The sequence below is a fragment of the Pinus tabuliformis genome, chromosome 4_1 (genome assembly GCF_031772625.1).
Source record: "Pinus tabuliformis cultivar Carrire ecotype Pingquan chromosome 4_1, CPIR1, whole genome shotgun sequence".
Lineage (NCBI taxonomy): Eukaryota > Viridiplantae > Streptophyta > Pinopsida > Pinales > Pinaceae > Pinus > Pinus tabuliformis.
The window spans coordinates 150,590,904-150,735,082 of NC_142303.1; positions in this window are offsets into that span (position 1 = coordinate 150,590,904).

Here is a 144,179-nt window from a genome sequence, read left to right on the forward strand (position 1 = left end):
TGGTATTAGTAATTCACCATACCTACTTTGGGTAAACAACAAGTGAGACTATTCCAAATTGAAGATCATTTCTAGTGAGATGTATAGGTACAATAGAAATCAAGTCAAAAAAATTTGGCCATGGAAGGTATATGTCACTCAGTGAGTTGTACAACATACAAATGGTGCAGATGTTTCAAAATTGTGTTTCAAAACTTCAAAATAAATTGAATCAAGTTTCAAGATTTTAATAGTGACTCTGGAATTCTTGTAACATTTCACACTCCAACAAGCATATTTTTGGGTGCATGCAAGTTTGAGTGAAGGTAAAGGATAAATAGCAACTACAATAAATGTATGACATGTTCTATATCTAAAATTTTCACTAGAAAATTGGAACCAAGAAAAAAATGAAATTTAAGTCACTCTTCAACTATAGTACACCTTTATTCCTCTACATGCCTTACCCTACCATCATTTTATGTATAATTTCATATTGCGATTACATTCACCATGCTATATTTTGATTAAACACATTCCTATTTTATGCTTTGATTGGAATTGTTTATTTAGTGTAGTCATAAATTGTGCATATTATTTAGAATGATTTGAATCACAAAAGGATTTAAAACAAAAATCGATCATTGCCTCAACTGCTCATTTCCAATGGTAAAACCCAAGCCACTGCTAGAGTTTTACTACTTTGCCATTTATTCCATATGAAACATGATTTCACATGAATCATGACACCGTAAGACCACCCATTTCCATTCATCCATAACTTCTGCAAATTTTGCCTCTTGCATTATGAATCATGAATTTTTTTAGGTGAGATAAACTTCTAAATTAGAGCGTAATGAAAGGTGGCGTAGTGATTAGGAAGGAGTCGAATGGAGTTGAATACTTCAAGGAGTATCCTAAAAGTAGGAAACTATGTCAAGAAGCAGGAAAACTCTCATTTTGTGCGAAATTGTAGGGTTACAATGATACATATACAAAGGAATTTGTTGCTATTTTTTATGGGAACACAACCAGGATAAGAAATTTGATCCACTCAATCTCTAAGGAAGATATAACAACTATTACTAGCTACCTTAGGGGGGAAAATAATGGTTCAAAAGAGTGAGTATTAAATGTATAAGTAGAATGATACTTATTTCAATCTTCGAAAAACACTGATTGAAGCAAGGGCATTCTGTGGTCATGGTTAAAGGAAGAATGGAGGGATGTTTTGGCTATTGTATATAAATTCACCACTTGTGACGAAAGCTATGTAGTCACATTCTTATAGCATATACGTTTCCTTTTACATCTCTATGGAAAGAAAACCAATCTTCCATTTTTCTTGTGGAAGGGCTTAGCTCACAACTACAAGGTAAAGAAAGCTACAGATGGTAGTGTGGAGAAGCATAAGGCCAGATTTGTGGCCCGTGGCTTTTCATGGGTAGAGGGGATTGACTATGATGAGACCTTTGCTCTTGTTGCAAGATACTCGTCAATCAGATCTATTTTGGCACTATCAGCATAGATGGGTTGGAAGATCCATCAGATGGATGTGGACAATACCTTCCTCAATGGCATGATTGAGGAAGAAGTGTACATAGAGAAGTCTAAAGGTTTTGAAACCTTACACCGTGAGTCACATGTGTGTTGACTCAAGAGAGCATTGTATGGGCTAAAGCAAGCACCCCGTTCTTGGTACACTAGGATAGATAGCTACTTCACTCAGTTGGGCTTCAAGAAGAGTGAAGTGGATGCGAACCTGTATCACATAGTGGTTGAAGGTAAGTTGTTGATCACTATACTTTATGTAGATGATCTTATACTGGCAGGTGATGAGAAGCTCATCAAATAGTGCAAGGAGAACCTTGCAAGAGAGTTTGAGATGAATGACATGGGGCTCATGCATTACTTTCTTGGCACGGAGGTATGGTAGTGAGATGGAGAGTTGTTTGTATCTCAGGGAAAGTATGCCAACTAGATACTTAGGAGATTCTGCATGGAGAGAAATAAACTCATGGAGACTCCTACAGTTGGTAACTTGAGGAAGGAGGATGCTACTTCAGGGGAAGTAATGGAAGCTACTGTTGTAGTATGCTCCTCTCAAAGATGTACGAAAAGAAAACACTTAAGACTGTGGATGAAAAATAGTCTCAACAATATAAATGGTTGCTAAACATTGTAGATATGTAGCAACCGATATAAACAAAAACTGGCAAAGTCCTGGTCTATGCCACAATCATAGTTAAACAAGAAATAGTAATAGTAATAACTCCAATCATCCAATGGAAACCATATATACAAATAATATATTTTTATTATAACACCTGTGAAGGGAACAAATAAATGTTACCAGTCCCCCTCTATGGGATGGGTTCTTGGCTATCCTCAAACATTGTTAGCTTGTGTAGAGTCTCTCTCCTCTATAATGTGTAAACCCAACAAATAAAATGTTTGAGCTCAATGGGAACTCAAATGGAAGAAAAGTGGTGGTGGATAATGAAAATAATCAGAGTTACAACAATGAGTGCAGTAATGAAAATAATCAAAAGCGAAAAATGAATGGAAAACTCTTCTATTTATAACAAAATATTGAGTTATCCTTGAATAATGAGCAATAATAAAATATTATTAACCCCATTCTTGGAATAACCACTTGGAATATTTTATTATATTTGGTTATGAGGGAAAAAGTATTTTAACCTTTATTTAGAAATAATAAATAAATAAACTATTTATTTATCATGTGAAAAAGTAGATGACTTCTCAATAGCTCATTCAAATAAATATATGATTACTAGAAATTAAGCTAGAAAAATACTTCAAGAACTTGAGAAAATAAAAAATGATGAAGATGACTCTTGACTGCAATATTTATTTCCTCTTAAAGGAACACCTTCTAAGAAGCTTTGCCAGATAATAAATTGATGATTTAAAGTCATTTCCTAATGTTTTAGTGATTGTTTGGATTATAATTTATTTTTACCTCATAACTAGTGGAATGGATAGACTTTGTTGGCAATTTAAAATTCTAGTAGTGGTTGAGTTCCTACCAGAAAATCATCAGCTAGCTAAATTCATGTCGCTACCAATATTTTAGAATTTTGGTTTCACCTTAGTTGTTTGCACATTTTCCCCATCCATAGACAAAATCGAGCATATGGTTTATGTTTGGAATGGCCTAAATATGGTTTATTGCTATCTAGTTGGCATTAGATCTCATCATCAAGATTGAAAGTTTGCATTCAAATATTTGGTCAATCATTGGAAGTATATAGGATCCTGAGCACAAGAGGATGAATGTTCTCTATATCTGCATGGATACAAATTGGGAATTGAAGAGACTATTCTCATTGGGAAGAAAATGGACAAAATAAGGTACAATAATAGGCTTTAGGCTTGTGAGCGGTGAACAAAAACAATTGATTTGATATATGGTCTTAGACAATTATTAAGGTATTACAGACTCATGTGCATGGATATGCCTATGTTATTTTTTGCAATGGATCAATAAGATTGCAAAATACATAGACAATGAAGCCGTAAAAGAAACATAATAGACAACACACATAAACACAACAAGTTTAATAAGGAGTTCACCCAACACTCCTGGGCTATGTCTCCTGGTCCAGCCTTCAGTGGTGACCTCTCTATTATGTTTTCAAAACAGAGTTTTACAACAGTGAGCTCAATTTGAGCATCACACAACAGATACAAAACAATAAGGCTTTACTTGGATCCCCAAGTCTCTTCTGAGTACACAAACTCTCCCCACTGACTCTCTGTCTCTATTGCTCTGTCTCAGCACTGCTTGTCCCTGTTTTCTCTCTGCCTGTGGCTTTAAAGCCAATCGGCGTTGTCTGTTCATTTCACCTTCTCAAGATCTTTGGCTTCTCAACCTATGTCTGCTCAGATCCCCCTCTGAGCGTTAGTAATCATTGTTAAATGCTTTCAGGGATGGTGGCCACCTGTACTGTAACAGAATGGTCATCAGGCCTTTGAAATCCTTCAAAATCGTCATTCTGTGTTTACACAGAGAAATATGTTCAAACACAGGAAAAGTCTGCCAAACACTATTTAACGAACTTCAAATATTATGAATCTGCCTTAGAACTCCTATCGGGTTTGCCTTTATAATTGCATCACATCTCCACCATTGATTTGGGAGATCCAGATCCAACGACTATGGTTCATTTCGGGTAGCCCTTTCATACAGGGGTTAACCACCCGATGAGGGTGGTTTTCTCTCTTCTTAGCCTAGACATGTGGCAGTCATTGTATGGGAGCGGGCGGAGCGCAGCCCTAACCACTTACTGCCCACGACCTACCCGAAATCCTACCTGTTTCCTTTGTATTAAAAAATACATTAAACACTGAAATCTCGCTCATATCGGACTTGAAATAGTATTCAATAGCATTAATAAACCCTTTCGGGTCCATAATATCGCATCGACGCTTTATCCCTTGTATTTCATTTGTTTAATGAAAATGCGATTTACACTGAAAAAGCGTTGTTTCCGGACTTGAAATATTATCAAATATCGTCCATAGTATTATTGGGTCCAGCTATCACTGTCATCGCTATTATCAGCCCCACTCCATTGAAATGTGCTGACACGATATTGCAATGCGGTTGATCGTAATCACATATCGCACATACCCCGGGCTGTTGTAAGCGCTCCTTTTCAGTTGCCAATAGTGACACTACGATGCAACTTGGGCTGTCGATCCGCACGCTTGATCGACGGTCCTCGTTGACCTCGTCGATCGCTGTCGCGTATTCCTTATGGTCTCCGCCAATAGCCTCCCTTTGCCACCACCAATTGTGATTCGCCGATTGGAACTGGGTCGCTGATTGGCCAGATCCGACGGCTCCAATTCAAAGTTGCTTTAAACCGCTGATACTCTGTTTTTCAATGATTTCTCTATGTTTTTGCCTCCCGATAGTGTTATCCACCTCCTTTAAAGTTTTTTCTTAGGCGACAGTTTTGAATGTTTAGAAGATTTTGAAGACTTAGAGGGTTTTCTAGGATCCATTTGGATCACGTCTTCCCACTGGAAAAGGCTTTAGGACCATCAAAAGTTGGTTTTTAAGCATCAATAAAGTGAGGATACAACTTCCTCGCTTCTCCAATCTCTATCCATTTTGCACTGCTTGGTTTTGAACCTTTAAGTCCGATTCTGAGGTACTCAACATCTCCTCTGCGCGTAGTTCTCACCTTCCTATCCAGAACTATATCTTCTTGCAACTCATTGAGATATTCAGGAAACAGATCATCAATAGAAGGCAACTGACTTTTCTCTTTGGGATCTTCAATCAATGAAGGTTCAAACAATCTCAAGTTCTTTGCATTAACTACTGAATAGATGTGCATGTAAGCTGGAAAATCAAGGTGAAAAGAAATCTCACCAATTTTCTCAAGTATCTTGAAAGGCCCATACCTTATTGGCTTCAGCTTCTTAATTTCACCTTGCATTCTGTCTTTGCTGATGTACAACCAAACTTGATCACCAACTTGGAAGCTATGCTCAATTCGATGCTTATCAAGCCTTGCCTTGTACTTGGCTTGGCTCTTTTCCAGCTGTTCCTGCACTGCCTGGTGAATTTCTTGGATCTGTTCAATGAACTTGGTTGCTTTGTCCACATCATTATGTCCATCAACTGCTATGTCTTTACTAAAGACAAAATCCAAGGGATACCTTGGTGTAAAACCAAAACAAGTCTCAAAAAGAGATCTCTATGTAGAAGAATGTTTAGCATGGTTGTAAGAATGTTGCACATAACACAAATGTTCATCCCAAAGCTTGGGATGCTTGCTGCAATAGCCCCTGAGCAACTGGATCACTGTCCTGTTGACAATCTCTATTTTGCCATCTGTTTGTGGATGAAAGGCTATGCTCTTCTTCAGTCTGGTGTCCATTAACTCCCATAGACTTGACCAAAACTTCCCAACAAATCAGGAATCTCGATCAAAGACAATAGAAGTGGGTAACCCAAAATGAACCCATACATGTTGAAAGAACAACTTTGTTGTTTGTTCAGTTATAATCTACTTGTTAGAAGGTATTGAAATACACATTTTGCTAAGCCTGTCCACAATAACATATAAATAATCATGACCCTTTCTAGATTTTGGCAGTCCCCCAACAAAGTCCATGGAAACACTTTCCCAAGGATGAGAAGGAACTGGAAGTGGAGTGTACATGCCTAGTTTTCTATTGTTGGGCTTCCTTCTAGCACACATGGTACACCCTTTAATATATATATAGAAACTGTTCCATGTATTCTTGGACAATAACAAAATCTTTGTAGCTGTGCAACTGTTTTACTTACACCAAAATGACCTGATATTAGAGAAGTATGTGCTTCTCGGATTATGTTAACTCTTTCAGTTTGGGGAATGCATAACTTTCTCAAATGATACAAGATTTGGTCCTTAACATGATAATCCAATTCTTCTACTTGCTTTCCATGACTTAAAGTTGCATATACATCCTGTTGATGCCTCGAAAATCAGTGCAACAACATTAGGGGATAACCACCCGGTTCGGACCTTAAAGCAGCTCCTTTTCTGTTTGGTGTGGTGGCTCCGACTGGTTTAACTAGGTTCAGTTACCTTTCCCCTATCGCTATTGGTTTATGATGTATCTTTAACTACCAATAAACAGGGATATCAAATCACTTCTTCTTGCTGATCAGGCAAGAGAATGACCCTTAAGCTGATTTGGGTTCAGCCAAGCCACAACTAAAGTTTTGCCTCTTTGAGAAGAGGACTTAAAAATGTAGAATTTAATCTAAATGCAAGCTTATTCTATAATGCAAGCAAAAAGAAACTAATCTTAATCCTATCTTAATTAGGCAGATATAGATCTAACCCAACTAAGAGCAAGATAATTAAAGTATTGGGATTTAAATATGTCTTGTTTATAATGAATATCAAATTAATGAAGTAGTTCAATTAACTGACATTATGGATACCAAAACACATCCTATTGAGACCTATTAACTGAAATAATAAACCAACAACATTCCCAGAAGTAGTTCACAAAAATGATATTGATTATCATATCAGTAAATCCAATAATTAAACAATAATATGTGGAAATAGTTCACAACACATTACCATTCAATAAATCAGTTTTATAAGGCAGATTTATGAGTAAATAGTTACTCAGAAATCAAAATTTAATCCATAAGATTAGAGATACATAATAACAACATTGAGACAAATTATCCATATTGACAAGAGTGCACAAACATGAATAAAATGAGACATTTCTGTTACCATAAAAATGAAACTGATATTTGAAACAGTAGTATTAGAAGTACCAATTTATTGCATCCATTTCTCTGACCTTGGTCTCCAATAGTCCTTTACATTGCTTGAACTTTTGTCTTCAAAACTAGAGCCACAATAGTGCAAACTCTGCCCCTCATACATAATTCAAGATACAAAGGAAAAATCCTCAATAATCCTCAGATTTGAGATTTTCTCTCCTCCCTCCTACAGCTCTAAATTCCTATTATAGTAGTGCTTTTAGAAGTATAAAATTGTAGAGGAGAGCAGCCCTTTATTACATTCTGCAATCTGCTATTTATAATATTTGCAAAGGAATTCTTGAGAGGAAAGTTTGTTGAAGAGAAATCTGTCCAATCCAATTTTATTCGCTCAAAATTTCAATCTTTAATTGCTGGAGCATTCTCATTGATTGAGATCTTTTTCTCCAAATCTCTTCTACTGTTTTCCTGCAAGAAGAAATCAAAATAAATTAAAATGCAATCAATAAAAACAAAATATCATTTCTGGCATTTAAAACAAATCCAATCAAATTCTATTTAAATAAATAATTGAAAATAAAATATAAGCTCTCTATTGATGTCTGGGATGATTTAATTGGCCAAGGATATTATTGACGAATGCATTTGCAATTACAATAGGCTTGGACAAATGAAAATGCAAAAAATAACTCAGAAAATTGATTTTGTTTTTAGAAATTCGGAGCTTGATCTTCTGCGTGATTTTTAATCCAATTAATGACCAAATCTATTAGTGAAATCTCCTCAGAAATATTCTCCTTGATTTTATCTTTCCAATGAGCCATCCTGGGCTTCATTTGGCCAAGTAAAACTCATTCTATGAGCTTCCAAAGCAGATGAGTTAATTCTAGCATAAATATGGAATTTCTGTTGTTGGGCTAAAAATCAGAATTAAAAAATCTAATCCTAAATTAGACTCTAATTATCTAATAATTAATTCTAATTTAATTGTTAATTATAAACTAAACTAATCATTTCATAAACTGTTATTAACTAATATAATTAACAAATTAATCTAATTAATTAATATAATTAATTATTTATAACCTAATTAATAATAATCTAAATAATATTTTAATTTTATTTTAATTAAATTAATTAAATATTATATATTAATTAATTTAATTAATATAATATATTAAATATTAAATATTTTAAACCATTAAAAACAATAAACTAACCTACCACCCTACTTTTAACTCATTCCATTTGTTCCACTCATTTTACTCATACCTATGAGTATTAAATAAAACAAAACTTACATGAAACCTAGGTTAATGCTCTTTTGGTTAATGCTATGTTGGCTTATTGAGCTATCGCATATCAGCGATCGGGGAAGGAGGCCATGGGGGGTTTTTAATTTTGTCATATGCAATAGCTCAGATCCGATTGCGTAATTTTTTATTATTATTATTATTTTTAATATATTTTACCACTTCATACCTTTTAACTCATTCGAATGAGTTTGAAACTAAATGGTTTTTATCCCTTTGACTTTTTCTTTTTGTTTTTATAATCGGCGATCGAGGAAATGAGGGCTATTGGGGTTTTAAGAAATGCTTCTGTAGGAAAGTCCCGATGCGATCCTCCGATCGCGAAATAAGTTTTATTTTATTTTTATGAGGTTTTTGATTTAGTTATGTTATTATCTAAACTACAACCACTAAAATAAACTACAGCCACTGTGAAAATAGAAAATAAAATAAACTACAGCCACTTCGAAATTATGATTTTTCGAGATTAGTAATTTATTTGAAATATTGGAGTAAATTACCAAAATCCCGTTGCTTCATGATTTGGCTGTATAAGTAAAAAAAATGAAAAAAATGTTAGTAAGAACTAACTAGGTGTTAATATTTAAAATAAATGCATTATTGAACTAATTTATTTACAAAATGCAATATTGTACATTTTATGCATTTTTAACCCAGGCTAGATAAATGATGAGACTTCAAAGGAGTACCATTTTCAAACCAGTTGACCAAATGAGGCGAAACAAATGTCAATGGGAAGCTTATAAAAAATTGATTCTAACAAAGAAATCAAAACAAGAATTCAAAGAAAATGAAAAATTAACAAAAGCGTAGGGTAATCAACTAAATAAAAATCCTAAAAGGCGTTTAGCCAAAATTTTATAGAAAGGGTCCCCATTTTTTACTTGTTCACCTCAAATAATGGGGGGGTTGTGTTTTTACCACAACAATGGCGACACACGGGAGAAGAACTAGTTATCTCTGTTTGATATGAATGAGATTTTCCTAAAATTAAAGTAAAAATAATTAAAGAAGAGAAAATTATTTTTGGATTGCTTGACTAGGTTCATTAGTCTGAATAAAAGCAAGAATCATCTAACTGTAATTTTTCTTAAAATTCCTCATAAATTAAAATATTTCAATATTCTATATCAGTCCTTAATTATTTGTAGAGATAAAGCAGGGGTCACTCTACAGCTTAGCTTTTGAAATATACTCATTTGTCATAGGTAGAGCCACTGCTGCCAGCAAACATCTATAGGCTCGACAGGGCTACCTTTTAATCATCAATGATTCAGAATCCCATCCCTTTAAGAATTATTGTCCTAGAGATAAATTCATTTATATATGTTTCTTTTTTGTTTTTATTTTTATTATAAATCTTAAAAACAATTGTCCTAGTTTGGTAGCCAGATAGTTGACAACGCCATTCACTGGTTATAATTGGACTGAACTAGCTAGCTCGTGATGAGACCCCTTGTCTTATAATTGTTTGCAATCATAAGCCATTACCCTGGTTTGTTTAGCAGTGTTGATAATGTCAGCCTATTTTTCCTCTATGATCATGGTAAGCAGGCTCATTATGAGACCTCTTATCTTTTAAGTTTAAATATATTTCTGGATTGTACTCTAGAAAAATAAGACTCTTTGGGATATGGAGAACCATTGACTCCTTAAGAGTTAAGAATGACAATTTCAGAGTTAAAAGGTGCTTTGCTGTAAAGTGTTTTTACTTAGTTAAAAATAACTTTTCTTGACTGATAATGGAACTTTGAAAGATCTCAATAAAATATTGAAATCTCAAAATGATTACAATTTTGATGAAAAATAAATTTCTCCAGATTTTATGATACTTAGTCAACTTCTCTTGATTAGTAATCTCTTCCTTAAGCATGTCTACCTTTTTAATAAGAAAATCAAACTTATAGTAAGATATTTTAAGAAAAAACTAATAGATGACTATTAACAATTTCTCTCCATGTATGCTGACCATTGTTAGGTAACAAGTAGGCCTTCCATATAAATCATGGCAAAGTTACCAAAATCAAAACTGAAAACTAAAGGAAAAGAATTCTTAAGCCAAAGTGAGAAAAGAAATCAACAAAAAAAAAATGAAAAAATTGAAAAGTGAAAGGAAAATCCAAGTTTTTGAAATACAAACTCTAACAAGAATGGTTATACCAATGTCTCAACAATATGAAGAAAAAAAATAATCGTGTAATCATTCCTTCTTATGTTGAGATTTAGAAAAATCATACCTTGCAGGGTTGTAAGTGTTTTAGGCTTTTTGGATAGCAGTGACGATAAAATTCAGCCACAATGAAAACTTTCTGTCTGATATCAATCTTCTTGTTTCAAAGCATCATCTTGATCATTTTCTAATAAAATGAATGCTTAAAGAAACAAACTAAAGGTTCAGAAACTTCCTGGTGTAGCTGTTTCGATGAAAATTATCGCTGCTTATTGAAATAAAGCCAGGAGAAGAGTATAGGACTTCAAAAATATGATCCGGCAGAGGATTGAAAGTTTTTTATGAAGAGCTACAAAACAGATTTATATATCAGAAAAACAAAATTGAAACTAAAGTAACGAAATGGAAATTAATGAAAGTGGGTACATGAATCTTACCATTGGATAATTGCTTTTGATCTTACCTGAAATGTATCAATTTCTCCAAACTAGTTGACTTCTTATTTTATTTAACATTAAAAACATGAAGAAATCAAACTAACCAAAATCCTACAACCCAAAATCATTATTTATTTTATTTACACTAAAGTAAGCAGTAAAATGTAAAAATGGAATGCTTAATATTCAAGGGAATTGAAATTAAAAGAAATACATCAGAAATGAGAATGAGAATTTGCAATAATGAATGTTTTTCAAAATATTATAAGTTTCATAAACTCCATGATTTTATAGATTGTCCAGAATCAAGACCAAATCCAAGATAATAAAATTTAAATATGAATATAGAGAGGTCTTGAATTCCATTTTTAATTATGGAATTATATATTTAAAACTGAAATATATGAGAAATCAAAATGATATGAATATGCTGCAAATTTATCATCAACTGCTTTCTTACCATAGTGGTTACCCAAGCTTGTTTTTAAAATAACACGTCGTTGTATTAGATAATTCGCATCACATGTTTTTTCACCATGCTTTTAATTTGCAAGACTTCACCTTTGTTGCTATGCCATATATTGATTAAATGTTAATGGCTTAGAGGCATGCATTGTAAGCTATCGTATCGAAAATTGCAATGGTAAATTGACGATATGAAAACATGCAATGAGAAGATGTGCAATGAGATGGAGCGATCGCATCATCGAAGAAATATTATATCGGGGATCGGGGAATATTTAAATTGTGCTTCCCACATCGCACATTGCACATCGCAGAGTCAGAAATGTGATGTGAGCATAAATATAAATGTGATGAAGCGATTGCGATATCGGTGATGCGATGGATGACATGTCTAATCGGCGATCAACGATCTTAAGCACATGAAGTAACAATTCTCGATGCGCCGATATGCGATGAAGAGTGGACCCGATAATTTTATGATGAAAATTTAGTAACATATCGGATCCGAGACATCGGCCCTTTAAAATTATGCCCCTACTTTTATTGCGATTTTATGGACACGATATTTTATAAACTTGATTTGAATTTCATATCGGGTCCGGAATTATGTGTTCGTCGCAATATTGGTAAAGGAAATTTACGATAATGGAAGTATACTTCAACTGCAAACCTCCGATATGAAAAATAAGATATGACATATGAGCGAGGTAACACATCGGAGATCTTTTATTAAATAATTTGTTATTAAAAATGCTAGAAGCTACTTCCGATGAAATATTTCGCTACCAATGGTTGTGATGTGGATGATGTGATTGACGAAGATGAGCGAGCTGAGAATATTGCAAACATTTTCACTGAAGTATCAGCAATATGAAAATCAAGTTGAATCCTATGATATTGCTTGAAATTTCAATTTGGTTTTCTAATTGTTGAAAGTAAAGTTTAAAATGTTCAGATTCTAATGAATCACAAAATAAAATTTCCCTAAACTTGTTGCAAGTCTGAAATGGGTTTGCTGCTTACTTCAAGTTTTGAAAACAAATGAAAACCTGCAAATAAAGCAAAACAAAAATAAAAAATAAACTAAGGAAAAGAGAAACTAATAATAGATGAGAATGAACTTGTGAATGCGTACCTGGAAGGAAATTTTATGTAGTTTTTTACCTCATGAACCTTCAAATTGTTCCTTCGATTTATCAAAATTTTACCTTTGTTCAAAATCATCTCATCATTTATTCTAAATCATAGTGAGCAATCAGCCTAAATAAAATCTTCTTGTTCATGTTTAGGAAATATAATATTTACCAGAAATAAATATGAAAATAATCTTCCCTTTTGAATTGAAATAGCAATTTATTACCTCTGCTCATTCCGAACTAACTTGAGAAAAATCTGTATTGTTATAATGACTGTTCAATAATGCCTTTAGTAAATAAATATGATTGCGTATTACAACATCAGATAATAAACTAAAGGTCGGAATGGGATAAAGCCACTAATTTGTGGAAAAATGTCAAAATAGATTTATAGGTGTGCACACAGCAAAATGGGCATCCTTAAGGTCAGCTTAGCAAATTTCGAGGAAGATAATATGAACTTCATATGATTACCATGAAAGGTTAGACTGACTAATAATGATTGAGTCAGAATTAAGCTTATCATAGACAGTCATACATTTCATGGGATAATGAGATCGTGAAGCTTTTATATCCTCAAAACCTTTATCATATAAATTTCAAAAGAAAATCTTAGAAGGAAATCCTGAAATGAAGAAAAGTGGCTTTGAGGCGATTGATGCCAAGTGCAATCTTAATTGAATTTAATCAAGACATTATTCAAAATAGGCAGAGTAGAGATATTGTTGTAAGAAATTTAAAAAGGAAAGCAAGAATTAAAATTTTCTGATAGGAAAAAATGTTTTCACTGAATATGTATATGATATGAGAAGGACTGATTGCTTGCTTTATTTATATCTGCAGAACTGTTGAAAATAAATTAACTACATTAACTCTACTCCTATTCTAACCATATACATGAAAATGACTAGGTATAGTCATATTTCCAGTGTAACCATTTTCTCATTTTAATCCCTGCATGTATGTACAATTCAAATGTTAGTAATAAAAATACAAATCTAATTAAACTAAGAAAGATAATTCTGTAAATAGAATGCACATTTATTGTTAGCAAGTTAATTAAAATCTCTTTCTCTTGAAATTTCCTTTCCAATTGAATACCAATTGGATCATAGAAATCTGGATGGATTTATATTAATGATTGGGAAAGGTTCGAAAGAAGAGATAACAGGCCAGATTGTGGATTTGAGCTTTTACATTCAAAGGCCTGGAAAGAATTGTTAGTGTCATGTACAAATGTTAAGCTATTGACAATCTTCCATGAAAAAAAAGTTTCCAAATATTTTTCAAATGAATTAATGAAAAATGAATGGAAATCTGTTAAATACAATTGAAAATTATTAATTAAATTAGATTGCTGGCCAGATTGTAAAAATACATTCTCTTGTTGATATTGCCTTTGAAAAGATAGAAGCTTTTGATAAGAAATGAACATCAATTGACATTGACATGTTAACAGCTTTTGTTGTTCATGGTTATAACAAGAAACTTCAATTTCCCAATAAGGCAATTCATCAATTAAGTGTTTGATAATAAAGTGCTCAATATGCCAACGTAATGTATCAAAAATCTGAAAAATAAAATCTGAAAATAAATCTGACTTTATACAAAATAAGTGAGGAAACAAAAATAAAACGAAATCACTATTTGTACAACTCATGTTACAGCACAATTGGGATCGTTTTCAAATAATTTCTTTTTTCACAAGGATTGGCCATAATTATGGATTTTGAGTGATTTCGAATTTCAACTTGTGAATGAGAAAGAGAATCATGATTATGAACAGGAATGAAAGATTGATCATGATATGAATCATAAATTTGAATGTTTTCTTGAATGGTGAAATCATGAAGATAATTTGCTGCTTTAGAATGAGGATTAGTTGGAATAATTTCTAAATTGAAATGTCCTTCATTCTCAGATTTTATTTGAATTTTCTCATGAGGATATTAATCAACATCCTCAATGTCAGAGTAATTATCATAAATGACTTCACAAGATTCTCTAGAATTACCTTCGACCTCATCCAATATATCCAAACAATGAGGAACAAGAATTTCATGTTCATTAATGGCAAAAGAATGATCATTAATTATTTCTCTATCTTAATAAAAACTTATTGGTAATTCATTTAGATCAATCTCTGTGTTTTCTGAAACATCATTAATACTAAGAAAGGAAAATTACCATCATTAAAAATATCAAGATAAAGGGAAAAATGTGAATATGAAATAATGCAAATAAAAATGTCTCGATTTAAGAACTCTCATACGTTATGCTGATTGTAAATTACAGATTCTAAATCATTCCTTTGGGTACTCATGCTTTCTTGAAGAAGGCTGCTTTGTTGCTCTGATTTCGGCATTTGCTCATCACAGAAAAATTCAGAATTTTGCACAGCAGTTTGCATTTTATTATTTACTTTGATTGCTGCTTGTACTTGTTGATTTGCAATCTGATTTTCTGAATTTACCTCAAAGTAGCTTTCAGATTTCAAGGTGGCTCTTTCTCCAAAATTGTTGTTGTTGTCTTCTTGCATTTGAATAGAAATATTTTCCAAGCTTTGTGAAACCACTTCATCACAATTTATTTGTACATCCAAATTGGAATTCTCATTTATGTTGGAAGGGGATGAAACAAAGCTTGAACTAATTTCATATGGATTGGGAATGGGTGGAAGAGAACAAATATATTCAAACCAATCTAATGATTCTTCTTCCGTAGGTTTATCTTCGATTTTGAATCTTAAACAATTCAAATGAAATCGAATATTAAAATCTCTAACAGACTCATTTTCAAACCTTCGTAGATATTCAATTTCATCACATACCTGTTCATAATCATAGCCGTCAAATTTACAAATGAAAATTGTAACAAATTGATCCCAGTTGTGGATTGAGGCAACTGGAAGAGTTCTACACCAGTTTCTAGCTTTTGCCGCAAATGTGAGAGTAAAAATTCTGCATAAGATGCCTTCATCAATTCCTTAAAAATCATAATTTGAAACCTTTTGAATAAATTGAAAGACATGATTAAAAGCAGAAGAATTTCTCTTACCATTAAAATTTACCTGAGACAAGAGTCTTACCACTTCGGGTGGAGTATTGGAAGATGCACGTCCATGGATACAACTCCAAATTGGAAGTTTAAGAGGAGTCATCGTAATTAAATAAAGTGTTAAATTTAAAAGACTCCAATAGACAAAAAATCTCAGGCCCTCCTTCTAGCGCCAAAAATGTTGATGCCTCGAAAATTGCTGCAACAACATTAGGGGATAACCACCTGTCCGGACCTTAAAGCAGTTCATTTTCCGTTTGGTGTGGTGGCTCCGACTGGTTTAACTAGGTCCAGTTACTTTTTCCCTATCGCTATTAGTTTATGATGTATCTTTAACTACCAATAAACAGGGATATCAAATCACTTCTTCTTGCTGATCAGGCAAGAGAATGACCCTTAAGCTGATTTGGGTTCAGCCAAGCCACAACTAAAATTTTGCCTCTTTGAGAAGAGAACTTAAAAATGTAGAATTGAATCTAAATGCAAGTTTATTCTATAATGCAAAAAAAAAGAAAATAATCTTAATCATATCTTAATTAGGCAGATATAGATCTAACCCAACTAAGAGAAAGATAATTAAAGTATTGGGATTTAAATATGTCTTGTTTATAATGAATATCAAATTAATTAAGTAGTTCAATTAACTGACATTATGGATACCAAAACACATCCTATTAAGACCTATTAATTGAAATAATAAACCAACAACATTCCCGGAAGTAGTTCACAAAAATGATATTGATTATCATATCAGTAAATCCAATAATTAAACAATAATACGTGGAAATAGTTCACAACACATTACCATTCAATAAATCAGTTTTATAAGGCAGGTTTCTGAGTAAATAGTTACTCATAAATCAAAATTTAATCCATAAGATTAGAGATACATAATAACAACATTGAGACAAATTATCCATATTGACAAGAGTGCACAAACATGAATAAAATGAGACATTATTGTTACCATAAAAATGAAACTGATATTTGAGTCAGTAGTATTAGAAGTACCAATTTATTGCATCCATTTCTCTGACCTTGGTCTCCAACAGTTATTTACATTGCTTGAACTTCTGCCTTCAAAACTAGAGCCACAATAGTGCAAACTCTGTCCCTCATACATAATTCAAGATACAAAGGAAAAATACTCAATAATCCTTAGATCTGAGATTTTCTCTCCTCCCTCCTACAACTCTAAATTCCTATAACAGTAGTGCTTTTAGAAGTCTAAAATTGCAGAGAAAAGAAACCCTTTATTACATTTTGCAATCTGCTATTTATAATATTTGCAAAGGAATTCTTGGGAGGAAAGTTTGTTGAAGAGAAATCTGTCCAATCCAATTTTATTTGCTCAAAATTTCAATCTTTAATTGCTAGAGCATTCTCATTGATTGAGATCTTTTTCTCCAAATCACTTCTACTATTTTCCTGTAAGAAGAAATCAAAATAAATTAAAATGCAATCAATAAAAACAAAATATCATTTCTAGCATTTAAAACAAATCCAATCAAATTCTATTTAAATAAATAATTGAAAATAAAATATAAGCTCTCTATTGATGCCCGGGATGATTTAATTGGCCAAGGATATTATTGACGAATGGTTCTGCAAATACAAGAGGTTTGGACAATTGAAAATGCAAAAAATAATTCAGAAAATTGATTTTGTTTTTAGAAATTCGGAGCTTGATCTTCTGCATTATTTTTTATCCAATTAATGACCAAATCTATTAGTGAAACCTTCTCAGAAATATTCTCCTTGATTTTATCTGTCCAATGAGCCATCTTGGGCTTCATTTGGCCAAGTAAAACTCATTCTATGAGCTTCCAAAGCAGATGAGTTAATTCTAGCATAAATCTGGAATTTTTGTTGCTGGGCTAAAAATCAGAATTAAAAAATCTAATCCTAAATTATACTTTAATTATCTAATAATTAATTCTAATTTAATTGTTAATTATGAACTAAACTAATCATTTCATAAACTGTTATTAACTAATATAATTAACAAATTAATATAATTATTTATTTATAAAATAATTAATAATAATCTAAATAATATTTAAATTTTATTTTAATTAAATTAATTAAATATTATATATTAATTAATTTAATTAATATAATACATTAAATATTAAATATTTTAAACCATTAAAAACAATAAACTAACCTACCACCCTACTTTTAACTCATTCCATTTGTTCCACTCATTTTACTCATACGTATGAGTATTAAATAAAACAAAACTTACATGAAACCTAGGTTAATGCTCCTTTGGTTAATGCCATGTTGGCTTATTGAGCCATCGCATATCGACGATCGGGGAAGGAGGCCATCGGGGTTTTTAATCTTGTCATATGCGATAGCTCCGATCCGATTGCGTAAAATTTTATTATTATTATTATTATTTTTAATATATTTTACCACTTCATACCTTTTAACTCATTCGAATGAATTTGAAACTAAATGGTTTTTATCCCTTTGACTTTTTGTTTTTGTTTCTTATAATCGGTGATCGGGGAAATGAGGGCTATCGGGGTTTTAAGAAATGCTTATGTAGGAAAGTCTCGATGCAATCCTCCGATCGCGAAATAAGTTTTATTTTATTTTTATGAGGTTTTTGATTTAGTTATGTTATTATCTAAACTACAACCACTAAAATAAACTACAGCCACTTCGAAATTATGACTTTTCGAGATTAGTAATTTATTTGAAATATTGGAGTAAATTACCAAAATCCCTTTGCTTCATGATTTTGATGTATAAGTAAAAAAAATGAAAAAAAAATGATAGTAAGAACTAACTAGGTGTTAACATTTAAAATAAATGCATTATTGAGCTAATTTATTTACAAAATGCAATATTGTACATTTTATACATTTTTAACCTAGGCTAGATAAATGATGAGACTTAAAAGGAGTACCATTTTCAAACCAATTGACCAAATGAAGCGAAACAAATGTCAATGGGAAACTTATAAAAAATTGATTCTAACAAAGCAATCAAAACAAGAATTCAAAGAAAATGAAAAATTAACAAAGACGTAGGGTAATCAACTAAATAAAAATCCTAAAAGGCATTTAGCCAAAATTTTATAGAGAGGGTCCCCATTTTTTACTTGTTCACATCAAATAATGGGGGTGGGGTTGTGTTTTTACCACAACACATCCTTAAAATCTATATCTTGAGCATATTGTTCAATGTAGCTTTCATTCAATACTGAGTTATGCTTAAGTATAGTAGATGCATTTATGATTGGTCTGGATAACATATCTGCAACCTTATTGTGTATGCCTTTCTTATATCTGATGACAAGATGAAACTGTTGTAGAAAACCCATCCACCTATAGTGTCTTGATTGCTGCAATTTAGTTTGTGAGTGTAAATATTGAAGCGGTTGATGATCAGTATGTATAATTGTTTCTTTTCCCATTAGGTAATGCTTCCACTTTTTCACACTTTGTAATAAAGCATACAATTCTTTATCATATGTGGGATAATTTACTATTCTAGAATTAAATGTCTCAGAATGATAACATATGGGTTTACCATGTTGCATTAACACTGCTCCCATGGCATAGTCACTGGCATCTGTTTCAATCTCAAATGGTCTTTGAAGATTTGGCAATGCTAGTGCTGGTGCTGTACTAATATTTTCTTTCAAGGTGTCGAAGGCTTTATGCTGTTTGCCTCCCCACTGAAACACCTTGTTCAATCCTGTTAAAGCATGTAAGGGAGCTGTAATCAAGGAAAAGTTAGCAATAAACTTTCTCCAATATTGTGCTGCTCCTAGGAAGCTCCTAACTTCTGTAGCAGATTTGGGTTTAGGCCAGTTCACAAGGACTTCAACCTTAGAGGGATCTATCTTCAATTCACCACCCCCTAAAATATGACGCAAATAATTCAAATATGTTTTACCAAATTCACATTTTGATAACTTAACATTGAGATTTTCTCTTTTCAAAACATCTAGAGTCTGCTTTACATGGTTTAAAGGTTCTTCCCACGTTTTACTGAGAACAAGAATGTCATCTAGATATACAATTACAATATCATCAATAAAAAGCCTGAGTACATCATTCATAACTCTCATGAAAGTGGCAGGAGCATTAGTTAAGCCAAAAGGCATAATTAGCCATTCATACAACCCTTGCTTTGTGGTGGGCTCCAGTATTGTAGCAATAATGCTACAACTCCTGGAGCTTCCTATCTCTAATTTTATCAACCCGGTAGTTCGTACAAACTTGGAAGCGACGGTGTTGTATGCACAAGTACTAGCTCTTGTCGCAGCTGTCACTTGGTCAGCTGGCACAAGTCCGCTAGGGCTCAAGCCAACTTCTATATGTTCTCAGAAGAAGCTTTCTAAATGATGGACGAAGGCTATCTCAACGGAAAGTAATCTACTTTGCAAAAATGAACTGAAAGCCAACCAAAACATGGAAACCCTAGTAAACCCTAATCTGACTAGTTTAACCTCTATGATGCAATAGTGAGAGTGCAAATGTCTAAAAATGATGCCATTACTTCTAGTGATGTGAAATGCATGAACTCAAACTACTTCCATTAAAAAGAACATTGTTTTTGTATTTTTGCTTAAGTGGTTGGAGTGATTATGGTTTTGTTTCTTATTAGGGTTTGGCTGTGCAGAGGTGGTGCGAAGGGAGAGAAAGCTTGGGAAAGGTCAGGAGGGCTAGGAGAAGTCCCAGAGGATCCCTAGCATCAGTCCACAGAAGTCCACAATGTTCAGGTGCTCGGCAACCAAGTTTGCAGGCTTCTACAGGATGTCTGCAGGGGATCCTACAGGAAACCAAGGATAATTTTAGGGGCGAATGTTCGCCCTTTGGCGAAATTAAGGGGTTTTAAATTTTTAGTGGGCGAATATTTTGTATCATAGTACATTTTTACAAATCACCTCAAATAGCCCACCTTATTTTAAGGGAGAGGGTAAAAAAGGTAAATTTAGCCCTTGAAATTAGGACTTACAACCTTCCATTCGCCCATTTCCAAGAATAGGTTTTATTTAAGTGAATCCATTCGCCCATTTTCAAGAATTGGTTTTATTTAAGTGAATCCTATGGGCCAAATACCATATTTATAAAAGAGGTACGGTAAATTAATAAAAATATAAATAAATGAGAGATATGGTAAATAAATAAAACATTTTCTATATTTACTCCATAAGTCACCTTATATACATGTAAGGGTGTAAATAAATAAAAATATAAGTAAAGTGGAGGTATGGTAAATAAATAAAACGTCTTTTTATACTTACTCAAAAGGTATGGTAAATAAATAAAAATATAAATAAACTAGACGTATCGTAAATAAATAAAACCTCTTTTTATATTTAGTCCATAACCTCGTTCTATTTATGAAGGCACAAGAAAGAGGTTTTATTTAAGTGAATCCTATGGGCCAAATACCATATTTGTAAAAGAGGTATGGTAAATTAATAAAAATATAAATAAACGAGAGGTATGGTAAACAAATAAAACATTTTTTTACATTTACTCCATAAGTCACCTTATATTTACGAACACTCAAAAAATGGGTTATATTTAGGTGAAACCTATGGCCAAAATACTATGGGACAAATACCATGGACTAGATTGTTATTAATACCATGCAAAAAACCATTATTAACCCTAATATTAGAATTAATAAAAATAAAAATGGCACATGGTATTGACCCATGGTATTCACCAAAATAGCACATGGTATTGACCCATGGTATTCACGTGGAATGTAGCCTATTTAAATGGGGGAATTAAACCAACATGTAGTCTATGCTAAGATTCACTAGGACTTTACAAAGTTTTATTATTTAGTGAAAGACTCGCCAAGATCTTACAAGATTTTATAATTGAGTAAAATATTCGCCATGCCTGGTGAGAGATTCGCCAAAAAAATATATATACATATTATATTATTGATAAAATCGCCTTCCATTTTTCCTATATACCATGGAGATTCGCCCATTTATTATATTTATAAATTTAGGGGGGGTTCTTAAAATTATCCCTGCAGGAAACTCAGGGATTCTACAGGAAGTCTGCTAACTTCTACAGGATGTTCTACCGTGGGAGTTTTGGGTGATGGTGAAGTGATGGAGCGGTATGGGTGGGTAGGTAAGATGGAGATGGAGCTTGTGATGGCTCAGGGGTAGAGAAATAAGATGGAGAAAGAGTGCACGGAGTTGGTTGGTGGATATAAGGATGGAAGCAACGAAAGGTCAAGAAAATGGAGCTACGTGGGCAATGGAAGAGTTGGAAGGTAAACAAGTTGAACAGAGGTCGAGTAGGTGGCTTTAGGCGTGGTTAAGAAGAAGAAGAAGGAAGTGGAATGATACTGAGCAGTGTAAATAAAACAAATTGCTTATGTCTTGCACCAAAAATGAGAATCCATTAACCTGTGCTACCTGTGCTATTAAACCAATGAACAGCAATGTAAATCGTGAAGAGAAGTCGTGCATGGAGTTGTAATGAAGAAGTATGGCTCAAGATCAGAGTGCATGGATGGTTCTATGATTAAAATGACTGTGTTGCAGCTTGCATAAAAGTAGAAAAAGACTGCGTTTTTTTGTGTGGTTGGTACAGACTGCACCCCAATCTGTAAACAGAGATGGCAGTGAAGGCACTATCAACCTTTTCTTGGAGCTCCAATGAATTACAATCCTCCTATTCTAATCTAAGCAACTGAAAGCGATTTAACCATAAGCTAATCCTACTCAATCTCATTAAAGAAATCAAATCAACAGACTGTATTCTTTGAATGCATGTCAAAACAAAGAAACAAAGTGCTGAAAAGAAAGGAAAATAACACTACAAAGAAGAGGAGGTCTATTGCTCTCAGGTTGGGCCCTAACCTGAGAGCTATAGCTCCCTTAAAAGCTCAGAATTAGATCCAAATCTGCTTGCCTTTATTCATAATCAAGAGTCTAATGTCATGCCAAAACTGGCTTACAAAAACAAACACCGAGCTGTATCTCGTGCTCAGAAATTACAATATCAGTTCAAAAGTTCAAAAAGCCCCTATCAAAGGCTACGGCCTTCATATTTATACACAATGAAGATCAAGCTGGCTTCCTCCATTCGTGGAGCTTGGCTGTCCAACTGAAAGTCAAACTGCTGATCCTGTAGAATCTGTTGGCTGCCTTTAAGCTCAGTGGGGAGAGCTGTTGGAGCTCGGAGTTAAGGTGAAAATCACGAGGAAGGTCATCAAGATTGTGGACAACCTCCCTATGAACCCGCAATGTCACCTTTACTGTCTCCTTGTCTCCATTTGTGTGGTCTTTTGCTCTCTTTAATGCCAAAAACCTGAAATCATCATGTATTAGCCACATAGATATAATGCCTGCCCTTCTTCCTACAAATAACACGAATATACTAAGAAATGAATGCATAAGTGATAAAAGATGAATGGTTGAGCAAGGTAAGTAGGCCAAATGAGCCCAATTTGTACCAAAAATTGGGGCTCATCATCACCCCCCAGCTAAAATATTTGCTCATCCTTGAGCAACTTAGTCCAAATCTTCATCCTTCATTGCTCTTACTGCTTCCCTTACATCCCAAGCCTTTGTGGTAGTGTCCTCCTTGCTGATATGAAACCCAGCTTTCCTGTTCACCTCTTCCCATTGTTCACTGTCATCCTCCTCTGTATTGCCTTCAGTCAACCGTAGCAGTAGTGGTGGGCTGAGTTTAAGGCCAATCCAGCTGGCCTGGAGGCTTTGCATGGATTTCTTGTAAGGGTCTACCCTTACCAAAGCTTCCCTCATCCAAGTGGGGGTATGGTACTCTCGGATTTTCAAACTGTGTGCCAAGGTATTCCATCTGCGTGTGCATGCTTGGGCAGCACTTTCTCCTAACAGTCTTTCCATGTCTTCAAAATGAGCTATGGCTTGGGCCTGTTGGTCCATAAATCTCAAGGAAGCTGTGGGATCAGTAGACAACTGTTGGTGTGCTGAGATGAGTGCAACCGGATCCTCTGGTTCTGCTCGAATGAATAGTGGCTCGCTCAATTCTCAGTTCATGACCGATTTTGCTTCAGCTGCTCTTTGATCCTCATGGTTCAACCATGAAGCGAACGCCATCAATTGCATATCACCCAAGGCAATATTGGGATCCCAGGAGACTTCATTAGGCAGAGCCAAATTGTGGAGGTAGAACTCTGCTAATTTGGCTTTGTCTTCTGACGAACTAGTACTGCACAATTCAGAAAATTGTTGTGGGTTTTGGATCTGAGAAATACCTCTTTGTGCCACGGTATTTATTTGGAACTGCAGCCATTGATCTTTTAAGTACAAACCATAGGATTTTACAGGTTGTCTGCACTGTATTGCCTCCATGGCCCAGCTGGCCATGCAGGCCAATTGTGCTTCCTTTTGCTGCAGCTGTTCTTTTAGAGCTTGCACTTCAATTTGTGCTTGCTGTTCTGTTTCCTGTAGAAGTGTCATTGGCTCCTCAAGACTGGTGGTCAGCTCCTTTTTGCCTTGTTGTTCTTCTGTGGTGTCTTTGGAGGATGTACCTGCCCCTGCCCTTAGCTCCTGTAGCTGCAATCTCAGCTTCTGGTTTTCTTCCTGTAGAAGGACACGTTGGCAATTAGCCACATGTTTAGCCATGGTGAATTCACTCCTGACCTCCTTGAGTTGCTCTTGTAAGGGACCTATGTCCGCCACACCCTTTGACTTGGTGATCTGCATCCATGTGTGGGTACGGACTCTTTCTTCCTCCAATGCAAAAAATAGGGGTACCGTAAACTTCTGCGGTATGATTTTGTCTGCCTCTAAAAAGGTGTAGTATGAACTCAGACTAGGCTGAGGGTTGGGCTCTGGTATATGTACTCCTTCTGCCTCTTTAGGTGGCTCTACCTCACCCTCCCTTGGTGGTGATGAGGGTCCTTCTCCTTCCCTCTTTTCCGTTTCCTGTAGCCGGGCCAGAGTGTCCTGTAGAACATTTTCAGCTTCCTGTAGCCGAGTTTTTTCAGTCAACAGGTCTAACCTTTCTTGCCACGTATTTTTCTTTGGACTCCCCTTCTCATAGGTGACTGTTATCCTTGAGGGGGACTTTTCCTTGGGAGAAGCAGGGGTATCTTCGATGACAATCGGGCTGCTGGACGGAGGCTGTGGCTTGCCCGTCTTTATCCTAACACTTCTTCGAGCTTTAAAGTATAGAGGGGTCTCCCTCTTCCTCTTTTCTTTTGGCTTAGGTGGCGTGCTGAGGCCAGCTAGTACAGCTGCTGCCTCCCTTGCTAGAATGTCCGCCTTCTTCTCCTTGGGTTTCACCTTTTCAGGGCTTCCTGTAGAAGACCCTGTTTTAGCCAATTTCGGGCTTCCTGTAGAAGTCCCTTTTTCAATGATTTTCGGGCTTCCTGTAGAAGTCCCTTTTTCAATGATTTTCGGGCTTCCTGTAGAAGACCCTTTTACTGTTTTCGGGCTTCCTGTAGAAGCCTGTTTCTGCTTTCCTGTAGACACAGGTGTCGCCACCTTGGCTTGCTTTGCTACGTGGGTTTTGCTTTTTGGTTTGGTTGCGGGTGCTGATGAGGTACTTGGGCTGATGTGGACCATCTCAGCTTTGTCTGTTCTGCTCTGCAACCTCTTTTCTCTTGCTGACAAGATGGGTGTGTCACCTTTTTCTTTGTCATCCTTTTCCTCATGCTTCTTCTTTTGTTCTTTCTTCTGCACTGTGGTCGGGGTCTTCTGGCCTGTTTCTTTCTTTTCCTCGGCCACTGCTTCTTTTTCCTCACTGCTGGAGGAACCCGTTTCTTCAATCAACATCCTTATGTCTCCATCTCTTGTCAAATTTCTGAATGATTCCCATGAGAGGGGAACCTTATATGAATGAAGCGCATCCTCCACAACAAGTTTGATCAACCCATGGTGGGCTACCTGATCTGGTATGCCTTCTTTTAACTTTGTGGCACACTCAATCAGAGACTGTAGCAGGAAATAAGGAATGCTCAGTTTCTCTTCTACAGGAAGATCAATCCGGTGCCTCAATTCAGTGAGAAACTGAAAGTGATACGCGTACACGATGCTAAAACGGCCTTCACAGGTTATATACTTCATGATTTGCAGGCTAACTTCATTCCATGGTGGCAGCAAGCTGGTTCTTCGCACCCCATTTTTGTCCTCCGAGAATTCCTCCTCAAGTGGAAAGAATTCTTTCTTGGCCTGCTGGCTCAACTTCCTTTCTTCCTTATCCCATGGCAAACCCATTGGAAGTTCAGTAATTCGACTGATATATTGCGGGGTGAGCTTGAGGCTTAGGCCCCTGAAGTTCACTATGGCCAGTGTCTTGGATTTCGGCCTCAGAGCCTGCAAAAATTCTTCTGCCACTTCATCGTCGTAACCCTGAAATTTGTCACAAAAAGATATCCATTGAACCCGTGTGAAGAGCTCCACCACCTCCTGGTTTTCCCTTAACTTGGTTGAATCAGTGGGTTCTCGTCTAATAAACCCACCCGGCATGATAAAACAGTTTCCTTAACCAGAGGTGGTGATTGTGGAAGAAATTTGGTCTACTGAGACAGAGCGTAGAATGTCATGCACATAATCCACAAAACTTATCCCTGAGGAACTCAACACAGTTTAATTACCCTGACATCCTGTAGAATGACAGTATAGGCACAGCAGACAATAATTTCACCATTTTTCTATGACCAGACTGTGGACGACAATTCTGCCACCTTTAAAACCAGTTGCATGAAGAGTTCAGGGTTACCTTTTTAATTTGCCACCTTTTTACGTGAGGCACCCGCCTTCCTGTAGAAACTGCGTTCCTGTAGAAACAACGTTCCTGTAGAAGCAGCGTGCGATTTTCGGGAAAGACTGCAGTTGGTCTGCGCTCTGGGTGTGCTTCACAAGCGTTCTGATAGCCAAAGGCTCGGCGTATCGAACTGCAGAAAGATCAGGATAGCCACTCGAGTTCAAAACGGTGGTTGATAAATGCATGAGTGCAATCTAGCCGATTATATTTTGAATCGGCGGAATCCGTGGCGCGGGGGTGAGCTGTCCCCGCTGGACCGTTGGGCGACGTCATCCCATCATTCAACTGCGCGTTCACTTGCTGCCGCATCAATTCCCGCAGATCTGCCGCCACCTCTTCTGTTAAACTCGTTTTTTTTTTTTCCGACGGGATTGCTCTCACGTGCGTGCTGCCCATTCTTTTTGTCATGGCCGCCACCCAAACATCCAACTAGACCATTAACTGGCCGACGTGGCCGGCCAAATGGCCATACGGCCGCTCAACCCATTCACCTTTACACTTTGCAATCAATCAAAGTAACATTCATGCAATCTGATGGAAGGAAGGGTCGAGACACTTACCTGCGCGGCTGCACACGATGTTTCGGTTCTTTGGACGCTGATGAGTGGATTTACCTGCTGCTGGCGAACTTACACAGGCCCGGAGGTCCATGTTTACAGGCTGCCGACGATGGATTGGATGCTTTGGTTGCATGCGCCCACGTTTCATTGCATATGGCCTGCGCTGTGAATGGTATCCACTCTAGCAGGCTTAACTGTTACAGGACTCCCGCGGGATGTCTTGTAACAGTTCTTCCTCCTTGGGTGCATGCTGCACGACGAAGGATCTGGCCTCACGATCACGCTCCCGGAGCTTCTGGATGACTGGGATGAATATGGTGTGAGATCTCCAGCGTTTTTTCATTTAAAATTTTCTTTTTCTTGAGAACTCATCGATCTGCTTTGCTGGTGCAGGTAACTTCGTTGCATGTCGACAAGGATGGCAGGACGAGGTGACAACAATGTGCAAGGGAGATAACAATAGCTTGCATGCATCCAAACCGATCCTCAGTCGTTAGATCTTCTCATAACATGGATTCTGGACCGTCCTGGGCTTCTACAGGAAGTTTCCTGTAGAAATACAGAGCTTCCTGTAGAAAGGTTGCGTTTCCTATAGAGAGTCTGCACCTTCCTGTAGAAAATCTGCATCTTCCTGTAGAAACTCTGCGTCTTCCTGTAGAAGACTCAAGCTGTAATAAAATTGCACATACCTTGGAGAAAATGAGTATTCTTGGAGGAGGTGCTGGTGAGGTCTCCTGACAGCATGATAAGGATCCTGAGCTCTGAGTTGAGAGGCTTCCTCTCCTCCATAGAACACCTGCATGCAATTTTACATAATGAATCTGCTGACCTTGTTTTTTTCTTTTGTTTTTTCTTTTTTTTTCCTTTTTTTTCTTTTTTTTTTGAAAGATAACAGGGGCGCCTCATTGAGGTTTTCACCCTTGCCATCTGCCTTAAGCTCCTCAAAGAGGTTTTCACTCCGGATCTTTTTCCAATCTCTTTTTTTTTTTTTTTTTGAAAGACAATAGGGGCGCCTCAATGAGGTTTTCACCCCTACCACCTGCCTTGGGCGCCTCAGAAAGGTTTTCACCCAAGGATCTTTATTATTTATTTATTTTTTTTATTTTTTATTTTTTTATTTTTTTAGATTCTTCAGGGTATGCCCAAAGCAGAGGCAGAACCCTTCTCTATGACCAACACTGCCTTCTCCATAGTTTTGATGAACTCTTGTCTTGAGAGAGGCTTCCTGTAGATCTTCAATCGATGCCCATTGACAAGCATGGGGATGGCTTCCTCATCAATGGTCCGAATAAGAACAGATCCATTGTCATGACATTTTTCCACTGAATATGGCCCTAGCCATCTGGTTCTCAGCTTCCCCTTGAAATCTTTGTATCTGGAGTCATACAACAAAGCCCAATCTCTTGGCTGAAATTGCTTGTCATGGAGATGTTGGTCATGCCACACCTTTCTCTGAAGTTGAACCACTTCTGAGTGAAGGAGGGTCTGCATTCGGTGCTCATCCAGTCCATTCAGCTGCAATAACCTTTCTTGTTGTGCATGGCTGAGATCTAGGTCCAGCTGCGCTGCCATCCTCAACGTGTTGTATTCAAATTCAATGGACAGCAAAGCTTTCTTCCCATAGACCAGATCATAAGGTGTGAAGCCAGTGGTGGTCTTCCAAGTGGTGTTGTAAGCCCATGTGGCTTCAACCAGGCGATCTGCCCAGTCCTTTCTGCTGCTGCTCACCACCTTAGTCAAGATCCCTTCTAATGCTCTATTGGTGACTTCCACCTGCCCATTTGCTTGAGGGTGATAGGGGGTGGAAGTCCTATGCTTGATCTTGTGATGAGCTAGTAGATCTTCAACCAGGTTGGAGGTGATCTGGCTCCCTTGATCGGTGACCAGCTCTCTTGGATAGCCAAACTTATAGAAGATGTTTTCTCTTAGGAACTCGGCCACCTTTTCTTCTGTTGCTGCTTTGATTGCTTTGGTCTCTGCCCACTTTGTCAGGTAGTCAGTGCACACAATGATGTAAGACCTTTGCCTCGAAGGAGGGTTGAGTGGGCCCACAAAGTCCATACCCCACTTCTCAAATGGCTCAAGAGTCACCTGAGGTTGGAGAGACATCTCATCCCTTTGGGTCAGTTTCCCCATTCTTTGGCATTGGTCACACTGGCTGACATATCTTCTGACATCTTGATGAAGTGTGGGCCAATAGTAGCCTGCCTGCAGGATTTTGAAGGCAGTTCTCTTTGCTGCAAAATGTCCTCCACAAGGCCCATCATGACAGGTGAGGAGGATATCAAAGACTTCCTCCTCCCTTACACAACGCCTTAAGATCTGATCGGGGCCAAGCTTGAACAGATTGCCCCCGATACAAGTAAATGAGGCACTTTTTCTGATGATTCTGCTCTTCTCTCTTGAAGATAGGTGCGGAGGGAACTGTGCTGAAACAAGGTAGTTTGCTATATCAGCAAACCATGGAGAGAGTACTGAAATAGCAAACAGATGTTCATCGGGCATCTGGTCATCCACTGTTCCATCCTCCTCTGCAGACAAATCCAATCTAGATAAAAAGTCAGCAACAACATTTTCTCTACCTGGTTTGTCAACAATGGTCAAATCAAACTGCTGCAATAAAAGTAACCATCTAATAATACGAGCATTCACATCTGTTTTATTCATTAAATATCTAATTGCAACATGGTCTGTATGTACAAAGGTTTGATAGCCAGTAATATAATGTCGGAACTTATTCAGTGCATGGACCACAGCCAAGAATTCTTTCTCGGTTACAGTGTAATTCAGCTCAGCTTTGGACAAGTTTTTGCTAACAAAGTAAATGGCATATGGAATTTTTTGCTCAACTTGTCCTAAAGCTGCACCTATGGCTTTTTTCGAGGCATCAGTGTGGATGTGGAAAGGTAGGGCCCAGTTTGGACCTCTCAGGATTGGGGCTGACACCAACTTGTCCTTCAATTCATTCAAAGCCCTCTGACAATCGTCAGTCCATTTAAACTCCACATCTTTTGCCAACAGGCCAAACAATGGCGAGGCTAGCTTGCTGACGTCTTTAATGAATCTCCGGTAATATCCTGCTAATCCCAAGAAACTTCGAACATCCCTTACCTTTTGAGGAGGTGGAACCTTCTTGATGAGAGCAATTTTATTAGGATCCACCTGTAACCCTTGGCAAGAAATGGTATGGCCTAGCACGGTCCCTTCAGTCATTAGGAATTCACATATTTTAGGACTAAGGGACAAGTTCATCTCAATGCATTTGGTTAGGACTTTTCCCAGATTGGACAATGCTTCCTGGAAGTTGGCCCCATAAGGAGTAAAGTCATCCATATAGATTTCCACTGCATCATGGACCAGCTCCGAGAAGATGCTTAAGACAGCTCTCTGGAAGGTAGCAGGAGCATTGCATAGCCCAAAGGGAAGGACTCGGTAGGCAAAGGTGCCCCAAGGACAAGTGAAGGTGGTCTTATCTTGGTCTTCCGGGCTGATTTGGATTTGGTTGTACCCGCTAAACCCATCCAAGAAAGAGAAGAACTTCTTTCCTGCCAGTCCATCCAACACTTGATCTATGAAAGGTAGAGGGAAATGGTCTTTCTTGGTAGCTTTGTTTAGTTCTCAGTAGTCCACACAGATTCTCCATTTCTCATTTTTCTTGGGAACCAACACCAGAGGGGACACCCATTCACTATATGAGATGGGGTAGATGAATCCGGCATCCAACAGTTTTTGCAATTCTTCCTTGACAATGTCCTTAAGGGCTGGATTCATTCTCCTCTGGGGTTGCCTAACCGGCTTACAATCCTCTTTGATGTATATGTGATGGGTATAGACCGAAGGATGGACTCCTTTCATCTCCTTAGAGCTCCAAGCAAAAGCATCTAGGTGACTGGCCAACAGGCTACACAGCTCCTTTTCCTGGGAAGGAGATAGTGTTGTAGGGAAAAGTATCCGATTCGGATGACCCTATCCCACTCTAAGGGTGATAGTACCTCAGCAACAACTATAAAGAAAACTACTTAAGGTTTACTTCTTTATGAAAGCAAGAGAGAATGAAGAAATGCACTAACCGTTGTCTTGCGTTTAATGTCGAATCCAAACTCTTCTCTTTGCTTGCTTGCTCCCAGCTCCTTGCTCTTTTGCTGGCCCAGCTACAATGAGATCCTGCAAAATAACAAAGAAGGAAACTACAAGAAGCATGCAATCATAACTGATTCAAGGATTAGCATAAATCAAATATACAATTATCACAACACATCATTGAAACAAGTGCATATAGAAGAACCTCAATAGCTTTTATTAATAGAAGAAGTAAAGTTCTGAGAGTGTTACAACCATTGAAGGCCCCAATCCAGCAACACCTCCCAGCAGAAAGAATTTCTCCTCTTCACCTCCTTCAAGCAATCACCCAATAGTTCTATAGTGAAACCAACAGCATATCATTACTTTGCACAAAATTCCAGCCTCCTGAGCTCATAGGAGAGAGCTCAATATATAGATGAATTGAGAAAGGATGAGTCAGCTTGCAACTGATGTGTAGCTGCCTTGTGTCCTCTCTCTCTTCAGTTGATCTTCAGTTCTTGAGTCCACTTGGAGAACCTTGCTTCCACTTGGAGAAACAGAGCCTCTGACTCATCACAAGGCGAAATCCCTGATCCAAGTGTCATTTTTGGAAGATTCCAGAGCAATGACTCAGTGTGCCACTTGTCCCATCTCGCTCAGCGCAGGTGGCCTTTGTTCTACCTGCTTTGCAACGCAGGTACACCATGGAGGAGTTGAGTTTCAGCGCAGAAGCCTAGTGGAGCACCTGCTTTGATTTCAGGATTGCTTGTTTTGAGTGTTTTCAGGTGGAGAACTGATCTCAGAGCTGTTGGTTTGCTGACCTTGTTCCTCTAGGGGTAGGAACATCATGTTTAGGGACTTTGGATCCCTTGGATTATTGACAATTCATGCCTGATGCTGCAAGGCACAAAATTGTCTATAACAGATGCCCCCTAAAGTATGAGGTTGTTTATCGGGTGAAATGCTTTATTAGGAGGATCCGAAGTTCATTCAATCTGCTGAGAAATGTCCTGTAATAAGATACAATACAATACATTATTTTTCATTCTTTTTCATGATCTAGCTGAGGCGGGCATTCCCATGCTCAGCTTTATAAGTTCATTTTGGTACATAGCACAGACGATCGTCTGATGATAGACTGATAATTCTCTGCTGAAATTATCATCCTTTGAGAAGGATGATCATCTGCTGCAATGATGTACATATCAAATGTCTTTATATCCTGAATATATATCGCAGCCCGGATGGATGAAACTAGATCCGGGGTCTTCAATCTCTTCCGATCTTCACTCGATGTACAAGTCGATCCATGTGAGAATTTCTTGAAGTCGAACATGGAAAGACATCGCTTGATTACCGGTCAATGATGTAAACCGTTAACAAGTGCGAGAGGAATCACCGATAAGGATGATGACCCTCAAGGTACAGCAGTACAATTCACATGGTGGGAATAAAGGACTTGGCGTCGACCACCATGCAAAATCCTCTGGTTGAAGGTCATTGATGTATACCTGTCGCCGGAAGTGAGAAACTTGCCATTGAGGCATGCAAGCTTCAAAGTACTGAAGGGGTTGTTCCTAGATCAACTCCTTGGATAATGAGCTGATGTCGACAAGGAGCGATCCATCAAAGGAGGGCCTTAATGAATCCCACATCATTGACACGGAACGGAGCTAGTGATTGTGATGAGGTGAAAACAAACTGTGATGTATGATTCAGGGTGGCGGTCATGAAATGGATGAAGGACAATGTATGGCAGTGGATGGGACACGGTTGACTCTTTGCAGAACAACATCTCTTGAACATATAACGACACTGATGTGATGGATTGGTAGCATTACCCCAAATGTGGATGGTGTGGTGAGGACCATGGTGATGAGACCGGTGAATGAAACAACCCAACCCGATGTGATACGGAGGACAAAGTGTCATGTTCAAGAGCGACTTGCTACCATTAAAGCTGTGAGGTTCTCCCAATTTTTCCCCAGTCATTGCTGACCAGTACCTCTTTATTTTTATCAAGCTTGAGGAGGATAACATATGCTTGTTCTATAACCTGCCCTTCGGGCAAGCCCATCGCTATGTTTTAACGATCCTAGCGATAGGGAAACTCGTTCTCGTCTAAAGACAAGTTTGTCGCTATTTAATGAATTTAACGAGTCTAACGACAAGGATAACTCGGTCCTTTTCATTTTTAGAGAGTCTGAAAAGGTACATAAAGTCAACTCCTGAATTCCTTTTTCGTCATCTAATCCCTTAAGTCCGAAAAAGTATAAAACAATACAGAAGGGATGAATTTTCGATTGTTTTAACGAGCCGAACAAAACAAGCACTCGATCTTTTTGTGCAATAATCCCTCAGGTCCAAAAAGATTAAAATCTAGAGGAGGGATAGCTCTTCCGGTCGTTTAACGAGCTGGAAGGCCAAAACTCGGCAAACTTTTCATATTTTACGAGTCAGGAGAAAAGAGCTAAAAGAAGACTCGTCTTTTGAGGAACGAGTGATAAACAGGGATAGCAGCAGATTCCAGGTACAGGTTGGAATATTCCAATCACGGCAGTGTCACAAGGATGGCTAAGTGAAATCACTCTTCGCAGCTGTTCCTCAAAATGGGTAAACAAACATATGGAGATGAACGATTGGCCAAATGAACGGATGGAGGTGAGACTGCAAGAACAAGACCAAGGGCTTTTAATATGGCTGTCAAAGGTTACATTTACCAAGGTTATTTACCGGGCTGGGTTCGTTTTTTAACGAGCTTGAACACTGCTCAACCTTATGTTTATTTTTTAACGAGCATGAACTATGTGCTAAAACTGCTCGGATCTTGCGTTTATTTTTTAACGAGCATGAACTGTGTGCTAAAACTGCTCGATTATATGGTTTACTTTTGATTTTTTACCATAACTAGCTTCTCTTTTTCACTGATAGCACTGCATTTTCAAATTGCTGCAACAAACTAGTTAGAAATGAGTAATATTTACTTGAAAATGAGATTAACACATTAATATTTACCTTGAACTACGTAAAAAAGCAAATAAAAAGGGTTTTTACCTCTCACTTTACCATTTCATTTGCATTTTGCTTGTTGGAGCTTTGGAGGAGCCTCTTTCCCCTTGATTTTCATCAGCTGATTCCGGGAGATTCTGCGGACGATTTTCGGCACCGTTTGGACCAGGTAGGAGCTAAACCTTAGCTCTTCATTTTCATGGTTTCATTTTCCTGTTTTATGCTTGTTTTGCTGTTCTATTGAGCCTCTGGGGTTTTTCCAGGGCGCCCTCTGATCAGCGCAGGTTCCCCATTCGAAAACTGCGTTGGGATTCAAGCTGTTTGAAGGCAGCTTGTCCCCCAACGCAGGTAGTACACTGGGCACCTGCGTTGGGGCATAAAAACAACAATTTTTTACAGATTTTGATGAAATTTTCGCCAGTTTTTCATCAATTTCAGGAGCTGACTCATTCTCTTGTTTGTTTTGCAGGGATTCTTGATCAAGATGGCCCTAACATGGCGAGAACGAGAACATGAAGAAGAAGATATGATTGCCCTTCATGATCCTGTTACGGTGGGCGCATTACGAGACTGTGGTTTGCTGAAGTTTTTCCTTATCTCTAGCATGAGAGCACAGATTTCTCTACTGCAGTATATGCTTGACGCTTGGGATCCTGTTAACCAAGTATTCCAGATCAGGAACAAACCTATTCCATTGACCGTGACAGATATTTATTTCTTGACTGGCTTGTCAAGGCGGGGTGCCCCCATTTCTTTATCAGGTACAGTTCGGGGGAATGATTCCGTGAGAGATTATGTCCGCCAGTACTGCAGGGAGGGGTCCCAGCCGAGCAGAGACGGCAAGGTGGTTATCCGTGATGTTACTAGCAGGCCTCTCAGGTCCATTCTGTATACTCTTGGTAGGATGGCCGGTAGCGCATCTTTACATGTTGCCAACAGGTCTCATATGCAGCACGCCTTGGAATGTCTCCAACCGAAGATCTTCAACTAGAGTGATGCGGTGCTTACTTAGATGAAAAATCAATTGAACAAGGTGAAGGACGGGAAGCTGAAGAACTTTGGTTTTGGTTCGATTCTGACTGCCTTCGCCTTGGAGAAGATCCCTTTGATGCAACCTCAGTACATTGATCTCGGAGTGCCTTCTCCTACCGAGCCACGTATGCAGCGATGGGTCGATCACATGTCCAGACATGCAGGTCAATCCCAGATTTCTTTCAATGCCGCTTTCTTCAGGTGGTTCGATCGCCAGGAGATGGCTTTTTCCGAGTACCCATATGTTGGTATGGATTTCCGGGGTGATCCGGATATGGTATTGCCAGACGGTGCTCAGTGGGATGCTACTGGTAAGAACTTCAACCATATTACTGTTCATTGTTTTCATTTATAATGTTCTTGTGCTTTATTCTATCAAGACTTTAATTGAACCTATGTGTGCTTGCAGATGTCGGTCCTGTTCGTCCGGCAGTTCGTCTAAGACCACCTGTTGCTGCTCCGGCAGAGGAACCTGCTCGGAGAGTTATTATCCATGATCTTAGCGATACTGAGACCCTTACAGCTGTGCAGGGGCAGGTTGAGAACCTTACCCGTGGTCTTCCGGATGTACAGATTGACGAGTTACCTTTACCGATGCAGCAGCATACTATCGGTGTACCTAGACGATGGACCCGTCTTCTGCGTATGATAGCACAGACTGTGGCTTACTATCAGGAGCATCACTAGGCTAGGGTGCCCCCTAGCACTTTTGAGTTTTTAGGTCAATTTTGTCTTGGTTACAGAACGTTATGTATGAACTTTATGAACAGCTTATATATATTTTGATTTTCGATTTTCATTCTGGTTGATTTGGATGATTCATATGTACACTTTTTATGATGTGTCCCTTTTATAAATGTTGCAGATGTGTATCTAACACATAGTTTGCTAATGAGTCAGTTAATGTGTTTAAATTTCTTGAAATATGTTGATATTGAATTGAATCAAATCGTCTTTCCAAGATCTTTACTCTTAGGAACATGCGATAAATAGCTGGATTACGAACAGAATATATGCCATTGAGTTGTAGTACTACGAGCTGTGAGTCTAGCCTGACAATTAGTCGGCGTATGCCTCGTGTGACGGCATCAGAGAGTATTTCTATCAACGCGCTATACTCAGTGATGTTATTCGTTGATTTCCCAATACATACACCTCTGAAACTTACTAACTCGCCACTTGGATAAAAAATGGCCCATGCTGCGGAGGATAGGTTCCGCGAACTACGACTCGCTCTGTCTGCATATCCAACACATGTCTCCATAAGGTTTGACATCTGCAATGAATGAAAAAGGGGAATCACTCAACCAGAACAAGAACTTTGGCGAAAACAAAATACAACAAAAGCATGCAGGTTACTATTTAAGCATAGTAACGCTTGAGGTACAGCCCGTTTCGGGGCTGCGCCAGTGGGATTCCGTCGTAATCTATTAACTCGTAGGCTCCTTTTGCTAACACTCTTTTAACAATATAGGGGCCCATCCATAAGGAATTGAATTTACCTGCTCCTAATTTATCGGATTCTTGGTCATAAAGCAAGACCAAATCACCTTCTGAGAAGACACGGGGTTTGACATTTTTGTCGAACTGAGCCTTGACTCGTTTCTTATGGGCTTCGTTAGCCAAAGCGGCATCACGACGGGTTTCATCCAAGTGGATTAATTCCAAGAAATGAGCCTCTTCTTCCGAAGTTCCGGGGAGGAGATCAATTGCGAGTTTAAGCGACGAAATTTCACACTGGATCGGTAAGACTGCTTCTAGACCGTACACCAATTGGAAAGGTGTGAATCCGGTTGCGTTTCTTACCGAAGTTCGGTAGGCCCACAAGGCTGCATACAGGATTAGGTGCCATCTTCTTTTATGAACTACGATCATCCTTTGCAATATACGCTTCAGGACCTTGTTGATTGCTTCAACTTGTCCGTTGGCTTGTGGATAATACGGAGTAGAGCTGTCGTGAGATAGCCCTAGTTTGGCAGCTAATTCGACCATCATGTGATTGCGGAAATGCGATCCATGATCTGTAACTATAGCCTGGGGTACGCCGAACCTGGCGACTACGTGATTGAAAAAGAATAGGGCAGCTGTTTCGCCGGTATTGTCCAATGTAGGCATCGCCTCGGCCCACTTGGTAAAATAGTCTACTGCGACTATAATATACCCATGCCCCCCGGTCGAGGTGGGGTTACATTGCATGAAATCGATGCCCCATTTGGCGAAAGGCCCAACTGCAACTATTGGTTGCAGGGGTGCGGGCGGTCTTCTGGTTTTGCTACCCTATCCCACTCTAAGGGTGATAGTACCTCAGCAACAACTGTAAAGAAAACTACTTAAGGTTTACTTCTTTATGAAAGCAGGAGAGAATGAAGAAATGCACTAACCGTTGCCTTGCGCTTAATGTCGAATCCAAACTCTTCTCTTTGCTTACTTGCTCCCAGCTCCTTGCTCTTTTGCTGGCCCAGTTACAATAAGATCCTGCAAAATAACAAAGAAGGAAACTACAAGAAGCATGCAATCATAACTGATTCAAGGATTAGCATAAATCAAATATACAATTATCACAATACATCATTGAAACAAGTGCATATAGAAGAACCTCAATAGCTTTTATTAATGGAAGAAGTAAAGTTCTGAGAGTGTTACAACCATTGAAGGCCCCAATCCAGCAACACCTCCCAGCAGAAAGAATTTCTCCTCTTCACCTCCTTCAAGCAATCACCCAATAGCTCTATAGTGAAACCAACAGCATATCATTACTTTGCACAAAATTCCAGCCTCCTGAGCTCATAGGAGAGAGCTCAATATATAGATGAATTGAGAAAGGATGAGTCAGCTTGCAACTGATGTGTAGCTGCCTTGTGTCCTCTCTCTCTTCAGTTGATCTTCAGTTCTTGAGTCCACTTGGAGAACCTTGCTTCCACTTGGAGAAACAGAGCCTCTGACTCATCACAAGGTGAAATCCCTGATCCAAGTGTCATTTTTGGAAGATTCCAGAGCAATGACTCAGTGTGCCACTTGTCCCATCTCGCTCAGCGCATGTGGCCTTTGTTCTACCTGCTTTGCAACGCAGGTACACCATGGAGGAGTTGAGTTTCAGCGCAGAAGCCTAGTGGAGCACCTGCTTTGATTTCAGGATTGCTTGTTTTGAGTGTTTTCAGGTGGAGAACTGATCTGAGAGCTGTTGGTTTGCTGACCTTGTTCCTCTAGGGGTAGGAACATCATGTTTAGGGACTTTGGATCCCTTGGATTATTGACAATTCATGCCTGATGCTGCAAGGCACAAAATTTTCTATAACAGATAGGGAGGAGCTGATCTTTAACGTTCTCTCAGGGCCGAACTCCACAGTCTTGACTCTGGGAGTGATAGGGTTGGTTGTACAAAGATCCACTAAGGTGCTAGCTTGGGCATCCTCCACCAATTTCTCTAAGGATAGTGCACTGGAAGGTGGATTCTGGATCAAGGTCTCGATCAAGTCATCCTCGGTTGGGGGGTCTCTTCTAGTGGTATCTAAGGTGCACATAGGTGCTGAGTACACCTCGTCTTCCTCTCCTTCCTCTAACTAGAGTGGTAAGTCATGCTCTAAGGAGGGTTGGGCAGGAGGGTATAGGACTAGCTGCTTGGACATAGGACCATTTTTGATGGTCATATTTCCTGCACGGCAACTTATGTAAGCATCTGCAGTGGCTAACCAAGGCCTTCCCAAAATGAGAGGATATCCAGTAAGCTTTGCCTTGTGTTGCAGAACCAAGAAATCTGCAGGGTATTCCCAAGAGTCGATAGAGACCAAGACATCCTCCACAATCCCTTCGGGAGTCACAGTGGAGCGATCTGCTAATTGCAGTACTGTCGAGGTCTTCCTCAAGGAACCCTGAAGATTGAGTTTGAGCATGGTATCCCTTGTCATCACATTAATGGCAGCCCCCAGATCAATCAAGGTGTGTGGTATGATGGTGCCATTGATGTGGACATCTACTACAGGACTTCCAGGATCTAGGTACTTTGGGCAGATGACTTGTCCTAACATAAGGTCAGACAGTTGTCCTATGACATTGATGGTTGAAGCATCTTTCTTCCGCCTGCCTGGGTGTTTGAAACACTTTTCCTTAACCAGTTTGTTGTATATTGGCACATCCTTGATGGCTTGGAGAAGTGGTATTTTTACACACAAATGCTTGAGCTCACCCAGAAGCTCATCCTCCTCTGGGTTGGGTTGTGTGGTGGCTGTTAGTCTCTCAGGAAATGGTGGAATAGCTTTTGGTTCACTTTCCTGTTTATCTTCCTCAATCTCTGGGGGAGGAGGTTGGCAATCTGGTAGAGTCTTTCCAGATCAAAGATTGATCTCCTGGATCTCCACAGCATAGGTAGGGCATGAGGTTTCCCTAGTGTATACTTGCTGAGCCTGTCTATTGTTGGGGTTTGGGTTCGGTTGAGCAGGCATTTGAGGTTGCCTTGGAGGAGCAGGAGGTAATGGCTGAGGTTGAACTGGTGGTGGAGGTAAAATGGCAGGAGGAGTATTGTACTGGGGCCTCCACCCCGACTGAGGTGCATTGCACTGAGGCTGTGGCTGGGCATGTGAATGATATGAATGAGTAGTAGGTTGAGTAGGGTACTGAGGTGAATAAGACCATGGAGGAGGCATGGACCAGGAAGGATGAGCAGGGGGGCCCCAGGAAGGCAGAGGAGTCGATTGGTTGGGGCTGTAATAAGCTTGAGGTGCCCCTTGCATTCCCTGCTGATAAGGTCTAGATCCTTGTGGCCTCCTTTGGTTGAGGTAATAGAGAGGTTCAGTGGGAGCTTATGTCCCTTGGTACATGGCTTTAAACCCAGGTAAGGTTGGACATTGATTTGTGGGATGGTCCTCCTCACAAACGAAACATACTTCAACCGAATGCAATGGGCATTCATTCTTAGGGTGTCTCCTTGTGCACCTAGGGCAGAAGACAGCCAAGGCTCTCTCAGCTTCTTCTTTCTTCTGCTGGATCTTGAATGTGTCCAGCTGCATGGCAATGGTCTGTCTCACCTCACTCTTAAGATCTTCTAATTGATTTGCAAGCTCATGTTTGGAGAAAGGGACACTAGTTGAGAGGAGGTTTCCTCTACCTCGTTTCCGTGCTGCCCTAGAGTGGTTTCTAAACACAGTCTTGATGTCCTCATAAGGCAGTTGGTAAATGTCCCCCCTAGCTAACATGTGAAGGGTATCTAAGAGGTCTTCAGGGACTCCTCGGAGCAAGACCAACTTGAGGGATTCAGGGTCAAGTGTGCACCTGGCCCGCTTATAGCTAAGTTGGAACCTCTCCTCATAATCCTCTAAGGACTCATCATTTCCCATGGTCATCCGAAAGATTTCTCCCTTGGTTTCCTTGGACCTACAGTAATCCCTGTACTTGGTATTGAAAGCTTGCTGCATCTGAGCCCAAGTGGTGATACTATTCCCAGGTAAGCCCATGAACCAGCGTAATGCTGCATCCTTAAGAGTTGAAGAAAAGAGTTTCAGCTTTTGCTCGTCTTTAGTATAGTCATAGGTTCTACAAAGGACAACAAACTCAAACAGGAAGGTATCAGGATCTTCAGTAGTCATTCCATGGAAGTGAGGTAAGGCAGAGGGGCTAATGTTCTTCATTTTCATCTCTCCATTGGTCTCTCGGATGGGGAAGGCACCTTCTATTCTCTCATCTTCTCTTCTATTGTTAGCCATAGCTTCAGATGGAGTGGTCTCTAACTCTTCTTCTACTATAGGATCTTCGTATATCTCGGGATGTTCACCTATAGGTTCTTCTGGATCACTGTCACCAAAGAAGAGAGAAGGGTGACTCAGTGATGTGGTGGGGGTGTTGGGTAAGAATTTGCCTGTTTTATCTCGATTCCTACGAGGCATGAAATGGAAAGATTTTTTTTTTTTGATTGCTTTTGTTTTTCTGTGGTACCTGCAAAACTGAAACAGATTGATCTACAACTAACTATAAAGATGCAGAATTAAACTGAAAGCAGGAAAGAACTAATCTACTTTGCTCAAATGAAATTGCAGGAATGGAAATGCTAGTCTACGCTTGCAGAATTGAAACACTAATCTATGCTTGCAGAAATGAAATGCTAGTCTATGAAAGCAGGAAATGCTAATCTATGAAAGCAGGAAATGCTAATCTATGAAAGCAGGAAATGTCTATGCTACTTGTGCAGAATGGAAATGAAATAAACTACTTAGCAGAAGGCAAGAGTAAGAAAATAGAAGAAAAGCAACAATTACTAATACTCTGACGCTTCCCCGCAACGGCGCCAAAAAGATGGTGGGCTCCAGTATTGTAGCAATAATGCTACAACTCCTGGAGCTTCCTATCTCTAATTTTATCAACCCGGTAGTTCGTACAAACTTGGAAGCGACGGTGCTGTATGCACAAGTACTAGCTCTTGTCGCAGCTGTCACTTGGTCAGCTGGCACAAGTCCGCTAGGGCTCAAGCCAACTTCTATATGTTCTTAGAAGAAGCTTTCTAAATGATGGACGAAGGCTATCTCAACGGAAAGTAATCTACTTTGCAAAAATGAACTGAAAGCCAACCAAAACATGGAAACCCTAGTAAACCCTAATCTGACTAGTTTAACCTCTATGATGCAATAGTGAGAGTGCAAATGTACAAAAATGATGCCATTACTTCTAGTGATGTGAAATGCATGAAATCAAACTACTTCCATTAAAAATAACATTGTTTTTGTATTTTTGCTTAAGTGGTTGGAGTGATTATGGTTTTGTTTCTTATTAGGGTTTGGCTGTGCAAAGGTGGTGCGAAGGGAGAGAAAGCTTGGGAAAGGTCAGGAGGGCTAGGAGAAGTCCCAGAGGATCCCTAGCATCAGTCCACAGAAGTCCAAAACGTTCAGTTGCTCGGCAACCAAGTTTGCAGGCTTCTACAGGATGTCTGCAGGGGATCCTACAGGAAACTCAGGGATTCTACAGGAAGTCTGCTAACTTCTACAGGATGTTCTACCGTGGGAGTTTTGGGTGATGGTGAAGTGATGGAGCGGTATGGGTGGGTAGGTAAGATGGAGATGGAGCTTGTGATGGCTCAGGGGTAGAGAAATAAGATGGAGAAAGAGTGCACGGAGTTGGTTGGTGGATAGAAGGATGGAAGCAACGAAAGGTCAAGAAAATGGAGCTACGTGGGCAATGGAAGAGTTGGAAGGTAAACGAGTTGAACAGAGGTCGAGTAGGTGGGCTTTAGGTGTGGTTAAGAAGAAGAATAAGGAAGTGGAATGATACTGAGCAGTGTAAATAAAACAAATTGCTTATGTCTTGCACCAAAAACGAGAATCCATTAACCTGTGCTACCTGTGCTATTAAACCAATGAACAGCAATGTAAATCGTGAAGAGAATTCGTGCATGGAGTTGTAATGAAGAAGTATGGCTCAAGATCAGAGTGCATGGATGGTTCTATGATTAAAATGATTGTGTTGCAGCTTGCATAAAAGTAGAAAAAGACTGCGTTTTTTTTTGTGGTTGGTACAGACTGCACCCCAATCTCTAAACAGAGATGGCAGTGAAGGCACTATCAACCTTTTCTTGGAGCTCCAATGAATTACAATCCTCCTATTCTAATCTAAGAAACTGAAAGCGATTTAACCATAAGCTAATCCTACTCAATCTCATTAAAGAAATCAAATCAGCAGACTGTATTCTTGGAATGCATGTCAAAACAAAGAAACAAAGTGCTGAAAAGAAAGGCAAATAACACTACAAAGAAGAGGAGGTCTATTGCTCTCAGGTTGGGCCCTAACCTGAGAGCTATAGCTCCCTTAAAAGCTCAGAATTAGATCCAAATCTGCTTGCCTTTATTCATAATCAAGAGTCTAATGTCATGCCAAAACTGGCTTACAAAAACAAACACCGAGCTGTAGCTCATGCTCAGAAATTACAATATCAGTTCAAAAGTTCAAAAAGCCCCTATCAAAGGCTACGGCCTTCATATTTATACACAATGAAGATCAAGCTGGCTTCCTCCATTCGTGGAGCTTGACTGTCCAACTGAAAGTCAAACTGCTGATCCTGTAGAATCTGTTGGTTGCCTTGAAGCTCGGTGGGGAGAGCTATTGGAGCTCGGAGTTAAGGTGAAAATCACGAGGAAGGTCATCAAGACTGTGGACAACCTCCCTATGAACCCGCAATGTCACCTTTGCTGTCTCCTTGTCTCCATTTGCGTGGTCTTTTGCTCTCTTTAATGCCAAAAACCTGAAATCATCATGTATTAGCCACATAGATATAATGCCTGCCCTTCTTCCTACAAATAACACGAATATACTAAGAAATGAATGAATAAGTGATAAAATATGAATGGTTGAGCAAGGTAAGTAGGCCAAATGAGCCCAATTTGTACCAAAAATTGGGGCTCATCACTTTGTTTTGAAAGTAGTCTTCCATGCATCTTGTTCTACTACTCTAACTTGATGATAGCCACTACGCAAGTCCAACTTGAAAAAATAAACAGCTTCTTTCAGCTGATCTAATAGATCATCTATGCAAGGAAGAGGATAACGATTCTTGATCGTTGTTTTATTCAGTGCTCTGTAATCAATGCACATACTCCAAGAGCCATCTTTCTTTCTCACCAAGACAATTGGAGATCCACATGGTGATGTGCTTGGCCTTATGAACCCTTTGTCCAGCAGCTTTTGTACCTGCTTCTTGATCTTTGCATTCTCTAGAGCAGATAACCCGTACATTCTGATGTTAGGAAATGGAGCATCTTGCTGCAAATGAATATCATCCACTATTTCCCTTTTGGGTGGTAGACCATTAGGTTCTTGAAATAGGATATCATATTTTGAAACAACTTTTTTTAAATCGGCTTTTTGTTTAGCATCACAACCTTCAAATGCATTGGTTTTATCAGGGGTCTTTTCCTTTACAATCATCAGTAAAAATTGTTTGCATGAGTTTACAATTCTTTTCATCTACCCTCAGTTTATGAAAGTGTAGTTATTTTTGAGCTGATGAGCTCTTACAATATATTCTATTCCATCTTTTGTGAGTTGATACTTATTTTCAGTGCTATAGAAAATGGCTTTTCTATCATACAAGTAAGGACTTCCTAAAACAATACCACATATATCCTGTTATCACTCAGATTTTTTCCTTAGAAGTTATCAAAGAAGGAATAGTCCGAGATAACCACAAACCTAATATTTTAGACTCAGATTCTAGCCAACCTAAGTCTAGAGAGCACTCTCTCTTTATAATTTAACTTTGTTTGAATAATATTTCAGCCTAGTTCTTAGTGTTCATGATTGTTTTGTTTTGATTGGGTGCTGGAATTAAGAAGATAGAAGGGCAGAGAAAGTATTTATGCCATTGGGCTATGGAGTCAATCAAGAAAGGCTTAACTAGATCTGATCTATCACTAAGGTAAGAGTCCATAGGGTAGGCTAGCATAGCAAAAGCAAATATGCAGGTTCAAATGGATGAAATAGTCCTAACCAGGGCAAAGGGCAATGAAGAATCCTTTACTATGGACCAAGGGGGGTAAACTATGGAAGTAAGGGAGCAATTAAGAATTCCCAGACCAAGGCAATTTCGTAGAAAACATAGAGAAAGCCAACTGTTAAAACAGAGAGCACTTAAGCTAATTTTGATGATATCATTCCTTGTTTGCCTTTAAGATTTTACAAGAAGCACATATGAATATTCATAACATGAAGAGAATACAATATTTAAATATGAAGAGATAATACTTATTTGTTCCAACTGTGCACAAGAATCCAGTGAAATGTCCTTAGCTTTATTTCATTTCTAGCAAAACCAGTCCAGTCTTGAGTACAATAGCTCCTTGGCTCAAAAATAAAATGTCTACAAAAATGTATTTTAATCCACCCTAATTACTTCAATTTGTGAAGTATTTATACAAAAATTGATACAAAATATCTCATAACCATATGAGAATTATTCTAGGAAACAAAAAATATCTTCAACACGAAGATAGAGACAGATGGAGAACTGTCTTTTAGCTATCCCTTTTATTGTGACTGTGCTGGTTGTTGTAACTCGGATTTGTCTCTTTCAGTTGCTTTGTAGTTATGTTCTGGAATCAATTTCTATCTTCTACCTACTGATACTCTTTACTTGTTCTGCTTTGATCCTGTCTTACTTGTTTTACCTGGCAGCCATGTTTTACCATGTAGATTTACTGCAGTAACTTATAGTAAATCAGTCAAGTTTGTCCACCATTCATTGTCAGGTAATTTCATCCTTATCATTTTCTTGTAAATCTCATCAGCTTCTGTGTACTTGGAAAAATTTGGTTTGCTTGTAAACAAGTGCTTGACTTCATGTTCTATGTAAAATAGATTCTCAAAGCCATCATAAAGTACCTTTCCAATGGGAAAAGATTTCACTCCTGAAGTACTAGCTTGGATCCTAGCCAGCTTGTTTAACTTTCCAATGTAATCTTCCTGGATCATCAGCGTGTCATTTATTAACATAGGACTTGGAAGTCCTTTTTCTCTTAAGATGCCATATTTTAGCATAAAGCTGTCAATGTCTGCTTGGATGCTCTGACATCTTTTCTCCAGATTGAGCATTAGGTTCCTTATGGTGAGAACCTTTTTTATTTCTATAATTGTTGCTATTCTATCTTCTATCTCCAGTTCATCAAGTTGATATCTGTTTTTGCTGTTCAAAAATGTGATTAACTGATTGGCTTCTTCAGGTTTATTTCCCAATTCCTCCACTGTCTTGTGGATTGCTTCTGTCGCTGCTTTAACTAATTCAGTTTGTTAAAAAATAATCTAAATAGAAGGCCAAACCTCATTGATGGAATCAATGATGTTGTCCCAAAGGATTTCTTTCATGTCTCCCAATGGCTCTTGTAATGTTAAGTTTTTTTCAAGGACTTTTGTTCTTTCTACCATCCTCTGGTTCTTCTGAGCTTCTTCCTTCTGCTGTATTTGAGCAAGTTTACAATTGGTCTCTAAACTTGTCACTTGTTCTCTGAGTTTCTTAAGCTCAGTGGCCTGGATACTCATTTCTTCCATGGCCTTGATTAATTCTGCAGTATTTTCTGTTGGTGTCTCTGTGCTTGTTGATGTACCTGTTACTGGCAAAGCAGTTGCTGGTGGAATTTTTGGTGCTAATGCAGCAGCCAAGGTGGAGGGCACTGCTGTGGAAACTGTAGGTATTACAGTCTGAGGAGTGGTGGCCAACTCACTCTGCTTGGACTGTATCAAATTATCTAATTCTTTTTCAGTTTCCTTCAATTGGTCATTCAACTTAAGGACTAGGTCCATAAGCTCTTCCTCCTTCTGTGTTTCCAACACTTCAGTTGTTTGAGGATGATGCAGAGGAGGAATTTTAAGCTGCTTCTTTAGTGTAACTATGTCATCGTTTTTCTTCTTTATAAGCTTCTCTGCAGCTTTCACATCCTTGGGATCATGTCCCAGTTCTATGACCAAGTCCTCTAAGGACTTTATTTTGGTGTCTTTGGCTTGAGAAGAGGCCTTCTCCAACTGGAATTGTGCTGATATATTATTCAACGAATTCTGGAGTTGGTGGGCTGCAATTACTTTGTTGGTCAAAGTGGAGTAGACCATTTCACCAATTTTCTTATGTAATTCAATTTGGTCAATAGGATGGATATCCTTTGCCAATACCTCAAAATCTATTTTAAGATAATCTGCCATTGATTTGGGTTGCTGTATGGTTGGCTTCAAAAAACTCATCTACATTTTCCCTTCTTTTATATCAAAGGCTGACATTAGCCTTGTTTGGTTTGTTGGAGCCATTTTCAAGTAATGTGCATAGCTTTGCACCTTTAGCCTTTCATTCCTTGCCTTGATTTCCTTATACTTTTCTTTGATATCTTGGCTCTGTCCAGTAGGAGCCCTGAAGGAGGATACTTCCATGCTCTATTGCCTCTCCAACATTTGAGCCTGTGAGGTGGAAGGTTCTTGTGTCCCTCTTGAAGGAGTAGTGTGCCTGTTTTCTGTCCTCTCTGCTCCTAAAGTTCCTGCTATCTCCTCAGTGTATTCCTGCTCTGAATATGGATTCAACCTTTGCCTCTTAGCATAGGTTTGGGCAACAGGCCTGCTGGAAGGAGTGGCCTCCTCTCTATCTCTTTTGAGGTTCCTCTCCTCATTTAGAGGAGTTTGAAAAATAGGAGGATTGCTCATGATTTGTTCAGGTTGAACAAGTTCCTCTGAAATCTTAGGTTGCTCTGATTCTTCTGGCTGTTATGAAAGTTTTGGTTGTTTTGATGGCCCTGCTTGCTCTGTTGGCCTTGCTTCTTATATCTGTCCACTATGTCCCTGTGATTGTCTCTGAGATTGAGACTCTCCTGGAACCTATACAAACGAATACTAATCAAGTCTTCTGCCTAAATCTATCAATACATTATCAACAACAACCTATGTGTTGTCTCGATTTATCAAAGTTCCTTCCACCCATTCATATTGATTAGAATATTGTTCAATTTCAGGGATTCTATGGTGGATTTAAGGAGATAATTTATTCTTTTTCCTCCTATTACAAATGAAGTTTAAGGGGTCATAATTCCATATAAAACTCTGTTTTAGTTTCAACCTTTGGAGGATTTCATCAGCTTCCTTTCTTGCTTCCCTACTGTTACAAATAAATGGGCCCAGCTGATCTTTTATTCTAAGTTGGGCTTTCTTCTTGGCTTTCACAAAGTGCACCTCATCTGAATTGATCATTTGCCTGTAGTACTCTAGAGCAAACAATCTCATGGGGAGGTATCTAGGCAGTTTGTAGGGAGCCAACTCACATCCATAGATTCTGATTTCAGTGTGGTTTTGGTACAAGTACCAATCCCCCACTTTATATTGCTCAAACAATTGTAGGACCCTCCTGATGTCTACACTGATTCTTGGGGGGGAGCTTCTGTTATGAAACCAGCTCAAGAAAAGATAGAAAATATAGATCAACGCCTTAGAATTCAGCCTCTTCGAGGGGGCAACCTCCTTTAGATTACATAAATGAACAATTCTTGGATGATCAAATAACAAAACCTCCTTTCTATATATAGGAGTCTAAGGAGTCACAATATAATCCAGCCGACCTAACAATAATAATATAAAGCCACAAAAATAACAATAGATGGATTCTATGGGGCACAGAAATAACAATATGGGGGTAATAGGGGCACAACAATATAAATAAGGGGTATAACTAGAATATTAATGGGGTAATCACTAGTATTATAGGGACCCAACATGCCCCTCTCCTTCAAAAAAAGTGTTGTCCCCAACGCTTGAGTAGTTCTGGATACTCCTGCATAAAATTCTCATCCTCCCATGTGGAATCTTCAGCAGATAAGTTCTTCCACTTGATAAGATACTCTGAAATTGATCGATTTCGTAGCTGTCGAGTTCTTGTTTTTGTGACTGCTTCCGGTTCCAATATAATTTTTCCTTCCTCGTCAAGTTCTGGCAATATTGTTTGAATTGGGAGCTTGTCACCTATAACCTTCTTTAAACATGAAACATGGAAAACTGGGTGCAATTGAGAAGCTGCAGGAAGCTCCAATTTGTATGCCATAATACCAATCTTTTGCAACACCTAGTACGGACCATAATACTTTGGTGATAATTTATTATCCTTCTTAGCTTGCTTTAGGGACATTTGCTTATATGGTTGTAGCCGTAGGAATACCCAATCACCTACATCAAAACTTCTTTCACTGCGGTGTTGATATGCCTGTTGTTTCATTCTATTTTGTGCCAACACGAGGTTATCCTTTAAGAGTTGGAGGACTTGTTGTTGATGTTCGATGTGATGTTTTATTGCCTGAACCTTAGAATTGTCTCTTAAATATGATGTGATGGATGGTGGTTGATACCCATAAAGTGCCATAAATGGGGTCATTTTTGTTGCTATATGGAAGGAAGTGTTATACCACCATTCAGCCAGAGGCAACCATTTTACCCATTGTGTCTATTTATCAGATACAAAGCAACGAAGATATCCTTCCAAACATTTGTTTACTATCTCAGTTTGCCCATCAGATTGAGGATGATAAGATGAGCTATGAGCTAACTGAGTACCAAGACAAGAAAATAATTCTGTCCAAAAATTTCCAGTGAAAATGGGATCTCTGTCACTTACAATAATCTTTGGGTTTCCATGTAGCTTTTGAACTATTTCCATAAATGCAGTAGAAATTGTACTGGATTTAAATGGATGTGATAATGCACAAAAGTGTGCATACTTGGTAAGTCTGTCAACTACCACCATGATGACACTCTTTCCCTCAGACTTGGGTAAACCTGTGATAAAATCCATTGAAACCTCCTCCCAATGTTGGCTTGGAATGGATAAAGGTTGTAATAGACCCGGTGTCTTAATTGTTTCAACTTTATTTTGTTGGCAAACCAAACATTCCACCACAAACTTTTGAATATCTAATTTAAGGCCATCCCAAAAAATTCCTTCTTAACCCTGTGGTAAGTTTTTAAAAATCCCGAGTGCCCTCCTAAGGGAGAAGTGTGCAATTCCATAAGAATCTTTTGTTTTAGCTGGAAATTCTTACAGAGGTATAAGCGATCTTTGTACCATAACGAATCATTTTGCCAGCTAAATGTATCAGAAGTACTGGAATCTTGTTGTAGCTTTCGAATAAGTGCCCACACTTCTTCGTCATTCTTCCATTCCTCCCTTGCTTCGTTTATCCAATCTGGTTGGATAATAGAAATGGCACACAACAATGCTTCCACATCCTCATCCTTTCTTGAGAGTGCATCTGCCACCACATTTTGCTTCCCTTTTTTGTAGATGATTTCAAAGTCATAACCCAACATCTTTGTGACCCACTTTTGTTGCTCTTCAGAGGATAATCTTTGTTCTAAAAAGTATTTAAGGCTATCATGATCCGTTTTTACCTTGAAGTGTCTTCCCATTAGGTAGGGTCGCCATTTCTTAAGTGCATGGAGTATTGCCAACATTTCCTTCTCATAAATAGCTTTGGTTAAAAACTTTCCCTTGATTGGACGACTTTCAAAAGCAATGGGTCTTTCATCTTGCATTAGAACAACACCAATTCCATTTCCTGAAGCATCACATTCCACAATAAAGGTTTTTGTGAAGTCCGGTGTAGCTAAGACCGGTGCTTGGCACATTGCCTCTTTAAGATTTTCAAAGGCCTTTGTTGCTTCTGGAGTCCATGAAAATGAATCTTTCTTCAATAATGTTGTTAGAGGTGCTGCTATTCTCCCATAATTCTTAACAAACTTGCAATAATACCCTGTCAACCCAAGAAATCCTCGCAGATGCTTTATGGATGTGGGGATTTTCCATTCCTTAATGGCTTTAATTTTGCTAGGGTCTACCTTAACTCCTTCATGAGATACAATATGACCCAAATATTCCACCTCCTGGACTCCAAAGAAACATTTGGATCTTTTTGCATATAATTGTTTCTCCTCCAATAGTTGTAGCACCCTGTCAACATGTTCAACATGATCCTTCCAAGACTTGCTGTAGATTAGTATATCATCAAAAAATACTAACACAAATTTTCTAAGGAATGGTTTGAAAATTGAATTCATCAAACCTTGAAATGTTGAAGGTGCATTGGTAAGGCCAAAAGGCATGACCAAAAATTCATAATGACCCTCATGAGTTCTAAATGCCGTTTTTGAAATGTCTTCAATCTTCATTCTGATTTGATGATATCCCGAATGAAGATCCAACTTGGTGAAGTAAATTGATCCATGCAATTCATCCAGTAATTCATCAATAACAGGAATGGGAAACTTATCTTTAATAGTGAGCTTGTTGAGCTCCCTATAATTCGGACACATGCACCATGATCCATCCTTCTTGTGCACCAATACTACTGGAGCTGAGAAAGAACTTTGACTCGGTTGAATTATACCAGCCAGCATTTCTGCAACCATACGTTCAATTTCACTTTTTTGGACATAGGGATATCTGTACGGCCTGATGTTTGGAGGAACACTTCCTGGAATCAGATGAATAGCATGATCATGATCACGCATAGGTGGGAGACCTTTTGGAGTCTCAAATACCTTGGAATGATTGTCCAGGACTTTTTGGAGATCTGAAGAAATAGATGATTCCAATGTGGAAACATCTAGCGAACATAATTGTGCAATTACACCTCTTTGCTCCTTTTTTAGAAGCTTTGTCATGTCATTAGAGCTGATTATCTTTCCTGGTTTCCCTGCAATACCCCTTAATTCAACTTCCTTTCATTCCATAGAAAATTTGATGAAAAGTTCTTGAAAATTAAAAGCTATTGTACCCAAGGATTGTAGCCATTGGACTCCTAGTACAACATCAGCACCTCCCATTGGAATGGAAAGCATTGGGCTAGTCAATACATACTCTCCCATGGATAGCTTGATATTATGGCACTTTCCAGAGCAATTTATTGTTCCTCCATTCGCAATCATCACTTGACACTCTGGTGCTGGATATAGGAAGCAATTCAATTCTTTTGCTACCCTACAATGAATAAAATTGTGGGTGTGTTGGTACCATTCCTTGACCTCCTTTTTCCTCTTCAAACACATCGTTTGCCTACCTTTTTCCTTCATACATCTCTTAGACCCCTTGAAATTGATTAGTTAACAGTATTATAGTTGTTAAATACATTAGAATTGATTTATGAGTTTTATGTTAAAGAATTAGGGATTTTTGATAAAAAGACTACAGGAAGTTGCAACATCCTGTAATTGGTTTATTGTTTGACATATGGCATGACAGCTAGGCTAAAGCAAAGGGTAGGGATGAAAAGTAGAATGTACAAGCATGGACGAACACCTATCCTACAGCAGAACCAACGCTCCTGGAGGCACGGTCAATGACGGTCAAAGTATAGCATGTTGGCGACAAAAGCAGCAACAGCATAGGGTTCTAAACCGATGTAGTTTTATTCCTTTTTGAAATCGGTTCAGAATGGAAACAACTTAAAAACTATGCCATAGCAAAAGCGGCAACAGCCGCATCATGAATGTACATTCGTTTTGAAATGTAAAGGTTGTAAAAACATATGTAAACACAGTTCTGTGTGGTCAGTTAGTGATTATCATTGTATCGTTTTGAAAACAGAGTTTTGAACTTAATACCAAGAACACGGTTGCAGTCACGATTTCCTTGTTGCGTTGATTCTATAGTTGCTTGAGCACAGTCCAGTATACCTCTGAAACGTGGATGGGCCCTGTGTGGAACAGGTATACTGTTATTTTATTTCATTTGCAACTTCTGAATATTCACTAGCATGCACAGTGATTAGAGTTCAGTTTATGCTTTCGTTGATTCAATTAGAAATTCGTATGAGTAATCTTTATGATGGTAGCTTGAAGGATTAATCGCTGAGATCGTTGAATTGTATCCTGTAAGGGATCTGATCTTTCATTATTTTTAAGAGCATCTTCATGAACCCTGTTTCTCATATATTTGGATTTTAAGTGTGCTTATGATTTTAATATATTTCAAGCTTTCATGAATGATAAACATTGAATGCTGAGTGTTCACTGAACAGGGGTTTTATGCATGGCATCCTCGTAAGGGGATTGAAATCTTGGTTTAAGTAATACACAGTGTTTTTAGATAAGTAGATGAGTTGAATGACCTGAGTGTCCAGGTGATAGGGAACATACCTCAACCTTCCATAAAGAAGTTCTGTAACCTACCATCACGAACACTTAGTTAGGAATCCTTTATGTCTATAGATTGTAGACGCATGCCTCGAAGTTTACTGATCCTGGTCGATAATAAATATAGCCTAATCTAGCACCCTAGATAGGACACTACATTTTGGCGTCGTTGCCGGGGAGGCGTACTTAAAGGATTTAAAAAGAAAAAAATTTCAATAAACAAAAACGAGCAAAAACATAGATTTAGAAATCATGTTCATTTATGCCTAGATTTAGAGACAATCAAGGTAGATTCATAAAAACCCCCCACCATCCAAAAACTAACCCATCATCAGGAGCAGACTCTTTAGGGAATACAACACCAGCTGAGGAAGTCACCATACAAGCATTAGAGGATAAACAAAAGTCAGGACAAATACTTACTCTCATCGAAAGGCAAACTTTATTAGCACATAAATCGCAAAAGAAACACTTTCCTAGATCCTCCACACAAGGAGAAAGTAGCACAGTGACCGAACAATCTTTATTTAATCTCCTCTTTAAGACAAGTGACACTGACACAGAGAAACCTATTAGAATGGCTGAGGAAGGAGATGGATCAATACCAAATCAAGGACAGAGAGACGAAGAAGAGTCAACTTTTAAGTTTCCTATACATGAACCACAAGAAGATGATGAGATCAAAATGAAAAACATACCTCCATCCGTGCTACCAAACTTTTATGGCATGGCTTCGGAAGATACAGACTCATTCTTGTTCGAGTTTGACATTGTATGTCGAACATATGGTTACACAGATGATGCCCATAGGCTTAGACTCTTCCTAGCGACATTAAAGGCATCAGCCTTAAGATGGTTCATGAGGCTTGGTGAGCATGCGATAGTTGATTGGGATGGCATGAGAAGAATATTTCTAAGGAAATATCAACCTTATTGTAGATCCAAAGATTCCAAAGATGATATCTTTAGAATGAGCCAACAAGAGGATGAAACCTTGGAGGAATACTTAGAATGGTTTGTCTACAACCTACAAAAATCTAAACACCGAACTATGCTTCTTGATTTGATCTGCACAATATTCTTGAAAGGAATCCGAGAGGAATACATGGATGATCTTAATTTGATGGGCAAAGGTGACATTTCTACCTTACCTTTTGAAGAAATCGCTGAATTATGCGAAAAGTATTCAAGGAGCAAAGCTAAAATTGGAAAAATAACCCTGTCATCCAAAGTCACAAAATCTGCTTCAGCAAGTGTCACAAGGGCTGAAATAGGGAATCTGTTAGAAGAGTTTAAAACAGATCTGTTAAGCACCCTAGGGAACCAAATTGACACTCTAAAAGCTAAGAAGAAACAAGAAGATGAAGATCAGATAATGGCTATCTTCTGCCCAAAATGCCGGAAGAAACATGCCTTAAAAGACTGCCCATTAGAAAACATCCAAGTTTGTGCTTTCTGTACTGAACATCATGATATATTTAATTGTCCTAAAGTTAAGGTTTTGCAGAACTGTAATATGGCAGCTAATGCAGAGATGGAAAACGTGTATTACATGGGCACAAAGAGACCATGGCAGCCAAGGCTAGCACCCTAAGGTATGTTTCCAAATCAAAATTTGCAATTTCCTGTAAATGATCAAATGTATGCTCAGAATTCATGGAATGTACCCATGCCATGGCAGCACCAAAATCACCCACAGCAATAATGGAGACCATATCAACAATACTCTCAATCCTATCATACATATCCTCAATCATACCAACCATATTCACAACCATATCAACAATATCATCAGCCGTATTCATCACATTCTCAACCATATCAGCAGTATCCTCAGCAGCAAGTTGTTTACCAACCTCAACCTACTCAACAAGCATTGCCTGCTCCTCCACCAATAAATCCACCACAACTGCAATTTCCATCTAACTCACAACCTCCCAGACCTACTCAAATTCTTGCTCAAACTGTCCCAAATCCAAATAACAGAGCAGAGAGGCCAGCCTACAATGTAGAAGAGGGAACCTCATATCCCACACTACCCTTGCAAAATATCAACTTGAGGTTTGGTAGGGTACTCCACAAAGATTTTCCAATAACATATAAACAAGAAGAAAACACAGAAAATGAAAATGAAATGACAAATCAAAGAAAACCAAAAGATGATACCAAAGATAAGCAAATGAAACCATTGCATCCACCTTTTCTAGACCGATTGGTCCAAATGAAACTTCCAATGTCTATACCACAGTTTGATGTTTTAGATGAGCTCAAGAATGTCTATATAAAAATTCCACTACTGCAAGCCATAAAAGACATTCCCATATACACTAAAGCAATCAAAGAAATGTGTCTTAAGAAGCCCACTAGGAAAAGGATTGATCCACAAACCATTCATGTTATAGGACATTTAGCTGGCCTTATGACAAATACCATCTCAATGGAAAAGTATGTTGATCCTGGTATCCCCAGAGTTACTACAATCATTAACAACATACAGATTCCAAACACTTTAATAGATCTTAGGGCCGCAATAAATGTCATGACCCTTGAAACCATGAGAAAACTCCAGCTCATAAATTTGCAACACACAACAATTGTTCTAGAACTAGCTGATAGGTTTAAAGTGATTCCTGAAGGGATTTTGGAGGACATAATTGTTTCACTAGACTCTTGGGAGTATCCAGTGGACTTCTTAGTTCTTCAACCCAAATCCAATCTAGGAGGGCACCCTATCATCCTTGGTAGACCATGGTTAGCGACTGCTGATGCATTCATAGGATGTCGATCGGGCAACATGATTATTTCAAGAGGGACCGAGAGAAAACAACTCACTCTTTATCCATCGGCACAATCACCAGCAGTAACACACAATTTATGGCTTGATGATAAATATAATGATAAAGAAGAAGTACAATCTGTTTTTAGCATTGACCAAATCTATGATTTCCAAGAACAGAATAATAATGATTTGGTAGAATTGTTCCTTTCTCAACCTGATATTTCCGAAAATTTTAGAAACGACCAATATCATGTTGCAGATGTACTTTTAGCCCAAAATTTTCAAGAAACATGCACCATTCAATCTTTGCAAACCACATTTCACGATATTTTTCCAATTCAATCCATCACAAACACACAAAGTCAGATCATAGAGATTAGTCCAGGGAAAACTCTGAACATAGGCAATCACCTGGACTCATCTCAACAAGAGAAATTGATTCGACTATTGAGAAAATACCAGAAAGCATTTGCTTGGGACTACACCGATATGCATGGGATTAACCCCGACACATGAACTCACCATATTTATACAGATAGTACTATCAAACCAATGAGGCAACCGCAGAGAAGAATGAACCCCATGCTCCAGGATATTGTCAGAGAAGAATTGCAAAAACTGTTGAGAGTTAATTTTATATATCCTATTTCTGACAGTCAGTGGGTAGCCCCATTGGTTATAGTGCCCAAGAAAAATGGTAAGTGGCGCATTTGTGTTGATTACAGACAACTAAACAAAGCAACGCTCAAAGATTATTTCCCACTACCATTTATTGACCAAGTGTTAGACACCTTAGCTGGGAAATCATCATTTTCTTTTCTTGATGGTTTCAGTGGCTACAACCAGATCAGGATAGCCTCAGAAGATTAGGACAAAACCACATTCACCTGTCCTTGGGGCACTTATGCTTATAATGTTTTTCCATTTGGACTTTGCAATGCTCCAGCTACATTTCAGAGCGCTGTATTAGCTATTTTCGCTGATTTAGTTCATGATTGTGTTGAAGTTTACATGGATGATTTTTCAGTGTACGACAATTCATTTGAACATGCATTAGAAAACCTTGAAAGAGTTTTGAAAAGATGTATTGAAGCTAATCTGTCCCTGAGCAATGAAAAGTGCTTTATGATGTTAAACGAAGGGATAGTATTAGGCCACTATATTTCTTTTCAAGGCATCAAAGTTGACCCAGAAAAAATCCAGATCATTGTTGATTTACCAATTCCAAAGAATCAAAGAGAGGTAAGAAGTTTCCTTGGGTATGCAAGCTATTACAGAAGGTTTATTGAACATTTTAGTAAAATAACTTTACCTTTGTTTAAGCTTCTAACAAAAGATGTACTTTTCAACTGGAATGAGAACTGCCAACAAGCATTTGAAGCACTCAAAAAGAAGTTATCAACCGCACCAGTCTTAAGAGGGCCTAACTGGAGCCTACCATTTCATATCTTTACAGATGCATCTGACACTGTAGTGGGTGCCTAATTAGGCCAAAAAGAGGAATCTTGTAATTATGCCATTTATTTCATTAGCAAAAATCTGACACCTGCAGAGTCAAACTACACAGTCACAGAAAAGGAAACACTTGCCATCATATATGCTGTGAATAAATTTTGACATTATATAACTGGTTATGAAGTCTTTGTACATACTGATCATTCTGCCATTAGACATTTAATGAATAAACCAATAACTAGTGGTAGAGTTACCAGATGGTTATTATTGTTACAGGAATTTAACATCACAGTGTTAGATAGACCAGGTAAAGAGAATCAGGTGGCATATTTTCTTTCTAGACTGCAAAATCCAGGTGAGGTTGTTCCGGTTGAAGAGTCTTTCCCAGATGAAAATTTATTTGCAATTTCCATAGTGAATCCTTGGTATGCTGACTTGGCCAATTATTTGTCTACAGGAAGGACACCTCCATACTTCACTCCAAAGGAAAAGAAGAGACTAGTCAAATAAAGTGCTCGATACTCATGGATTAATGGCGATTTATTTTACACTAGTTATGATATGATTATTAGAAGATGTGTAAGAAATGATGAGATAATTGATATTTTAAAATCTTGCCATGATGAACCGTGTGGTGGGAATTTTGCAGCTAAGCGAACAGCATTCAAAGTTCTTACTCTTGGATACTACTAGCCATCCATTTTTAAGGATGCCAAGAAGTATGTGAAGAGTTGTGACAGCTGCCAAAGGATGGGCAGGCCAACAGCTACAGACGAGATGCCACTTCAGCCCCAAGTTCACCTAGAGCCATTTGAAAAATGGGCTCTAGACTTTATAGGACCCATTAACCCAACCTCCAATGGTAAGAAGTACATCTTAGTATGTACTGATTATGTCACAAAGTGGGCTGAAGAAAAAGCACTAGTTAGAGCCACCGAACAAACAGTGGTAAATTTCCTTTTTGAAGAGATTTTTGTAAGGTATGGAGTACCAAGGGAAATAGTGACTGATCAAGGTACTCAATTTACTCCAAAATTAGTGAAGGACATCATAGACAAATACCAAATCAAGCACAGAAGAAGTACACCTTACCATCCACAGGCCAATGGGCAAGTGGAATCCACAAACAAAACTTTGGAAGGGATCATCACTAAAACTGTGGCAATGAACAGAAAGAATTGGGAAGAGAAGCTCAAAGATGCACTCTGGGCTTACAGAATTATGTGGAAGAATACTACAGGATTTACACCATATCAGTTGGTGTATGGCAAAGAGGTAATGCTTCCTATTGAGTTTCAAATACATACTTTTAAACTGGCTGCAGATTTGCAAATTGACCTGGACCAAGCACAACAAGAAAGAATTCAGCAGTTGAACCAGCTGGATGAAATGAGGCAGAAAGCGGAGGAAACCACGATCCTCATGCAAAAACAAAGGAAGCAGTGGCATGATGCACATATCAAGAAGAAGCAGTTCAAGGAAGGTGACTGGGCTTTACTTTTTGACCCTAAATTCAGAGATCATAAAGCCAAGTTTACCACCCATTGGATGGGCCCATACCAAATTATTCAGGCTTACGACAATGGTTCAGTCAAGCTCAAAACTATTGATGGTGAAGGTCATTCCTTTACTTTCAACGGTCATCGCTTGAAACTTTACACTAAGCCCATCAGCAAGCAAAATTTTCTCCAAACAGTATCTCAACAAAGAGAGGTTGAGATACTGCAGCCTTCAGCTGCAGTATCCCTACCTTAGTTCATTTCATTTCAATTTAGAAATTCAAAAAAAATAATAAAAGAAAAAAAAACAAAACAAAATCTAAAAAAAAAAAAAAGAAAAAAAAAACAAACACAAACAAAAAAAATAATAACAATGGGTTAGATGTGAAAACCAGATTCTGGCACACTCTAACCCCGAATTCTTACTTGAAAACCAATTCGTTGGCGGGTCAGAATTCCTTTCCTTTTGTTCCCTATTTCATTTATCAACTGAATAATGACTTAAGGACAAGTCAAAACTTTAGTGGGGGAGAGAAGCATCAGCATTTTGTTCTCTTATCTCTCCATTGTAAATTCTTAAAGATTTCTTATCTCACCTCCTCACTGTAAATTTCCAAAGCAGTTTGTTTCAGCATTCCAGATTTCAATAAAGAAGTTGTTTTGTCATTGTTTTATCTCAGAGGGACCTGGTTATAAACATTATGCAGGGAGACCTGTTCTGTCCAGAAGACCATGTTACCAACACCAGCAGTAATGGGACCTGTTTAAGACACATAAAAGGGACCTGTTACGAGACTGTTACTTCAGGACTACTTCAACAAAGCTTCATCAAGTTTCTACAAGGATCCACAAGTTGCTGGGCACCAAGACTTCATCAAATACCAAAGATCAAGGAACCTGTATACATATAATTCTTTCTCCGGATTTCAAAGAAGCTGCATGAACATCTTCAAGATCTCAGAGGGACCTGTTGCATTCGAATCTATCTCAGGGGACCTGTTATGAACAACAAAGAATAGTCAAAAGAGACTAGTCCTACCCAGCATGCCAATGCAATGCTTGAACAACCAACAAAAGTGTAATGTATTCCTTATTCTTAACATTTAAATTCTTAGATTAATTTTTAATGTTAAATTTAATAATTGTGACTGCTACGATCAATTTCAGAGACACCTCCATACCTATCACTCGTTATCCTATTGTTAATCCCTTTCATCTTCCAATACTCCAACCCCTCTCATACTTATACGATTTTGTTAATCCCCTCTCATATTACCCCTTTTCAATCTCTGTTACCAATCAATTAGACCCTACATCCATCCCAACATTTCTATTTGGCCGGGTACCAACAGAAGCAGGACACGTGGTGAATTTTTTGGAAACCAAATGTCATGCGGGCTTGTTCATTATGTTTGAAACGGTCGAATTATGATTTAAACACCCGATGAAGCCAAATGATGCAAACGACTGCCCGGAATCATATCCCAGTACTTCATATATATGCTTCTAGCATTTCTATGATGGCATTCATACAACCAGTACAGCCATTCCTCTGTTTCAAAAGATGAATATGCTATGAATTGAGTTAAGCTGGTTATTTCACTATCGTTTTCAGTTGTTCTATGTCAGAATTCGACTCCTGTGACTTCAACAGTAAAGATTGAAGTAGCAAGCGCCACGAAAGGAAAATGTAGTTAATTGGATTCGACCTCTATTACAAGATAGTCAATCAAGCATCGTTGGGTTACTAAAGGAGCTAGTGTTAAAGAGCCGAGGATGCCACCAAGTCAGCAGCATTGGGGGCGGAAGATAAAAGGTAACAAATCAAAACTTCTTTGTTGAAGTGGTAAAACATAAACAAAGAAGAGTTTGAGCACAACTCTCGGCCACAATGACCAATAGGGTTGAACCAAGCATATTCCACAGTTCCCAGTATCACGAAGATTGCATTTCAATTCTTAAAGAAATACAGTGGCTGCCCTTTTTAGAGAAATTTCGTGGAAGTAATGAAGAGGTCACCAAACAGTTCGCTTTTACATTCAACGGAGAGAAAGCTCTAATAGGTAATTTTTCATTCAAAGTTTCGGAAGACACCATAGCTCAAGCCCTAGGGATCAGCCCAGAAGGGGAGAAGTACTTTAAGACAAAGCAATTTAAAGAGAAATCATGGACCCAATTTATGTCCAGATCCAGGGTTTCATCCGTTAATTGGAAGAAAGGCATTCCAAGAAGTTGGCTGGTGCATCCCTGGGACGAGATGGTTTATATCATCCAAAAGTTTGTAACTTGTGAAGGTCGCTACAGTATTGTTTACTTGTACCATATCAAGTTACTGTTACATTTGAAAGGGCAGTGTGTTATCAGTCTGCCATACTTCCTCTTGCAAAGCCTAACCAAAATGTCGAAGACCATCCAAAATCAGAAAGGTAACGAAAACAAGAGCTTATATCTGTTATAGACATTTTTGTGCCTTACAGCATGAAGCATGAAATGTCAATAATCTAAGGGATCCAAAGTCCCTAAACATGTTGTTCCTACCCCTAGAGGAACAAGGTCAGCAAACCACAGCACTGAATATCAGTTCTCCACCTGAAAACACTCAAAAACAAGCTAATTCTGGATCATGTCAGCTGCTCCACTGAGCATCTGCGCTGAATGTCAACTACTCCACTGTGTACCTGCGCTGAATGTCAACTGCAAAGAAGGCTACCTGCGCTGGGCGAGTTTGGCCAAGTGGCACAGTCATTCCTCAAGGTGTCAATGCCCAGGAAGCTTCCAAAATGACACTTGGATCAGAGAATTCGACTGGTGATGAGTAAGAGGGTCTAGATCTCCAAGTGGAAGCAAGAACCTCCAAGTGGACTCAAGAACTGAAGAATAATTGAAGTGGGAGAGGACACTAGTCAACTTCATGCCAAGCTCAAGCTGACTCATCCTTTCTCCAAAACTCCTATATATAGAACTCTCTCATGAGGTCTATGGAGGCTGGAATCTTGTGAATGTAAGGAAGTGCTGTTGGTTTGAGTATAGAACTATTGGGTGATTTTCTTTGAAGGAGGTGAAGAGGAGATTTCTTTCTGCTGGGAGGTGATGCTGGATTGGGCCTTTTATGGTTGTATCACTTCCTGAACTTTACTTCTTCCATTAATAAAGCATTTGAGGTTCTTCTATATGCATGTGTCTCAATGGTGTATTGTTATACTTGTGTATTTGATTTATTTTAATCCTTGAATCAATAATGAATGTATGCTTCTTGTAGTTTCCCTCTCTTGCCATTTTGCAGGATCTTGGTGTAGCTGGGCCAGTGAAAGAGCAAGGAGCTGGGAGCAAGCAGCAAGGAGAGAAGATTGGATCAATCATTAGCGGAAGACATTGGTTAGTGGATCTCTTTCTCCCCTGTTTTACTTTCATAAAGAAGAAATCTTAGATAGCTTTACTTCGATTGTTGCTGAGGTACTATCACCCTTAGAGTGGGATAGGGTCATTCCGTATTGGATACTTTTCCCAACAACAATATCACTTTGGGTTAATTAAAATTCTTATTGAGTATGAATTGCAGAGAAGAGGGAAAACGTGGAAGGAGTTCTTGGCTGCTAACCAAATTAAAGACGAAGAGGACAAGGAAGAACCACAGGAAAACTCAGGATTCATGAATGATATGGATGAAGAGATTCCCATACACAAAGCAAGCAAGGTACCTCCACCTTCTAGCAATATAAGGACGAGGAAAATGAGAAAAGAGGATGCTTGGAAAGCAGAGCAAGATAAATTTTTTACCACTTATTCAAGAAGAACCAGGAGAACATCAAAGGCCCAACTACAAGAAGACCAACTTGAATCAAATGCACCTATGCCAATGGATATTGAAAGTAGTGCCCACTCACAACCTGGACCAGGAGTTGAGACGGAGGTTGAAAGCAATAACGAGAAAGAAAAAGATTCACCGCCTGCCATAAAGAAGCAGAAGAAACTGGAGAAGCAAATTGAGAAGTTAAAGGAAGAACTAATGGAGGCTAATATGCTGGAAAAAGTTATCAAGAAAGAAAATGAAATGCTCAGAGCACAGAGTAAAGAGACTCAACAGAAGAATGAAAAGTTAAGAGAACAAATTAAGGAACTTGAAGCTGAACAAACAGATATTTGTAAGTGGGCCACTAAATGGTACAACCAAAAGAAGGTCCTCAAGGAAAAGTACAAAAGTTTAAAGCATGAGCTCCATGGTCAGAAAGATGCCCAGGTGAAGAAGAATGTGGATACATTGTTGAAGGCAGTAGAGGTACAGGCAGGGACAGAGTTCAGAGGAAGCACATCAGGGTTAGCATGAGGTCATGCTAATTCATTAAGTCGGGGAGAGATGTTGGTACCATTCCTTGACCTCATTTTTCCTCTTCAAACACATCATTTTCCTACCTTTTTCCTTCATACATCTCTTAGACCCCTTGAAATTGATTAGTTAACAGTATTATAGTTGTTAAATACATTAGAATTGATTTATGAGTTTTATGTTAAAGAATTAGGGATTTTTGATAAAAAGACTACAGGAAGTTGCAACATCCTGTAATTGGTTTATTGTTTGGCATATGGCATGACAGCTAGGCTAAAGCAAAGGGTAGGGATGAAAAGTAGAATGTAAAAGCATGGACGAACACCTATCCTACAGCAGAACCAATGCATCTGGAGGCACAGTCAATGACGGTCAAAGTATAGCATGTTGGCGACAAAAGCAGCAACAGCATAGGGTTCTAAACCGATGTAGTTTTATTCCTTTTTGAAATCGGTTCATAATGGAAACAACTTAAAAACTATGCCGTAGCAAAAGCGGCAACAACCGCATCATGAATGTACATTCGTTTTGAAATGTAAAGGTTGTAAAAAAAACATATGTAAACACAGTTCTGTGTGGTCAGTTAGTGATTATCATTGTATCGTTTTGAAAACAGAGTTTTGAACTTAATACCAATAACACGGTTGCAGTCATGATTTCCTTGTTGCGTTGATTCTATAGTTGCTTGAGCACAGTCCAGTATACCTCTGAAATGTGGATGGGCCCTGCGTGGAACAGGTATACTGTTATTTTATTTCATTTGCAACTTCTGAATATTCACTAGCATGCACAGTGATTAGAGTTCAGTTTATGCTTTCGTTGATTCAATTATAAATTCATATGAGTAATGTTTATGATGGTAGCTTGAAGGATTAATCGCTGAGATCGTTGAATTGTATCCTGTAAGGGATCTGATATTTCATTATTTTTAAGAGCATCTTCATGAACCCTGTTTCTCATATATTTGGATTTTAAGTGTGCTTATGATTTTAATATATTTCAATCTTTCATGAATGATAAACATTGAATGCTGAGTGTTCACTGAACAGGGGTTTTATGCACAACATCCTCGTAAGGGGATTGAAATCTTGGTTTAAGTAATACACAGTGTTTTTAGATAAGTAGATGAGTTGAATGACCTGAGTGTCCAGGTGATAGGGAACATACCTCAACCTTCCCTAAAGAAGTTTTGTAACCTACCATCACGAACACTTAGTTAGGAATCCTTTATGTCTATAGATTGTAGACGCATGCCTCGAAGTTTACTGATCCTGGTCGATAATAAATATAGCCTAATCTAGCACCCTAGATAGGACACTACAGGGTGCTTCCTGAATCAATCAACACTATTACCTTTTTCTTCTTGATTTGTCCTTCTATCTTGATGGTTTGAGGAGTGGTAATTCCCGCCAATGCATTACAAGATATGGTCGGATTTATTTGTTGTTCATCTAGGCTTTGTTCTTGGAGTATATCTTCTTCTTTTGACCTTTCTTGCTCCTTTTCTTCTTCCTCTTCACAATCTATGTAGAATAATTCTTCTCAGCACACTTATGACCTTTAGTGTATTTGCTATCACAACTGTAACAAAGCCCTTTTGCTCTCTTTTCTTCCAATTTTTGTGGTGTCAACCTTATAGGTTGTGGAAAACTAGGGGCAACAAGACTTCCGTCTTTATAGTTGTGAGTGGTATGCTTCCTGGTTGCCATAATTTTGCTTTCCATTTTTCTTGCTAACCTGAATGCCTTCTCTAATGAATCAGGTTCCCAAAGGCGAACATCATGTTGGATATTATCCTTTAAATACCCTATGAACACATCAATCCTATGCTCCTCTGGAATATCTTTTACCCTTATGTTCAATTTTTGGAACTCCTCAATGTGCTCCATTACTGAACCCTTTTGTTTGAGACTTATCAATTGGCTAAAAAAAGTGTTTCTTTTTGTATCTTCATAATGTGCTATCAATTCTTCCGTAAAAATTGCCCAAGTGATAAATTGTTTACGAGAGCAAAGCCATTGATACCATACAAACTGATTTGGTTCCAAATATACAGTTGCCATACGTACCTTTTGTGCGTTTTGCACATTATTGAGATCGAAGAATTGCTCCATCTGTAATATCCACGTGGCAGGATCCTTGCCATCAAACTTCCTCATATCGATTTTTGGAATATGGTGATTCTTCGATCCAACATTAGCGTCTATGGAATCATGATTAACATTTCTTTTTTTCTCATCATGAGTTTCCTTTACTATCTTTTCACCATTAGTGACCCTTTCTTGTAGCAACTTCTTCAATTCTTCCATGTCTGTTTTCAAATCTATCTTCAAATCTGTCATGTCTCTCTTCAAATCTGTCTTCAAATCATCCATCTTATCTTCCATGCCCTTTATCTTAGATTCTTAGCCATTTACCTTAGATTCCACGCCACTTCTCTTAGCTTCTGTTAGCTTTTGTGAGCGTGACATTTGTTGCACTTGTTCTTGTAATTTTGATATATCATGTAGCATTTCTTCCTCTTCTTCATGAGTCATGCTAGAGCTTTCAGGTTCCTTACTAGGTGTTTGCATTTTCTTTCCTCGGGGCATCAGTTACCGATAATAATTCTTTACTATGCCCTTTGAATTCCGTTAAACCAAGCTTACACAAAAATTAAAAAAAAAACTACACACCTTTTTTCACTTTATAGAAGCCTAATATTGAATCTGATGTATCTCTGTAATTTCGGATCATCCAGTTCTAAAATTGCTACTTGTAGTAGCCTTCTGTGTCCTCTTTCCAATGCCACAAGTTTGAGCCAAATTGGATTCTCCAAGGAAGAGTTATGTGAAATCTCCCACAGTGACTTGCTTTTAGACTAGTTCAGTAGAGCGAACTTGTACGACATGCCACGAGTCACTGTTTCAACCTTTGAATCTAAAACACACACACAAGAAACTACAGTCCGTCCTCTTTTCGTAACTTCTTATGAAATTTCAATCCGATCCCCAGAGAGAAAGTTATGATGATTTTCCCCAGGTCACCTGTTTTGAATGTAATTCAGGAGTCTGCAAAAAGACCAACTTCCTCAGATCATATCTCCGCAAATATCGCGCGAAAAGCTATGAAATTCGGACCCAAGGTTCAGCGCGATTTCATCTCAAATGGGTTTGTTTTTCGACTTCTGAAACATCACAGAAAAAAATTTATAGCGAAAATGCCACGATGACCTGTTTGGAGCAGCGAAACCCTAGAATCCAAAGCTCCGATACCAAATGTTATGAAACCAGCTCAAGAAAAGATAGAAAAGATAGATCAACGCCTTAGAATTCAGCCTCTTCGAGGGGGCAACCTCCTTTACCTTATATAAATGAACAATTCTTGGATGATCAAATGACAAAACCTCCTTTCTATATATAGGAGTCTAAGGAGTCACAATATAGTCCAGCCAACCTAACAATAATAATATAAAGCCACAAAAATAACAATAGAGGGATTCTATGGGGCACAGAAATAACAATATGGGGGTAATAGGGGCACAACAATATAAATAAAGGGTATAACTACAATATTAATGGAGTAATCACTAGTATTATAGGGACCCAACAGCTTCCTAGCAGCATAGTTGTCATAGGGTACACAAAGAGATCTATGAAGTCGATATAAGAATATTGAGAGTCAAACTGATGGATTAATGAAGTCCAGAAGATCATTGATTTGAGGTTGCCTTTGGTATCAAGCTTTTTGAGGGCAATTGGAAATCAATCAACTTGATAATACAAGAATAAATGATATAAAACTAAGGAATATTTAAACACTTTTCATTTTCTAATCTCATGAATTGATCATGCATTTTGTCAGCAATAAACTTAACATAGTCAAACATGATGGCTGGTGGTTGGCTAGGAGAGTAGATGGACATGAAGGATATTATGATTTCATCAACAAATTCACTTGTGGTGTAGCCTAGCATATTGGATATCATGTCTGTGATTTCTCGGCCAAGGTTGGAGAATATAGTCCACAGATAAGGGGGAGAGTCCTTTGGGGTGTATTGTTCTTCTCTGATGAAGGTCTGGTACAACTGAGAAAGTCTGATTGAAGTGAGTGTAGGGTATCTGTTTAGCATATCTCCAATGGAAAGAGGAGTAAGACTTTGAACTGGTTGTAATTTTAGCATTTGGTTAATGGATTCAGCAGTGATAGTAAACATAACAAACTGGTCAGGGGTTCTCACTGCCCTTTGGATAGGATCATAGTTCATGTGGCAGTAATGTACAATCTCTGGGAAGATATGAACTTTGGGGAACTGGTACTTGGGTAAACCTAATTCCCAAAGTCCAATGTAGTCTTCATGGTTTAGGTACTGGTCTCTATATTTGTAGAATAGTTTCAAAGGGGATTTTGAGACAGAGGTATCTTTAATCTGGAAATCTTTGTCTGCAAGTGGTAGATGGTCTAAATCTTTGTGAGGAGTCATAATGGGCATGATATTCAATGCAATTGGGGCATCCATCATTGGTTCTTGTGGATTCAAGGATGGGGGCAAAGGGTTTCAATGGAATTGGGAAGAATTGGTCTATTTCAGGGTGTTTGAGAGTCACCAGGCAACTTATCTTACCAAATTACTTAGTATTTAAAGCAATTTAGTTCAGGCTTGGCAAGAAAACAAGGTTTCTCGGTGAAATTGGGGTAAATACCTGGTTTTGGCTTTTGAATAGAGTAATGGAGACTGTGCACTGTATGCAGGAAGCTCACGGGTCTGCAAGGTGGTATGGAGTTCAACAGCTTTGGTAAGTTGGTGGTTGATAGCAGGTTGACAGTTGAACGTACTCTGTGCTTTGCATGGAAGTCAGAATGTTCTTTTCACAATAAAATGAAAAAATTATAAGTTTTTTGGTTTTATGCGTAAAGTCAATGACTTTGGTGGGTACAATGGGAAAAGGACAGTTGGCGCCAACAAGGGATGTGACGTTTTGGCGTGTAGCGGAGGCGGTAAGCGGAATCCATCGCACTGCTTTTTGGGATTGATCTAGGTCCGGGTGTGAAGAAGGACCCTTCCAAGACCTTTTACTTTCGTGATGTGTTAAATTTTATTTTAAAAGAACATTAATGAATACATCTGCATGTGGAAAATAAGAGGAACATAAGAATCATCAACACATGAAAACATATGTTGTTGATAAAGGAGTTCGTCCAGGAGGGACTACGTCTCCAGGCCCTGGTGTCAAGATGGTGTAGGCCGCCGCATTATGTGTTGTCAATAAAGATGATGTACACAGAGATGATGTCTCGATCATACAAGGAAGAATGCCCTCACGTAGGAGTGACTCTAAGAGATGTTCCACAACTAGAACTCTCAATCAAAAGACTCCTATCAGTATGACACAAAAACAAGCATGGGGCGCATCCTGCCAACATGGCACAAAAGGGATGTCAAAGCAAAACACATGCATGACAACAACAAGAGTATCCCAACAACATACACCAAGGGATCTCAAAACATAACATGATGAGTTATGAGAACAAGTACATCACATAAAAGATTCCGCATCAAATCAAGCAAGGAATCATGACAACATGTAATAAACAAGATCCTCCGTCAACATCAATCAAGGATCTGTGCAACATAATGCAGAAAGAAGAAGTACATGAACATGATGAATCATAAACCTCACAACCAAGGGCCATCTGAAGCAAAGGCTATCAAAGTGCTGAAGCTTGTTGAAACATCGATCTCACAGCATTGATCGCAAGAAGAAGACTGTTCACACATGAAGATGGACATCTGCACTGGCACTTAGAAAAGTGACTGAAAGAAGAAATGAGAGAAAGACAAATCTGAATACACCATTAGATTTGTGGCATCGAGTAGTGCTGAAACGACTGTCCAAAATCCGAATTCTGAGAAGTTGAAAATTCGGAGCTCAAGGAATCTTTTAGATTCCCTCGGGATTCCTCAAAGATTCTATTTTAGGGATGAGTTGAAAATCCATTGCTTAGATGTAAAATCTGATTTCACCATTAGGGTCCCTGCAAAAAACCATGAAAAACAAGTATAAACTCGACCATATTCTGACAAAGTGAAATTTTACCTCCTTGGGAAAATTTCATGGCTCATGGTTCTACTCCTTGATTTTGTTGAAATCATGGTTCCGCGTGCATTCTAGGATGAATGGAAAATGCAGACCTATGATGAAGAAACGAATAGCACCATTGTGTTCGTGGTGATGATAGGTGTAAAAACCATATAAAACTTATCAATTTCTGACAAAGTGAAAATTTTGCCCTCCTGCAAAATTCATGGTTTCTGCATTAAAATATTAATTAATTTGCCTCAAAAAGCATGCCTGCTCCGAAATTTGTGCCATCCTTCTTCCCCTAGCTCTGGCAAAAAATGAGTTTATATTAAAATTTCGGGTGGAAATCCCAAGAATTTAATTGAGGTGCATTAGTAAAATATAGGATTTGTTGAGGAGGGGTCGGGTGGTCAAACCCCGCCCCTCCTGTTTTACCACCGTTCAGTTTTTTTTTTTTTTATGAGCAAATTGATTTAAAAAAACAAACTTTGGGTGGTTGGGCCTGTCTTGGGCGGTCCACCCCCGCACCCTCCTCCGCATATCATATTTTGGTTGGTATAAGGTTTAAATTTGGGGTGGTACATAATAGATTTATGGTGCGTATTTTATATTTTGTTAAGTTTGTTATGGGGCTGCCTGGTGGGCCGGCCCACGTGGCCGGGCGGGTTCAACTCCGGCTGGCCTCACTATTGTTCATATGTATAGTGTTGTGGGTGGTGGGGTTGGTGGCCCCCACCTCGCCGGCCTCACCATTGTTCATATGTATAGTGTTGGGGGTCGTGAGGTTGGTGGCCCCCACCCCCTTTTAATATATTTTTTTTGTTTCTTAAAAACAACAATGACCATTTTTAAAATTCAGAATTTTAAGCCATGGGAGTCAAATTAATGACCCCATAATTTTGCCTGGAATCCAGCCGGAGCTGGCCGGAATTCGTTGGCCAAGTTCGGTCGAATTTGTGGACTCCTTAAGTTGCCAAGTCATCAAAAAGTCAACCCAACTTTGACTGCTTCTAACTTTCGCATACGGACTCGAATTTTCGAACCGTTTGCATCACCACGATCAAGAAGACGAGATCTACACTCTAGTCCTAGTTCGAGCATAATCCAAACACTTTGGTTTTTGAGCTTCCCTGAGTCCTCTTTGCCCTGTGTGTCCCTCTAGAGCCACCTGGATCAATCCTCTCTACTGAGGAGCTTTTGGTCGTCCAAAAGCATGAAAAATAATCTGCAACTTCTCTGTACACTGTCTACATCACAAGTGTCCTGAAAAGGTCTCACTTCCATCTCCTTCACCTTTGTTCTTCAGAGCCTTAAGCGACGATCCGATGCCTGCCACCTCTGCAACCTGTAGTACTTTGTTTGCAAATGACATGCTTTGAATGACATGACCAAACTAAAGACCCAAACTTCCCCACACTTGCCACGAGTTTATAACACATACTCGGTGGTCAAGTTTACAACAAGATGGATGTAATACCCCAGCTATGACAACAAGGCCAACTCATCATGGTTGCTTCAACAAGTGATGGAAAACACCTCATCACTGCAACACATGATTTACATACATAAGGCCAAACATTATTGTTTTGAGAAGTGATGGAAACATAACATCACTTTCAGAGTTTTAACATGCAGCTCAAAATACGACTCAAAACATGACCAGACATCATTGTTACTGACCAAGTGATGAAAAAAGCATCATCACTATTACACTTTAAAATGCAACAAATGATTTACAAAAGAATGACCATGAAATGACAACATGTCTAGAAACCATTTTTCACTTATCATGGTGAATGGGTCACCTCCTTGTGGTGATTTTGCTTGTTGAACAACTGCTCTTCTTGGTTCACGCACTGACGCTTTGTCTTTAAGGCACTGCTCTAGATGGAGCCTCCAACAAGTGGCTCTTTGATGGCTATTTCTGCCGCAATGACTGCAGTAGGCTTTCTTCCTCCATACCTACTTAACCTGTTTCTTTCCATGCTGCCTATTAGTGCCTAGATTTACCTCAGGCTAAAAAGGTAGGATCCAGGGCCAACATCAAACCACGCTCAACCTGGTAGCTAGCCCTACCAGGTTAGGAGAGGGCTCTCTCCGGGTGTTGTTGGGAAAAGTATCTATTCAGAACGCCCCTATCCCACTCTAAGGTGTGATAGTGCCTTAGCAACAAACAAGGAAAACTACTTGAGTATTCTTCTTTATGAAATGTAAATGAAGAGGAAGGATGTAACTAACCTGTGTCTTTCGTTAGTTTGTTGATCCAATCGCTCCTCTCTTCAATAGCTCCCAGCTCCCTGCTCCCTTACCGGCCCAGCTTAACCGAATTCCTGCAAGATCACAAGAGAGAGAAACTACACAAAGATATAGATATACATTCATAAAAAGCTCAGGATCAGATTAAGCTAAACATGCAAATATAACAAAACATCATTGATACACAGCATGTAGGAGAAACTCAAATAATTTTATTGATATGATAAGAAAGTCCAAGAGGAGATACAACCAAGTGAGTCCCGATCCATCATCTACCTCCCAGCAAAGGAATCCCTTCCTCTCCTCCAACAAAGCATAAATCACCCAATGTACTAATCTCAATCTCAAACCAACAGCAATTCTCTACAAAGTACAAAATTCCAGCCTCTGGATCTCTGGGATGAGGGATCCATATATAGATATAAGCAGAGAGGATGAGTCAGCTTATGTTTTGACTTGTGGCTTCTCTCTGTCAGTTCTTGCTTCCACTTGGAGACTGAGAGCCTCTTACTCATCACTTGGTCGAATTCAGTGAGGCAAGTGTCATTGGAGAAGATTCTGGAAGCTTCCATTGTCTCTCCACCTCGTTGAATGACTCTGCCACTTGTCATTTCCCGCTCAACGCACCTGGGTAGTGCATTCAAGTGCGTTGCAACGCACCTAGCCAGTGTATTTGGGTGCTTTGCAGCGCAGGCAGCTAGTGGAGCTTTTGAATTGATCCTGATTTGACTAGTTTTGAGTAGTTTCTGGTGGAGAACTTCTAGGAGAAGCTGTCATTGGTTGAACTTGTTCCTTTAGGGGCAGGTGTTGGTAAGGTAAATCCCCTCTGTGGACAGAGGTGATCCCACTAGCCTATCACAGAACTAGCCACAAACAAACCACGCTGCTACGCAAGTTCCTAGTTATGCATCAAAGGTGAATCAAGAAGACTAACCTGGAGTCCAACGCTATGATTGAAGCAGAGTTGATATCCTCGATCCCTTGCTCCAACAGATCATAACGAATACCTGCACATGCAAAGGAAGAGACGGATACCAACATAAAAACTACCAAGGCACAACTATATTTCAGTCAGAAATGAAATAAATCAACATATCACCATGACAGATAATGAGATTGGAACTATAATAGCAGTCGCTCATCAATTAATAAACAGGAAAAGTTACAACCATTGTTCTGACGTCGACCCTTCTCCTGGCTGGGTGAGTAACTATATGTGTCTTGACATGAATCTCCTCTCCGGCAGCATAACCTCTCTAGCACTCATTAGCATTCTCTCCATAACCAATAATCATCACTACTATAACTCAATTACCAAATCACTAGCATAACACTAACACCAACACTCTCGCACTAGCCTGTCCAATTCATAATGACAAGCTTATATAGATGGAGAAGGGAGGAGGATGCGATGAACCGGGACACCTTTCGCGGATTTAGCAAAAGCCATAAAGATGGATAAAGCTCGACAAAAGACTGATTTTCTCTCCTCAGAAAAGCTCCATGTAATGAAGGAAACAACAGTCGGACGTGCATTAAGGCAAAAAGCATGACTAAATTTGGTTGGCACGATCGTTGCTCTGAGACAGAGCGCCAATGGTCGCGCCCCCTTTTGAGGATCTCCATCATTGGCGCGGGTAAGATATTGTGGACTTGCGCCAATGGAAAAAGAGCACTTTTTAGGGATGATCTGCAGAAGGTGTCTTCAGGGAACATGGAGTACATACTCAGGGGAACATAATGCAAGTGTTTTTAGACTTTGTCACTTCTTATAACTCCCGGGATGGGTCCTCCAAGGTACGACAAGAGGAGTAACAGGGATGGTGACAAATTACTGTGTAACAGATGCCCCCTAAAGCATGAAGTCCGAGAGGTGGAGAGGGGTGAAATGCTTTACAAAAACACACACATAAGAGCACACAAGAGCACATATAGTTACTGCCGCCGAGGAGCCGTATTAAGAGACATGACTGATAGTTCAATTACAAGATGTATGTGGTATGGTCGCAGCCATCCATAAGAGAGTACATAAATAATCTGGATCCATAGTATGGATGCAGCCATCTGGTTAGGATCAATGAACTGACTCAGGTATGGTCGCAGCCATCCAGTGAATGAGTCAAGTACCAAGAATCACACCTGGATTACAACAGACACAATCCAGGGTCTTGCGCTCCATCTCGACCCGAACAAGAGTACAAGTCCAAGCATGTGAATATATGAGTTGAAGTCGAACATGCATGAACATCGCCTGATTACCAGTCAATGATGGAGACTGTTAACAGACGCGAGAGGTACCACCAATAATGACAATGGCCCTCAAGGTACTATAGGTACAATCTACGGCGTGTGAATCAATGAGCTGAAGTCGAACACCCGTAGAATCATTCGATCGGAGGCCAATGATGAAAACCTCACGTCGAATACGAAGAACCTGCCATTGAGGCATGCAGGCTCCAAGGCACCGGAAGGGAATCTCTAGGTCAACTTCCTGGATAATGAGCTGAAGTCGACAGGGAGTGACCTTGATCGAAGGTGGGCCATAATGTTTCCCACATCATCGACACGAGACAGAGAGATAATGTCGTGAATCAAGATCGTGCGAACTATCAGAGGGAGGTTGTTTATTTGCAGAGGTCAACTTCTCTTGAACATATCGGCGGCACATTAACGGAATTGGCAGTATTCGACATCAATGTATCAAAGGTCATTGTGACGAGGCAATGAGTGAATGAGAGGTCAAATAGGGTACCCAAATCCATGGAAGCAAGTGAAAGATATGAGATGAAATATCCCCACCCTGGACACGAAAGCAAAAAGCGCCATGTTCAAGAGCGACATACTGCCGTTACGGTAACAATTATGGTTCAAAAAATTTTATTTTCTCCCACCATTTCTGGCGAGTACCCCAGTTATTTTTAACAAGCTTGATGGGGATAGCATATGCTTGTGTTGTGACAAAATCCGATGTCATTAAGTTTTAACGAGTCTGACAAAGGAAGAACTCGGCGTCTTTTCTTGTTTAGAGAGTTTGAAAAGACAGCAGAAAAGGAAACTCCAGGGATGTCCTTTTTCGTAAAGTTGTGTCTCTCGGGCTCGAAAAAGTATAAAATAATACCCGAAAGAACTGCCCGATCATTACGATCGAGGAGTACTTTTCATGATTAGTGACTTTGACCTGAAAAAGTAAAAAGCGGTCAAAACCACGTCGTTTCGTAACCACTAACGAGTTTGAAACGACAAAAACCCGATAATCTTTTTATGTTTTCACGGTCGACAAAAAGAACTTAAAACGACCGCCCCTTATCACAATTTAACGAGTCAAGAGGAGCGACTCGACAATCTTTTCCTCTTTAAATGGTCAGAAAAGAGCTGAAAGCGGACCTCCATTTTTATTTTCTTTAACGAGTCAAAAAGGGAAAAATACTCGGCAATCTTTTCATATTTTACGAGTCAGAAAAGAGCGTAAAGGTGACTCATCCTGAAGGAACGAGTGGTATAAAGGGTAGCGACTGGTTTCGGTAATGGTGGAACTTGCTCGAAACATGTAAAGGTTAAGAGGCTGGCTAATAAAACCACTCGTCGATGCGGTTCCTCAGGAAAGGAGAAACAACCAAGTGAAAGCATATGATCGGCCAAAAAGATGGTGGCGATGGAATGAAACAACCAAGGCTCATCTAGCAGAATTTTAGCGGATAAAAGGCAATCACGGGATGTAAATCAGGTATGGGTTCATTTTTACACAAGCTTGAACCATGGAGAACTTTGCTTGGATTCAGTTTCATGTTTACACAAGCTTGAAATGAAAAACTATGCTTGCTATAAATTTGCATGCCCCCAGCATGATAATGCAAATCGAGGTACATGCCCCCCAAGCTTCATGGCATTCACGGAGTGGATGGAATGAAGCTTCACTCTCAAGATCTATGAAAGACTTGACTGGTATTTTACGAGATCTTAATCAAAAGACTCGATTTGGAAAGGGAGTTGTTTCATTTTTTAATGAGGTTGACACAGTAAAAGAACTATCCTCATAACCCTTGTTTCATTTTTTAAGGAGCTTGACATAGGACAGTGAACTATGCTCCAGACTCCTTGTTTCATTTTTTAACGAGCTTGACACAAGACAAGGAACTATGCTCCACCCGACCTTCATCATAATGAACAGGAAGTCGGGGTTTCCAAGAGTGCCTCTCCCGGTGGGTGGTCAACATCTCGGAAGTCAGGACCTAATGCCCCCATGACACTATGCACGACGGCGGCATCGCTGGATACAGGCATGGGATAGGTGGCCACATAGTTGACCTGCGGTGGGGCAGATGCAACTGGTGGATGACAACCAGGAGGGGATGACGACTGCGCAGGAGGGACCCGTGGACGAACGAACGATAATTGATCGATAGTCACAATTCTTCCATCGTGTGGAAAGCAAACCACACGGAAAAGTGAAGAGACAAGGGCCCCCATGGCATAAACATAGTCACGGCCAAGGAGAAGATAGAAGTCTAAAGCACCTTGGGTAACCCATACGTCTAGATAGATGGTCTTGCCTCCCAAAGTAATAGGGAACTTTGGAAGGAGCCCTAATGGTTGGCTAGTTCTTCCGTTAAAAGCAGTCAGATTCGATGCTACGGGCACAAGCTGTGGGGAACCCAAAGCTTGCCAAATAGTGGCAGACAGAAGACTAACAGATGCGCCCTCATCCAAGACAGTGCCAGGTATTGCCTTGTCATAGGCGTGTACCGTGACCCAAAAAGGCACATGAGATGGGAGGCGGAAGGTAGTCAAACATCTCCAGTCGAAGGAAGCGACTGAATTACTTGGTGGGGGAATCATATGATTGCCCCCCTGCTCGGGAGAGAGCGCAGTAGGACTCTCAGATGTAGGAGAATCTGAGGAGACGAGAAGAATAGGAGAATGATGCTCTTTCGAAATAGAGTGGTCGGCGGGTGATGAACTCGAGTCGACACTCTCTCCGACCAATGGTTGGTCTGGAACAGGCTTGGTAGAGCCAGATTCAGGAAGAGGAGGCTGGACAAGAGAGGAATCTTGGTTGATTTCTTTGTCAGCAGGGGAACGTTCTGCAATTGCAGAAAGACGTTGATAACCAACGGGAAGTTGGGGTGAGGGAGCTGTAAGACTTTCCAATACAATAGAGGCTCTATCCATGAATGGACAAAGGTGAAGGGGATGATTGCCTTCACAAAGTTTACAAGGGATTCGAATCTTCTCTTTTCCCTTACCATTTCCAGGTGATAAGGTAACATTGCCATGATCTATAGAGGACAATGCAGGGCGGTCCGGATCATGAGACCATACTTCTAAAACCCTGGGAATGCCAGGACAATCGCGGAGAAGGTGGTCTTCCTTTCACAACTTACAAGGAAATTTGACCTTCCGCGGAGGAGCACAAGGTGGCTCGACTTGGGTTATAGCTTTAACCTCTGGTTTAGGGGTCTTCTTCTTCTTTGTCTTCTTCTTCTTTTTCTTCTTAGCCACCTGGTTACTTGAATCCAGAGGTTCACCAGGCGAAGTAGAAGATGAGGACGGAGCAGTAGGCGAAGAAGGGGAAGGGTCCACCTTGCAATCAGCAAGACGTTGTTCGGGTGGAGGAGGTGGTGGTGGACCCGAACTGAACGAAGGAGCACTAGAGGGTATCTTAGGCTCCTTCCCGGTAGATGGCGGGTAATATTTTGTTCGAGTACTGATATTGATGGGTATCGTTCTGGCCATAAACACTTGAGAACCAAAGGAAGAGGGAGGCTGAGATGGGTCAGCCACCATTTGAGTTTTTTGATTGTGTTGGGTGGGAAAGGGCTCTTTGAGCACCGCAGGAGTCCCAGGGGTGCCTTTTAACAAACGACTAACTTCGGACCGCCTCGGGCAATCCTTGGTATAGTGATCCTCATCGCAGATAAAACAAGGATACTTGGGTTTGCGTTTGGCACCATCCTCGGGCGGAGGGTTAGGGGCTTCCTGCTTGGGTTGATCTGGCTTATTCTTCGGTTTCCCTTTCTTCTTTGCTTTCGAGGCTTTGTTTGTCGTATTGGATTGGACGGCATTGACCTCGGAAGTAACATTCGAAGTGGGTATTACCTGGGAGGTGGGTTCATTCGGAGCAGAAGTTATCACACTCGAGACCACCGAGTTTGAAAACAACCATACGGGCAAACCGATGGTTAACCCAGGCAAAGACAAAGTTGCGATATACTGAACACCGAGATTTCCAACAGAAGGAAATGGACTAGGGTTTCCATCAGGGGGAACAACTTGGCCGGTGGACTCGGGGAAGGTTGCCATTGAACGAGAAATAATCCTACTCAAGCTAACACAAACAAAATCTACTTGGGTAGATGTTATCGTGGTCAATAAATTTTAAGACACTGAACTTAACCTTTTCATTTTTTAAGAGTCGAGAAAAGGATAAAAGATGACTCTAGTCTCCTTCGAATATTTAATGAGCACGAAGTGACAAGACGCTCACAGGCACCTTTTCGTTTAGGGAGTCTGAAAAGGATCAAAAGTGACTGCTCTGGAATTCTAGGTAGAGGGTGTGCCAAACTTTTCGCAAAACCACAGAATACTTTTTAGGGTACGGGTGGTCGATCTTCGTGAATGCTGTGTTCACTGCATTGCGAATCGTAAGGCGGCTGACACGGCTTCCTATGGAGAAAGGCTTTATTCCTATAGGGGTCTCCCAATATATACTCGACGGTACGTGGGAGCACAGTCCGTATTGGCAGCTACCGTTTCACCGTGGAGGAATCACCCAACCACTCGACGATAAACTACCAGGTTTAACGACGCCGGAACACGTCTCTAACCTAGACCTCTAGAGTGTTTGCGTTATGTTCCAATGTGTTTTTATGTTCATTGAGTTCATTTTAAAGTTTATCTTTGATTATGTTTCAGTTTTTTGGTCCTACCGTATGTGATATCTCGAAAACTTCTTACATGCAAACTATATGCCGGAATTAAACCATTTGATTCGATGAATTCTATCTACAGGAGGGTTGAGATCTTTTTCACAAATGAAATGATCACTTCAACAAAGAACAAAGATCCTAATGCAGCTAATAACAAGAAACGAAATTTTGTCTTTTTCTTTTTAATAGCAGCAAATAACAATAAATGCTAACTACTATAATGCAAGAGATTTTTTGTTTTTCTTTCCTTTAAGATGGCATGATGCATGTAAACAAATTCTAAGAGATATGCACAATCCAAGTTCAGTCAATGAAATAGAACCAATTCTAAAACACAAAATGAACCATGCAAGCAAGGAAAAACATAAAAACTAGTGAACTTCAAAGAGGCTAGAAGTAAAGTATTCAGAGTATAGAAGATCAAGCTTTAACAAAGCACTAGATAGGTGTAGAACAATCAACAAGCTGACTGGATGATCAAGAGATCGAAACTTCCCACAGAAGGCTAGACATGCAAAGTCACTGGAAATAAGCAAACAGCTGAGGGATACAGGCTAAGACCAGTCAAGCAGAGGTTCAACACAGTTCCAGAGGCTGAAAGAGATATATAAAGAGACTGAATGAGCTTTCCACCCACACACAGGCAAAATTTACAGAGCTGGCGCGACTGTCAGCCTGCAACTTGCGCTACCACAGAATTGGCGCGAGTTGCTTTTGAGCAACGTGCGCCAACTGGCGCGACTGTCAGAGAAATAACCGCGCCAATTAAGCTTGCCAACTAAAAAGATAAATGATACGACCTCAGGTCGGGTTGACAGTGCTCAGATGGGTCAAACAGTAAAGAATCAACTCAAAACTAACTCAGGAAGCTCATGCACTCAAGCAAGCAGAAGAAAATTAACATGCAAGACAGAAATCAAAGAGTTACTCCCCAGTGGAGTCGCCAATTTGTTGGTAAGGTAAATCCCCTCTGCGGACCACGCTGCTACGCAAGTTCCTAGCCACAAACAAACCACGCTGCTACGCAAGTTCCTAGTTATGCATCAAAGGTGAATCAAGAAGACTAACCTGGAGTCCAACGCTATGATTGAAGCAGAGTTGATATCCTCGATCCCTTGCTCCAACAGATCATAACGAATACCTGCACATGCAAAGGAAGAGACGGATACCAACATAAAAACTACCAAGGCACAACTATATTTCAGTCAGAAAGGAAATAAATCAACATATCACCATGACAGATAATGAGATTGGAACTATAATAGCAGTCGCTCATCAATTAATAAACAGGAAAAGTTACAACCATTGTTCTGACGTCGACCCTTCTCCTGGCTGGGTGAGTAACTATATGTGTCTTGACATGCATCTCCTCTCCGGCAGCATAACCTCTCTAGCACTCATTAGCATTCTCTCCATGACCAATAATCATCACTACTATAACTCAATTACCAAATCACTAGCATAACACTAACACCAACACTCTCGCACTAGCCTGTCCAATGCATAATGACAAGCTTATATAGATGGAGAAGGGAGGAGGATGCGATGAACCGGGACACCTTTCGCGGATTTAGCAAAAGCCATAAAGATGGATAAAGCTCGACAAAAGACTGATTTTCTCTCCTCAGAAAAGCTCCATGTAATGAAGGAAACAACAGTCGGACGTGCATTAAGGCAAAAAGCATGACTAAATTTGGTTGGCGCGACCGTTGCTCTGAGACAGAGCGCCAATGGTCGCGCCCCCTTTTGAGGATCTCCATCATTGGCGCGGGTAAGATATTGTGGAGTTGCGCCAATGGAAAAAGAGAACTTTTTAGGGATGATCTGCAGAAGATGTCTTCAGGGAACATGGAGTACATACTCAGGGGAACATAATGCAAGTGTTTTTAGACTTTGTCACTTCTTATAACTCCCGGGATGGGTCCTCCAAGGTACAACAAGAGGAGTAACAGGGATGGTGACAAATTACTGTGTAATAGCAGGAACAACACTTTTAGGGACTTTGGATCCCTTGGATTATGGACATTTCATGCTTAGAGCTGTAAGGCACAAAAATGTCTATAACAGTTGCCCCCTAAAGTATGAGGCCGTTTATCAGGTGAAATGCTTTATTAGGAGGATCCGAAGTTCTTTCAATGCTGGGAGGAGACCTGTAATAAGATACAATACAATACATTATTTTTCATACATGATCTAGCTGAGGCGGGCATTCCCATGCTCAGCTTTATAAATTCATTTTCTTTGTACATAGGACAGACAATCGTCTAATAGTAGACTGATGATTCTGATGAAATCATCATCCTTTTGGTAGGATGATTATCTGTTCTGCAATGCTATACATGTCAATGTCTTTATTTTTTCTGAATATATATCACAGCCCGGATGGATGAAACTAGATCCGGGGTCTTCAATCTCGTCCGATCTTCACTCTAAGTACAAGTCGATCCATGTGAGAAATGTGTTGAAGTCGAACATGGAAAGACATCGCTTGATTACCAGTCAATGATGTAAACTGTTAACAAGCGCGAGAGGAATCACCGATAAGGATGATGACCCTCAAGGTACTGCAGTACAATTCACATGGTGTGAATAAAGGACTTGGCGTCGAACATCGCGCAAAATCTTTCAGTCGAAGGTCATTGATGTATACCTGTCGCCGGAAGTGAGAAACTTGCCATTGAGGCATGCAAGCTTCAAAGTACTGAGGGGGTTTTCCTAGATCAACTTCTTGGATAATGAGCTGATGTCGACAAGAAGCGATCCGTCAAAGGAGGGCCTTGATGTATCCCACATCAGTGACACGGAACGGAGAAAATGATTTTGATGGAGGTGAAAACGATCTGATGATATATGGTTCAGGGTGGCGGTCATGAAAGAATGAAGTATAATGTATGGCAGTGGATGGGACACGGTTGACTTCTCTGGATGACTTCTCTTGAACATATCGGCGACACTTATATGATGGATTGGTAGCATTTACCCCAAAGGTGGATGGTATGGCGAGACCATGGTGATGTGACCGGTGAATGAAACAACCCAACCCGACTCAGGCACGGAGTGGAAGTGTCATGTTCAAGAGCGACTTGCTACCAATAAAGGTTCTTTGAGTTTCTTCCCAATTTTTCCCCAGTCATTGCTGACCAGTACCTCTTTATTTTTGTCAAGCTTGAGGAGGATAACATATGCTTGTTCTATAATTTTCCTTTCGGGCAAACCCATCGCTATGTTTTAACGAGCCTAGCGATAGTGAAACTCGTTCTCCACTAAAGACAAGTTTGTCGCTATTAATCTTTTTAACGAGTCTAACGACAAAGATAACTCGGTCCTTTTCATTTTTAGAGAGTCTGAAAATGTACGTAAAGTTAACTCCAGAGTTCCTTTTTCGTCATCTAATCCCTTAAGTCCGAAAAAGTATAAAACAATACAGAAGGGATGAATTTTCGATAGTTTTAACAAGCCGAACAAAACAAGCGCTCGATCTTTTTGTGCAATAATCCCTCAGGTCCAAAAAGATTAAAATCTAGAGGAGGGATAGCACTTCCTGTCGCTTTAACGAGCTGGAAGGCCAAAACTCGGCAATCTTTTCATATTTTATGAGTCAAATGAAAAGAGCTTAAAGAAGACTCGTCTTTTGAGGAACGAGTGATAAAATGGGTAGCAGCTGATTCCAGGTAAGGGTTGGAATTTTCCAAGCACGACAGTGTCACAAGGATGGCTAGTGAAATCACTCTTCGCAGCTGTTCCTCAAAATGGGTAAACAATCATATGGAGGTGAATGATCGGCCAATGGAAAAGTGGAGGTGACGGTGCAAACACGACCAAGGCTTTAATGGCTGATAATGTTACATTCACGGTGGTTATTTACCGGAGGATAGTTCATTTTTTAACGAGCTTAAACGCGGGTTGAAACACTTGCTCGATCTTATGTTTATTTTTTAACGAGCATGAACTATGTGCTAAAACTGCTCGATGCGGGTTTGCATGCCCCTAGCATAATAACGCAAATCGAGGTGCATGCCCCCCAAGCTTCATTGCATTCAACTTGGTGGTTGGAATGAAGGTTTACCTTTGAGATTTGGAAAGGGGATTTGTTTCATTTTTAATGAGGTTGACACAGTTTAAGAACTATCCTCATGACTCCTTGTTTCATTTTTTAACGAGGTTGACACGAGATAAGAACCATCCTCGAAATCCACCGTATTTACAGTATTTGATAGAAAATAAAAAACTGATGGATGATTAAGGTTGCCGGAATAATCCTCGTGGTGATCCAGAAGATGGGAGCGATGGTGGTAATCTTCCCATGGTGCCTCTCCTATGATCCCTTTGCCTGTAGAATGTACATGCGACCAAGGATTTGTAGAGGTGCCATATTCCTTAGACCTATCTATCCAAACACTCGATGAGTGTTGATTTGGGTTTGGCCCACAAGCCAAGAAAATTGATTGCTACAATATTTCTATTAGGGCGATGATCCATGCGGAAAAAATGTTTAGGAATCTTCCGAATCCATTAGATATAGAAGATTTCATATTGTAGGTTTCCACTGTGGCCACTTCCGCCAGATTACTCGGAGGCGGTAGGGAAAAATTACCCATTAAGGCAGGGTCTTTTAGGAGGCCTACTCCAATATTTTGAAGTGAATGATTTCTTCCATGGATCATTGGAATGCTTCCCGTAACTTGTGAACTGTTGGGGAGAAATGTTTGTTGGTCGACGATTGTAATTCTTCCTTGAAAGGGAAATGCAATCCTCCTGAAGTAGGTCGACACAACTGCGGCCATGGCATATATCCAGGGCCTTCCCAGTAGGATGTTGTAATCAAGGTTTCCATCAATTACTTCAACATCAATTTCTACTGTTTTGCCCCCCAGTTCAACTTGCAAGTTACTTAAAATCCCGTATGGAGTGTATGATCGTCCATCAAATGCTTTTAATGTCGTTGACGATCTCGACAAGGGTGGTGACCCTAAATTTTTCCAGCAACTCATCGACATAATACATGTAGATGCCCCCTCATCAATAATTGTTCGATAAACAGTTTTGTTGAGGGCTTTCACTTGAATAAGGAAAGCTAGTTGAGCTGGTAACTGAGGGTCATATCCTTTATGATCAAAGGCCACAAGGTTAGAATCCATTGGGTCAATCCCACCTATTGCTAATAATAAAGCTTGCTCTTGGGAGAGGCAATTTTGCGGTACTTCAAGTGTCGAAATAGCGAATGGCGATTGGGCCAAGTCCTCTATTATATTATCATTCGGTGCTATTTTTGCACGAGGATTAAATGTCAATTTGTGTACTACTCCCTTTGGCGACTTTATCATTTGTTCAGGAATGATGGGTGGCACAACTTCGGTCAAAGTTGTTGTCGAACTACTAGGTTGTTCATTAGCCTTGTTATTCGACAGCTGCGGATTCCCGTAATCTTTATTCCTTGCCAAAGCATCATTTTGTTGCTTTGAGATAGACAACATAAGCACTTGGGATCGGGAAGCATTTTGATTAGCAACCAGTTTGGTTCCCGGGTTTGGAAACGGATCAGTCAATACTGCTGAGGTTTTTGAACTATTAAAGAGTTTTTTAACTTCAGCTTTATGTGGACAATCTCTCGTCCGATGATCCTCATCGCATATATGACACCCCGCAGGGGGTTTCCTTTGCCCAGAAGGGTTTGTAGAAGCTTTATCGTGCTTCTTTTTTCTCCCTTTCTTTTTCTTCTTGCCCCCTGGTTGCTTTAGTTTTTGGCCCTTGTCGATCGACATGGTATTTACTTCCGAGGCAAGAAGTTCCTCATTTGCATTTTGACTGGAAATTTTACAGGCCTTTTTAGATGTAGCCTTTGTCGATTTCATGTCTGTTGCGCCAATCACGCCATCGCCGGCATGAGAGTCATTGTTTGATTTAGGAGGAGGAGGAATTGAGAATTCCGGTCTAGGGGCGTCAGGTATTTTGTCGTAGAGCGTGCCGGACTGAGTATAGATCAAGTCCAGATATTGCGCACGAGCTATAACTTGCTCTTCCATTACGACACCCCCCTTTGCCACATCTTCCGTGATGGAAGGTAATAACGACTTGATAAACCATTCAGCTAATAGATGATCGGGAACGTACATTTTTACCATCCTGCGACGACGTCGCCACTCATGTATATGATCAGATATGTGAGTGGCCGTCATCTGTTTGAAGTTGGTAAGGATTTCTGTTCCCATTTCATACCTTATTGGTAATTGAAAATGGGTTAAAAAGGTTGTGGCTAAGGTACTGAAGTTGTCGAACGAAGCTCTAGGCAATTCAATATACCATTTTTCCGCTGGACCTGTTAACATCCTCTGGAAGAGGCGAAGCCTTATCGAATCATCGTTGAGGGTGTTTGATGAACACCATAGATGAAATGTCATCACGTGATTCGATGGATCTTCACCCGGATTTCCATTAAATTTAGGAATATCTGACGGAAGTTTATGCGGAATCGCTGGCCACCAAGGGGCATAAGAAATTGGATCATTCGTCAGCCGGTTTAGATCTGGTAATTCTAGAGTTGCTACAAAGGGCAACTGTTGATTCAGGTTAGGCGAAGCATACCCAGGATAAGATGGAATCGCCTGAACAGTGGGTCTTGGCATACCAGCATAATGTATTTGATGCTAGCAACTTTGACAAGGTTGATGGGCATAACCATTATAATATGGTTGTTGATAACCGCTTTGGAAAAGCGATTGCCCATTACTTACAAAGACTTGTTGCTCAGGTCCTTGATATGATTGCTGGAATGGGGGTTGTTGAGTTTGAACCAGCTCTGGTTGTTGGACCATTTGCTGTTGACCAATACTGGATGATTGACCAAGATGAGGAGTCACAGTACTTGTTTGAGCCTGAGTCGCTCCAGATAAGGAGGCACTAACCTGAGGTTGTGATTGAGTCGTTGAGACAAGAGGTTGTTGTATTGCAACCTGAGAAACTTGGGGTTGACATACAACAGGTAGTGCTTGTACTTGCGACGCAGTCATCACATCAGGTATAGTGGGAATATTCGACACAGGGTGGACTGGTTGCATTGAATATACAACCCTTGGTTGTTGAGGCAGTATTGGTACCCAACCGCTGGATGTAATTCCAGTTTGACCTGAACTTTGTTGTAAACTCCCACATGGTTGTTCTCTGGGAGGGAACAATGAAAAGGCATACTGCCCTCCATATGGTGGCAATCCAGTACTTAAAGGGTGGATTGGCCTTTGAAGACACATTGGATCAATTTGTTGAGTTTCAACATAAGAAATACCAGATGATAATCCAGATGAAGGAATAGGAACTAACCATGTCGTCGAAACAGTCCCTGATTGGACTCCAGCTTGTTGTTGACAACTTGCCGGGACAGATGGTACGCCGGCAAACATTGTCGGAGTGATGGCAGGGAGTTATGTTGTCGCTGTGTCAGTCAACACAGTCTTAGATGTTGACGGTTGTTCAGACATTTTCAGTCTATCCAAAATATTACCTAGCGATTCTACAGGAACTTCCGCTGGTGGTAGACTAACTTCTAATGTTGAAGGAAATAGAGTGACCCCGACTCCAAAATGTGTTGGAGTACTTGCTTGCGGATCTTCTACAATTTCCTCTATCGCAATCAAACCAGGTGGAAGGGGAAGACCATCAGGTCTGTAAAATATTTCTGGTGCCGAAGAAGGGGTTGAATCGACAGCGACAGATGTTTGAGGAGTAAGACTCTCCGGACCGGTTGCAGATGGAACTGGTTCAATAACACAAGTGTTTGCTCTCAGACTAGGATCAGTATCACTGTCCCTCTATGGCTGTTGAACTTCTTCTGTAGAGGCAGGGTTTCCAGAAATGTTTGGAGTAACCAGAATCTCGGATGTTGTTGGAACACTTGTTCTAACTTTAATAGGAGATTTCGAACCGGTTAAACGAGTTCGCTTTGTCCGTACTGTTTTCGATTCCAGAGACAAAGACGGTTGACCCGTAAGCCTCCGCGAATGATGGGGTTTCAATTGAATTTCTTCCACGATTGCGGATTACTCGATCAACTAAAATACAAAAGGGGAAATATGTTTCCGAATTAAATGAATTTTAGACGCTTTAGACACAACTTATTTTTTCAGTTTTTAAGAGTCGAGAAAAAACAAAAGATGACTCTAGTCTCCTTCGATTTTTAATGAGCCTGAAGTGACAAGTGCTCAGATGGACCTTTTCCGTTAAGGAGTCTAAAAAGGAATGAAAGGGACTGCTCTGGAGTTCTAGGTAGAGGGTGTGCCAAACCAATCACAAAACCGCAGAATACTTTTTAAGGTACGGGCGGTCAATCTTCCCGAATGCTGTGTTCAGTGCATTGCGATTAGTAGGGCGGCCGACACGGCTTCCTATGGATAAAGGTTTTATGCCTATAGGGGTCTCCCAATATATACTCGACGGTACGTGGGAGCACAATCCGTACTGGCACTTATCGTCTCTCAGGAGGAATCACCCAACCATCAGTGAGGCCGACAGTCACCAGGTTTTACGACGCCGGAACACGTCTCTAGCCTAGACCTCTATGTTGTGCGTTAAGTTACAAAGCGTTGTTAAGTTCATTCAATTTATTTTAGGTTGATATTTCTTATAAGTTTGCCTTTTTGGATCACCATGAGATGTAGATACAATTCCTAAATGCAGTCTAAAGATGATAAGCAAGCTTTTATCTCTTTTCAACAATGAAAATCCTAGCTACAAGGGGAAAAGAAAGACAATCTTTTCTCAAAGAGCATAGAGCACACTGTAAATGCACTTTTCCTAAATCAAACCATACAAACTATCATTATGCAAATGCACAAATGCATGTATTTGTTTTCACTTTCTTAATATTGATGCCTAAAAAGAAAGTTGTTGTACAAATTTGAATTCGATTTCAAGTGACAACACAAACAAGTTTCTTTTTGAAATCAAAAAGATGATTACGACACTTTATGATTTTGAAGTAAACACTTGTTTCGACACTAGAAATTCACAAATTCAAACCAAAAGACAAAAGTAAAAGCGCAATCAACTGTCAACAGCAAACAAATTTACTCCTAAGATCAAAACGACACTTATGACAGGTCTAGATCCAAAGGCGACAGTATGACTAGTTTACTTTTGTAATGGGAAACTGCAAATGATGTAACAAATACACAAAAACAAATACAGTTTCTTTTATACAACTAAGGTGGAATTAAGGCAAAGAAAAGGGGTTTTCAGATAGGTACACACACTGATAACAGGCTGCAAAAAACATAGATAAAACTGAACAAAATGAAGCAAAGAACCACAGCTGCACAAGGAAAAGGCTGATCAGCGCACCTGTTGCACAGAGAAACTGAATTGCAGCGCAGGTAGCCCTCTCGGAACCTGCGTTGAAATGCAGAGTCTCTTCACAGAGCCTGCGCTGAAGCAGAAACGAGAATTGTCTCTGGGTTCTGGGTCACGGTTTGCAGTTTAATCTATGGTTTTTGGCCGGATAAAAGCTATCAATAAGGTACAATTAGAAGGATGATTTAAAGGAGGACTAAGAGATATCACAAAGGGCAGTTAGAGCATTTGTGGATCAGCTGTTCGGATCATAAACATGCCTAGTGAGTGGACTAGAATGGCAGATCTCTACTTTGCATTTGTAAATGGCAAATGCAGTTCGATTCGCCACTCCTAAGTTTATGAGAAGAACAACAATAGAAACATAAATAAACTAACTAGATACGTTCCCCAGTGGAGTCGCCAATTTGTTGTTGAGAAAAGTATCTATTCAGAACGCCCCTATCCCACTCTAAGGTGTGATAGTTCCTTAGAAACAAACAAGGAAAACTACTTGAGTATTCTTCTTTATGAAATGTAAATGAAGAGGAAGGATGTAACTAACCTGTGTCTTTCGTTAGTTTGTTGATCCAATCACTCCTCTCTTCAATAGCTCCCAGCTCCCTGCTCCCTTACCGGCCCAGCTTAACCGAATTCCTGCAAGATCACAAGAGAGAGAAACTACACGAAGATATAGATATACATTCATAAAAAGCTCAGGATCAGATTAAGCTAAACATGCAAATATAAAAAAACATCATTGATACACAGCATGTAGGAGAAACTCAAATAATTTTATTGATATCATAAGAAAGTCCAAGAGGAGATACAACCAAGTGAGTCCCGATCTAGCATCTACCTCCCAGCAAAGGAATCCCTTCCTCTCCTCCAACAAAGCATAAATCACCCAATGTACTAATCTCAATCTCAAACCAACAGCAATTCTCTGCAAAGTACAAAATTCCAGCCTCTGGATCTCTGGGATGAGGGATCCATATATAGATATAAGCAGAGAGGATGAGTCAGCTTATGTTTTGACTTGTGGCTTCTCTCTGTCATTTCTTGCTTCCACTTGGAGACTGAGAGCCTCTTACTCATCACTTGGTCGAATTCAGTGAGGCAAGTGTCATTGGAGAAGATTCTGGAAGCTTCCATTGTCTCTCCACCTTGTTGAATGACTCTGCCACTTGTCATTTCCCGCTCAACACACCTGGGTAGTGCATTCAAGTGCGTTGCAACGCACCTAGCCAGTGTATTTGGGTGCTTTGCAGCGCAGGCAGCTAGTGGAGCTTCTGAATTGATCCTGATTTGACTAGTTTTGAGCAGTTTCTGGTGGAGAACTTCTGGCAGAAGCTGTCATTGTTTGACCTTGTTCCTTTAGGGGCAGGAACAACACTTTTAGGGACTTTGGATCCCTTGGATTATGGACATTTCATGCTTAGAGCTGTAAGGCACAAAAATGTCTATAACACCGGGTCAATCTCAGCAAATGATGATCTATGGGGCTTGAGATGACTCATAGAAATACTGATCTTAGGCTAGGTATATGTGGAAGAGAGTTTGATTGAATAAGATAGTGTTTTTGTTGGCTCAGATGGAAAGGCACATTTTGGGGTGCGGGGATTGAGGCTCAGTTCTGCAGAGATCTCAATGGGGCAAGGTAGGCAATTGTTTTGGCTCTTAATTTTCAGTGAGATGGAAGGAATAGATAGGTGAGGTGTTGAAGAGGGCAAGAGCAATCATAAATCCTCCCCAAACAGCTGAAAACATCAAATAACTAAAGCAAACTTCAAGTAGAGCACTGCACTTTCAATGAATTCTACTTACACTTTTGTTTGTTTAGTTCAAAATAAATAAGATAGATAATGGCATGCAATCACATAAAAAAATTCACAATTACAAAGAGAAGCACTATACCAAGACAAATTGCCACATGAATCCCAAAGAGTGCTGCAAATCCTGGTCTCAATTCCTTAGCCAAAATGAAAATATGAGTGTACAATGAAGCTCAATGCTTTCTCAAGAGTCCAACCTTCTGCCAAAATCCAACCCTTACACTATGAAATTCATAAAATATATACATTTTCTCATCCTTGTACTAAGGGATTGAGCTCAACCATTTTCTTCAAAATAGAATTAGTTACATTAAACTTGGGCTGAATTTCTGAAAATAGGTGTTGAAGATGAACTCGTATCTCCTAAACCATAGCACCTGTTAAAAAACTGAAAGAGGTTTTTGTTTTATGGCTCATGCTTAATAAAAACCTTCTTTTTTTTGCAAAATTACTTCCCATCTACTGTAAAATTGCCCCACACTAAAATGACTAAAATAGTAAAAAATATGAAAAATTTGCTTTGTTTTAATGTAGGCTCAAAATATCACTGTATATCTCCCACATAGTAGCACTTGTGCATAAAATGAAGGAGTTTTTTGTTATTTGATATGTGATGAAAAAAAACCTCTTTCACTTTTGAAAAATTACTTACCATTCTTTTAGAAACTGATTTTGTACTAAACTTGTCATTGTGTGCAGCAATTGACCTCAAAACATGCATAACCAATAATCACTCATTCATTTCTTCTAATCCAGGAACCAGTTACTGGAGTGTGATATACCATTGGAAATATTTTTCCGAGCTTCTTCTAATGGAAACACTTGTGACATGTTTTTTGCTGAACATCCTGTGCAAAAAATCTAACAAAACCAGACATAGTAAGAGCTCATGTTGATCCCCGGTGACAGGCTACGAAGACTGGAACTAACACTGCCGAGAGGGCTTTTCATGCCTCATGAATGTTGCCATTCTTTTCAAACACTTGGAAAAGGTATGGTTAGGTAAACCACACCAAGTACATGTTTTTCGATGCCTTTATCTTCATTCATTATTAAAAACATGATCATAATCAAAATGAACATTCGAAGATTGAACATGGTTATACCTTCCTTTATTGTTTCTGATGTCAGCATGGTGATGAGAGCTTGCCTCAGCTCTCTCCTTGTGATGGAAACTGCCATGGGATGATGGGGATGTTTTCCTATCATTTTCTTTCCTCGATGATGTCTTGGATGACTCTAACACCTTTGAGCACTCTCCTTTAGTGTATCTCGATCCTGCAAATCGATGCTCATGCACACTCTCCAAAGGTTGAGTGATGCATTGGTTATTAACACCAAGTTCTTTCTCCGTGTGCCTTGTCTTTGTAAGGAGCCTCATATTTGTCCTTGTAACTGGGATCTCCACATCTCCAACAGACATCATACTATGAGAAGATGAAATCGAAAGGAAATCAACATATTTTACCTTCTCTTTCGATTTGGAAAGAACTGATGAGGGCTGCTCATCATCCATCGTTGGTGGTTCGTTAACTATCTCAGTGCATTCCCCAACTTCTTTCCTGACATACCCAAGTCCTGCTTGACGGGGTAATTCCTCTACTTTTATGGGGTTGACAATGCCTTGGCCATTAACACCCAAGCATTTTCCTTCATACCCCATTCTCTTCAACAGTTTGGAGCCAATTCCTGTGGTGTGATTTTCAAACATAGCGAAATCATCATCAGGAAACATACATGAAGATGGAGAACTACTTTTTACCTCACATGAGTCATGCTACAACTTTTCCAAGGCCTCGTCCTCAACTTGTAACTGGCATAGTAATCTTTGGTTTTCCTCTTTCTCTTCATGTAGGTGCATCTTCAATTCATCATTCTCTATTTGAAGATTATGTTTGTTTTGCTTCAGTTCTTCCATGGCCTCTTCTTTGGCTTGCAACTGAAGCTGCTATCACTCCTTTTCCTCTGTCTCTTTCTGTAGAGTTTCATACACGATTTCCACTCTCTTGGAAATGTTTACCATGGTCTCGTACATTGCTCTTTCATTCTTTTTCGCTGCAGGTTCCATTGTTCACACTGCAATTCACAGACACGTAAAGATCGCTCCAATACCACTTGATCCAGGTTTGGGTGTGAAGAAGGACCCTTAAAAGACCTTTTACTTTCGTGATGTGTTAAATTTCATTTTAAAAGAACATTAATGAATACATCTGCATGTGGAAAATAAGAGGAACGTAACAATCATCAGCACATGAAAATAGAAGCCACTGATAATGGAGTTCGTCCAGGAGGGACTATGTCTCCGGGCCCTGTTGTCAAGATGGTGTAGGCCGCTGCATTATGTGTTGTCAAGTAATATGATGTACACAGAGATGATGTCTCAATCATACAAGGAAGAATTCCCTCACACAGGAGTGGCTCTAAGAAATGTTCCACAACTAGAACTCTCAATCAAAAGACTCCTATCAATATGACACAAAAACAAGCATGGGGCGCATCCTGCCAACATGGCACAAAAGGGATGTCAAAGCAAAACACATGCATGATGACAACAAGAATATCCCAACAACATACACCAAGGGATCTCAAAACATAACATGATGAGTTATGAGAACATGTACATCACATAAAATATTCCGCATCAAATCAAGCAAGGAATCATGACAACATGTAATAAACAAGATCATGCATCAACATCAATCAAGGATTTGTGCAACATAATGCAGAAAGAAGAAGTACATGAACATGACAAACCATATACCTCACAACCAAGGGCCATATGAAGCAAAGGCTGTCAAAGTGCTGAAGCTTGCTGAAACATCGATCTCACAACGTCGATCGCAAGAAGAAGACTGTTCGCACATGAAGATGGACATTTACACTAGCACTTAGAAAAGTGACTGAAAGAAGAAATGAGAGAAAGAAAAATCTGAATACAGCATCAAATTTTTGGTGTCAAGTAGTGCTGAAATGACTATCCAAAATCCGAATTCGGAGAAGTTGAAAATTCAGAGCTCAAGGAATCTTTTAGATTCCCTCGGGATTCCTCAAAGATTCTGTTTTAGGGATGAGCTGAAAATCTGCTGCTCAGATGTCAAATCTTATTTCACCATTAAGATCCCTGTGAAAAACCATTAAAAACAAGTATAAACTCGACCATATTCTGATAAAGTGAAATTTTACCTCCTTGGGAAAATTTCATGGCTCATGGTTCCGCTCCCTATTTTTGTTGAAATCATGGTTCCGCGTGCATTTTGGAAATGACTGGAAAATTCAGACTTCTGATGAAGAAATGAACAGCACCATTGTGTTCATGGTGATGAGAGGTGTAAAAACCATATAAAACTTGTCAATTTCTGACAAAGTGAAAATTTTTCCCTCTTGTAAAATTCATGGTTCCTGCATTAAAATATTAATTAATCTGCCTCAGAAAATGTGCCCACTCCTGTCTTGAAATTCGTGCCATCCGTCTTCCCCAGCTCTGGCAAAAACTGAGTTTATATTAAAATTTCGGGTGGAAATACCAAGAATTTAGTTGAGGTGCATTGGTAAAATATAGGATTTGTTGACGAGGGGTCAGGTGGTCAAACCCCGCCCCTCCTGTTTTACCATCGTTTGGTTTTTTTTTTTATGAGAAAATTGATTTAAAGAAAACAAACTTCGGGTGGCTGGGCCCACCTTGGGTGGTTCGCCCCTGTACCCTCCTCCGCATATCATATTTTGGTTGGTATAAGGTTTAAGTTTGGGGCGGTACATAATAGATTTATGGCGCGTATTTTATATTTTGTTAAGTTTGTTATGGGGCTACCCCATGGGTCGGCCCACATGGCTAGGTGGGTTCAACTCCCGCTAGCCTCACCATTGTTCATGCATATAGTGTTGGGAGTGGTGGGGTTGGTGGCCCCCAGCTCCTTTTAATATATATATTTTTTGTTTTTTGAAAACAACAACGACCATTTTTAAAATTCAGAATTTTAAGCCGTGGGAGTCAAATTAATGACCCCACAATTTCACTCGGAATTCGGCCGAACCTGGCCGGAATCCAGTGGTCGGGTTCGGTCAAATTTTTGGCCTCCTTAAGCTACCTAGTGATAAAAAAAGTCAACCCAACTTTGACTGCTTCTAACTTTCGCATCTGGACTCGGATCGACGAACTGTTCGCACCGCCATGATCAGGAAGATGAGATCTACGCCCTAGTCCTAGTTTTGATAATAATCCAAACACTTTGATTTTTGATCTTCCCTGAGTCCTCTTTCAACTGTGTGTCCCATGAGAGCCACCTGGGTCAGGGATAAGTGGTTTTGGGGGGAGGCCGCTCGATGCCATTCATCGGGTGCCACGTAGCGGCGGGCTGAACAGTGAAACTGCTCACATTGGGCCAGTAAAGGCCAGCTTCCGGAGGCCACTCGATATGAGTGTCGACCGTTGGATCTGAAGGGGTTAGATCACACGGTGATCGGGGGATGATTTGATCGGAGGTTTAATGGAGGGGCCTGACAGGGTTTTAATGAGTGGAAAGGTTAATTAACTGCGGATTAGGGAGGCTTAATGATGTCGGGGGTGATTTGATTGGCGGGGATAGATTTAATTAATCACTGATTGACTAATTACTCTTTTTATTCGGCAGAGGGTTATGGTTCTTAATTGGCCGTTGATTGACTAATTAATCCATTTAATTAATTTATTAATAAGGTTTATGTTTCAAACCTTGGGGGCGGGATATTAACATATGGGTTTTAATAAAACATACGGGAAGGGGTTTATTTTTGGGAGTTAATAAATAGCGTTAGCAGTTAATATGAAATGAAGGCAGAAAGATAAATGCACTAAGTATAATGTATATTAACTTTATTTGCTTTTCATATTAAAACATTATAACTTAGGCTAAATGCATTTTTATGGGTTTTTGTGGAAAAAGGGGTTTGGTATGGGGGTAATTACTTTCCCTAGGTAAATGGTGATTTCACTTTAGGAAAAGGGGTTCTTTAGATAAAATGAATGAATTATGGAGGGGGTGAATGTTGGTAAGGGGGCTTTAGTACTTAGACCCTATAAGTTATTGGGCCGAGGGTCTGGTCCCTCCAGAAGTCAGAGAAATGCTCTGAGCCCCTTTAACTTAAGGTTTTAGGTACTTCTATCATTGCTTATGGGAAATTAATGAAATTAAAGGTAAAATGAATGGGGAAATTAATCACTTGACTTTGTAAATGTTCCATTATCATCCACACTCTTAGCAACTTGATGATGAAAGTAAATGATATGATTTTATCCAATCAATCACCATAATTCTGCAACCATCGAACTACTTACCCATCTACTCATCCTACAATTTTTTCTACTCTTTATTAGGGTGCACTTAAGCTGGAAAACCCTTATCAAAACATTTTTATTTTCTTTTACAATAAAAATCTATCTAAGTCTATCCTTATTACATCCAAGGGCTCATATTAAATTGTTGAGCTCCTTTTATTCCCTCTACCTATCTACTTACCTGCCAAGATTAAACAGTTTGGTCAGATTTTATTCTCTATCTGTAAGCATGAAATTCAAAACATGGAATAACCAAGATTGAACTATTTGGTTACCATGGATTGTGGCATAAATAACAAGTTGCACACAATCATGACTATGTAGAAAAGTAAATAGTAGTGGCATTTGGCTTTGCACACTTTCATGGTCTTTTTTGTTTTTCATTGGGGTTCATTTTTTATCTTCTTTGACCTTTTTCACTCTTTTTGTCCATTGGTTTTTCTTTTAGGACATACCCTCTTTACATTTTTTTATTTTTTTATTTTTTGAATATGGAAAACATTTGCAGAAAGAAAAGGTATGAACATATTACAGTTTTGATCGTATCCATTCAAAAATTATGACACCTATTGGTATAGGAACATAACATATCCAAGGGAACTATATCTAACTCAACCTCATCTACAAAAGTTGACCCAATAGCAAACCTAAGTTTACATTGTCTAGTCACTTGTAGCTTTGCTTTATCACATACCCAACCTAATGGATATGGCTTCTTGTGAGGTGTTGTTCGTAAGCCCAACTTATTTACAATTGTTTCAGAAATCAAGTTTATTTGTGAACCACTATCAAATAAAGTATCAATCTTTTGATGCTTGGAAATAACTCTAATATGAAAAAGCTCATGTCTTTTCCTCTCATTGTCTTCATTATAAATAGATTGAGCAAAATTACTAGTAGATGCTTCAGAAGTTTTACCTTTTATACCTATGGCTGTGACTATTGTTTCATCACCTGAGTCTGACCCCAAATCTTTTTGAATAGTAGCAACAATCTTCTTCTTCTTACCACCAAACTTCTTGGGTTTCAGCTTCGGATGCAAAGACCAACAGTGTTCATCATCATGCCCATCCTTCTTGCAGTGAGTGCATGAAGGTTTGTCTTTCTGTATAGTGTTTGTCTTCCTCTCCTTCCATTTTTGCTTCTTCTTTTCCTTGTTCTTGCTTGCAGTGGGTTTTGATGATCCCCCAATCTCTGGGTTCACATTCTTGCCTCTAGCCTCTAGATGTGTAGCCTAAACTGATACCTCATCTATGCTAGTAGGGTTAAACATGAGAATGGTGTGCCTCAAATAGCTGTGTAGACCACCTATATACTTCAACAAAGTTTCAGATGTGTCTAGAGAAATGCCTAGGATTAAAGCTCCTTTTCTAAATTCCTGTGTATAGCTTTGTACACTTTGGCCCTTTAGTTGGCGAAGAGTTTGCCAACTCATCATTGCTTGCTGCATATAAGCTAGTGGATAGAATTATTTTTTAATGACAGAAACAAATTCATTCCAGGTAGAAAGAATTTTACCATGCTTCTTCAAATAAGCTTGTGTCTTGCCTTCCCACCACACTAGGGCAGTTCCTCCAAGACAAAGGCTAGCCAGCTGAATCTTTCTCCTTTCTGAATTGATGTTCTGCATGCTGCAATATACATCAATCTGTCTAATCCAATTATCTAGCTTTTCTGCATTTAATTCACCATCATAAATTGATAAGTCAAATTTAACATCTAATTTAATCACAACAACTTTCTTCTTTTTCTTTTCAGGGCTAGTTTTATGTGAAGAAGATGATGAGGATGGTGATGATGAAGTAGATGGTGGAGAGAGCTTCTCTTCTTTCTTTTTTCCTTCTGGATGGCCATCTAGAAGAGGTTCCTCTACTCCTTTTTCTATTTGAGATGCTGAAGTGCTTTCACCTCTGCCTTTCTTAAATTCTCTATACATCCCTTCCACCATGGCTCTCATGGTAATGAAACTATCCATGAACTAAGAATCTTATTTTGATGAGGTTTGTTCTGCCATCCTCCTCTTAGGATAGACTATTCCAATTTTTGGATTAGTCTCAACAAGTTCTCCTTCTCCTAGTTTGAGCTTTGACCTAGTTAGCATTCAACAATCCAGCACAAGCTTGTTTAACCTTAGCAGCCTAAAGGTTTGATACCACTTGATCTGTTATATGATCTTAGACAATTATTAAGGTATTACAAACTCATGTGCATGGATATGCCTATGTTATTTTGTGCAATGGATCGATAAGATTGCGAAATACATAGACAATGAAGCAGTAAAAGAAACATAATAGACAACACACATAAACATAGCAAGTTTAATAAGGAGTTCATCCAACACTCCTGGGCTACGTCTCCTGGTCCAGCCTCTAGTGGTGACCTCTCTATTATGTCTTCAAAATAGATTTTTACAATAGTGAGCTCAATTTGAGCCTCACACAACAGATACAAAACAATAAGGCTTTACTTGGATCCCCCAAGTTTCTTCTGAGTACACAGACTCTCCTCACTGACTCTCTGTCTCAGCACTGCTTGTCCCTGTTTTCTCTCTGTCTATGGCTTTAAAGCCAATTGACGCTTTCTGTTCATTTCACCTTCTCGGGCTCTCTGGCTTCTTGACCTTTGTCCCCTCAGATCCCCCTTTGAGCGTTAGCAATCATTGCTAAACGCTTTCAGGGATGGTGGCCACCTGTATTGTAACGGAATGGTCATCGGGCCTTTGAAATCCTTCGAAATCACCATTCTATGTTTACACAGAGAAATATGTTCAAACACAGGAAAATTCCACCAAACACTGTTTATCAGACTTCAAATATTATGAATCCTCCTTATAACTCCTATTGGGTCCGCCTGTATAGTCGCATCACATCTCCATCATTGATCTGGGAGATCCAGATCCAATGGCTATGGTTCATTTTGGGCGGCACTTTCGTACAAGGGTTAACCGCCCAATGATGGTAGTTTTCTCTCTTCTTAGCCTAGACATGTGGCAGCCATTGTATGGGAATGGGCAGAGCCCAGCCCAAACCACTTACCACCCAAGACCTACCCAAAATCATGCATGTTTCCCTTGTATTAAAAAAAATACATTAAACACTAAAATCTTACTCATATTGGACTTGAAATAGTATTCAATAGCATTAATAAACCCTTTCGGGTTCGTAATATCGCATCGGCACTTTATCCCCTGTATTTCGTTTGTTTAACGAAAATGTGATTTACACTGAAAAATCACTGTTTCTGGACTTGAAATATTATCAAATATCGTCCATAGTCTTATCAGGTCTGGCTATCACTGTCATCGTTATTAGCGGCCCCGCTCCATTGAAATGTGTCGACGCGATATTGCGATGCGATTGATCACAACCACATATTGCACATACCCCGGGCCATTGCTAGCGCTCCTTTGCATTTTCTGATAGTGATACTGGGATGCAACTTGGGCCATTGATCCGTGCACTTGATCGACAGTCCTTGTTGACTGCGCCGATCTCTGTCGTGTATTCCTTGTGGTCTTTGCCTATAGCCTCCCTTTGCCACCGCCGATTGCTATTCGTCGATAGGATCTGGGCCGTTGACCGGCCAGATTCAACGACTCCAATTCAAAGTTGCTTTAAACCGCCGATAATCTGTTTTTCAATGATTTCTCTATGTTTTTGCCTCCCGATAGTGTTATCCACCTTCTTTAAATGTTTTTATTAGGCAATAGTTTTGAATGTTTGGAAGATTTTGAAGACTTATAGGGTTTTCTAGGATCCATTTGGATCATCAGTGAATACAAATTGTTCATGATTTATGGTAAAGAGACAATGGGTTTAGTGATCATTTATTGAAGGGCGAAAATAAGGGATCCATGTTTTGTTGGTTCACACTATATTATTCATAGATAATGAGAGATGGTGAAAATATCCAAGTTAGCAGATACAATGAAAACTTTTAATTAGGAACAAAATCTGTTGAACTCGTTGGTGCACATTAGAAAGGTTTGAAAGCTCATGTCCTAGAATTTACACAGCTATACTGAAGAATGTTACTACATTTCTTTTCCATTCAACAATAGAAAGCTTGTCCTTGCTCTGTTTTTCTATCCTTGACAGATTGTGAGTTTCTTGAATTAATTAGTCTTAATTCTATGATGAAATGATGAAGCTCCACAATAGCACTTTGCAATATATTGTCCAAGTTATACAATATACATTGTTGGTTGTGCCACTACATATTGGGTATTGTGGTTTCCAATATTATTGTCTATGTAGCCCATCAAGTGGGGTTTTTACATGTAGTTGACATCATTTTGACAGGTTTGAATTGATTTCATATTGTTTCAATGATATTAGAATTTTCAATGTAACTTATAAATAGAAAATGGGTTTAATGACCATAGACAATGGGTTTAGTAATCGTTTATAGAGGGGGGAAATAAGGGATCCATAGTTTTTTTATTTACAATATATTCCTAATAGATAATGCGAGATGGTGAAATTATCCAAGCGAGCGGATACAATGACAACTTATAATTAGGAACAAATTTTGTCGAATCGGTTGGTGCACGTCATAAAGCTTTGAAAGCTATCTTTTCCATGGAGAAATATGAATTGCACAAAACAAAGACATTTGTCAAAATCTCATGTCTTGGGAAATTCATCTACAATGAAGAATACTACTTCCGATGAGTCACTAAAGCAATGCGATGATCAAAATTCAATAGATGTAGAGGAAGAGTTTGAACCAAAAAATCAGAAAGCATGAATGGATAAAGAGAATAAAAAATTCCAACATGCACAAGAAGAATAAAGAAAGAGAGGTAGGGTAAACATACCATCATACCAGTCTAGGATTACACTACTGTTGCACACAATGCTACTTTGATACTTATAATATTAATGGGACATATAAAATTGCAGGTACTTCAAGAAGCTTACTGTGTGCTCCTGTGAGTTCTATGCTTCTTCCAGTGGAAGGACTTGAAATTGATAGTCAACTTTTGAACAATGATTAAAAATATTGAAAATTGATGGAACAAAAAAAATTAGATACAAGAGAAAAGGGGTCAACACCATAAAAATTCTTGAGCGTATGTGAAAAATAGTATCCACAAGTAGGTAAGTGAAAAGCAGGCTCACAAGTGAGACACATTTTTTCTTGGGCTCTCCATTGACCTTTTCATCAAATCCTGCTCCAATGGTTGTAGAAGACATGATTTTGTTCGACTTTCCCCTATAAACTACATGACATTGCCATTTAACAAAAACAAACTTGTCCTCTCTCTAATGTCTTCAAACTTATTAATCTCATGAATACATAAAAGCACCATTATATACAACCTAGGGAGCGACCTAATGCCAAGTAAAAAACTTCAAATGCAATTAAAAGTAGCACCCACTGACATTACCAAAGGTTTAGCTCTAATGCTATTTATGGCAACACATAACATCCATAAGCTTCGTAAACTAAGTTGAATAGAGAAACATGATTGTGGGTTTAAATGGAATCCATAATCACTGAAATGTGATGAATGCCAGTATTGCAGCAAGGATGCTACAACTCCTGGGCTACCAGCTTTACTTATCAACCCAAGGTTCGTACAAACTTGGAGGTGACAGTGCTATATGCACAAGTAAAAGTGAAGGTCCTGCCTGTTGTCACTGTTCATCCGGTGAGAGACCCCAGGGGTTCCAAGCCAGAATTCTATAGAGTCAGAATAAGCTTGATTCTTTGATGGAAGAAGAGAAAATTTATTCTAAGAGAGCTACTCTACTGCAGTAATGAGGAAAACAACATGTAATGCTAAATCACACCATATCCAAATTAACCATTTCAATAGCTAAGCTAAGTAGAATTGCTAAATCAACACTAACCTAATGCTGTTATCTAAGTTACAAAAGTAAAGAGCATCATACCATACTAATGTGTAAGTAAGAAAACTAAACTAAATCTGTTTTCACTTTTTTTGTTTTCTTTGGTAAAATAAAGCATGTGATTTAATTGTTCTTGTGGATGTGACGGGTGGATGGAAGGTGGTTGAGAATGGCTAGAAGGTTTAGGGAGTGGTTGAATGGTGTGGAAGGGTCCTAGGAGGCTTTTTGTGACTTCCTAGGGGTTCCCCATCAATTCAGCCTCAAAACAGGCCGTTTTAGGAAAACCTACAGGATGTACTAGAAACCTATAGGATGATCCTATAAGAATTATAGGAAACCTACAAGATACAGTCGAGAGCTAATTGTGAGGTGTTGGGAAGCTTGGAAAGGGTGTGTGATGAGTGGTATAGGGTTTTAGAAGGTCTAGGAACACTCATGAGTCAATATCCAAGAGAAGAGATGGCTAGATTCACTCAATGTGTCTCAGGGAATTTCAATAAAAAAGGACAAAAAACTAGTGAGGGTGATGGTGGAACAAGAGATGGTTGAGGTGGATGAGGTGGAATATGGATGCTGGTGATGAAGTCTAGACCTCCTCCTGAAGTACCTGGAGTGCTTAAAACACGTGTTTCTTCCAAGAACTATACAACAAGATACATTTTCATAAACTAGAAAAGCATGAATCAATTGCCCACATGATGCATGAAGAAAGTGTCGAAGGAAATCAGAAGATGAGTGAGATCTTATTGCAAAAATAGAGTAATGTAAAGAGATGACAGTGAAATGAACCAAGTACTAAATCAAGATAACAAACTCCAAATCTCATGCAAGAACTAGAAATCTGTGTTTTTGGGGTTGCTGAAGGGCCTCTTCCTCAAGACATGGTCCCAGACGGAGGGGGTGAGGCCGAGACAACTTTTGACAACCATATGGTGATCTTTTCTCCTTACTAACCTAATAATTGAAAGAAGGCACAAATGGAAGAAAACTAAAATACAACCAATCTACTCTACATTGTTGTAATGGAAATGCAGCTACTTAATCAAACGAACAATTAAACCATGAATTTATGCTAGCATACATGTACAATAAAGAGGAGCCTTGGCTGCTAGGGTTGGGCCCTAACCCAAGAGCTTTAGCCCTCTGAGTTAGCTCAGTTCTGGCTCAAAACAAAACTCATTTGTATTATCAAAACCATGGATTACATCAAAAACTGTCGCAAGTCTTGTAGCTCGAAAATAGAGTAGAGTTTTACAATAAAAAATCTGAATCCTACTAAGGTCCCAGGCCTCTCTACTTATACATCTGAAGTCTCCAACGACTTCCTTAAAATTAGGGAGACATGGCACCTAAACTTGAGATGAACTAGTGCTTTGTCTTTCACTTGCTCGACTGCCTTCTAGTCCTCATGATTTGGCTATTTGCACTCCGAACTGATGGAGGAGTATTCGAATGGAGGAGTAGTAAATGAGGAGGATTTACCTCCTATAATTCCTCTCCCTTGTCCCATTTGAGTTTTGACCAAGGTCTTTGCCAAAATTCCTTGCTTTTATCCTTTAATCCTGCATTAAATTCACATTAGACCACAAAGCAAAATATCCAACTCTAACTCATCTCATAAACAAAATATAATCAAAAGTATGCAATAAGTTGTGTGAATAGTTGGTTTGACTAGGCTAGGAGGTGAATTAAGGCCCATATAATTACCTAATGATGAGTCTCATCATCAACCCCTACTGAAAGTGTTTCTCATCCTCTGAGCAACTTAGTCAATTTCCATGTCCTTCATGGCTCTGGTAGCCTCTTTGACATCCCATGCCTCTGCTGTGGTCTCTTCTTCTTGTTCATAGAAGCCTTCTTTCTTTTCTACTTCTTCCCACTACCTCTTTTCCTCTTCTTCTTTTCTCCCTTCTAGCATCTCTAGGAGTAGTGGTCGACTAAGTTTTATGCCTATCCAATTGACCTTCAACCTTTGCATTGATTGCTTATACATAGGTGTCGTGTTGAGTGCCTCTCTCAGCCTTTGAGGGGAGTGATATTCTCTAATCTTCAAGCTGTGTGGCAGTGTGTTCCATCTCCTTACTGTCAGGCGGAAAGAGTCGATTGTGCGGACACAACCAACCTCCCTAGGAGCCTAAGACTCTCTAGTGACAAACAAGACAAACAAGAACAATCCTTCTCTAAACATGCATTTACTATATGGGAAATCAAGTGTTTAGATCCTACCTGTAATCCAACGCTGTTGTAGCAGTCCAGCTCCGCTGATCCGGATGAGCTCCTCCTTCACTTTGAAACCTGCATACACTAACAATCAAACGATTAAATAGCACTTGATAATCTCATAGAATAAAACATATTTAACACATAGACCAAGGAGTACATGAAACAACTCATAAATAACAAGTTATTGAGAAGAATGGACTCATTTGCATTAATAGGTAACAAAAGGAACAAATACAACCTGAGCCTTGGTGTTGTGCAAGTCCCTCCCAGGGTCCATCAAGAGTTCTCCTTTACTTTGACAAAGCTCACCCACTTCCAAATAGAACAAGCAAGGATGGCAATCTCTCCTCACAAGCTTCTAAATGGGAGTCCTAATTCCTGCAGCATTTACCCTTAGAAATGTATAGCTTCCAACCTCTTCTCCTTCTGGCCCAATGCCTGTATTTATAGTGCTCAAGAGGAAGTTAATCAGGTCCACCATCAATGGGATAATCCCCTCTTTGGATGGGATAGCTCCCTTATTGATGGGATAAGTTCCTCTTTGGTAGGAGTGCATGAACCATCTGGAGGCGCTCAATACACGTCGAACAACCTTCTAGAATGCTCTAGAAATGACCACAAGTAACTTTTTAAAGATGAAACTTGCGCATTTTAACCTTTACAAGGGGACTCACCTGCCCCTTTACATACAGAGCGTCCAAAGACGCAGCTTTTGTGAACATTGGGTGCGTCTCCGTAGGTAAGGTTGAGAGAACCTGCGTCCCCAGAGATAAATACATTTATAAAGACTTTCTCTCTTTTTTGGAGTTTGACATGGAGAGCAGAGGCATAAGACTTGCCTAAGAGGATAGCATGACTGTTGATAGAGCCATACTAACTGTAAATAGTCATGGTGACATTTTTTAGTGTAACAGATTGCCCCCTAAAGTGCGAAGCCTGTAATAGATTAGGGTTTTGTATTATCTAGGAAGGGTGAAGCGCTTTATCATTTCAAGGATTATCTCGTGGAGAGCCTGGTCAGAACCTGCAATTTTCAACACAAAATACATGTATAAGATTATATCATCACTGAGGTAGGCATTCCCATACTCAGATTAAAACTTTAACTAACAGACTAACTACTCTGATACAGGAATGATCTTGCAGTACATCATAATCATAGACTTTTGTAGACACAGTATGGGCGCAACCATCTGTTTATGATTAGTCTACTCAGATAATGAATACAAAACTCCTCGCAGCCTGGATGGTGGAAACTAGATCCAGGGTCTTCATTTCTACTTCCCGAATTGGTACGATTCTAGCCATGCGAATAAATGAGTTGATGTCGAACATGGTAGAAACCACTTGATTACCAGTCGATGATGTAAACTGTTAACAAGCATGAGAGAGACCACCAGTAATGTCAATGGTTCTCAAAGTACCCAGTACAATCCATGAGATGTGAATGAATGAGTTGATGTCGAACATTTCACGGAATCCTTCGATCGAAAGTCAATGATGTAAACTGACGTCAAAGGCGAGAAACCTGCCATTGATGCATGCAGACTTCAAGGTACTGACGATTTCTAAGTCATCTCTCTAGATAATGTGTTGATGTCGATAGAAAGCGACCCGTTGCAGGTAAGCCCACAACACGAAATCATTGTTCAAGTTGAAGAAATGTTGCTGTAAGGACTGACTCAGGGATGGTCAAATGGATGACAAGTATTTTGCAGATGAAAGTTTTGCTTGCAGACCTCTTGAACACATAACGACACAACAGATGGCTTGGTGATAAACGACTCAAAGTTAATCCCCGGAACCCGGCTGAAGACTTTCAAAGTGGTTTGATTAATTGTGAGGTAAAAGATTTCCCAACCCAGGTGAATGAAAAGTGTCGTGTTCAAGAGTGGTAATAAAGTTTCTTCTGAGACAAAAGGTAACAAATAGGCTCATTCTTCTCTCTTTTCCCCCACCATTTCTGGCAAGTACCTCTTTATTTTTTAACAAGCTTGAGGAGGATAACATATGCTTGATTATAAGCTCATCCTTCGGATGAGTCCAACCTAGTTTTGATTCGAACCCTAGGAAGGAGTGGTTCGTTCCTGTTTGTAATTGAACAGGTCCTTTACTGTGAAATGTTTAACGAGCCCAGTATAGGAGAAACTCGGCGTTTTTCAATTTTAGAGAGTCTGAAAAACTTAAGAAGACTCCAAGTTGAACTTTTTCGTAGATTTGTGTCCCTCAAGCCCGAAAAAGTATAAAATAATACCTGGGGGAACCGCTTGATCTTGTGACCAAGGAGTACTTTCATAATTAGTGCCACTGACCTGAAAAGTAAAAAGCGATCAAGGACACGTCATTTTATTTCCGTATCGAGTTTGAAACGACAAAAACCCGGCAATCTTTTCCTGATTTTACGGTCAGAAAAGAGCTATAAGGGGACCGTCTTTTAATTCCGTTTTAACGAGTGTAAAAGAAACGCTCGGCAATCTTTTCATTTTTTAGGAGTCAGAAAAGGGCTTAAAAGATGACTCTGATATTTTGGTTCGTGAAAAATGACAATTTTCCCTCTAAATCCCTTTGTCCTGCACAAAAACGACACATTACTCATACCTGTTTAAGATAGGCAAAAATACATTGAAAAACATCCTTCCATGGTGAAAAATGAACAAATTCATCCAAAAAACCTATAAAAAGACTTTTTACCATGTCATTTTTACCATTTTACTGTTGAGGTTGAAAAAAGGGCTTTTGGCAAGAAACTTCCCGTGGTCGCTGCGGAAAATCCGACCGTCAGAATCAAACGCCGTCTCTTCCAGGTATTTTACAACATCCTACTCTTCAATTTCATCCGATTAAAATTGTGTTTTAGGTTTTAGTTTTGATTTTTGGGGGGTTTTGGGTTTCAAAGTGCACTCTGCGGGGAACGCAGGTGCCCTTCGGGTGACCTGCGTCCCCCGACTTTTTCCTGTACAGGAAAAAGGTCGGGGGACGCAGCCCACCTTCAGGCCAGCTGCGTCCTGACGCCCTGTGTTCTAAACGCGGGGTGCGTCCCCCGTGAAAGGCGGAATTTGAAACCCCAAACTCCACCATTAACCATTTAAATTTTCCCAAATCAATTCTAATCATTATTTCCTGGTGTGTAGGGCACTCACCATGTTGGATTGGAGAGAAAGAGAGCACGAAGATGTTGATTTAGCCGCAATTGAACATCAACCTTCCATTGATGCCCTAAAAGCATGCGGGCTATATAAATACTGGGCCATACCTGGCATGAGGGCTCAGGTGAGGTTCTTAGAATGGCTGGTTGAGAGATGGAACGTTCAAGAGCAATGCTTTTACATCGGAGGGCACCAGCTCGAGATAGAGCCCTCTGACATATACTTTCTCACAGGCTTGCCAAATAGAGGCGAGCAACTCAATCTAGCCGGGACTAGGCCGGGTGGCCAATCCCTTGCTAGTCTCCGGGCGGATTGGTGCACACCCAATGCACACCATGCGAAAGGCGTGGAAATCAAACACATCTCTCTGCGTGAACTCAAAGTTATAGCTTTCACGGTTACCAGAATTTGCGGCGCAACCGCTTTACATATTGCCTCTGGGTCCCAAATGCGGATGGCGATTGACTGTTACCAAGGCACCATTTTCAACTGGTGTGATGCTGTGTCGGCTAATATGAAGAGCCAACTGACTAGGGCAAAGAACGGACGACTGAAGACCTTTGGATATGGGCCTCTAGTTGTGAGCTTTGCCTTAGAGAGAGTTCCGATGTTGATCCCTCAGCAACTCACTGTTGATATCTTGGGTCCTCGGGAGCCAAAGCTGATACGATGGGTTACGGTGATGGCCCGGCATCCTGACGAGGGCGCGGCGATTGTTCGATTCTCTGATAGTTATTTTCACTGGTTAGAGGACCAGGTTTTTCGATCCAGGACTTCCCGTATGCCGGAGTAGATTTTCGAGGTGATCTGGACATGGTTCTTCCACAGGGAGAACAATGGGATGACAGAGGTACTTTATTTTTCACAAGTTTTCAAATTATGTATTTTTTTTGTTTTTTATATATATTGTCTCAAAACTGACAGTAAAAATTTTCAAAATGCAGATGTTGGTCCACAGCACCCAGCCAACCTCCGGCCTTTTGAGAGGAGACATCCAGTTGCACCGGTACCGGCCCCACAGGACGCGGCTGCAGAGTCACTAGCTGAGTTGGAGCAGGATCTAGAGCGTCTGACGGCGGATATGCCTGAGACTACCATAGATGATATTCTTATCAGACTTCAGCGCTATGTAGTCGCAGTCCCTGGACCGTTTAGGAGATTTTTGTGTAAGGTAGCCCGTGCAGTGGTGTCGTATAGGGAGCACCACCAGTGATTGGCTAGTCACTTTGTAGACACATGTGACATTTTTGACTTTTTGTACTTTATCATTTTTGCCGATCATAAGGTGTTTTTCAACCTATGATCGAAGACGATGTATATTTTTTGACACACTCCTATCTATATATATATCACTATTACCGGCTTATCTTGTTTAACATATGTGATGAAATGTTTTTAAATTTACTTGCATGATTATCGTAAATGTCTGTCCAACATTCGAGAAGCAATTGCATCTGCTAATGTATTTAAAGACCTTGGAATATGTTGATATTCAATGTAATCAAATTCACGTTCCAAGAGACGCACTCTCAAAAAAAACCTTAATAACACAGGATTTCTAATGGCATAAACTCTATTAAGCTGTAATACAACAAGTTCAGAATCTAACCTCACTATCAAACGTCGAATTCCAAATGAAATAGATTCGGATAATAATTCAACCACTGCACTGTATTCTGCAATGTTGTTCGTTGTTTGACCGAGGCTTACCCCATGCATAGAAACTAACTCGTCAGAGGGTGAATAGATAACCCAAGCTGCGGAAGAGATATTCCGTGTACTACGACAAGCACCATCAGCAAATCCAATGTATGTTTGGAGAGGCGTCGACATCTGCAATATCAAGAGTAAAACCAAGATAAGCCAGAATAACGACGAAAAACACACTCTCTAAGCTAAGCACACTGACTAACTAACAAACATACTAGCTAGAAAGAAAACCTAACCTAACTAAAAATTCTCCATACCCACCATTTAAGCATAATACCTCTTTAGGTAAAGTCCATTTCTGGGTTTACCCAAAGAGTCCCCATCAAAATCTACCAGCTCATAAGCCCCTTTTGCTAGCTTTCGCTTTACAATGTAGGGTCCATGCCACATAGGAACGAATTTTCCAGCACCTAGCTTATCGTTAGCTTGATCATATAATAGCACTAGGTCTCCCTCCGAAAAACTTCGAGGGGTCACATTTCTATCATACTGAGCTTTCATTCGCTTCGCGTGAGTCTCGATTGCCAATGCAGCGTCACGTCGAGTCTCATCTAATTTAGCTAAGTACAATAAACGTTTCTCCTCTTCGGAAGTAGCTGGAAGTAATTCGACAGCCATTTGAAGTGATGGGATTTCGCATTCAATGGGTAACACAGCTTCCAAGCCATAAACTAGCTGGAAAGGAGTGAACCCTGTTGAAGTTTTCACTGAGGTTCGGTATGCCCATAGCGCTGAAAATAACATGTTGTGCCAATTCGACCGATGAATACCAATGGTTCGTCGGATCATGATAACTAGAACTTTGTTGATAGACTCAACCAAACCGTTGGCTTGCGGATAATAAGGAGTAGAGCTATCGTGGCGCAAACCAAGCTGGCTTGTAAGCTCAGTCATCATGATGTTTCGAAAATGGCTCCCATGGTCAGTAATGATTGCTTGTGGGACACCAAACCTAGTTATAATATGATTGAATACGAAAACTGCAGCTGTTTTGCCGCTTGCGTCGAATGTAGGCATCGCCTCGGCCCATTTAGTAAAATAATCAACCGCGAGGATGATATACGCATGCCCCCCGGCCGAGTGAGGGTTACAAGTAATAAAGTCGATACCCCATTTGGCGAATGGACCAACGGCAATTATAGGGTGGAGAGGAGCAGGTGGTGCGCGCATCTTGCGATCAAACACTTGACAGTTGTGGCACTTCCGGACTGCAATGATACAATCTTTAAACATAGACGGCCAGAAATAGCCAGCGCGCAACACCTTCTGAGCTGTGGCATACCCAGACATATGACCGCCACATGCTCCAGAGTGACAATCATTCAAAACCCTCTCAGCCTCTTCGTGAGTTAAACAACGTCGAAAAACTAAGTCTGCCCCCCGGCGATAAAGTGTATCTCCAATAATTTTGTATTGCTGGGATTGAAACCGAATTTTTCGACGTTCCGCCTTGGAAGCTTCAGGCCGAAAGGTTTGGGTTTGGAGATAGATGATTATATCTCCGTACCACGGATCTACAGTACTGATAAGAAACAAAGATTCGTCCGCAATGGACTCCTCTGCCACAGTCTCTGTGTCAGCACGAGGGAAATCACACATCAATTCCGCAAAAACTAAGGATTTCTTAGACTTGGACTTCTCGAACTCCAAGTCGAACTCTTGCAGGATAACGATCCATTTAGAGTACTTGCCCCCTAGCAGTTGTTTTGTCAAAATATAAATCATAGGGTTGCAATCCGAAATAACTGTAGTTTTACGGAGAAGAATGTAGTGACGAAAACGCTGGACAGCTTGAACGGCTGCCAGGGCCAATTTCTCCACATGCGAATATTTTAGCTCAGTGGGATTTAAGGTCCTACTAAGATAATATATCACATGTTCCGCTCTGAATTCATCTTCTTGAACTAACACCATTCCAATGGTGGAATGCGAAGCTGCGAGGTATAAGAAGTAGTCCTGGTTGTAGTTGGGAGGATGCAACAACGGTGCATGGGTCAACGCGTGTTTAAGTGCATCAAAAGATTGTTGGGCAATCTCGTCCCAAAAGAATTGAGCGTTCTGTTTCAACAACCGTGTAAAACCTTTAGTGACCTCGGCGTAGTTTGGGATGAATCGGCGTAAAAAGTTCGCTTTCCCTTGCAAACTTTGGAGTTGGCGCAAACTCGAAGGAGGAGGCAATTTGATGATAGCTTCGACCTTCGAGGGATCGACGCGAATGCCGGCTTTTGAAACAACAAATCCCAGCAATCGACCTGTTTCTATACAGAACACACACTTGTGGGGATTCAACCGAATTCGATAATGCCTACACCTCATAAAGATTGCTCGTAAGTGGACAAGGTGATCAGCTCGATGTAAAGAATGAGCAGGCAAATCATCGAGATACGGTTGCACAATGTGCTTGATGTCATGAAATGCGTAAGACATCGCCCGTTGAAAAGTGGCCCCGGCATTCTTAAGCCCAAAAGGTAATTTGCAATAAGCAAATGTCCCCCATGGACAAATGAATGCCGTTTTTGGTTGGTCGGCAGGTAGAATATTGATTTGATTATAGCCCGAAAAACCATCCATGAAGGAAAACATTTCACTTCCGGCACAATCATCAATAATTTGATCGATATAAGGCGTAGGATAGTTGTCTTTTGGACAAGCTCGATTTATATCCCTATAGTCGATACAGATTCTTATTGTTCCTTGTTTCTTGTTGACCGGAACAATATTCGATACCCAATCCGTTAACGGGATCGGATAAATGAAACCTGCTTTCAACAACTTTTCGACTTCTGCTTTAATCGCAGCCGCTTTTCGAGGGTGAATCTGACGCAACCGTTGCCGGATGGGTTTAGCATCCGGGTAGGTTTTTATTTCATGAACAACAATGGCAGGATCGATTCCTGGCATTTCCTCGTAAGACCAGGCAAACACATCGCGGAATTCTTGGAATAGGGCCTTGTAAGTTTGGATTTCATCTTCTGTAAATGCGGCACCTATATGAATGTTCTCCTCAATTCCGGGCTTCACTGAAATATCAATGGGAATAGTGCGAGAAATATTCCCTAAATTCAACTCTGAATCAGAATGTTTCGTTGGATCCTGAGCGTCTTTGACATATTCAGCGGTAAAAATAGATGAAAAATCATTTTCAAATGCATCATCCTTAGGTAAAAACGAAGATCTGTGATGGAGATCTTCCCATGGTAGATCGTCTACACTTAGGATTTCGCGAAGTTGTTCGTCAGATGACACGACTTCGGGAAACGCTATCCGTTCTAAGGTTGAGGTGAAAAGTGATTCTTCACTGACCACATTCATTTGGTCGATTTGGGTTGAACGCGAGTCGGTAAAAGACATGATAGCTTCATAAGCAATTTCATATGGACTCAAAGGCATAGCATCACCGAATGAGTCTATCTCAGATTCAGATGGGACAATCCAAGGATCATCATAAATAATGTTTTCTGATGTAATCATATGAATTGACGCAAATGAAGGGTCTGCGTTGATTGGAGGGAAAGGAAAAGTTCCCAGTAAACCAGAATCTTTAACTAAACCTACGCCAACGTCCCTATAAGGGATTGTCGTCTTACCGACATGCTGGATACTCTCTGAAGAGGCTGGGTCGGATGAAAAGTATGTCAGCTGATCAATAGTCACGATCTTACCGTTATGTGGAAACTTAATTACTCTGAAGACCGATGAAACGACCGCTGTCATAGCATATGACCAACTTCGACCCAAAAGAAGGTTGTAGTCTAGAGGGGCATCAACCACTTCCACATCCAGACTAACGGTTTTACCTTCTACCCCTATAGGCAATTCCTGTAGAATACCAAACGGACGGAACCCACGGCCATCAAAGGCCTTAAGGATGGTGGGGGATTGGTTCAACGAAGGAGAACCAAGAGATCTCCAACATTGAATCGACATAATACACGTAGAGGCTCCCTCATCAATCACAGTCCGATGAATAGGCCTGTTTTTGACTATCACTGGGATTTGGAAAGCCATTTGATGGGGGAGATGTGGTGTACTATTTTCTAGATCGAAGATTATTAGATTCGGATCCTGAACATCAACAGCTCCGATAGCCGACAAAAGTAATTTTCGTTGTGCTGGGCATGATTGCAGCACTTCTAACGCCGACATTGCTGAGGGTGAAACAGCTAAGTCCTCAACAATGTTGTAATTCTGGGCTGCTCTCGCATGTGGATTGAAAGCAGACCTTCGAAGTACACCCTTGGCGGGCGGTTTAATTACTAAGTCCGGGTTAGGTTTTTCGATCTGTAGTGGATCGGAACCAGGAGCTGAGGTTGATGGGTTAGAGTGAGAAGATTCTGCTTCCTTACCATCAACAGGATTCTTACTACCATAATCTTGCGATCGAGTCGCAATCCTCACATGAGACATCATCAAAATGGGTTCTTCACTGGCATTCGAGGAAGAACCTATCATTTTATTCTCCTGCTCCGGAAATGGATTTTTTAACACAGCAGGAGTGGGAGAACCTTTGACTATTTTCACAACCTCGGCCCGATGAGGGCAATCTCTCGTAAAATGATCCTCTTCACAAATAAGACAAGGATATCGAGGTTTGCGCTTTTCGTCATTGGTTTCTGACTTTTTTGTTTTCTCCTTTGGAGCCTTGTCTGCTTTAGCCTTCTTCTTTCCTTTCTTCTTTCCACCGTTTTTTGATTTGGCCGTAGATGTCTCTACAGCGTGAATATCGGCGGTAAGTTCAGGAGAAGACTCTCCTGTCGGGGAATCAGGAAAAGTGATAATAGGAGTAGTTGAAGCCTTGGAAGACTTCTTCTTGCTCTTTGTATTCACGATACCAATCATACCATCAGCGGCATGAGATCCCGAAGGAGCAGCAGCGATTTGATTCGACTTTGGAAGATCCAGAATCTTCTCGTGTAACGTACCCGACTGAGTGTAAACTAAGTCAAGGTATTGCGCCTGAGCAATGACTTGCTCCTCAGTAACTACTCTGGCCTTAGCTACATCTTCAGTAATCTTCGGTAATAATGATTTAACAAACCATTCAGCTAAGATTTGGTCCGGGATAAAAACTTTCACTAGTCTTCTTCGACGTCTCCACTCATGAATGTGATCAGAAATATACGTGGACGTTGATTGTTTTAGTGAAGTTAATAACTCTGTGCCGTTATCGTATCTGACCGGCAACTGAAAGTGAGTTAAGAACGAGGTAGCTAACTGGCTAAAATTGTTAAAAGAGGCCCGTGGTAACTCAATGTACCACTTGGCCGCGAGACCAATGAGTGTACGCTGAAAAAGACGTAAGCGGATCGAATCATCCGAGATAGAATTTGAAGCACACCAGAGGTGGTAAGTCATCACGTGATTGGACGGATCCTCTCCAGACTTACCTTCGAACTTGGGTATATCACTGGGCAACTTATTTGGCATTGGCGGCCAGAACTGAAGATATTGAATTGGATCGTTCGTTAGGCGCGTCAAGTCTGGTAAATCCAAAGTTGCGATAAACGGTAACTGCCGGTTAGGATCTCTAAAACTCTGGGTCACAATACCAGTCCCAGGAGGAGGATATCCAGGATAACTAGGAACAGGAGTTGCATTTGGGATATTATATCCTCCTAGAAAACCAGGATTAACCGGACCGTACTGGGGTTGTTGAGGTTGTTGATAAGTGTACCCAGGATACGGTTGATACTGGTAAACCGGTTGTTGGACAGCTTGCCCAGGTTGGTACTATCCCTGGTACGGTTGGTGAACAAATTGAGGTTGAGTAGTGACAACCGTACTTATACCAGGCTGACCTGCAGGCATCTGGACCGTGGTTTGAATCGTAGATCCAGACAACGGTAAAGATGTCTGAGGAGTGGTTACAGAGACAGTAGAAACCGGAGCCGTCGATACTCCAGAAGTAAGTATGGTAGATGTGGCGGTAGTTGCAGCAGTCGTTTGAGATGGAGTACTAGGTGCAATTGGCAGCTGAGTAACTACCGAAGTTACAGAAGTTTGAACATTTGACTGGACAGGTTGCGGTTGCTGGGGTGGACCAGAAACTATGGGTTGTCCAGCTTGAGGTACCAACTGCATACTTGGCTGCAACACCTGTTGACCCTGTGATGGATCCCATACTAACATTCCAGGGTACTGACCCGTAACAGGTTGAGGATACTGAGATCCATAACCAGATTGAGGATAGGATTGATAATTGTAAGGTGCAGTTCCCATACTTGGAACATATGATTGACCTTGAGGCGGTTGATAACCTTGACTTGAGTATTGACCTTGAGGTTGATACCCTTGGGGTTGCCATCCTTGAGGTTGCCATCCTTGGGGTTGATATTGATACTGAGGTTGACCCTGGGGTACATATTGAGGCTGGGGTTGACCTTGAGGCATGTATTGTGCCATAGGCGCATACTGACCTTGAGGTTGCCCCCCAGACACGAATGGTGTACCTTGAGGTTACCCCCCAGGCGTTAACTGAGGCTGCCCCCCAGGCGGTAATTGGCCACCTTGAGGTTGGGAAACGGGAACTGAACCTGACATCATGTAAATGTCTCCTACACCCAATGGTATATTACCACTGTTTACAGCTAATAACCCATGATCAACGGGTTGAGGAGATGCCCCCGCAAAGGTACCAGAAAGTGATTGATACCCGGTGGGAATAGAAGGACTGCCGTGTAAGAAAGATTCAGGACTTTGAGTAAACACGGACGACTGACCAGACATATTTACAGGAGTATAAATACCTCCAAGTGGAAAAGGAGTACGAGGTGTAGAAAAACCTACCCCTGAGTTGTCTAAATAATTGGTTAACGAAAGGTACCAAGTAGTACTTCTAGGAGGACTGTAAAAGATAGATTCACGCTCCCTTAGATCAATAGTAAGTTGATCTTCAAGGTTAGAGACGCCTATTTCTTCCTCCGGAGCAAGTTCTTTGATAGCAATCAAACCAGTAGGAAGATTTTCGGTGATAATTCTTTCTATTCTCGGTGAATCTGGAACACTAGAAGTTGGAGTAACAGGTTCAGATATTTCAGGTTCTTCGCCTGTATCACTAGCAGACGAAAAACTACCAACAAGCTCAGAAACTGTAACAGCTTCGGGATTATAACCTGTCTCTAAACTTTGGTAATCTGGATGGACTACCAAGGAATATTCTCCTTCTTCAGGTGAACCTACTCTACTGCCAGTAGGAGGAGTTACAAGGACCTTCAACCCTTCGTACTGACCCGGAATATTTTCAGGAGATCCACCCCGTGATCTACGGAGTTTTCTTAACAAATCTGTTCCGGTAACAAATTCAGGTGACTTGCCCCGAAGTCTACGGGACTGTCTCGGTAATTCCGCCACAGCTAAAAACTTTTAACTACTACACACGAAAACAAAATAAAATTTCAAATCAAACCACCTAAAGTCTCTAAAGAACCAAACAAATTTGAATCACACACCTAAAGAATCTAGGGCGTCAAACCAAGCACAAACAGTAGCCTTCCAGACCGAAAGTGCTAGTTGGTGATGAAGCCCAACATCGCTGGATTCAGTACAGAAGTGGCGGGTGGAACAGTTACCCCGGCAACCTGCTTAATGAATAGACTGAACCAAGTTCCTCCACTTTAACCGTCTTGAGTGAAGTGAACCCCCCAGAAAATCCAAGTGAGTCTAGCCGACGTCTGCTCCAGGTACAGTGGGATCTTCCCTCCACCGTCACCTCGGTAGAATCCTAAAGATAATGGTCACTAAGGTTACCAACCGCAACAAATGCACCTGGGGGAACAGTCTAAACTCCGACAGCACGCAAGGGCAGAGTAGCAAGCTCAATCCCCTTGCCGGCTCCTTGACAATAATCCAAGGTTTACCGACAAGTGACCCCTGGCTCCTCGACAATGGTTAATCCGAGGTTTACCGTTTGTAATACGTGCGTGTCTGGCGTCTTTCCCAACGAGGGGGGATTGATCCCCTCACTGGTTCGGACACGAGCTCGTGCTTCTCCTTTAAGAGGATCTTTCCCAGAGTACAAATGAGACAATTGGATTTATTCTATCACAAGATAATCTACTTGTTTGGTTTTGTTGTCTTGGAGAGTTAATTACTCACCTACTCCAAGACACTAGCCTGATCTAAATTGGTGTTTCAGAGCCCTAGTAAATAAAAGTTACTACGTCGATTTTACTTTAAGCGTTGATTTTATGGTTTTTCTTAACGACAAAAGGTAGCGGAAGTGAAACCAATGGTGTGTAGACTCGACTCAAACCACTACAAAGATGCACCTAAGATGATTTATGCTACTTTCCTTTTCAATGAAATTCTTAACTAAGAGAGTTGAGAGATGCAAATTTTATAGAAAACAACTTTCTTAGTAAAGACAATCAAAGAAACAATTCTCTTTATCTTTTCAAGCATACAAACATGGCCACTCCTTACGTGCACGAAAAACTCTTTTTCTTTCAAAACTTTTCAAAGCTACTTGAAACAAAACTTTTCAAAGGAGATGTTTTTGTATTTTCTCTTTTTTAATAAAGCATATAAATCTATTTTAACAAAAATCAATCTTAAAAGCTATAAAATCAATGAAAACTTGACTCACAAGAAAATTAAAAGGGAAATTACTCTAAGCAAACCTAACAAGGCAAAAGCTCACAAAGATGATTCTAGGTTGTTTTACTTGACCAAAATCCAATCAAGGACCAGCTAATGCAGAATCAAAAGACTAGTCAAAACAAAACTCAAATCTTTTTGTTCTTTTTGTAAAATGGAATTCAAGACTCAATCAACAAGTACTTCGAAATTTGGCCAAAGAGACAACTCAATGGTAAGTTGCTCTCACAGGTAGACTTTATGACAGGTCTGACTTCTAAGAATGCTGACAAAACCAGAGAGATCTAAGGCTTGACAACTTCTTCCGCCACAGTCACTACAAGACCTACTCAAAAATCAAACCCTAGGGCTTAAACTTCTATGAAATCCACTAAAACACTCAATGCTATCGAAACAAGTTCAGGTGAAGATCTTTGACAAGAGACTAATGAATTTGGGCAGTAAAAACTAAGAAAAAGCAAAAACTAAGAGAAAAAATGCAAAAAATGGAATTTTCTCAAATTTTAGCAGGGGACGCAGGCAACCCGTTAGAACAGGTGCGGGCCCGCTCTGTGCACACAGCGACAGTGCGTCTAGGGACGCATGTGCAATACTCAGAGGGTGCGTCCTACTGGAAAACTCAAGAAAAACCAAAATAAATCTAACCCTAAGCTAACCCACCCAAAGACAAAGTCACAGAGCCAAAAACCAGAAAAATAAACCAATTTTCTCAGAGCAAAGTTCATACAAAGGAAAAGACTTTCACATCAATGGAGTCCCCAGCGGAGTCGCCAATTTGTCAGGCGGAAAGAGTCGATTGTGCGGACACAACCAACCTCCCTAGGAGCCTAAGACTTTCTAGTGACAAACAAAACAAACAAGAACAATCCTTCTCTAAACATGCATTTACTATATGGGAAATCAAGTGTTTAGATCCTACCTGTAATCCAACGCTGTTGTAGCAGTCCAGCTCCGCTGATCCGGATGAGCTCCTCCTTCACTTTGAAACCTGCATACACTAACAATCAAACGATTAAATAGCACTTGATAATCTCATAGAATAAAACATATTTAACACATAGACCAAGGAGTACATGAAACAACTCATAAATAACAAGTTATTGAGAAGAATGGACTCATTTGCATTAATAGGTAACAAAAGGAACAAATACAACCTGAGCCTTGGTGTTGTGCAAGTCCCTCCCAGGGTCCATCAAGAGTTCTCCTTTACTTTGACAAAGCTCACCCACTTCCAAATAGAACAAGCAAGGATGGCAATCTCTCCTCACAAGCTTCTAAATGGGAGTCCTAATTCCTGCAGCATTTACCCTTAGAAATGTATAGCTTCCAACCTCTTCTCCTTCTGGCCCAATGCCTGTATTTATAGCGCTCAAGAGGAAGTTAATCAGGTCCACCATCAATGGGATAATCCCCTCTTTGGATGGGATAGCTCCCTTATTGATGGGATAAGTTCCTCTTTGGTAGGAGTGCATGAACCATCTGGAGGCGCTCAATACACGTCGAACAACCTTCTAGAATGCTCTAGAAATGACCACAAGTAACTTTTTAAAGATGAAACTTGCGCATTTTAACCTTTACAGGGGGACGCACCTGCCCCTTTACATACAGAGCGTCCAAAGACGCAGCTTTTGTGAACATTGGGTGCGTCCCCGCAGGTAAGGTTGAGAGAACCTGCGTCCCCAGAGATAAATACATTTATAAAGACTTTCTCTCTTTTTTGGAGTTTGACATGGAGAGCAGAGGCATAAGACTTGCCTAAGAGGATAGCATGACTGTTGATAGAGCCATACTAACTGTAAATAGTCATGGTGACATTTTTTAGTGTAACACTTAGGTAGGCATGTATATTATCATCTCCTAGTAGCCTAAACATATCTTCAAAATGTGAAATTTCTTGCTTGTGGGCAGCAAGATATCTAGGTGCCAGTTGAGAATCATTTGCAATCAGATTATGGGTGTTGACTAGGGCCATGGGATTTGATTATTCAGCTTTGATGAAAAGAGGCTCATTTTTCTCTATGGCCAATATTATTTTCATCTCTACAGCCCTTGACTCCTAATGGTTCACCGATGATTCCAAAGCCATTAATTGTAGATCTCCTAGCTTGGCATTAGGGTCCCAAACATTCATGTCTATGAGGGCCAAGTTGTGCAAGTAAAACTCAACCATTTTGACCCTTTCCTTTGGTGTACTTTGATCACAAAGATCAAAAAACTGCATGTAGGCCTAAAATGGCATGTTGCCCCTTTGTGCTAGTGTTTTAACCTGAAACTGTAGCCATTGTTCTTTGAGGTAAAGAGCATAGGATTTAGCTAGCATACTACACTGGATGGCCTCCAAGGAGAGGCTAGCCATACATGCTAGTTGGTTCTCCCTTTCCTGCAACTATCCCCTCAGCCATGCATTTTCCCACTCAAGTTGATCTCTCATTATTGCTTCTCTTACCCTTAAGCCACTTAGCTCTTTGCCCATTTCTTTGAGCTTCTCTTCCATGTGCCCAATGTCTTTCACCCCTTTTGACTTGGAAATTTGCATCCATCGGTGGGTTCTGACCCTCTCCTTCTCATGTTCTAAAAACAATGGGATGGAAAATTTTTGAGGTATCACCCTGCCTCCTTCAATAAACCGGTAGTAAGAGTCTAGGTTAGGTTGGGGGCTTGGTTCCTTTGTTTTAGGGTCTTCTTATTTTGTTTCTTGATGCTCCCCTACCTTGCCTTCCAATTTCTGTGCTTCTTGTAGTTTTTGCAGAATATCCTATAGGACTGCTTTTGCTTCCTGTAGGTTTTGTTGTGGATCCTATAGGATGGCCTTACCGTTTAAGGAAGCTGATCTAGTACCAGGCCTCCTTACATAGGTAATTGGTGACTTAGGGGGAGGCATTTTGTCTCTTGGTGTAGGGGAATCTTCAATCTCAATAAGAGTTTTTTGTGGATATTTGTGGCTTCCCTTGTTTGACTCTTATGCTCTCTCTTGTTCTGAAATATAGTGGGTCTTGCCTCCTTATTTTCAATTTTTGCTTGACTGGGGTGCTGAGAGCAGTGAGGGCAGCTGTTGGCTCGTTCTTAGTAGCCTCTGGAGACACCCTAGGTGACACCTCTTTCTGTTATTCCTTTTCTGTTTCAATGCCTTCCTCCTCTCTGTTTTTCTTGTCTCCTTCCACCTGTTGTTCTTCCTCATCCCCATCAGTTTCTTCCTTAGTTTCCTCCTTTGTTTCATCATCATCCTCCTTCTCTTCTCTCTCTTCTTCTTCTGCTTCATCATGTTCCTCTGTGTAAGCTTCTTCTTCTTCATCCATCTCATCCTTATCTAACTCTGTATCTTCCTCTTCTTGTTTTGCATCATCCTCAGTGACAGAAGGAATAACATCATAAGTGAGGGTTTTAATGTCATCCTCTGCTGGCAAGTCTCTGAAGACTAACCATGTTATAGGGATTCTGAGGTTTTGGAGGGAATCCTCAATGAGGATCTTGATCAACCCATGGTGAGTCAATTGTTGGGAATTCCCTTCCTTTACTTTGTTGCTGGAGTCTATGAGTGATTGCATCAAGAAGTAGGGTATGCTGAGTCTTTGGTGAACTGGTTTTTCTACCCCAAATCTTAATTCTTCAAGGATCCTAAAATGGTAGCCATAAACAACACTGTATCTATCCTCACTTGATATATTTGATGAGTTGGTAGCCTACCTCACTCCATGGGTATGGCAGACTATCCCTCCTTACTCCAATTTTATCCTTTATGGGTTCTTCACCTTCTAAAAAGAATTTCCTTTTTGCCACCTAACTGTCTACTTTGTCGTCTTTTCTCCATGGAATTCCTAGGGGAAGTATGGTGACCCTACTAATGAGATCTAGGGTGAGATCTATAATGAGGCCTCTAACTAAAACAGTGGCATGGATTCTGCTGTGTGGAGTGGGGGAATGAGAGAATTCTTGAGCCACCTCATCATCATACCCTGTGAATTTCTCGAAAAACCCCATCCAGTTGTGTCTTGTAAATATTTCAACCACTTGGGGGTGTTGTTGTATCCTCACAATGTTTGCGGGTTCTCTCCTATTAAACCCTCATGTCATCTTGCTTGTGAGGCTTGAGGAGAAAATGAGAGGGTTGACACAATTTTTTTTTTTAAATTCAGGAGGAAAACAGAGTTTACTGTGTATGTAATTCACCTCCCACAGTTTCTAAATTCACTAGATTTCAAAGAATTTCTAGTTCATTTTCTTGTAAATGGGGATGGATTTTTTAGCCTACCTCTTTAGAATGGTGGCAGTGGACAATTCTCGTGATATCCCCTCTTGATCTATTCTCTGCCTATCCTGTAGACTGCCTCTATGTATCTTGTATACTTCTCCTGTAGGCTATATCCTGTAGACTGTTCCTGTAGGAATGCCTGTGCATGCTCTTGTAGAAATTCTCTTGTAGAACGATGGATCCTTGCTTTCGGTGGGTGGCTAGAGTTATGAGAGCGACTTGAGTGAGGGATTTTCGAGGAGGTGGAATGCATGAGTGCATGCAAATGATGTTTTATTTCCCTTTATGGTGTTTCAGGGTGAGGTGGTGTGCTGGCAGCAGAGGTACGTTGCCATTTTTGGATTGTTGGTCCCCACTACCACCTCATCATTTCCACTCCTCATAATCAGCTCCCACCTCGTAGATTGGTAGTTAACCGCTTCTTGTCCTATTGCTCTTCTGTCTTTGATTTGATCGCAGGCACGTGTGAGAGGACACCCGGTCTTGCATGTGATGACTGAACGAAGGTGGCCAAGTTAACTAGCCAAATTTTCACTTATAAACCAACTATCTCGTAACCCTTACAAATTTTGATCAGATGATGCATATGAGTGAGTGAGCGGGATACTTACCTGTGGTTTCGATGCCATGCTACAGTTGTCGAAGATCAGAGGTGTTGCGTTGTTTATTTGCTGCATGGTCATTCTTCTTCCTCCTCTTGTTGTCTCCTGATGTTTTCTTGGCTTTTGCAGGTGTCTGTGACTGAAGATATGATGCTGCTGCTGTTGTGCAGCTCTTGGATCATCCTAGTGAAGACCTGTAGCTAGTGATTGACATCCTGTGGGATAGGCTGCTATACAATTTCCTACAAGATGTCCTGTAGTTGCTTCTCCCTAGGAATTCCTTAATCATGTTGTTGGCTGGGCTGTGAGGATGGTGTAATGAATGGACGGAGGGAGTAGGAGTGTGTGTGGAGAAAGGGACATTTAGGTAATGCTCTTACTCTCCTCTATTTTTCCTTTTTTATAACTGGTAGAAACTGATCTCTTTTTGATTTGAATGGTGAGTGCATGGATGATGATAATGGACGAGGTGAGGGGTTATATCATGTTTAGGATGAATTTTAGGGACCTAAAAAACCTACCATGTGCCCTTGGATAGCTTCCTGTAGGTTTTTTGGGCCACTGTAATTCCTACACGATCATCCCATAGGTTTTCAGGGGATCCTGTAGAAAACACAGTCTGCGCATAAATTGAAGCAGTGGAGTGCAAAATGATAGAAATGATGGAGGGATGAATGGTAAGGAGTGGAGGAGATGGATAGGTGTGAGGTAGGGTTCCCTTTGGATCCTCTTTTTTCTCCTTGAGTGTCAATCTCGCCCACTTGCAAATAACAATTATATCTTTTTCTCTCTCTTTTTTTTTTTCTTTTTTTTGTTCTTTTTTTTTTTTTGAAAAGAACCTAGGCTGCCTCAGAGAGGTTTTCACCCTAGATTTTTACCTGACCACCTCAAATAAGGTTTTCACCCAGGGATATTCTTATTCTTCTTTCTACTTTTTTTTCATCATTGGGTCGCCTCACGAGGTTTTCAACCCAAAGATGGGACTCAGGCGCCTCATGGAGGTTTTCACTTGAGTCCTTATTCCTTTTTCTCTCTTTTTTTTTTTTAGTGACCTGATGAAGGAGTAGCTGAAACTTGCTCCACCATCATCACTTTTTTATTGATATTGTTAATGAACTCTTGCTTTGATAAATGCCTCTTGTACATTTTCAATCGGTGTCCATTAACAAGCAATGGAATGGCTTCTTCATCTATAATTCTGATTTGCACTGAACCATTATCATGGCATCTCTCCACCACATAAGATCCAAGCCATCTTGTCCTTAGCTTTCCCTTGAAGTCTTTATACATATAATCATATAACAATGCCAATCGCCCTCTTGAAATTGCTTCTCCTTAATATGTTTATCATGACAGATCTTCCTCTTAAGCTGAACTATCTCTGTATGTAGGAGGGCCTGCATTCTGAATTCATCCAAGCCATTCAATTGGAACAATCTTTCTTTCTATGCATGACTGAGATCCAAATCTAGTTGGGCTGCCATACTTAATGTCTTATATTCAAAATCAGTGGACAACAAAGCCTTTTTCCCATAGACTAGCTCATAGGGTGTAAATCTAGTGGTGGTCTTCCATGTTGTATTATAGGCCCAGGTGGCCTCAACTAGTCTCTCTGCCCAATCCTTCCTGCTGCTTCTCACTACCTTGTTTAAGATGCTCTCCAGTGCCCTGTTGGTCACCTCCACTTGCCCATTAGCTTGTGGATGATAAGGAGTGGAGGTCCTATGCTTGCTTTTGTGATGGATAAGCTGTTCTTCAATCATGTTGGAGGTAAACTGGTTGCCTTGGTTTGTGACTAGCTCTCTTGGGTAACCAAATTTGTAGAATACATTCTCCCTTAGGAACTCAGCCACCTTCTCTTCTGTTGTTGCTTTAATTGCCTTAGTTTAAGCCCACTTAGTCAAATAATCAGTGCACACAATAATGTATTGTTTTTTCTTTGAAGGAGGGTTGATAGGCCCAATGAAGTCCATGCCCCACTTGTCAAATGGCTCGAAAGTCACTTGAGGTTGTAGGGGAATTTCATCTCTTGGAGTAGTCTTTCCCATCCTCTAGAACTGGTCACACTGACTAATGTACTTTTTCACATCCTGACGAAGAGTGGGCCAATAATAGCCTACTTGTAACACTTTGAATTTTGTCGTCTTTGCTGCAAAGTGACCTCCACAAGGCCCATCATGACAGGTCCGAAGGATGTCAAAAACTTCCTCTTCCCTTACACACCTTCTTAAGATTTGATCTGGGCCAAGTTTGAAAAGATTGCCCCCTATCTAGGTGAAGGGGGAACTTTTCCTGACTATCTTGCTCATTTCTTTGGAGGGCAAGTTTGGTGGGAACTGTGCTGATACCAAATAGTTTGCTATATCAGCAAACCGTGGAGAGAGAATTGAAATAGGAAACAAGTGCTCGTCTGGTAACTGGTCGTCCACCATTCCTTCTTCACTTGCGGGCAAATTCACCCTAGATAAAATGTCTACAACAACATTTTCTTTACCAGGCTTATCAATAATGGTTAGATCAAACTACTGTAATAAAATCAACCAACTTATAATTTGAGCATTCACATTTGGTTTGTTCATTAAATATTTGATTTCGGCATGGTCAGTTGCACAAATGTTTGATAGCCTATAATGTAATGCTTAAATTTGTTTAAAGAATGCACAACAGCCAGGAGTTCCTTTTTGGTCACTGTATAATTTAGCTCAGCCTTTGACAAGTTCTTATTGATAAAATAGATGGCATAGGGCAGTTTCTCCTCTACCTAACCTAAGGCTGCTCCTATGGCTTTGTGTGAGGCGTCAGCATGAATATGAAAAGGGAGGGCCCAGTGTGGGCCTTAGAGAAATGGTGCAGTGGTTAAATTATCCTTTAAAATGTCTAAGGCCTCTTGACAATTTTTTGACTGTGTTCTCTGGAATACCATTTTCCCTTATATTTAATTTGTCAGGCCAGGCAGTAACTCCATTAAGCAAAAACTAATTCGTATTATCTATTCCATCAGGTAGGTCTATTATATACATGAGGGAGAGACTGTTCAGTTCATCTCCCGATGACTATTCACATTTCTCATTTATTTATTTACATATATTTACCCAATCACAAGGATTAGGTGTCAACATTCCCCCCCTTAATCTGAAGGGATATTGGTGAGTCCAAGCATCATTCTGAATCGTTCAAGCTTTTCTCTTCCAAGCGCTTTGGTGAAGATGTCTGCAATTTTCTCATTTGTGGAACAATGATGGAGATGGATTGTTTTGGCCTCAACATGATGTCGAATCAGATGATATTTAGTATTGATGTGCTTCGTTCAATCATGGAACTTTGGGTCCTTGGCCAACTTTATTGCAGAGGTATTGTCAATCATGAGTGGAGTTGATTGTACTTGTTTTACCTGCAAATCTTCAAGAATTTTCCTGAGCCACACAATTTATTTTGTTGCTTCAGCTACTGCCACGTATTCTGTTTCTGTTGTGGAATCTGCTGGAACTGATTGTTTGCGTGATCTCCAGGAGACAGCTCCTGATCCAAGACTCATAGCGTATCCTGAAGTTGATACCCCGGTTTCTTTGTCTCCATCGAAGTCTGAATTAGAGTATCCAATCAAGCTGAAGTCTGTATACTTGATTCCAAAGTCTTAAGTTCCCTTCAAGTACCTTAGAACTCTTTTTGCAACAGACCAATGTCCCTCACAAGGCTTTTGCATAAATCTGGATAGGCTTCCAACAGCAAACGAAATGTCTGGTCTGGTGGTAGTTAGGTAGTTGAGACTTCCTACAAGCTGTCTATACTTTGTTGCATCCTCAAATTCTTTTCCTTCAATAGATGTGACCTTTGAGTTTTGTTCCATTGGAGTAGTAAGAGGATTGCACTCTGTCATGCCAAACCTATTCAACCGATCTCCAATGTATTTCTTTTGAGAAAGAAATATGGACTTTGGATGTTGGGTTACTTCAATGCCAAGATAGTAATGAACATAACCCAAATCAGTCATTTTAAAACTTTTCCCCAACTCCTTCTTTATGGATGCAATGTAGCTTTCATTGTTCCCTGTCATCAAAAGATCATCTACATATACCACAAGATATACAACTGTTTTGCCAACTTTCTTGACAAATAAAGTTGCATCATCAAGATCAAAATTTTTGAAATTGAGTTTCAGAAGATGCTCAGTCAGTTTTTCATACCAGGCTCGCAGTGCTTGTTTGAGGCCATACAAGGACTTCACAAGTTTGCATACTTTATGTTCATGTCCTTTCACAGCAAATCCTTCAAGCTGGGACATAAAAACATTCTCTTTTAGATCTCCATTCAAGAAAGTAGTTTTTACATCCATTTGATGGACTTTCCAACTGTTCTGAGCTGCTAGTGCAAAGAGTGTCCGGATGGTAGCCCATTTTGCTATGGGGGAAAAAGTCTCCTCATAATCGACCCCTTCCTTCTGTGTAAAACCTTTTGCCACAAGCCTAGCTTTGTGTTTGTCAAGTGAGCCATCAACTTTATACTTGTTCTTGTAGACCCACTTGCAGCCAATTGGTTTGATTCCCAATGGAGGATCAACCAGGTTCCAAGTGTCGTTATTTATGAGGGCATCATAATCCTTTTGCATCACTTCTTTCCATTCATCATGAGAAGCAACTTCTTTGAAGGAAGTTGGTTCAAAATCTGTAGACAAGTTCAATTCACAATCATAAGAAACATCCATATCAACAGGTGAATTAGAGTCATCTACATCACCTCCATTTTGCCGGTTTGAATTTCTGGTTCCTGTCTTTCCAACTTCATCAGGATGAACACTTTCAAGTGTCTTTGTCACCCACTTTGGGGGACCTTTCTGAGATGGTCTATGCTTCTCCGTTGATTGAGTTGGGACTAAATCAAGATTGAGTCTCCCAATTCTATCAATTACATCACTTAAAGCATCATCCGTTGTTGGAGTTTCATGCGGGGGAGAGTGTTCTTTAGAAGAAGATTCCACATGTTGATCTAGTATAGGAATCCCCCCTTCAAGATGTGGAATCTGATTATCAAATTCTTGAAATGATTTTTCTTTTGCGAATCTATCCAAGTGATCAAGTTGCCACTCAACAACATTGTCAGTTTTGGATGATTCAAGGAAAATTACATCTCTAGATACAACAAATTTCTTATTTACTTCATCATAGAGGTGGTATGCTTTGGAGGTGTTTGAATATCCCAGGAAGATACACTTACAACTTCTAGCACCAAGTTTGTTTCTATGTACCTTTGGTATCAAAGCATAATAGGTGGAACCAAATACCCTGAGATGCTTTACCGAAGGAACATGTCCATACCATATTTCATATGGAGTCTTGTTTCTTATAGCATTAGATGGACATCTATTCTTTATATATGCAGCACATAGAACAGCATCAGCCCAAAACATTATCTTTACATTTTTGAAGAAGAGCATGGATCGTACCATATTTAGGATTGTCCTATTCATTCTTTCAGCTACACCATTCTGTTGGGGATTATAGGGTACAGTTGTTTGATGTTTGATCCCATGTTGGCGAAGATAGTTTTCAAATTCATTTGATGTGTATTCTTTTCCATTATCAGTGTGAATAGACCCAATATGAGATTGTGCATCATTTTCAATCCATTTATGAAAATTCTTGAATTTTTGAAAAGCATCAAATTTGTTCTTAAATAAATAAACCCAACACATTATGGTGTAGTCATCAATAAATGTCATGATATATTTATTTCCATTTGCAGAAGGAACAGGCATTGGACCACTTAAATCTGAATGAATGAGTTCAAGTTTCCTATGTGCTCTTGAATGTGAATCATGAAAATACTGTTTGCTATGATTTCCTAGAATGCAAGCATCAAATTGCTTAAGTTTCCAAGGAATTGTAGGCAAACCAACAACACCATTTTTCTTCAGCAAGCAGAGACTGTCATAGTTCAAATGTCCAAATCTAGCATGCCATAATAAACTTGATGGAAGTGTACCTTCTTCATGATGAGAAATGTATGAGAAATGTTGTGCATGAGCAGAGGTTCCTTGCAGTTTGAGAAGCCTTTCTTCTCTATTCCCCTCTTGAAAAGTGAGTGGTCAGATGATTTTCTTACCTCAAGCTTTCCATCAAACATATGAATGGAGTGACCTTGCTGGCAGATGTGGACCAAGGACAGCAAGTTTCTCTTGAGCTGTGGGAGATATTGAACATGATCCAGAAGAAAGTTTGGAAGACCAGGCAGTTTAAGCCTGATTGTGCCAAGCCCTGATGGCTTGATTTTTTATTGATCTGCAAAGTATACTGCTCCATCAACATTGTCAGTGAAATCTTCAAAAAATATTTTCTATGAGTCATGCGGCAAGTTGCTCCTGAATCAAGCAACCAATCATTTTTCCAAGAATCAAGTGAAGCATTAAATAGATCTTCATTTACTCCAATGTTACATTGTGCCACAACATAGTGAGCGGATTCAGGTGCTTTACCTTTGTCTGTATCATCAGTTTTACCTTTATGTTGGTTTCTTTTCTGCTCAATTTTGTCCCATGGTAGCTTGCATGTAGAGGCATCATGTGATCCATTTCTTTTGCAGCGAATGCAGTGCAAATCTGCCTTTTCTCCTTGAGAATGTCTGCCCCCCTGCCTCTGAAATATCTTCCTCTTCCTCTTCGTCCACCTCTTCCTCTTGTAGAATCTTGAGCATGATGCTTTTCTTTATGGGAAAGGCACACAGTCTCTTCAAAAGATTCAGGGGTTGTCTTCTTTCCAAAAGCTTTCTCTCTTTCAGCAAACTTTTTCACAAGAGAGTCAAAGGTTATATCTTTGAGATTTCCATTTTCTTGCAATGACTCAAGATAATTGTAGTAAGTAGGATAAAGTGCCTTGAGAAAAGCGATAAGAGGAATATCCAATTCAACCTTAGTGGATTTGATATCATGCATTATAGATTTTACTTCAGATGCAAGAGCAAGAGGATCATTATTTTGCAGTTCAAGAGTGAAGAGTTTAATCATGAGTTGGACAACTTCAAGTGCAGAATGTGAGTCATAGAGTTCTTTCAGCTTTGTAAGGCTTCAAAGGTGGTTGAATATAATGAAATATGGTGACTCACCTCTTCATTTACGGATGTTGTGATTAATGCATAAGCTTTGTTGTTCTTGTTTTCCCAAATGACGAGCTCTTTGTCTGAGGTAGGCTGTACTGGGTCATTGTCTCTGTCAACGATACACACTCCTTTCCACAACTCATTGAAAATGAGGGTGTGTTTTATCATCCGGGACCATTCAGGATAGTTCTCCTTGCCAGTGAGAACTATTCCCACCATGGATATGATTGAATGCATATTGTAGCTAAAAAAAACTTATGTTGCAAAAATTTTATTCTCGATGGAAAAAATATAATTTTGATATGATTGGATAGAAAACTCAAATATCAATTTGCATTCATCTGGAATATTGCAATATACTAAGTCCAAAAAATACCCTCAACAGCATAAAGCACTGCGTCCACCAAAGAACGTAGAATGGACGTATTTGGACTCTCAGATATTGTGTCACAACTCGATCATTAAACTTATTTTCAGATAGACAGAGATATCAATAAAGATTAATGGCCGGTGCACCAAAAAAATAATGGTCGAATCCCAAAACCAGCCAAAACCCACAGATAAATTAATCTTATGTACCAACCAATCGAATAGCGCACGTTAAATGAATGAGAGTTTAAACTGTAGGATACTTTTCCTTACAAACTAAACCGATTGGAAAAGACGTGGAGCTCTCTGTTGCTACCTCTGATGAACAGGGTATAAAACAATATCAGATCCGACGTGATCATGTTGTCCAAGAGAAATCATCAATGCAGGTAGCAGTGAGGCCATCCATGCCATTGCCACTTTCAGAAAAAACACAACAGTTATGATGATGACGATGGCATACAATATCAAAGGATTGATACAGAATGTCCTACAAGTCGATGTGTATTAGAACCACTAACAGCTAGCTCCAGGCATAAATTATCTACAACTTTTCATAAAATGATTAAAGACATGAAAAAGGGTTTGGAATGTGGATATTCTCCATTTCAATCCAATGAAAGATCTGATTAGAAGCAGCACCACTACGTCTAAAGTTCAACTCGCCTCCACATTCTCCGATTCAATCCAATGAAAGATCTGATTAGAAGCAGCACCACCGCGTCTAAAGTTCAACTCGCCTCGCATCTCATCGCATCAACACGGAAAACAGAAGTTCTCGACCGAGGAAGGGGCTGCAAGAGTGCGCTTGCTTTGGCTGTGGATGATTTGAAAAACAATTCTTGAAAATTGAGGTCTGCGGAAAGACGGTGAGGGCGGAAGACGTGCCATCATTTCGGATTTCGGTTCTTGACAGGAGAGATGTCGCAAGATCAGAGAGTCACTGTGGATTGACAGCGCCTTTTTTTATGAAACCATGTCAGAACAACAAACGTTTATGGACAATCGCCTTCTAGCAGACAAAGAGCACAGGTAAAGGAATATGGCAGATAGAGCGCAGATAATGGAATATGGCAGACAGAGGGCGCAAGTAAAGGAATATGGCAGACATAGGAGTTACAAGGGGCATAAGAGCTAAAAAAAGGAGTTGTCTCTGATACCATGTCAGGCCAAGTAGTAACTCCATTAAGCAAAAACTGATTTGTATTATCTATTCCATCAGGTACGTCTGTTATATACATGGGGGAGAGACTGTTCAGTTCATCTCTCGATGACCGTTCACATTTCTCATTTATTTATTTACATATATTTACCTAATCACAAGGATTAGGTGTCAACATAATTTTTGAAAGTCCTCAATGTGCTCTACCATTTAACACTTTTGTTTGAGATTTATCAATTGGATAAAGAAGGTGTTTCTCTTTGTATCCTCATAATGTGTTATCATTTCCTCCATGAAAATTGACCATGTAACAAGTGGTTTACGAGAACAAAACCCTTTATACCATAAAAATTGATCTAGTTCTAAATATGAAGATGCAATACGTACCTTTTGTAACAGTTGCACCTCATGTAGATCAAAATATTGCTCCATCTGTAGTATCTAATTTACCGGATCCTTGCCATCAAACTTCCTCATATTTCCTTTTCTTGATATTAGGAGCTCCATCTTGAAACGACTGTAACTTTGTAATTTCAGATCTTCCAATTTTAAAATCAAGATCTGCAGTAGCCCTCTGCGTCCTCTTTCCAATGCCATCAGTCTAATAGAAATTTGATTATCCAAGAAAGAGTTATGCACAATCTCCCAAGATGATATGATTATATACCTTTTCAGAAGAGCGAACTTGTATGAAATTCCACGTGTCACTGTTTTGACCTTTGGATCTGAAAAATATACACAGAAAACTACATTTTGTCCTATTTCTATAACTTCTTATGAAATTTCAATCTGATGCTCAGACAAAAGGTTATGATGATTTTCCCAAGGTTTGTTTAAGATGTAATTCAGGAGTCTGCAAAAACCCTAACTTCCTCATATCATATATCTGAAATATAGCAAGACAATATCTGAAATTTGGGCCCGAGGTTTATACCACTTTCTTCACAAATGGGTTTTGTTTTTAGCTTCTATAACTTCGTAGCGAACAAGGTATAGTGAAACTTCCATGATGACCTATTTTAGATGAAATTCTGGAGCTTGTAAAAACCCTAACCTCCTCAAATCATATCTCCGAAAATATAGAGAGTCAAGATCAGAAATTTGGACCTGAGGTTTAGCGAGCTTTACTCTCAAATGGGTGTTTTTTTTAGCTTCTGAAACATCACAGAAAAAAAAAATATAGCGAAAATTCCACGATGACCTGTTTGGAGCAGCGAAACCCTAGGATCCAAAGCTCTGATACCAAATGTTATGAAACCAGCTCACAAAAATATAGAAAAGATAGATCAATGCCTTATAAATCAACCTCTTAGAGGGGGCAACCTCCTTTACATTACACAAATGAATAATTCTAGGATGATAAAAATGAGAAGACCTTTCTATATATAGGAGTCTAAGGGGTCATAATATAATCATAGTTGACATAACAATAATAATGTAAGGGCACAATAATAACAATAGTGGGCTTCTATGGGCACAATAATAACAATATGGGGACTACATGAGCACAAAAATATAATAAGAGAGTTTTACTAATAACAATAAGGGGTTACACTAATAGTATAGGGACCTAACAGATGATGCTGGTGGAGAGTGTGTTGGTAAGGGACCTACTATGGGTGAGCCCAAATTATGTTTCTCCATTGAAATGACATTTAACACTATGCAGGTGAAGGACCAATGATAAATGTTCTATTTGGACAGTGTTATGTTCATTCTTCATTGAGAATATCCTGACCATCTTCCCTCATGTACATATATGTGATGTACGCTTACAAGAACCAAGGATGCACTACTAGGGGCAGCTACTGCCACAAGGTGGAGGAGGGGGAGTTGGACAAGTGTTCCGACTTGCGTTTTTTCTCTTTGGGACTAGATTCCACTTAATATATATTATTATCCATATAGTGGAATGAAATATCAGGGATATTCTGACTTACCACTTATGTTGGGATTAGCATGGGGTCTATATGGTATGTTTGATATATTTATATAAGAAATAGGTGTATGTGGTACAGATTTCTAAACTTTGTAGTATGTAGATATAGCATAGGTGAGGCCAGGAGGATACACGAGACGAGCTATAGCACCTGGGGCTACATATCAGGGTGGTTCTACATCATAGCAGAGATCAGGTAGTGATGCTCTACTGGAGGATCTCTGACATAGGTTTGACATGTTATTGACCAGGGTGACAGAGCGTGGGTGGCATGAGTTAGAAGATCAATATACAGATGAGTGCACAGGTCTTCCCTTAGAGTGATGAGATATCATGAGGTGCATTGCTATGGTTGGTCAAGGAGTTCAAGACCTATGGGATGGTGTGATGGAGCCATTAGCTTGGGAGCCTCTAGATAATAGTGATTATTCATAGGAACATGTGGGTCCCCATTTTTGTTTTGTTATAACATGTGAATGAGCATGTCAGGTGTATTTAGAGTAGTGGAATGAAAACATGAGATGATGGATATTATGATACATAATATGGCTATGCATCTTTTTATGAAAATTATGGTTCGTCATTTGCTTATGTTATGGATGTCTTCTTGTATATGCATGTGATAAATTCCATTCTATAATTTTATTTGCAATGATATCTACATAGTGATTTTGGGCTTTAGGAACATGACTAAATGTAATGGATTCAAATTCATGTGCCAAAAGCTTAACGTGTAGATATTCTCTAAATAGGATAGGATTACACACATGATAAACGTCGTTCAATTGCATGCCAGTAGCAAGAAATCAAGACAAACATGAAGTTGAAGGTTGCGACAATCAGGGGAATCTACTAACAAACCTATCACAACATCATATTTGTCCTGGTTATTGGTGGCAGATCCAATACAGATGACATTGGAGTGGACTAACTAATGCAAGGGGATAAAAATGGCCCAAGTTATCGAGGTTGGATTCTTGGAGAAGCGACTAACACCATTGGCATAAATGATATCAGGTGTGGATAATGGATCCATCTGAAAGATGAAAGAAGATAATGAATAAGATGGTAGGGGATGTAAGCTACCTAAATGCGAGAAAAACAAAAAGATACACAGGTTTCAATGGGAAATGATATGGGTAAAATTTCTTGACTTAGAGTGCATTGCAAGGGTTAGGAAGAATTTCTCTTTCTGGACCCTCTAAAAGGTATTCCCATTTTCCCAAACACTTACATATGCTATAAGGACCTAGCCATAATGGTTCAAACTTCCCATGCATGAGGACATCATGAGCTTGATCATATATGAGAACAAGGTCACCTTCGTGGAAGGTACAAGGGTCAAATTTTTGGTCATACTGAGCTTTGGTTCACTTTTTGGCCGCTTCTATGGTTTTCAATGCAACTCGACGATCTTCATTAGCATGCTCAAGCATGATAAGCCATTGTTCTAGAGGTTGGGTGTCTGCGAGGAGTTCGATGGCAAGGTGAAGGAAGGGTATTTCATACTGGATTGGTAAAACTACCTCCTCTCTGAAAATGAGGTGGAAAGGAGTGAACCGGGTCGTAGTTTCGACAGAAGTTCTATAGGCCCACAAAGCAGGGAAGAGCATAAGATTTCAGTTGGTCTTGTGTTTGTTCACTGTACGCTAAAGCATAGTTTTGAGGATTTTATTGACAGCTTCAACTTGGTCATTTCCTTGGTGGTAGTAAGATGATGAATGTTGGTGTTTGAAGCCCAAAAAAGATAATAGATCATGCCATATCTCATCTTCAAAGTTTCGTTCATGGTCAAAGACCAATTGTTTCGAAACCCCAAATCGAGCGACAACATGGTTAAAGAAAAAGAGGGTTGTAGTAGCTGCGGTGTTATTGAATGTTGGCATGGCTTCAGCCCTGTTGGAGATGTAAATCCCCTCTGCGGATAGAGGCGATCCCACTAGCCCAAAATGGGTCTAGCAACAATCAATCACGCTATTATGCAAGTTCCTAGTTGTAAATCAAAAGTGGATAAGAAGAACCAACCTGGAATCCAAGGCTATTGTCGTAGACGAGTTGATATCCCTATTCTCTATCTCCGGCAGGTCACAATCCTGGCGATCTCCGCGTATGGACACCTGCACATGCAAAGAACGAAGCGAATACAAGCATAAAATCCACGATATACAACTATATATCAGTCAGAAAGGACATAAATCAATCATCATCATTATGAACAGTAAGATTGGAACCATAATAATAGTCGTTTATTAACGAACAAGCAGAGAAAAGTACAACCAATGTTCTGACGTTGAATCTCTCCTCTGGCTGGGCGAGCAGCTACATATGCCTTGCAATAGATCTCTCTCTCTCTTTTCTTGTGGATATAGCTCAGACTTCTGGCAGCATAACCTCACTCAAGACAAGTATAATCAATACTAGCACTATCATCAATACTTCAGAACTCAAGGACTAGCTTGTCAAGTGCATGAGGATGGACTTTTATAGATGGAGAAGGGAAGAAGATACAATGCATCCAGACACCCATTGTGGATTGACATTATCCCCAAAACGCCGCTGTGGATAGATGATGAGGATAGATGATGAGTCTCGACATCTAGAAGGCCAGCTTTATCCCAAAAATACTGAATGACAATGAAGGGAAAAAACATCCGGGCGCGCGTTTGTCAAAAATATTTCCCAAATTTGGTTGGCGCAAGTGTTTCTCTATGACAGAGCGCCAATGGTCGCGGGTGTTACTCTGTGAGCCCACGCTAATGGAAAAGAGGCACTTTTTAGGGATATTTTGTAGGAGGTGTCTTCAGGGCAAATGAAGTCCATACTGAGGGGAACATATTGCAAGTGTTTTTAGGCTATGTCACTGCTCACAGGTCACGGAATGAGTCCTCCAACGTGCGGGAAAGGGGTAACAGGGACGGTGACCAATGGTGACAAATTATTGTGTAACAGATGCCCCCCAAAGCATGAAGCCCGAGAGAGAGAGAGGGGTGAAATGCTTTACAAGAACATATGTAGCCGCCGCGGAGAATCTGCATCGAGAGATACAACTGATAGCTTAAGTACATGATGTATGTGGTATGGTCGCAGCCATCCATAAGAGAGTACATGATAATCTAGATCCATAGTATGGGCGCAGCCATCTGGTTAGGATCAATGAATAGACTCAGGTATGGTCGCAGCCATCCAGTGATTGAGTCATGTATCAAGAATCATGCCTGGATTACAATAGCAAAATCCAGGGTCTTGCGCTCCATCTCAACCCGAACGAAAGTACAAGTTCAAGCATGTGAATATATGAGCTGACGTCGAACATACACGAACATCATCTGATTACCAGTCAATAATGGAAACTGTTAACAGACGCGAGAGGTACCACCAATAATGACAATGGCCCTCAAGGTACTATAGGTACAATCTACGGCGTGCGAATTAGTGATCTGATGTCGAACACCCATAGAATCATTCGATCGGAGGCCAATGATGAAAACCTCGCATCGAACACGAAGAACCTGCCATTAAGGCATGCGGGCTCCAAGGCACCGGAAGGGAGTCTCTAGATCAACTTCCTGGATAATGAGCTGAAGTCGACAGGAAGTGATCTTGATCGAAGGTGGGCCATAATCTTTCCCACATCATCGACATGAGACAGAGAGATAATGTTGTGAATCAGGATTATATGAGCTATCAGAGGTTGTTTTTCTGCAAAGGTCAACTTCTCTTGAACATATCGGCGGCACGACAGTGGAATTGGCAGTATTTGACATCAATGTATCAGAGGTCATGGTGACGAGGCAATGAGCAGATGAGAGGTCAAACAGGATTACCCAAATCCACGGAGGCAAGTGAAAAAATGAGATGAGATATCCCCACCCAGACATGAAAGCAGAGAAGTGCCATGTTCAAGAGCGACATACTGCCGACACGACAATAGTTATGGTTCCAAAAATTTCTTTTTCCCCCACCATTTCTGGCGAGTACCCCAATTATTTTTAACAAGCTTGATGGGGATAGCATGTGCTTGCAGTGTGTCATTTCGACAGAATCCGATGTCATCAAGTTTTAACGAGTCTGACAAAGGAAGAACTCGGCGTCTTTTCATGTTTAGAGAGTTTGAAAAGACAGCAGAAAAGGAAACTCCAGGGTGTCCTTTTTCGTAAAGTTGTGTCTCTCGAGCCCGAAAAAGTATAAAACAACGCCCGAAAGAACCGCCCGACCATTACGACCGAGGAGTACTTTTCATAAATAGTGATTTTGACCTGAAAAAGTAAAAAAGTGATCAAAACCACGTCGTTTCGTAACCATTAACGAGTTTGAAACGACAAAAACCCGGTAATCTTTTTATGTTTTAACGGTCGACAAAAAGAACTTAAAACGACCGCCCCTTTTTAACGTTTTAACGAGTCAAGAGGAGTAACTCGGCAATCTTTTCCTCTTTAAACGGTCAGAAAAGAGCTAAAAGCAGACCTTAAAATAACCTTTTCACATATTTTACTGAGCCTGAAAAAGTAGAAAAAGGAGCTCATTTCGTTGCTTGAGTTGCACCGATCCCTGTCATCATACAAAAACAGCATAAAACCCACTTTGACATTATTTTAACCCAAAAAATAATATTTTTAATGAAATTTAGGTCAAAAAATGCTATAAATAGTGAAATGGTCAAAAAATAAATTTACTTTTCACTTTTTACCTTGTGAGTTTACCATTGGAGGGTTTTGGGTGCAAACTTCAACTGCTGATTGCGGTCAATCCAGGAGATCATTCGAGCCGCCGTCTGAAGCAGGTAAGAGGCCTCATCCTTAGCTTCATTTTCATTCCATTTTTTCAGTTTTCCATCCACAGAATGGTCCTCTGCAAGGGGGATTGCAAAAACTAGGGTTGCGCCCATTGGCGCGAGTTTCCCGCACGGGTTCGCGCCAATGGGATTGTTTTTCTAAAAGGGGGCGCGACATTGGCGCGACTGTTTTCAAAACAGTCGCGCCAACCGCGCGAACCAATTTTGCACATGGTTTTGACCGTTGAATTTGCAATTTTTCCTGGTTTTTGTTTTCACCATTGATCTAATGATGACATTTTCGACTTTTTGGTTGCAGGGATTGGTCAGAATGGCTGTAGAATGGAGAGAAAGAGAGCATGATGCCATAGATGCCATGGCATTAGAGGATGATGCATGCATGGATGCTTTGAGAGACTGTGGCTTGAAGAAATTCTTCCTTACCTCATACCTACGTGCACAACCTGAGTTGTTGCGATTCATCGTGGATGCTTGGGATACGGAGGATCAGGTATTTCGCCTGAAGGATCAGACATTGGAGTTAGATGTTTCCGATGTCTACTTTATCACTGGTCTATCGCGGCGAGGTGCACGGCCCATCTTGACTGGTAGTAGGCCTTCCGGGGAGAAGATGGGAGAGGTGATGGAACGAGTTTGTCCTGGGGCACGGTTTGGATCAAACAGTGCCAAAGTAGATATTATCACGGTTCCCGACCTGGTGCTACGAGTGATATTATTCACTATCACACGGACGGCTGGGGTACAGGCGCCCCACGAGGCCAGCAAGAATCATTTGCTGCTGGCAACTGAATGTCTCCAACCTACACTGTTTGATTGGGCCACGGCAGTGACGACAAATATCAAGAGGCAGCTTACTAAATGTAAGTGTGGCAACAAACAGTTCGGATACGGATCTATTATAGTATCTTTCTTCCTGGAGCGACTGCCGATATTCCGGATTCAGGGTGGTATGGTGGCAGATCCAGTGCCACGGGAGCCGAGGTTGGCTCGATGGGCAGCACTCATGCCCAGAGGAGGAGGGGGCCAGCAGATGGCCTGGAGGCCCGAGTTCTTCATTTGGCTCCGTCACCAGATGATCGTCATAGAGGACTGGCCCTATGCGGGCACGGATTTTACTGGAGATCCAGATCTCCCATTGCCTGCGGGAGCAGACTGGGACGAGGAGCTAGGTAAGAACTCTTTGTGTTTTTGATGTTTTTATGTATTTAATTTTTTTTTGTAATACATGCCAGTCTCTGACAACAGATATATATATGTATGCAGATGTTGGTGCAGAGCGGCCAGCTGACTTGTCTCACATTGCACGGAGGGCACAACCTGCAGCCGACCCTCAGGTAGGGGGTGACGCGGACGATGATCTAGTACAGAACCTGGAGGCACTTACTCGAGGGATTCCAGATTATGGCAGATTGGCAGACGTGCCCAGAGCGTATCAGAGGCACACGGTGGGAGTATCTACTCGTGTCCATCGTCTGTTGAGACGTTTGGTGCGAGCGGTGTCATGCTATCATGAGCATCACCGTGATTAGACGCCTAGGTTTCATTTTTGCATGCTTTTGAGAGACATGTTGTCAGCGGCCATATGAGTTTTGGACATGTATTATTTTTTGGATTATGTAATGCGCGGGGCGCAAACATTTTGACACACACGTATATATATACATATGCCTATGGTTTATTATTGTGTTTTCATGTGCTTGCTTGTATAATGTTTTATTTACAAATTACGCAAATGTCTATCTAATACATGATTAGCCAATGCATCAGATAATGTGTTTAATTGTCGTGGAATATGCTGATATGTAATGAAATCAAAATTCCTTTCTAACAATCTCACACGTAAATACAACCTCAAAATATGATGGTCTCTGACGGAATAACGCCCATTGAGCTGGAGGACGACAAGTTGAGAGTCCAGGTTTACTACCAATGCCCGTATGCCGAGATTAACTGCTTCAGCAAGTAGCTCGATTACAGCACAATATTCGGCGACATTATTAGTGGTACGACCCAAACACACACCTTGAAGATCTATCAGCTCGCCATGAGGATCATAGATCACCCACGCCGCAGAGGACAAGTTGCGAGTACTGCGGCAGGCACCATCAGCGAAACCAATATAAGGTGTATTAGACATCTGCACAAGAAGCGAAAGACACAATAAGCGACAATCACGCCTATTAAGACTGACACACATACACACAACACACTTGCTAGAGTACATGTATATACAAAATGAAGTGTACCAGCATCACGCATAGTACTTTTTCAAATACAGCCCGTTTCGGGGCTGTGCGAGAGGGTTCCCTTCATAGTCAATTAGCTCATAGGCCCCTTTTTGCAAAACTTTCTTGACAATGTAAGGGCCTAACCACATAGACTCGAGCTTTCCTGCTCCTAGCTTATCGTTTGCCTGATCGTATAGCAGAACTAAGTCTCCCTCAACAAAAGAACGTGGATGCACAGTCTGGTCGAAGTGAGCTTTGACTCGCTTCTTCTGTGTTTCGATGGCCAAAGAGGCTAGGCGACGGGTCTCATCTAGCCGTTCCAGATAAAGTAGGCGTTCTTCTACTGGGGTAGTGTTGGGAAGTAGCTCGACAGCCAATTTTAACGAAGGGATTTCACACTCGATTGGAAGGGTAGCCTCTAGTCCATAGACTAGTTGGAATGGAGTGAAACCAGTGGCATCCTTCACGGAGGTTCGGTAAGCCCACAAGGCAGGGAACAACATCAAATGCCAGTTAGACTTATGCATGCCAACGGTACGCTGAAGCATTGTAACCAAAATCTTATTGATCGCTTCAACTTGGCCATTGGACTGAGGGTAGTATGGAGTGGAACTATCGTGCTTTAAGCCTAGCTGGGTTGTTAGTTCCGTCATCATATGATTACGGAAATGCTTCCCGTGATCAGTGACGATGGCTTGAGGGACGCCGAATCGCGAGATAACATGGTTGAATAAAAATTGTGCCGCTGTGTGACCGTCTTCAGTCAATGTAGGCATCGCCTCGGCCCATTTAGTAAAGTAATCGACGACAACGATAATAAACCCATGCCCCCCGGCCGAGCGAGGGTTACAGGTCACATAATCAATGCCCCATTTTGCAAAAGGGCCGACGGTGACAACAGGGTGCAATGGAGCGGGAGGCGCTCGCATCTTCCGCTGGAATATCTGGCACTCATGACAGGAACGGACAGCAAGAATGCAATCCTTAAAGATAGAGGGCCAGAAGTAGCCAGCACGGAGGATTTTCTGGGCAGTTGCATATCCGGACATGTGACCACCACAAGCACCAGAGTGGCAATCATTCAAGACTCGTTCTGCTTCCTCGTGAGTAAGACAACGGCGGAGAACAGAGTCGGCGCCGAGGCGATACAGTGTATCCCCAATGATACGGTATGGTTGAGACTGATGACGAATCCTCCGCCGAGCGTCTTTGGAAATGCCAGGGCGAAAGGAGGACGTTTGCAAATATATAATGATATCACCGTACCAGGGGTCGAGGGTGCTGATGAGAAACAAAGTTTCATCCGGAGGGATTTCTTAGACTTGGCCGTAGTAAATTCCAAGTCAAACTCTTGGAGGATGACAATCCACTTTGAGTACTTGCCCCCCAGCAACTGGCGTGACAAGATATACGTCATGGGGTTGCAATCAGAAATCACGGTAGTAGTGCGCAGCAGAATATAGTGACGGAAACGTTGGACCGCACAAACGACGGCTAATGCCAACTTCTCGACATAATCATATCGAGTTTCCATATCTAAAAGATTGTGGCTGAGATAATAGATAACAAGCTCAGTGTCATCGTCGTCGGTTTAAACAAGAACCATGCCGATAGTGGTGTCAGCGGCAGCTAAATATAGGGTGTAGTCACGATGGTAGTTCGGAGGGCGAAGCAATGGAGCAGAAACAAGGAGACCCTTGAGTCGCTCAAAAGATTCCTGAGCCATGGTATCCCAATGAAAAGGGACATCTCGTTTGAGTAATCGTGTGAAACCGTTAGCCACTTCGGCATAGTTTGGAACGAAACGACGTAGAAAGTTTGCTTTACCTTGCAAGCTCTGCAATTGATGTAAGGTAGCAGGGGGAGGAAGATTCACTATAGCCTCGACTTTGAGGGGATCCAATCGAATGCCCTCCCGGGAGACAAAAAATCCTAGAAGTCGACCCGATTCTACGCAGAAGACACACTTGTGAGGATTAAGTCTGATTCGGTAGTGTCGACAGCGAAGAAAGATTTCGTGAAGGTGAGAAGGGTGGTCCTGACGTTTAGCTGAATGAGCTGGAAGATCATCCAGGTATGGCTGTACAATATGTCGAATGTCATGGAAAGCATAGGACATTGCACGTTGGAAGGTAGCACCGGCATTTTTGAGACCGAAAGGTATCTTCTTATAGGCAAAAGTACCCCATGGACAGATGAAGGCGGTCTTGTGTTGATCAGCGGGAGCAATATTGATCTGGTTATAACCAGAAAAACCGTCCATAAAAGAAAACATTTCGCTTCCCGCACACTCGTCAATAATTTGATCAATGAATGGTGTGGGGAAATTATCTTTAGGACAGGCCCGATTAATATCACGATAATCGACACAAACACGAATTGTACCCTGTTTTTTAGTCACAGGTACGATATTAGAAACCCAATCTGTGAGCGGGATAGGATAAATAAAACCGGCTTTAAGAAGCTTTTCTACTTCGGCCTTAATCGCTGCAGCCTTTCTAGGGTGTACAGGACGTAAACGTTGACGAACAGGCTTAGCACCTGGGTACGTGATTATCTCATGCACCACTATGCTAGGATCAATGCCGGGCATTTCTTCATAGGACCATGCAAAAACATCACGAAACTCGCGAAAAAGGTTGGAATAAAGTTGAATCTCCTCTGGAGTACAAGTGACTCCGATATGAAGGTGTTCGACAATCCCTGGCTTGACAGAGATGTCGATAGGTTGGGTTTGCGTAATGTTCGCCATATTTCCTTCAGAGGACACTTGATAAACTGGAATAGGTGGTTGAAGGATTGGAAATGGAAAACGAGGAGCAAACCGCTCAACACAAGTAAGCATATCCTGATGGGCAGGTAAAAACGAGGAACGATGGTGAGTATCATGCCAAGGAGGTTCCTCGAGAGACATAGTCTCAATAATGGCTTCGTCGGAAGAAAATGTTTCTTTTAAAGGATCCGAAGAAGTCTCATCTACAAGCCCTAAGGAGGGAGCGAACGAGTGGAAAACCTTGCTCGAAGGAGCAAGTTCAGAAGAGGGAGCCGATGCAGCAACGATTTCGACGTAGTTGAGCTCGGCAGGACTCAACGGCATCTGGTCGCCCCAAGAATCTACTTGGTCGATGGGAGGGAGGATCCACGGATCAGAACAAGTAGAAATCATATTGACGGAAGCGACGTTAGGAGGTGGGGCTGGAAAAACACCCATGAGGGCGGGATCTTTGAAAAGCCCGTGACCTAGACTCTCAGTCGATTTGGAGGTATGCTCCACGAAAGGAATGGTTCCTTCCGAAGAGGAAGCGAAGAATGACAGCTGGTCCACAGTAACGATCTTCCCTTGGTGAGGGAAACGAATGATATGAAAGAAAGATGAAGCGACAACTTGCATCGCGTATATCCAGCTGCGTCCGAGAAGGAGGTTGTAGGTTAGAGTGGCATCAACAACTTCAACTTCCATCTCGACCGTCTTCCCCTCCAAAGAGATGGGTAAACGTTGGAGTATACCATAAGGACGGGATGCTCTTCCATCAAAAGCTTCCAAGGTTGTAGGAGACTGGCTCAGCATGGGAGATCCAATAGCTTTCCAACAGGCAACAGACATGATGCAAGTGGAAGCACCTCCTTCAATGACTGTACGATGGATGGTTTTCTTATCAATAATTACCTGTATAAGGAATGCGATTTGGGGAGGCAGTCTCTGCGTATGGCGTTCTAAATCAAAAGTGATTAAATCCGAGTCAGCCGGGTCTATGCCGCCGATAGCGGATAGAAAGGACTTCCTCTGAGAGGGGCAGCTCTGGAGAACTTCCAAAGCGGACATGGCCGATGGAGTCTGGGCCAAGTCCTCAACGATATTGTAGTGCTGTGCAGCACGAGCATTTGGGTTGTAAGAAGATTTCCAGAGTACTCCTTTTGGAGGGGGTCGAAGAGGCGTTTCAGTATTACGTCTCTCAATATGGAGCGGGTCTGAACTGAACGGGGGAGCACTGGAGGGGACTTCAGGCTCTTTCCCAGCAGATGGATAATCCTTTGTTCGAGTACTGATATCAATAGGTATCGTTCCAGCCATAAACACTTGGGAACCGAAGGAAGAGGGGGGTTGAGAGGGGTCAGCCACCATTTGAGTTTGCTGTGAGGGAAAAGGTTCTTTAAGCACCGCAGGGACCCTGGGAGCGCCTTTCAACAAACGACTAACTTCGGACCGCCGAGGGCAGTCTTTGGTGTAGTGATCCTCATCACAGATAAGACAAGGATACTTGGGTTTGCGCTTGGCAGCTTCCTCAGGTTGAGGTTTAGGGGGTTCCTGTTTAGGTTGATCTGGCTTATTCTTCGCTTTCCCTTTCTTTTTTGCCTTCGAGGCTTTATCTGCCGTGGTGGACTGAACGACATTGACCTCGGAAGTACTATTAGAAGTAGGTATTACCTGAGAAGTGGTTTCAATTGGAGCATTTGATTTCTGCTTCCCAGGGTTCGCAGAATTTTTCTTAGTGGATGAACTAACAGACCCAATAATACCGTCAACAGTGGGTGTTGGCGGGGCTTTGGATGTTCCTGGTCTCGGGGCATCAGGCAGATAATCATACAATGTACCTGACTGAGAATAAACCAAGTCAAGGTACTGAGCGCGCGCGATAGCTTGCTCTTCAGTAACACACGCTCCCATAGCAATGTCCTGAGCGATTGGAGGAACGAACGAAGTCGTGAACCAATCTGTAAGAAGCTGGTCGGGAATCCAAAATTTAATCATACGTCTACGCCGCCTCCATTCATGGATGTGATCAGAGATATGTGTAGCCGTTGTCTATCTTAAGGACGTGAGGAGGTGTGTGCCCGTTTCATATCGAATGGGCAACTGAAAATGAGTGAGGAACGCCATAGCCAAGGAGTTGAAATCCTGAAAGGATCCGCGATTGAGCTCAATATACCACTTAGCGGCAGAGCCAGTGAGAGTCCTTTGAAAAAGGCGAAGCCGGATTGAATCATCAAGCCATGAATTGGATGAACACCACAGGTGATAAGTCATGACATGAGCTTGTGGATCTTCATTAGCTTTACCGTCGAATTTTGGACAGTCACCAGGAATTTTGGTTGGAACCGGAGGCCAATAAGGATTATGAAGAATAGGATCATTTGTCAGTTTGGACACATCCGGTAATTCTAAAGTCGCTAAGAATGGTAACTGAGGATTGAAAGACATCTGGGGCTGCTGGTAGGATGGAGCACCAGGGTTCCAACCAGGTGGTGGTTGCCCCCATGGGCTTTGCCCGGACGGATTTGGCCCCATAGTGTATTGGCCATAGGGATTTGTATTTTGCCCCCCAGCATAGGGATTACCAAACGATGCTGCAGATGCGCCATATGGTTGTTGATAATTCTGCAAAGGATTCGCCTGCAGTTGTTGGTAATTCTGGTATGGGGCGAACAAAGGTTGCCCTTGAGGTTGCTGGTAACCATACGGTGGTGGGACTCCAAATTGAGTTTGAGAACCAGGCTGAGTTTGATAAAATGTTTGGGATTGAGCTCCAGCCTGCATCTGAAGACCAGATAGGTTTTGGGGTCCCGCTTGGGGCCAAG